At 38.7% G+C, this 144,179-nt stretch overlaps 2 protein-coding genes and 1 long non-coding RNA gene across 6 annotated transcripts; all 3 read right to left on the bottom strand.

Annotated features, from left to right (window-relative positions):
• Positions 1-67,485: 67,485 nt before the first annotated feature.
• LOC122056088 (phosphoglycerate mutase-like protein 1) lies at positions 67,486-97,942 on the bottom strand. 3 transcript variants are annotated; one of them, XM_042617883.1, is made up of 11 exons: positions 97,698-97,837; positions 95,175-95,226; positions 93,918-93,976; positions 93,482-93,589; positions 92,391-92,470; positions 86,437-86,599; positions 85,881-85,955; positions 85,687-85,775; positions 84,821-84,940; positions 67,876-67,920; positions 67,486-67,810 (listed from the first exon to the last, which is right to left on the bottom strand). In XM_042617883.1, the coding sequence occupies exons 3-11, from the start codon at positions 93,972-93,974 to the stop codon at positions 67,696-67,698; spliced, it is 852 nt and encodes a 283-aa protein (XP_042473817.1). In that variant the 5' UTR covers positions 93,975-93,976; positions 95,175-95,226; positions 97,698-97,837; the 3' UTR covers positions 67,486-67,695. The 3 variants fall into 3 exon arrangements, with proteins under 3 accessions (XP_042473817.1, XP_042473824.1, XP_042473809.1); XM_042617890.1 differs by having other exon boundaries at positions 95,175-95,220; positions 97,698-97,818; XM_042617875.1 differs by lacking the exon at positions 95,175-95,226 and having other exon boundaries at positions 97,698-97,942.
• An 8,464-nt stretch (positions 97,943-106,406) lies between these two features.
• Positions 106,407-106,876, bottom strand: LOC122055322. Its single transcript, XR_006132865.1, has 3 exons — positions 106,708-106,876; positions 106,543-106,635; positions 106,407-106,464 (listed from the first exon to the last, which is right to left on the bottom strand). It is a non-coding gene; the product is annotated as an uncharacterized LOC122055322 (long non-coding RNA).
• Positions 106,877-126,787: 19,911 nt separating this feature from the next.
• Positions 126,788-133,288, bottom strand: LOC122056074 (phosphoglycerate mutase-like protein 1). Of its 2 annotated transcripts, none has more exons than XM_042617863.1 (10): positions 133,047-133,288; positions 132,056-132,114; positions 131,617-131,719; positions 131,371-131,450; positions 129,783-129,945; positions 129,196-129,270; positions 129,001-129,089; positions 128,287-128,406; positions 127,159-127,203; positions 126,788-127,090 (listed from the first exon to the last, which is right to left on the bottom strand). In XM_042617863.1, exons 2-10 carry the CDS (start codon positions 132,106-132,108, stop codon positions 126,994-126,996), a joined length of 825 nt encoding a protein of 274 aa, XP_042473797.1. In that variant the 5' UTR covers positions 132,109-132,114; positions 133,047-133,288; the 3' UTR covers positions 126,788-126,993. The 2 variants fall into 2 exon arrangements, with proteins under 2 accessions (XP_042473797.1, XP_042473790.1); XM_042617856.1 differs by having other exon boundaries at positions 131,617-131,724; positions 133,047-133,287.
• Positions 133,289-144,179: the final 10,891 nt, after the last annotated feature.

The following is a 144,179-nucleotide window of genomic DNA, read 5'->3' as shown; positions in this document are numbered from 1 at the left end:
CACATGGAAGGTACCTTTCAACACTGTGTATCCGAGCTCTTTTATGTATTTCTCTTCCTGCAAGATATGTTAGTCCAAGATACTAAATACACTCAGCAAAACAAAGTTAGCATAATAAAATAATATGGAAATAAAATATTTAACAATCTCTAGATTGTTTGGTTTTAACTTTTGGATTACCCGAAAATTGTAGGTCGAACTAACACCTACTGTTCCCTCAACGGGCAACGTGTCCTCATCTACTCCTCTCAGGAGAAATTACATTTTGCCAGACTAGTCCTCTAGCCTGTCTGGACTTTTCTTAGTGTCTGAGATATCAGGACTTCATGCTAGATGTCTGATCTCTAAACCCATCCAGTCATCCACTTGGTGTCGCAACCCATAGGATTTTCACATAGCGTCCTCGACCTTAGGATTTCGCCCAACATTCTTGACCCACCAACACTTTGCCCAGTCCCTCAAACCAAGATTTCATGTGAGATATGATAATTAAATAATAGGTGTTATTTGAGAAATAACCTTAGTAGATTTTTTTATGAATTTTTAAAAAATTTTCAAGAGTTAAACGGGGTCTGTATAACATGTTTAAGGAGATGAACCTATTAGGCTTAAGGAAAGCCTATTTGGAATTACCATTTAAGTGAAAATTGATTTAAGAATTAACTTAAGGTTTAATTAAATTTAACATAAGGGTGTATTTGGTTCAAGGTAATTGATGATAACCTTGGTTATCTGTTTTAGGTTATATTATATAATCTCGTTCGGTTTAGGTAATGATCAATTCCTAAGTTATCCTACATGACCGCCACATCATGAAACATCAGAAAATAGGTAATGTATCTTGGATCTGATTACCACCAAATTCTAAGGTTTTTGTTGATTCCCGAGTTAACGAGAATAAGTCATGGGCAAAAAGGTCACCGAACGCGATTAGCGAGGAGGGCAAGCAGCCGTCAGTCATGAAACATGATCAGTGAGAAGGGCCAGAGGCGACACTGACGTCTTGCATGGATGGAGGTGACCGACAGGCAGCTACTGCTCATAAGATGCCAGTGATAGTGTTGCAGGCACTCATGACGAACAACGAGCAAGGGTAAATGCGACACCGATGTCTCGCTTGGATAGAGGCGACTGGCAAGCGACAGCTGCTCGTGAGACACTAACGACAACTCTGCAGGCACTCATGAGGAACTCTAGTACGGGTGTCAAAGTCGGTGGCTCGAGAAGAAGAGGGATGGGGCACTAGCGTCTAGCATGGACGAAGGCAACGCCGGCTGCTCAGGTCGACAACACTCGATCGTCGGCTGCTCCGACGACAGCAAGCACTGGCAAAGAACTCGCATCGGTGTCTTGAGTGGCTCAGGAAGGAGAAGGATGGGGAGCCGACGTCTACCCTGGACTAAGGCAACGTCGGCGTCTCGCGTGCACTCAATCGTCAAAGCTCTGACGACAACACTCGCTTACTTGGAGAAGGAACAGAATGGCATAGAAGCTTTTAATTAAAACTTAGGTTTTAATTTTCTAAACTTAGATTAAATTTTAAATCAACTCCCAGTTGATTTAGGATAGTCAAGCATGCTTTGTTGGAACCGATTATGTAGCTAGAGGGGGGTGAATAGCTCGGCACGATCCTCGTGCTTGACGTTGCTTGTTTCTTCAAAGATATGCAGCGGAAATTCAAGAAACAAAACATACAACGCTAACAAAGAGATTTACTTAGTATCCATCTCAAGATGAGGTGACTAATCCAAGGATCCACACACTCACGCACCCTCCACTATGAAAACACTCATTTATGGTAACTACCAAAGGCGGAGAAGCCCTACAAGTTCACACTACAAGAAGAAAGGGAAAGGGAATAAAATACAAGCTAAAAGCTTACAAGTTAGCACAAGAAAACTCTAACCCTAGATTTCTTCTTCTTACTGTAGATCCACCTCTTGACTTGGAAATGCCTCCAAGAACCCTCAAGATCTGGCGGTGAGAACTTTATGGAGTTGCTGTAAAGATCGCTGAAGAGAAGAATCGAAGCCGTGGAAGTTCTGCCGAGAGAACAGCTCGCCAGCAGCTAAATACGACGCCAACGATCGGATCCCAATCGATCGGATTACTCCCAATCGATTGGGGAGGCTTTGGATCGATCGGCTGATCGATCCAGAGTGCCTCTGTGCTCCTAGAGTTGCCTGGATCGATCGACCAATCGATCCAGGTCCCATCACGTGAAATCGTGCCTCCCAATCGATCGCCTGATCGATTGGGCGCTCTGGATCGATTGGCCGATCGATCCAGAGCTCTTCTGTTCGCACGACACTTCTCCCCAATCGATCCACTGATCGATTGGGAGAAAGCTTGTCGCGCGATTGGGCATGTGCCAATCGATCGGCTGATCGATCCAGCTTCTTGTTTTTGCCCAAAAATAAGTCCAAAGTCCCCTAAACCAACATCTGGTCAACAATGACCTGTTGGTTCATCATGCCTAGCATCCTGTCACCCTTGACCTGCTAGGACTCGCTTACCAAGTGTTTGGTCAATTCCTTTGACCTACTTGGACTTTCCTCCTCGTGACAGGTATCCGGTCAATCCCTTTGACCTACTTGGACTTTCCACCTCATGCCAAGTATCCGGTCAATCCCTTTGACCTACTTGGTCTTTCCAACACCAGATGTCCGATCAGCTTTGATCCATCTGGATTTTCTCGTGCCTAGCTTCACTCACTAGGACTTCCAACTGCCTAGCTTCACTCACCAGGTCTTTCACCTGGCTTCACTCACCAGGATTTTCAACTGTCTAGCTTCACTCACTAGGTCTTTCACCTGGCTTCACTCACCAGGATTTTCCTTCTGCCTGGTTTCACTCACCAGGACTTTCAACTGCCTAGCTTCACTCACTAGGTGTTTCACCTGGCTTCACTCACCAGGATTTTCATCTGCCTGGCTTCACTCACCAGGACTTCCCATTGCCTAACTTCCCAGTTAGGACTTTCCATCTGCCTGGCTTCACTCACCAGGACTTTCACCTAGCTTCACTCACTAGGATTTCCAGTCAAGTATCCAGTCAACCTTAACCTACTTGACTCTCCTTCACAATCTCACCATATGAACAATTGCACCTACAATCTTCATGTGTTGTCTACATGTATTATCAAACATCGAAAGCCAAACACAGAAACTCGAGCTTAACTCAATTCAAGCTCAGTCAACCAGGTCAACCTTGACCTAGGGATATTGCACCAACAATCTCCCCCTTTTTGATGTTTGACAATACCACTGACAATACCACTTTTAAGTTAGGCTAATCTCATAACCTCAACTTCTTTCATGCCAATATATAAATGAGGATTCCCTTCATCCTTCCCTTTTTTGCCATAGGGCGATGCACATTCTCCCCCTATTTAGGGAATGAAGGCCTAACTTAAACCCTACATTCTCCCCCTATTGACACACATCAAATCCCTACATGCAGCATCTTTGGGCACATAACAAAAACAAACTCTCCTCCTAAAGAGTTACTCTATGTTGTTCACAACTTCACTCGTTGTTCACAACATAATAACGAAGGTCCCATACCCTACATTATTCTTAACGCCCATCCTTGAGCATATACCACTTGGTATATTCACTTGTTGTATACAACTTCACTCGTTGTCTTCACACACGATTCAAATGAAAGTCTCATACCCTTCATTATCATCAAATGCTCATTCATGAGCATGCACCACTTGGAACAATGAAGATATCCACTCTCCATTGTAGTCAAATGTTCAACCTTGAGCATTTTCACGAAAGAAGGTTAACCACTTTCCAAGGTGTATGAAAATTAAATTTTCATGTCCTTAAAGAGTAACTCCCCCTAAAGACATGGTCGTGACTTCTGTCATTGCACCAACAATTACTTGGAATCCCTAAAACTTTAGGAAACCCAAATTTAGAAGTTTTGAGGTTCAAAAATTCAATATTGAAATCAAACCTCAACCTAAACCTCTACTTAGTCTTCCTTAACCAAGCCATCCTTGTTTTCATCATGAAAACTCCCCCTAAATATATACATATGTGTTTTGAGGGGTTAGGAGTTGGTTACATAGACTAATAATGGTTTAGAATGTTGAAAATAAGCTTTCCCAGTTAAAATCAGCATCCCCAATCGATTGGAGTTGGGTCCCAATCGATTGAACCATGCTGAATCGATCCACTGATCGATTCAGACTGCTTGGATCGATCGACTGATCGATCCAGAGAGCTTCTGCTCGTGAGAGCTGCCTTCTCAATCGATCGCCCGATCGATTGAGGCACTCCAATCGATCGCCCGATCGATTGAAGCTCTGAAATTGCTGAAATTTCATTTCAGTCAATTTCAGAAACCCCTAGAAAATTCTACAAAATCCCAAAAATCATAAAAATTGTTGTAGACATTATTTAGGGCATATATTATCATGGAAAAATAGTTTTCTAAGAAAATACATCATATTTTCAAAGATGGACACAAACATGAAAACTTGCAAAAATTTTAGTGTTTTCTTCAAGTTTGTACCTAACTCTTCAATGATGATCACTATCAAAAGATAGTCTTCATCAAGGTTTTCCAAAAGCATTTTAAAATAATTTTCAAAACCAATATCCAACCATGTTCCTTGGGCTCAATGCACATGACTTGTACATTAGCTTTCCCAATGATTGGAAAAACCCATAACTATGTGTTTTGATGAACCAAAAACTCATAAGAATGCACTAAATCAACATCTTGAGTTTTTTTTCATCATTCTAATATCTCACTTGTATCTAATGTGTACTAAAAACACATACAAGTCACCTTATAGTTTGTGTGAGATGTAAAGTTTTGGTTTTGCCTTGATCTAGGGATCATGCATATCTATCTAGGCATTTTGAGGTTATGAACATCCACCAAGGATGTTACTTGTTAATGAATGCCATTGGTCCTTAATTACAAAGGATTAAACATAATGCATGATATGTTATGGCATACATCAAAAAGAGATAATTTTCAAAAGAAAATTTCCTATGACTACATGATGTATGTATGACATGACATAGTATTTTTGTATTTTTCATAATAATAAAATGTGAATGCAAAAATAAATATGATGTCATGGCATATTATGGACAAACAAATCATGGAAAATTAGCATAAATAAAATACCTAGGTTGTCTACCTAAGTATCCTTAAGTCTTAGCTAAATTAAGATTTAAAACCTAGATTGCCCACTATTTCCCAAAAAAAAATGCCAATAATCCAATTTTGACATTTCTTTTGCTTTTCCTAATTTGTGCCAATTTAAATTAAACATATTCCTCAAATTTTGGCACAATTTACTCTTTTAAAGAGTAACCAATTGAGTTAAGGCATACATTGCCTTTATTTCCTAAGAACATACCAAAATCCCAACTTGGTAGTTCTTATGATTTTCTCAATTTGTGTCACTTAAAATATCATCTAATTTATCAAATTGTGACACATTTTACTCTTATAAGAGTAAATAAAAATTCTTTTCATTTTCAAAGGTTAACAAAAACTTTGAAAATGCTCCCCGAGTGTCAACTTCATCAAAGTTGGGTTAACTACCCTTCTAATCGGAGTTGACACTCTCTAACTCATCTATGGGGTAGAGAAAATGCTCCTAGGAACCCAACACCTATTGGTGCTCCTTGGATGCTCTAGGTATTCACTAGGGATAACTTCCCTAAATACCTTCTTAGTGACCTTGTTAGGCTTCTTAGAAGCCTTGGTCACTTTTTCTAGGTCAACTCTAGGGATTGCTTCCCTTGTGACCTTTCTAGTGACTTTCCTAGACTTCTTAGAAGTCTTAGTCATGTTTGTTGCAAAAATACTCTTAGGGATAACCTCTTTAGTATTTTTGACTTGACCCTTGGACCTAGACTCGGTTCATAGCTATATGGAACTCTATGGTAAGAAATTACATCCTTCTTAGCCTTAGGTTTGTATCCCAAACCTCTATGGCTCTTGGATGACCCTTGTTGTACTCTTAGACCTAGGTTTTTCTCATTTTGCCCTTTTAGGATATTTTCCATCCTTTTTAGGGTCTTTTCCATTTTATCAAGCCTTGACCTCAATACTTGATTTTCTATCATTAAATCCTTAGTTTTTGATTTTTTCAATGAATCTATGAGCAATTTTATTTTTAGGCTTGTAACTAAAACTCTTAGTTTTCTTGCCTAGATTTTCATCTACCTTCCTAACCCTAGGTGTGGTAGTCTTAGCATGAAAAGCTACATGATTTTCCTTAAAGCTATCATGCTTTCTATTCTTATGGTAAATAGCATTAAAATGATAAAAGTTAGAACTACCATACTTTTTACCATTATTTAAAGGGGTAGGCTTAATAAATGATACCTTTCTTTTTACCTTGGAGGCTCCCCCTTGACTTGTGCTTCCTCCAAGAGCCTTGATCACTTTCTTCCCCTTGGGACATTGACTCCGGTAATGTCCCTTTTGATTGCAAGAGAAGCACACAATGTGCTCCTTGCTCTTCTTTGTTCCGGGGACGGTCTCCTTGGGCTTCACCTTGCCCTTTAGTGCCACTTGGCTCTTCTCCTTGGCCAATTTCGGGCACTTGCTCTTGTAATACCCTTTTTCCCTACACTCAAAGCAAATAATGTGATTTTTATTTTTAATTGAAATGTTTATACCTTCATGTGTGGGGATGGCACTTTCTCCTTTGGATCTGGAGGTAGAAACTTCCTCTTGATCCAAAAATGATTTTCCTCCCATTGATTTTACTTGACTTGTGGATGATGGATCGTCTTCTTCTCCATTTGACCTGGATGTAGAAGCTTCTCCTTCTTTTTGATCCGACATCACCAAGAGTTGCTCCCCCTCAATCCTAGAGGTGGAGGTTTCTTCATCTTCATCTTGTATGTGAAACGAAGAGTGTGCTCCCTCTTTGCCCTTTTCATTGAATTCCTTTGAAGATGAAGCTTCTTGGACTTCTTCTTCGGAAGTTGAGCATCTCTCAACCTCGGAGTCCTCTTCCTCTTAGTCTTGATCCAATGAGTCACCCTCTTTGGATTCTTCTTGATCTTGTACAGTGGAGGGGATCTCATGAATCTTTGCCAACTTGCTCCATAGCTCTTTGGCATCCTTGAATTCTCCAACTTGAGCCAAAATATTGCTTGGCAATAAATTGACCAAAAGCTTGGTCACTTTATCATTTGCTTTGCTCCTTTGAACTTGCTCTTGACTCCATTTGCTTTTCTTGAGAGGCTTGCCCTTGGAGTTTGTTGGAGCTTCAAAACCTTCCATAAGAGTAAACCATTGCTTTATCTCCATCATCAAGAAATTCTCGATCTTTGATTTCCAAAGATCGAAGCTTGTTGAAGTAAATGATGGAGGCACCATTGTATTGAATCCAAGCTCGTCTTGGAATTCCATCTTGAAGTTGAGCTTCTTGAATTCTTTGACTTTGATGAATTTGCTCCAACTTCTTCACCCTCTAGCTTTTTCCCTTTCCGGTGATGATTCCGGTGAAGAGCAACCTTGCTCTGATACCACTTGTTGGGACCGATTATGTAGCTAGAGGGGGGGTGAATAGCTCGGCGTAATGCTCGTGCTTGACGTTGCTTGTTTCTTCAAAGATATGCAGCGGAAATACAAGAAACAAAACATACAACGCTAACAAAAAGATTTACTTGGTATCCACCTCAAGATGAGGTGACTTATCCAAGGATCCACACACTCGCGCACCCTCCACTATGAAAACACTCCTTTATTGTAACTACCAAAGGCGGAGAAGCCCTACAAGTTTACACTACAAGAAGAAAGGGAAGGGGAACAAAATACAAGCTAAAAGCTTACAAGTTAGCACAAGAAAACCCTAACCCTAGATTTCTTCTTTTTGCTGTAGATCCGCCTCTTGACTTGGAAATGCCTCCAAGAACCCTCAAAATCTGGCGGTGAGAACTTTGTGGAGTTGCTGTGAAGATCGCTGAAGAGAAGAATCGAAGCCGTGGAAGTTCTGCCGAGAGAACAGCTCGCCAACAGCTAAATACGATGCCAACGGTCGGATCCCAATCGATCGGATTGCTCCCAATCGATTGGGGAGGCTTTGGATCGATTGGCTGATCGATCCAGCGTGCCTCTGTGCTCCTGGAGTTTCCTAGATCGATCAACCAATCGATCCAAGTCCCATCATGCGAAATCGACCTCCCAATCGATCGCCTGATCGATTGGGGGCTTTGGATCGATCGGCCGGTCGATCCAGAGCTCTTTTGTTCGCGCGACACTTCTCCCCAATCGATCCACTGATCGATTAGGAGAAAGCTTGTCGCGGGGACTCACCCAATCGATCGGCCGATCGATTGGGCATGTGCCAATCGATCGGCTGATCGATCCAGCTTCTTGTTTTTGCCCAAAAACAAGTCCAAAGTCCCCTAAACCAACATCTGGTCAACCATAACCTGTTGGTTTATCATTCCTAGCATCCTGCCACCCTTGACCTGCTAGGACTCGCTTACCAAGTGTCCGGTCAATTCCTTTGACCCACTTGAACTTTCCTCCTCGTGTCAGGTATCCGATCAATCCCTTTAACCTACTTGGACTTTCCACCTCATGCCAAGTATCCGGTCAATCCCTTTGACCTACTTGGTCTTTCCAACACCAGATGTCCGATCATCTTTGATCCATCTGGATTTTCTCGTGCTTAGCTTCACTCACCAGGACTTCCAACTGCCTAGCTTCACTCACTAGGTCTTTCACCTAGCTTCACTCACCAGGATTTTCAACTGCCTAGCTTCACTCACTAGGTCTTTCACCTGGCTTCACTCACCAGGATTTTCCTTCTACCTTGCTTCACTCACCAGGACTTTCAACTGCCTAGCTTCACTCACTAGGTCTTTCATCTAGCTTCACTCACCAAGATTTCCATCTGCCTGGCTTCATTCATCAGGACTTCCCATTGCCTAACTTCCCAGTTAGGACTTTCCATCTGCCTGGCTTCACTCACCAGGACTTTCACCTAACTTCACTCACTAGGATTTCCATTCAAGTATCCAGTCAACCTTGACCTACTTGACTCTCCTTCACAATCTCACGACATGAACAATTGCACGTGCAATCTTCATGTGTTGTCTACATGTATTGTCAAACATCAAAAGCCAAACATCTAGACTCAAGCTTGACTCAATTCAAGCTCAGTCAACCAGGTCAAACCTTGACCTAGGGATATTGCACCAACATGCTTTTCTAGTTTAACTGATTTATCCCATTAAAATATTAAAAAATTCTTAAAAATTATGAAAAAAATCAAATAAATTTTATAATTCCTTTGTAATTATGAATTATATTACTATTATTATTATTTAAATAAAATATTTAACTAGGTTATACACTAAAATCTTTAAACAAATAAGTTTTCATTGCATTACCGAGGTGAACCAAACAACATTAAGTTATATTTTATTCTCCATAACTTAGTTATGTGATTATCGGGTAATTATATAACTAAGGTTATGTAGAATCGAAAAAAATTTAGATATCTCCATAATGGTATGATATTGTCCACTTTGGGCCTAAGCCCTCATGGTTTTGCTCTTGGGCTCTCCCCAAAAGGCCTCATGCCAATGGAGATATCTTTTCTCTTATAAACTCATGATTTTTTCCATGTGTTTTCAATGTGGGACTATGTTTGCAACCTTGCAACCCCAACAATCCCCCTCAAACAAAGGACCACAGGCTTCCCACGTCCGATCCTCGACCCACCAGGTCTTCCTGCCCCTCGGTCCACCCGACCTACTAGGACTTCCTTGCCTAGCTGCAATTAGGACTTCCTGCCTGGTGTCTGGTCCTCTTGATCCGAACATAGTGTTGGTGCAACCTTAGGTCAAGGTTGACCTGGTTGACCAGACTCGAGTTGACTTGACTCGAGTTGTATTTTGATGTTTGACGAGTTATGTTTGACAATGTTTGACGTGAACAGAAAAGTTGTATCTTGATGTTTTACAAGGATACAAGCTTGGGAGATTGTGGGTGCAACCCGTGGTCAAGGTTGACCTGGTTGACCCGAGGTGAGTTGACCTGACTCGGAAAAGTCCAAGTAGGGAGCTTGGCACGGGAAAAGTCCAAGCAGGGAGCTTGGCATGGGAAAAGTCCAAGCAGGGAGTTTGGCATGGTGAAAAGTTCAAGCAGGGAGCTTGTCACGGGAAAAGTCCAAGTATGGAGACTTGGCACGGAGAAGTCCAAGTATGGAAGCTTGGCACATGGGAAGTCGGAGAGGGCTCGGTAGCTCGTTCTCCGGACGAGGGATCGGGAGCTCGTTCTCTGGACCGGATGGAAGTCGGAGAGGGCTCGGTAGCTCGTTCTCCGAACGGTGTCGAGAGGGCTCGGTAGCTCGTTCTCCTGGATCGGATGTGGAAAGTCCCGGTGAGTGAAGCCAGACGGATAAGTCCCGTGAGTGAAGCCGGGAAAGTCCCGGTGAGTGAAGCCAGATTGAAAGTCCTAGTGAGTGAAGCCAGAAAACCCTAGTGAGTAAAGATAGGTGAAAGTCCCGGTGAGTAGGTGAAAGTCTGGTGAGTGAAGCCAGGTTGAGAGTCCTGGTGAGTGAAGCCAGGTGGAAATCTGGTGAGTGAAGCGGTGAAAACCCTAGTGAGTGAAGCTAGGTGAAAGTCCCGTTGAGTGAAAGGGAAAATCCAGATGGATCAAGGGTGATCGGACATCCGGTGTTGGAAAGACCAAGTGGGTCAAAGGGATTGACCGGACACTTGTTGGGGAGTCTTAGCGGTCAAGGGAGTGACCGGATGCTAAGCATGATGTACCAACAGTCAAGGTTGACCGGATGTTGGTTTGGAAGGTTTGGGACTTGGTTTGGGCAAAATCAAGCTCGGATCGATCGATGGATCGATCCGGTTATATCTGGATCGGTCGGTGACCGATCAAGAATTAAACAAGAGCTCATCGAGTGTTATCTGATCGGTCTGCAGACCGAGAACAACGATCGAAGGCAAGAAGTTCGGGAGAAAAGGAAGGGACATGCATGCTGATCGGTCCTCGGACCGATCAGGGAAGCTCGATCGATCCCGGACCGATCGGGTCTTCTGGACCGATCGAGATGTTCGATCGATCCGCCGCTTGGCTCACAACGGCTAGTCTTCTGTCTTCTTTTCTGTGCTGCTGCTTCACAGGTTATAAAAGGAGTTCAAGGGCTTCTACAGTGGCTGCTTCTCTTCTTCTTCCTACTCCTGACTGTGATCGAGCTTTGCTGAGCTCTTAGCTTACTGAGCTTCATGTGAGCTCCTTCTTGAAGCTTTGGGTGAGCTTTCCTCGACTGATCAGCTGCTGCTGTGAGTTTTCTGAAGTTGCTGCTTCGGATTCCAGTCGACAAGAACAGTAGGCAAGCTTTGTTTTGTACATTCATATTGTCTTCTGTTTTGTGCTGTATTTTTGTACACCTTTCTTGCTGTTGCAAGAAGTTTCTGTGGTGAGGTTTCTCCACCTAGAAGGAGTGTTCTTATTAGCCGATTTTCCGGGGACTCATCTACCAACGGATTGATAGGCTTCGTCCACCTTACGGACACGCCGAGGAGTAGGAGTTTCATCTCCGAACCTCGTTACATCGACGAGTTTGAGGTTTGCTATTCTCCGTTGTCGTTTCTATTATTTATTTCCGCTGCGCTAACCTTGATTTGTAGAAAGAAACGAACGATTTGGGGCGGCTATTCACACCCCCCCTCTCTAGCCGCGACCATCGATCCTAACAAGTGGTATCAGAGCGAGGTCGCTCTTCGTTGGATTGACACCCGGGGGAGCACGAGCTAGAAAATGGAACGATTTGGAGAGGACATCACGATTCCACCATTCTACGATCGCGACGACTTCGCGTATTGGAAGGTAAGAATGAAATATTTTCTTATGACTAATCTTGAGAATTGGAGGTGTGTTCAAGTAGGTTTCACTCCTCCGGAGGATGAAGAAGGAAAACCTCTCAAGAAGAAGAAGTGGACGAAGAAACAAATCCACCAATTCACAATCAACGATGAGGCAACGAAAGTTTTGGAATTTTCTTTACCTAATGATATTTTGTGTAGGATAGATAGATACAACAATGCCAAGGAGTTGTGGAACAACTTGGCTAAGTTCCATGAGGAGAGCTCCAATTCAAGCCATGAAGAGGAGTCAAGTGAGCCGAGTAGCTCACATCATGGAGGCATGGATTTAGAAGTTGAGGGCTACTCAACATCTAAAGAAGAAGAGGAGGAGAGTTCCTCTTCAAGTTCGGAGCAAGGGGAAGAAGCTTCTACCTCCGGATGGGATGAAGGAGAGAGCTTACATCCCACCTCAACCCTAGGTAACTCAAGCAATTTAAGTTCTAGTAAATTGCATATATTATGCTTTGAGTGTAGGGAATTTGGACATTACAAGAGTAAATGTCCAAAGAGGGTTAGGAAGACTCCACCGGCGCCAAAGATCAAGGAAGCCGGAGTCCCGATACGCAAGAGCAAGGAGCACGTGGTGTGCTTCCAATGCAAAGGGGACATTATCGGAGCCAATGTCCGAGGGGGAGGCAATCTCACAAGGACAAGAGACTGAGCACATCGATAGGGGGAGCTAAGGCAACCCCTAAGGTAATCTCTAAGGCACATTATTGCAATACTAGTAAGATGCATGCTAGTAGTTTGATTGCAATTGACAATAATGATAAGCATGATAATTATAGAAATCGATACACATGCTTAGGTGCCAAACATGTGAGCCTAGATAAGGATAACACTAGGAAAGCCAACCCTAGGATCAACTCATCTAAGGTTAAGGATAACCTAGGTAGAAATCCCAAAACAACTAGACATATGCCTAGGAATACCTCAAAGACAAATGACAAGTTAAAACTTGAGGCCTTAGAAAAGGAAAATCAAGTCTTGAGGTCAAGACTTGACTCTTTAGAAAAGACCCTTAAAAATTTGGAAAAGTCAAATATAGGGTCTAAGGGGCAAAAACCAAAGCCCAAGGACATGAAAGGTTTGTGTCACAAACCTAAGTCCCAAGTGGTCAAGCCCACTTATCACAATGTTCCATTAGATTATGGAACAAAACTAGGGCAAGGAAGACCATCACCAAGGTCACAAGGGGAGTCACCCCTAGAGTTGATCTTGATGAGTCCCAAATGACCAAGGCTTCAAAGCCTAGGAGGGTCATTAGAAGGGTTGCTAGGGAAGTCATCCCTAGTGAATACTTAGTGAACCCAATGAGCTCCAATAGGTATTGGGTTCCTAGGAGCGTGATTCCATCACGCTAGATGGTTTAGGGTGTGTCAACCTTACTTGAATAGGTAGTTAACCTAATCATGGCAAAAGGTGACACTTTAGGAATTTTCAAGGTGTAATCAAGCCTTGAAAATGAAATGGAAAGTTATTCCTAAGATGATTAGCATGTGCCAACCATATTCGAGGAATTCTCTAGGGTCAATCTAATTGGCACATAGTGATCTAAAAATCTTTAGTATATGATTTTAAGTCTATTACACTTAGGAATATGGAATTTATGGAAAAATGATCAAAATTATCAAAAATGGCAACTAAGGCTAGAATTATGTATTTTTTATACCTTTATATGTTATTTGCCATATATTGTTTGCCATATGTCATGTCATGACATCATATTTAATTTATGATCATTTGAAATGTCATGATAATGCTTAGGTTAGTTAAATGTCATGATTTATTTAAGTTTCATACTTTATGCCATGACATCATGACATTGGCACATGTTTTCATTTATGATATCATTTTATGCCATGTCATCATTTCTTGCATTTATAATCAATGAAATTGATCTAAGGATAAGAAACACAATTTGATATGGAGATCAAATTGTTGTTTAGAAAAATGCATGAGAACTTAGAATAAGCTAACCTAAATCCATATCTCACATCAAAATTGACTTGGATGTGTTTTTGATACACCTTAGATGTGTGTGAGATATTAGGATGATGAGTTAGGATCAAGGTGCATAGTTCTTGTGCCTAGATGAGCCTAATTCGAAATTGAGGATCATAGGGAAAGCTTGTGTACAAGTCATGTACATTTAGCCCTAAGATTGTGGTCCTAAATTAAATGGTTTAAAATCATTTCAAAATTGATTTGAAAATCCTTGATGAAGCTTTTCTAGTGATAGCATTCATCATTGAGCAAAGTGATACAAAGATGAGTTAACTTTGAGTTATTTCAAAGACTTTTGAACTTTGTATCAAGATTTGAAAATGGAACTTATTTTCATAGAAAACTATTTTTCCATGATAGTATATGTTATGAGGAGTGTATCCTCAAAATTTTACAATTTTTAGAATTTTCTGTGATTTTCTAGAGGTTTCTGAATTTCGGGAGAAGAAATCAGAAATCAGAAATCAGAAATCAGAGGTCGTGGACCGATCAGGAGGTTCCCTGATCGGTCCAGGTCTGTGTGGATCGGTCACTGGACCGATCCAGAGGGAGCCTGATCGGTCTGGTGACCGATCAGGGCGTGCCAAATTGCTGAAATTCGACTGGTTGTCTGAAATTTCAGCTCGGGAGTTGGTATTTTGAAGGTTTAAAACTCTCCAAGACATTGTTGGTGCAATGGTCAAGGGGGAGTTGATCTTTAGGGGGAATTTTACCTATTAGTCAGGGGGAGTTGACTTTTAGGGGGAGATTTTACTCCTAAAGACTTGAGTGATATGGGATTATCACTAAGTTAATTGTTGACCTTAGTATCAAGGGGGAAATTAAGGGTTTCAATGAAAGGTATGAGACCTTCATTAGAAAGAAACTCTTGACCTTGATTCACTCTTTTTGATGTGTGTCAAAAAGGGAGAGAGTAGAAAGGAGAATGGAGAATGTCTAGAGAATGTTCAGGGAAGAACATTGGAAAACCTAAGTTAGGTTATCGGGTTAACCTAACTTGATTATGGGTTTGATTATGGGTTTTGTCAAACATCAAAAAGGGGGAGATTGTTGGTGCAACCTTAGGTCAAGGTTGACCTGGTTGACCAGACTCGAGTTGACTTGACTCGAGTTGTGTTTTGATGTTTGACGAGTTATGTTTGACAATGTTTGACGTGAACAGAAAAGTTGTATCTTGATGTTTTACAAGGATACAAGCTTGGGAGATTGTGGGTGCAACCCGTGGTCAAGGTTGACCTGGTTGACCCGAGGTGAGTTGACCTGACTCGGAAAAGTCCAAGCAGGGAGCTTGGCACGGGAAAAGTCCAAGCAGGGAGCTTGGCATGGGAAAAGTACAAGCAGGGAGTTTGGCATGGTGAAAAGTCCAAGCAGGGAGCTTGGCACGGGAAAAGTCCAAGTATGGAGACTTGGCACGGAGAAGTCCAAGTATGGAAGCTTGGCACATGGGAAGTCGGAGAGGGCTCGGTAGCTCGTTCTCCGGACTGTGGTCAGAGAGGGCTCGGGAGCTCATTCTCTGGACCGGATGGAAGTCGGAGAGGGCTCGGTAGCTCGTTCTCCGAACTGTGGTCAGAGAGGGCTCGGTAGCTCGTTCTCTGGACCGGAAGTGGAAAGTCCTGGTGAGTGAAGCCGGGCAGATTGAAAGTCCTAGTGAGTGAAGCCAGGCAGTTGTGAAAACTCTAGTGAGTAAAGCTAGGTGAAAGTCCTGGTGAGTGAAGCCAGGCAGTGGGAAAGTCCTGGTGAGTGAAGCCAGGCAGTTGGAAAGTCCTGGTGAGTGAAGCCGGGCAGATTGGAAATCCTGGTGAGTGAAGCCAGGTGAAAACCCTAGTGAGTGAAGCTAGGTGAAAGTCCTGGTGAGTGAAGCCGGGCAAGGGAAAATCCAGATGGATCAAGGGTGATCGGACATCTGGTGTTGGAAAGACCAAGTGGGTCAAAGGGATTGACCGGACACTTGTTGGGGAGTCTTAGCAGGTCAAGGGAGTGACCGGATGCTAAGCATGATGTACCAACAGGTCAAGGTTGACCGGATGTTGGTTTGGAAGGTTTGGGACTTGGTTTGGGCAAAAACCAAGCTCTGGATCGATCAGTGGATCGATCCAGTGATACACTGGGTATCTGGATCGGTCTGGTGACCGATCAATAACCAAACAGTAGCCTACTGAGTGTTATCTGATCGGTCTGCAGACCGATCAGGAAACAACGATCAGAAGGCAAGAAGTTCGGGAGAAAAGGAAGGGACATGCATGCTGATCGGTCCCCAGGACCGATCAGGGTCTTCCTGGACCGATCAGGAGATGTTCTGATCGGTCCAGCCCTAGCCGTTGGCTCACAACGGCTAGTCTTCTGTTCTTCGCAGGTACAGTACAGGTTGAATGCAGATTATAAAAGGAGTTCAAGGGCTTCTACAGTGGCTGCTTCTCTTCTTCTTCCTACTCCTGACTGTGATCGAGCTTTGCTGAGCTTCGTGTGAGCTCCTTGTTGAAGCTTCGGGTGAGCTTTCCTCGACTGATCAGCTGCTGCTATGAGTTTTCTGAAGTTGCTGCTTCGGATTCCAATCGACAGGAACAGTAGGCAAGCTTTGTTTTGTACATTCATATTGTCTTCTATTTTGTGCTGTATTTTTGTACACCTTTCTTGCTATTGCAAGAAGTTTCTGTGTCGAGGTTTCTCCACCCAGAAGGAGTGTTCTTATTAGCCGGTTTTCCGGGGACTCATCCATCGACGGATTGATAGGCTTCATCCACCTTACGGACACGCCGAGGAGTAGGAGTTTCATCTCTGAACCTCGTTACATCGACGAGTTTGAGGTTTGCTATTCTCCGTTGTCGTTTCTATTGTTTATTTTCGCTGCGCTAACCTTGATTTGTAGAAAGAAACGAACGATTTGGGGGCGGCTATTCACATCCCCCCTCTCTAGCCGCGACAATCGATCCTAACACATAGGAGCCCCCCTTTCTTTGTTCGAGGTCAATATTGTACCCACATGGCTCAATCAGACCATTGCTCTTGTGCACAGTTGGCGGTTAAACCTTTTGACAGTCCAGACTTTGATATCAATTGTAGGATCGAAAAGAATTTTAGATATCTCCACAATGACATGATATTGTCCACTTTTGACCTAAGCCCTCATGGTTTTGCTCTTGGGCTCTACCCAAAAGGCCTCATACCAATGAAGATATCTTTTCTCTTATAAACCCATGATCTTTTCCATGTGTTTTCAATGTGGGACTATGTTTGCAACTTTGCAACCCCAACAGATTATGCATGATAACCTCAAACCAAACACACCCTAAGTATTTAAATCAAAACCAAACTCCTCTCTTCATCCTCACCTGATCCTTTCTACTCTTCTGTTGGTTGCTACTCGGAAAGCCTAGAGGTTCCACTGTATAAAAATTTTGTACAAAGGTCTGAACCTTTTCCTAGCTACCATGTGTTCTTTTAAATTAAATTTTGGATCGCCTGCGGAACTTAACACGTTTGATCCAAAACTTAATCTATTTGTTCTTTTAGGTTTTGACTTGGATCTCCTGCGAAACTTAACACGTTCGACCCAAATCACCTTAAGTTATTAATTCCATTAAATATTAATTTCCATAATCGGTTCTCAGTACTGACGTGGCGAGGCACATGGCCTTCTTGGATATGGGAGCAACCACCACTGACTAGACAAAACCTTTTATAGAAATCTAATATTTAATTTCCTAAAATAACTTTAGGTTAATCGAAAAGAACAATCAAATCACAAGGAAAAATAAAACAAAAGAACACAACTTCGAAAAAACATATTCGAATTACTAGAACGTAAGCCTCTTGTATTTGGTATTATTTCCATAAATAACTAGTATGATGCGGAAAAGGAAAAACTACTAGTTATACCTTCTAGAAAGACCTCTTGATCTTCTACCGTATTCCTCTTCTAACATCGGACGTTGTGTGGGCAACGATCTTTCGAGATGAGAAACCACCAACCACCTTCTTATCCTCCAAGCTAGGTTCGGCCACAATAAGGAAGCTTCACCAAGGAAGAAAATCAAAACACCACCCAAGCTCCAAGAGATGCTAGCTTTCTCTCCTTCTTCTTCTTCTTCTCCAAGTAGTATCCGGCCACCACGAGAGCTCCAAAGGGAGAGAGAGGTTCGGCCACCACAAGAGGAAGAGAGGGAGAGGATGATGATGACCGGCCACACCAAGGAACAAAAGAGGGAGAGAAATAATTGAGGTTCTCCTCATGAAGGCACCCCCACCCCTTCTTTTATATTCCTTGGCCTAGGCAAATTAGGAAAATTAATTACAATAAAATTTCCTTAATTTCCTTGACATGATTTAATTGAGAAAAATAAAATAAAATTTCCCAAATTAAACTATATTGGCCGTCCACCACATGGAGAAATAAATTAAACAAGTTTTAATCAACAAATTAAAACTTCCTAATTTGTTTCCGGAAATTTAAAAATTAAAATTTCTCTTCAAAAATCTCTTCATGGTTGATAAAAAGAAATTTCCATAATTTTAATTTTACAACATGTGAATAATTTTTTAAAGAGAAAATAAAATATCTCACCAATCTACAAATAAGGAAAGAGATCTAATCTCTTTCTTTAATCTTTTGTAGATCTTTTACAAGTGAGATATTTTAATTTTAATTCTCTTTAATAAATTATATCTTCCACATAATAAAAATTAAAATTAAAATTATTTTTAATTTAATATGGCCGGCCCCTCTAGCTTGGGTTCAAGCTAGGGCCGGCCACCCCAATTCATGCTTAGGCCGGCCCTAGCTTGGTTCCCAAGCTAGCTTGGCCGGCCCCCTTTAGGTGGGTATAGAAGGTGGATATAGGTGGGTATAGTACTGTTGGTTGCTACTCGGAAAACCTAGAGGTTCCACTGTACAAAGGTCTGAACCTTTTCCTAGCTACCATGTGTTCTTTTAAATTAAATTTTGGATCGCCTGCGGAACTTAACATGTTTGATCCAAAACTTAATCTATTTGTTCTTTTAGGTTTTGACTTGGATCTCCTGCGGAACTTAACACGTTCGACCCAAGTCACCTTAAGTTATTAATTTCATTAAATATTAATTTTCATAATTGGTTCCCAGTACTGACGTGGCGAGGCACATGGCCTTCTTGGATATGGGAGCAACCACCACCGACTAGACAAAACCTTTTATGGAAAGCTAATATTTAATTTCCTAAAATAACTTTAGGTTAACCGAAAAGAACAATCAAATCACAAGGAAAAGAAAAACAAAAGAACACTATATCGAAAACAAATTCGAAACTCTAGAATCGTAAGCCTCTTGTATTTGGTATTATTTCCAAAAATAACTAGTATGATGCGGAAAGAAAAAATACTAGTTATACCTTTTAGAAAAACCTCTTGATCTTCTACCATATTCCTCTTATAACCTCGGACGTTGTGTGGGCAACGATCTTCCGAGATGAGAACCACCTTTCCACCTTCCTTCTTTCTTCTAGATTTCGGCCACAATAAACTCCTCCGAGGATGAAGAATTTCGGCCACCACCAATGCTCCAAGGGATGCTAGAGACGAGGCTTGCTTTCTCTCCTTCTTCTCCTTCCTTGATCCGGCCACAAACAAAAGCTCCACCAAGAGATGAGTTTCGGCCAACAAGAGGAGAGGAGAGAAATAGGGCCGGCCACCAAAGCCAAAGAGGAGAGGAAAGAAAAAGAATAGAAGTTCTTCCCTTGAAGGCTCCTCTACCTCCTCTTTTATAATCCTTAGTTTTGGCAAATAAGGAAATTTTAATAAAAACTTCCTTAATTCTTTTGCCATGAAAAGGAAAATTTTATTTAATTAAAAATAATTTTTATTCTCACAATTATAATGGCCGGCCACACCTATTCTCCAAGCAAATAAAAATTTTAAACACAAATTAAAACTTCCTTATTTGCCTCCGGAAATTTTATAAAAAATTTCTCCAATAATTTTAATCCCTTCATGATTGGTTAATAAAAAGGAAATTTTATAAATTAAAATCTTTCTTTTAAACATGTGGATAAAAAGAAAGTTATCTCTAAAAATTAAAATCTCTTTTAATCTACAAATAAGAAAAGATATCAAATCATTTCTTAATCTCTTGTAGAAACTTATAAAAGAGAATATTTAATTTTTAAACTTTCTTTTAAATCATGAACATGGTTAAAAAGGAAAGTTTTTCTTAAAATTTAAAATCCTCCTTTAATCAACAAATAAGGAAAGATTTCAAATTTTAAACTTTCTTTTAAACATGTAGATGATTTTCAAATAAGGAAAGTTTTTACCAAAAATTAAAACCATCCTTTTAAGCTACAAATAAGGAAAGAGATTAATCTCTTCTCTTAATCTTTTATAGAAAGCTATAAAAGGAAATTTTTAATTTTTAAACTCTCTTTTAAAATCATGATATCCACATAAGAAATAATTTTAATAAAAATCCTTTTTAATATTCTAGTGGCCGGCCACCTAAGCTTGGGACCCAAGCTTTGGCCGGCCACCAACTTGACTCATCCTCTTGGTCTTGGCCGGCCCTAGCTTGGGTTCCAAGCTAGCTTGGCCGGCCCCATTGGATGGGTAAGAAGGTGGGTATGCGATGGGTATAAATCTCTATATACTAGAGGCTACGATAGGGACCGAGAGGAGGAATTGGTTTTGGTCTCCCGATGAAATTAAGCATCCCATGTTCAACACACAACTTAATTTCATCAATAATAATTCATTCCACTAAAGAACTATTATTGAACTACCGCACCAATCCCAAATTACATTTTGGGCTCCATCTTATTATGAGTGTGTTAATCTCCCTGTGTTTAAGATAACAAATGTCCACTGATTAAGTAAGTTACTGACAACTCACTTAATTAATATCTAGCTCCAAGAGTAGTACCACTCAACTTCATCGTCATGTCAGACTAAGTCCACCTGCAGGGTTTAACATGACAATCCTTATGAGCTCCTCTTAGGGACATTCTCAACCTAGATCACTAGGACACAGTTTCCTTCTATAATCAACAACACACACTATAAGTGATATCATTTCCCAACTTATCGGGCTTATTGATTCATCGAACTAAATCTCACCCATTGATAAATTAAAGAAATAAATATCAAATATACGTGCTTGTTATTACATTAGGATTAAGAGCACACACTTCCATAATAACTGAGGTCTTTGTTTCTTTATAAAGTCAGTATAAAAGAAACGACCTCTAATGGTCCTACTCAATACACTCTAAGTGTACTAGTGTAATTATATAGTTAAGATAAACTAATACCTAATTACATTACGACCTTCCAATGGTTTGTTCCTTTCCATTATGGTCGTGAGCTACTGTTTATAATTTATAAGGTGCTGATAACATGATCCTCTGTGTGTGACACCACACACCATGTTATCTACAATATAAATTAATTGAACAACTACATTTATCATAAATGTAAACATTTGACCAATGTGATTCTTATTTCTAGATAAATGTTTATACCAAAAGCTAGGCTTTTAGTATACACTCTAACAAGTACTCTATAAATAAGAGGTTACGATAGGGACCGAGAGGAGGAATTAGTTTTGGTCTCCCGATAAAATTAAGCATCCCGTGTTCGCCCCGAACACACAACTTAATTTTATCAATAATAATTCATTCCACTAGAGAACTATTATTGAACTACCGCACCAATCCAAAATTACATTTTTGGGCTCCTTCTTATTATGAGTGTGTTAGTCTCCCTGTGTTTAAGATATCGAATGTCCACTAATTAAGTGAGTTACTGACAACTCATTTAATTAATATCTTAGTCCAAGAGTAGTACCACTCAACCTTATCATCATGTCGGACTAAGTCCACCTGCAGGGTTTAACATGACAATCCTTATGAGCTCCTCTTGAGGACATTATCAACCTAGTATCTCTAGGACACAGTTTCCTTCTATAATCAACAACACACACTATAAGTGATACCATTTCCCAATTTATCGGGCTTATTGATTCATCGAACTAAATCTCACCCATTGATAAATTAAAGAAATAAATATCAAATATATGTGCTTATTATTATATTAGGATTAAGAGCACACACTTCCATAATAACTGAGGTCTTTGTTCCTTTATAAAGTCAGTATAAAAGAAACGACCTCAAATGGTCCTACTCAATACACTCTAAGTGTACTAGTGTAATTATACAGTCAAGATAAACTGATACCTAATTATACTACGACCTTCTAATGATTTGTTCCTTTCCATTTTGGTCGTGAGCTACTGTTTATAATTTATAAGGTACTGATATCATTATCTTCTGCATGTGACACCACATGCTATGTTATCTACAATATAAATTAATTGAACAACTACAAACAAATGTAGATAATTTGACCAAATGTGATTCTTTATTCAAAACAAATGTTTACAAAAGCTTAGGCTTTCAGTATACACTACAACAATCTCCCACTTATACTAATGACTAAGCTGCCATATCTTCTACCATACATCTGATTCTCATTCCCTCCACATGCCGATCGAAAGCTTTCACCGGAAGGGCCTTAGTGAAAGGATCTACCAGGTTATCTGCTGATGCAATCTTGGCGATGACAACTTCTCCTCGCTTCATGATATCTCGTATCAGGTGGTACTTGCGCTCTATATGCTTACTTGCCTTATGAGCTCGTGGTTCCTTCGAGTTTGCAACTGCACCGCTATTATTACAATAAATTGTGATGATTTTGGGCAAACCAGGAATCACATCTAAGTCCATTAGAAATTTCCTGAGCCATACTGCTTATTTAGCTGCTTCAGAAGCTGCTACATACTCAGCTTCCATGGTTGAGTCCGAAACGCATTTTTGCTTAACACTCCTCCATGAAATGGCTCCACCTCCTAAAGTAAACACATAGCCTGATGTAGACTTATTGTTGTCCCTATCTGATTGGAAATCTGAATTCGTGTAACCCACAGGGAGCAAATCATCTGCTTGATAAACTAGCATATAATCTCTAGTCCTTCTCAGGTACTTTAATATATGCTTTACCGCAGTCCAATGTCCTTGTCCAGGGTTACTCTGATATCTGTTAACCATGCCCACGGCAAAACAGATATCAGGTCTCGTACATAGCATTGCATACATTAAGCTTCCTACAGCCGAAGCATAAGGAACTTCTTTCATGTCTTCTATCTCCTTTGATGTCTTTGGAGACATCTCTTTAGATAGAGCTACTCCATGCCTAAAAGGTAAGAAACCTTTCTTGGAATCCTGCATGCTAAAACGAGCAAGGATTGTATCTATATATGAAGCTTGGGACAGACACAACATTCTTTTCTTACGATCCCTTATTACTTTGATCCCAAGAATGTGTGCACAATCTCCTAAGTCCTTCATATCAAATTGTTTGGATAACCATACCCTTACGTCTGATAATACCTTGATATTGTTGCCAATTAACAAAATATCATCTACGTATAGTACAAGAAATACCACCACGTTTCCGTTACACTTCTTGTATACACAAGACTCATCCGGACACTGAATAAATCCATATGACTGGATTACTTCATTAAACCGGATGTTCCAAGACCTTGAAGCTTGCTTCAGTCCATAAATGGACCGATTGAGCTTGCACACTAGATGCTCTTTGCCTTTTTCAATGTATCCTTCTGGTTGCTTCATATGGATGTTCTCTTCAAGACTTCCATTAAGGAAAGCTGTCTTGACATCCATTTGCCAAATCTCATAATCCATATGAGCAGCAATGGATAAGAGTATCCGGATAGACTTAAGCATGGCTACCGGTGAAAAGGTCTCCTCATAATCGATTCCCTCTTTCTGAGTGTACCCTTTCGCAACAAGCCTAGCTTTGAAGGTTTCTACCTTCCCGTCTATCCCTCTTTTCCTTTTGTAGATCCACTTGCATCCAACGGCTTTTACACCATCAGGTGGTTCTACAAGCTCTCAGACCTTATTAGAGTACATAGACTCTATTTCAGAATTCATTGCCTTTTGCCAAGATGCTACATCTATATCTTGGAGTGCTTCGTCATATGTTCGTGGATCAGGTTCATGTTTACCCGGGATCAAGTCCGAAGACTCTCCCAAAAACATGAATCTTTCAGGCTGCCTTACAACCCTCCCACTACGACGAGGCACTGTCTGTGGTTGTGTATCATGTGTGACACGTGTTGCAGTCTCTTGTGGTACTTCATCTTGTACTGTTGGTACTGAAGTAGACGTGTCCTCTCTAAGTTCTTCTAAAATAACTTTGCTACTGGGCTTGTGATCCATTATATAGTCTTCTTCTAAAAACTGGGCATTGGTGCTAACAATGACCTTCTGGTCTTTAGGACTATAAAATAAACCTCCTTTCGTTCCTTTGGGATACCCTACAAACACGCGAACTTCTGTACGAGATTCTAACTTATCAGCATCTGGTTTCAGCACATGTGATGGACTACCCTAAATCTGAATATGTCATAGACTGGACTTTCGCCCATTCCACAATTCTGTGGGAGTAGAAGAAACTGATTTAGAAGGTACTAAGTTCAGAATGTACACTGCTGTTTCCAGAGCATATCCCCAAAACGAATTTGGTAATTCTGAATAACTCATCATCGATCTAACCATCTCCATAAGAGTCCTATTCCTTCATTCTGTCACACCATTCTGTTGGGGTGTACCAGGTGCGGACAGTTGGGATTGAATCCCGGCCTCTGATAAGTAATTCCTAAACTCTCCTAAGAGGTATTCGCCACCACGATCAGATCATAGTGTCTTGATACTTTAACCTAGTCGTTTTTCCACATCAGCCTTGTACTCTTTGAACTTATCAAAGCACTCGGACTTGCGGCGCATTAGATAATATATATCCGTATCTTGAATAATCATCTATAAAAGAGACAAAATATTCAAAACCTCCTCTTGCCTGGACAGACATAGGACCACACAAATCAGAATGAACCAATTCTAACACTTCTTTGGCTCTATACCCCTTGGCCTTGAACGACCTCTTGGTCATTTTACCTTCCAAGCAAGATTCACAAGTTGGAAAATTTTCCAACTCTAACGAACTCAAAAGTCCATCAGCTATAAGCCTCTGAATCCTACTTAAGTTAATATGACCAAGCCTTAGATGCCAAAGATATGCTTGGTTCATTTCCGAAGGTTCTTTTCTTTTATTAGAGTTAGAAGATGAGTTATAAATTTCCATATTTTGCATTGTGGAAGAAATTGGATTTAAAGTATACAAATTGCCAACTAATGCACCAGAATAGATAATCACTTTATTTCTTTTAATAACTACATCGTTACTGAAAGAAATTGAATATCCATCTAAAAACAGTTTAGAAACTGAAATTAAATTCTTTCTAAAACTGGGTACATAAAGACAATTTCTTAAAACCAAATTTCTATTTCTACTAAAAGATAAGTAGACGTCTCCCACTGCAACAGCCACCACCTTAGTAGCATTGCCCATGTAGACGGTAATCTCTCCTTCAGTTAGTCGTCGGGTTCCTGTAACCCTTGCAGGGAATTGCAGACATGATCAGTGGCTCCCGTATCTACACACCAGGTGCTGGTAGATAACACCGCTAAACATGTTTCAACAACTAGAGCATGAGATATACCTTTGTTGTTCTGATTCCTACGAGGACAGTCCGCCTTCCAATGCCCTGACTGCTTGCAGATGAAGCACTTGCCCTTCGGCTTCTTCACTCCAGCTTTAAATCCTATACTCTGAGTTTTATTCACTTTCTTTGCTGAGCCAGCTTGTTTCTTCTTCTTCTTTCCTCTCGGTTTAGAAGTAGAACCATTTTCAGCATAGTGAATTTGAGAATTGTGACGAAATAATCCTTCTGCTGCTTGAAGTTCTGTCAGTAGTTTTGCTAATGAATAAATCCTCTTATTCATATTATAGTTCAGGCGGAACTGCTCAAAACTTCTAAGTAGCGTTTGGAGGATCATATCGATCTGGGTTTCCCCATCAATTTCTCCTCCAAGGATCTGTATAAGCCATCATCTTTAGGATATGATCCCTCACAGGAGTACCCTCTTGCATGGTGGCTGTCATTATCTTTCTCATGGCTTCTTGCCTAGAAGCCCTATCCTGATGACCAAAGAGTTCCTTGAGATTGTTCATAATATCATAGGTTGTTGGTAAATCTTGATGCTGATGTTGCAATACATTTGACATTGAAGCCAAAATGTAACACCGCGCCATCTCATCTACTTTTACCCATTTCCTACGATATTCAATCTCCTCTTGGGTAGATTCACCAGTAGGTGCTTCAGGGCATGACTCAGTCAGTACAAATTTATAGCTTTCAGCAGTAAGAACAATGTCCAGGTTCCTTTTCCAATCTATGTAATTAGGTCCAGTAAGTCTATTCTGTTGAAGTATGATGGACAGTGGGTTGAAAGTCATCCTAAGAATCACAAATAACTTTTGGTCAGAACTCTAAATTTAGAATAATATTGATTCCTCAAACAATATTATTTTAAATTAACCAACACCTCAAAACACCGTGAATTTTGTATGCCACGTTAGTGTGGACGTATACAAATTCAACATTTGTAAAAGGAGGGTTTTAACCCATTAATTTTATTATCTTGTCAACCTAACTTTTTGACAAATAAAATTAATAGTTGGTATCATTTGGTCACACAAATAATAGCAGTGACTCCGATGGGGAGGATACTATCAGATGTGTCTAAGTGTATATCATTACTTGACACTAAGTCCATTAATAAGATTATGCCCCTTCCGTTGGGGAAGATCACACGCTCTTAATTAACTTCCTATAGTCATCCAAAAATGGAAGTCTGTTCTAGTGATATGCAAACAAGCTCATCCGTTATGGAGGAAGGCACTCAGAGCCAACGCGCAAGCTTGTTTGCATCACTTACAAACCAGTAATGGAGACCATGGGATTTACTTAAAAATCCCTCTCCCACTTAGTTATTTATAAATGAGGAATTTTAACTATGCTAGCCTACTAAACTTGTAAACTAACATGCACACACAGCACAATATAAAAGCAATAAATAGAAAATCTAATTTTTAACTATTATGGCTTTATCTCTAGTTGCCCTCCGTGTGTTGTCATCCCAAGCTGCTGTCATATTTGGCCACCACCACCGGGTCTAGCTGTCGCCTCCATCTTGCTCCTAGTTCCGCTGCGCCTCTGGTCCTTAGAAGGTTCCACGCTTTGCAAGATTCGATCCGCGACATTAAATAGAATTTTACATTTTTGATCCTATATTTCATAAAAGGAATGTACATGTATCTAGATCAAAAATAATGTAACACCCCAAATTTTATGATTTGGAGTCCTAAAAGACCTTATTAAAATCTAGAAATACTTTAGAAAAATTCTAGAGATTTTTAGGAATTTATAGAATATTAGTATGCAATTTTTGGAGGTCGTTTGGTATTTTTACTAGACGAAGGAAGTTTCGACAAAAAAATGTCCAAGCCAAGAATTGAACCCACGACCTTTGACTTGGTCCAAACCCGGTTCACCAGGTGGGCAAATGGTTTTTTCTGTTTAGAATTGGAAGCAAATTTATTTAAGAATTAGTTAATTAACAGAATATTAAGGTTATAAAAAGAGGAACTTAGGGTAGGATAATTCGAATTACCCGAACGTTTCTCTCCTTTCCTCACCTCACGCGAGCGTCGGCGATTCTCCTCTCGGGCGAAGACAAAGCCGAGCTAGGTTTTCCTCCCTCCGGCGGCCGGCGAAGACTTCCTTTCGACGAACCTTGGTGATTTCGATCCTTTCGTTGAGGTGAGCTCGGAGGGACGAGGAAGAGGCAGGGAACTCAAGTATCTCGGAAACCCTAGAGTTGCCCTTCTCCTTCGGTAGTAAGCTCAAGAACAGCAAGGTAAGTCGCTACTCACCTGCAGTAGGATAGTTTCGAGATTTCATCTTGTGATGTTTCCTGGATTTTCGTGTGTTAGTGCATGATCTTGTTTTGTGCCGAGTTTATGCTTTGCTGGAAACAATCCAGAATCTGTAGATGACCTAGTTGCATTTCGTTTGGATTTTGTTCCTTCTTGATTTCAAGATATGTGGTAAAGTTGTTGCTTAAGCTTTCTGCCGTGAATTCTTGCAGAATAGTTAGGAAAGGGTTTTTTGTTTTGTTTTAAGTTTTCAGCAAGCTTAATTTGGTTGGTTTTGTGCTATGTATGAGATAGGAACAGCCTCGTTGAAGCTTGGAACAACCCCTCTTGGAGCTTGTAGCAAACCCGAATTTGATTCTATGATCTGTAGTTGAAGCTTTCGATGTGTGCTAGCTTAAGTTTTGATGGCTTTGTATTTGTTCTGGAGTTGGATTAGTGAAGTGTTGCTAGGATTTCTGGGTGTCAACTGCCCTGTGCTACCATTCATTTGACATCAACTTGAGAAGAATTGTGAGAGTTAGAATCTGGACTATTTAAGAAAATCTCTTTTTCCTTCCATTGTCTCCTTAGGATGGTTAAATTGCGCATGCACTGTTAGTGAGTCCGAATAGATCACGTAAAGGATTTAAGAGAAGAACTATGCATGATTAGTTGTGCTTAAGCTAAAGTTTAAATCATATAGCAAAAAAATTAGTTTGTAGTAGTGTAGATTTTTCAATGGGTAGTAGAGCAGATTTTTGTTATGTAGCATGCAGATTTTCGTTAGTTATAATATGCAAAATCATTTGTTTAAGTATTCACTCTTAGTATGTTCAAGTGTAAATCTCAGATTTGCTTTCCTTGTTCTAATTATGACGTAGCAAGCTTAAGGAATTCAGATGTAGTTTCCTTTATTTAATTTTGTTGTAGCATATTTGAAGAAGTCAGACTTGTTTTCCATGCTTTGGATTTTCCGTACAGCTAGTGTATTTTGTTGCTTTGGATTTCATTATACAGCAGTGGAATAGCTAGAGATTATTGGGTAGCATGCATTCTTTGCTCTCTTTCTTTTATCTCTGTTGTAGCAAGATTTAAGATTTTAATTCCAACAAGTTTTAGATGTAGTTTAAGCTTATATGATATGCAGATTTTCTAGTTTTCATTGGCTATTTTTAACAAGTATGAATAGCCATGTATTCTAGTGGAAAAATACAAGTTCTATTAAATTCTTTTAGAAGTATTAACAAGTATAAGACAGATAAAGAAAAGAAAGAAAAAGGCCAAGGCCTTAAGTAGATCCCAAAGTCAAGACTTTAGGGATTTTGGCACACAAGGTGCTTATTAAAATGCCGAGGCATTATATAGAAGTATTAAAAGATAACAAGTATTTTACTTTTATCAGTGGCACTGTACTGGACTTTCAGTAGTCCTTGGGCTGGGCTCCCATAGTCGGTCCCTAGGTTTAGATAACCTAGTATGCAGGACTCTCAGTAGTCCTTGGGCTGGGCTCCCATAGTCGGTCCCTAGGTTTAGATAACCTAGCAAATCCTACTAGATTCGGGACCAGCTATCTCGGGTCTAGTTAGGGATGCGCGCATAGTAAGTACAGTTGTCGGGCCCAAGAAGAAGTTGATTATTATTTTGAAGTATTATAAGTATAAGTTTTTGTACAAGTAAAGCAAGTTTTACATAACTATAAAGTATTAAAGGACAAGTTTAGAACAGATGAATTAAGTTTCACCTTTAAAATCAGCAAGCTGAGTTTTCTTTTATGCTAGCAGCTTTTACATGTCTAGTTCTTACATGTTATTTACTTGCTAGTTGATGAGCATGTTTAGCTTTATATGTTAGCATTTCAGTTAGTTTGCTTTCTTTATTAGTTTATGAGCATGATTAGCTATACATGTTTAGTATATCAGTTAGTATGATGTCCTTGCCATTTATGAGCATGAGTAGCTATACATGTTAGCTTTTCTGTTAGTTGATTTCTTAGCCATTTATGAGCATGAGTAGCTTTACATGTTAGCATTCAGTTTTAGCATGTTTTTATTTCGTATACATGCACATTCGTGATTTTGTGAGTTAGATAACACTTACTAAGCAAATTTTGCTTATAGACTACACTTCCTCTTACTGCAGATAAAGGAAGAGAAAAGATATAGAAAGGAAGGCGACAAGGTGGCGCGGATGGTGTGTGATGCCAAGACTATGGAAGCCTTGGGACTTAGTTTAAGAATTTTTTAAGATTTCCATTTATTAAGTATGTATTAGATGAGTCATTTATTCTTCCGCTGTTAGTTAATTGTATGTGTTTACTTTGTTTCCGCTATTCATTACTTGCGTGATTTGATTTCATTAAACTGCGTGGTGATGTTATTCCTTTTGTGTGTTTGATATGTGTTCCAGCCGCCTGTGGCTGTGTATATTATGTTATGTATGTCAGTTTAAGTTCACCGGTATAGGGGAGATTCTGCCGAAATTTTTCGGTAGAGTTTCCATGTGATTTTTAATCATACCGGCTAAGTAGAGTTAGTAGTTAAGTAACGGTCATCCTTAGAGAGTAGTAGTAGAAAGAAGGGTGGTCGTTACAGTTGGTATCAGAGCAGTTCTCATTCTCCAGCATCACACATCAGCACCATCCTTGCCGTCTTCAAGTAAGAAAGTATTTAATTTTCTTTTATGCTTTCTTTATTATTTGCAGTATAGAGTACCTGCTTATATATGCTTAGGAAAGAAGACAATTCATGTTTTAATTTTCTATGTTTTGATACATATGCTTAGAAAGAATAGAGACAATTTTAGTTTTGTTTCTCTTATATTCATATACATAAGTATGTTTAGAAAGGATAGGGAAGATATCAAGTCTTCCAAAGACTATTAATGGATACGATGCGAGATGAATAATAGAGGATCGAGAAGTTAAGAGATTAAGACACAAAGAAGTACCACTAAGTAAAGGATAGTATAAGATAGAAAATATCCAGAATTAGTCTAAGTTCGAGGACGAACTTTTTATAAGGTAGGGAGGATTGTAACACCCCAAATTTTATGATTTGGAGTCCTAAAAGACCTTATTAAAATCTAGAAATACTTTAGAAAAATTCTAGAGATTTTTAGGAATTTATAGAATATTTTTATGCAATTTTTGGAGGTCGTTTGGTATTTTTACTAGACGAAGGAAGTTTCGACAAAAAAATGTCCAAGCCGAGAATTGAACCCACGACCTTTGACTTGGTCCAAACCCGGTTCACCAGGTGGGCAAATGGTTTTTTCTGTTTAGAATTGGTAGCAAATTTATTTAAGAATTAGTTAATTAACAGAATATTAAGGTTATAAAAAGAGGAACTTAGGGTAGGATAATTTGAATTACCCGAACCTTTCTCTCCTTTCCTCACCTCACGCGAGCATCGGCGATTCTCCTCTCGGGCGAAGACAAAGCCGAGCTAGGTTTTCCTCCCTCCGGCGGCCGGCGAAGACTTCCTTTCGACGAACCTTGGTGATTTCGATCCTTTCGTTGAGGTGAGCTCGGAGGGACGAGGAAGAGGCCGGGAACTCAAGTATCTCGGAAACCCTAGAGTTGCCCTTCTCCTTCGGTAGTAAGCTCAAGAACAGCAAGGTAAGTCGCTACTCACCTGCAGTAGGATAGTTCCGAGACTTCATCTTGTGATGTTTCATGGATTTTCGTGTGTTAGTGCATGATCTTGTTTTGTGCCGAGTTTATGCTTTGCTGGAAACAATCCAGAATCTGTAGATGACCTAGTTGCATTTCGTTTGGATTTTGTTCTTTCTTGATTTCAAGATATGTGGTAAAGTTGTTGCTTAAGCTTTCTGCCGTGAATTCTTGCAGAATAGTTAGGAAAGGGTTTTTTGTTTTGTTTTAAGTCTTCAGCAAGCTTAATTTGGTTGGTTTTGTGCTATGTATGAGATAGGAACAGCCTCGTTGAAGCTTGGAACAACCCCTCTTGGAGCTTGTAGCAAACCCGAATTTGATTCTATGATCTGTAGTTGAAGCTTTCGATGTGTGCTAGCTTAAGTTTTGATGGCTTTGTATTTGTTCTGGAGTTGGATTAGTGAAGTGTTGCTAGGATTTCTGGGTGTCAACGGCCCTGTGCTACCATTCATTTGACATCAACTTGAGAAGAATTGTGAGAGTTAGAATCTGGACTATTTAAGAAAATCTCTTTTTCCTTCCATTGTCTCCTTAGGATGGTTAAATTGCGCATGCACTGTTAGTGAGTCCGAATAGATCACGTAAAGGATTTAAGAGAAGAACTATGCATGATTAGTTGTGCTTAAGCTAAAGTTTAAATCATATAGCAAAAAAATTAGTTTGTAGTAGTGTAGATTTTTCAATGGGTAGTAGAGCAGATTTTTGTTATGTAGCATGCAGATTTTTGTTAGTTATAATATGCAAAATCATTTGTTTAAGTATTCACTCTTAGTATGTTCAAGTGTAAATCTCAGATTTGCTTTCCTTGTTCTAATTATGACGTAGCAAGCTTAAGGAATTCAGATGTGGTTTTCTTTATTTAATTTTGTTGTAGCATATTTGAAGAAGTCATATTTGTTTTCCATGCTTTGGATTTTCCGTACAGCTAGTGTATTTTGTTGCTTTGGATTTCATTATACAGCAGTGGAATAGCTAGAGATTATTGGGTAGCATGCATTCTTTGCTCTCTTTCTTTTATCTCTGTTGTAGCAAGATTTAAGATTTTAATTCCAACAAGTTTTAGATGTAGTTTAAGCTTATATGATATGCAGATTTTCTAGTTTTCATTGGCTATTTTTAACAAGTATGAATAGCCATGTATTCTAGTGGAAAAATAAGAGTTCTATTAAATTCTTTTAGAAGTATTAACAAGTATAAGACAGATAAAGAAAAGAAAGAAAAAGGCCAAGGCCTTAAGTAGATCCCAAAGTCAAGACTTTAGGGATTTTGGCACACAATGTGCTTATTAAAATGCCGAGGAATTATATAGAAGTATTAAAAGATAACAAGTATTTTACTTTTATCAGTGGCACTGTACTGGACTTTCAGTAGTCCTTGGGCTGGGCTCCCATAGTCGGTCCCTAGGTTTAGATAACCTAGTATGCAGGACTCTCAGTAGTCCTTGGGCTGGGCTCCCATAGTCGGTCCCTAGGTTTAGATAACCTAGCAAATCCTACTAGATTCGGGACCAGCTATCTCGGGTCTAGTTAGGGATGCGCGCATAGTAAGTACAGTTGTCGGGCCCAAGAAGAAGTTGATTATTATTTTTGAAGTATTATAAGTACAAGTTTTTGTACAAGTAAAGCAAGTTTTACATAACTATAAAGTATTAAAGGACAAGTTTAGAACAGATGAATTAAGTTTCACCTTTAAAATCAGCAAGCTGAGTTTTCTTTTATGCTAGCAGCTTTTACATGTCTAGTTCTTACATGTTATTTACTTGCTAGTTGATGAGCATGTTTAGCTTTATATGTTAGCATTTCAGTTAGTTTGCTTTCTTTATTAGTTTATGAGCATGATTAGCTATACATGTTTAGTATATCAGTTAGTATGATGTCCTTTCCATTTATGAGCATGAGTAGCTATACATGTTAGCTTTTCTGTTAGTTGATTTCTTAGCCATTTATGAGCATGAGTAGCTTTACATATTAGCATTCAGTTTTAGCATGTTTTTATTTCGTATACATGCACATTCGTGATTTTGTGAGTTAGATAGCGCTTACTAAGCAAATTTTGCTTATAGACTACACTTCCTCTTACTGTAGATAAAGGAAGAGAAAAGATATAGAAAGGAAGGCGACAAGGTGGCGCGGATGGTGTGTGATGCCAGGACTATGGAAGCCTTGGGACTTAGTTTAAGAATTTATTAAGATTTCCATTTATTAAGTATGTATTAGATGAGTCATTTAGTCTTCCACTGTTAGTTAATTGTATGTTTTTACTTTGTTTCCGCTATTCATTACTTGCGTGATTTGATTTCATTAAACTGCGTGGTGATGTTATTCCTTTTGTGTGTTTGATATGTGTTCCAGCCGCTTGTGGCTGTGTATATTATGTTATTTATGTCAGTTTAAGGTCACCGGTATAGGGGAGATTCTGCCGAAATTTTTCGATAGGGTTTCCATGTGATTTTTAATCATACTGGCTAAGTAGAGTTAGTAGTTAAGTAACGGTCATCCTTAGAGAGTAGTAGTAGAAAGAAGGGTGGTCGTTACAAATAAAATCCTAATAAAATTAAATACAGCTCCTGCTGTATTTTAATACAATCATGCACACACATATAAATGCCCTTGACATGTCCAAGGGTCCAATCACACACATAATAATTAAAAGCCATAATAGTTGGATCCTGCATCCACAAAGTTAGCACATCCTACTATTAACCTACCTAAATTATGTATGACATGTGCATAATTAACCTAATACCAAATACACAGAGGCAAAACCCTAGCTCTGATACCAATTGTTGGTTGCTACTCGGAAAGCCTAGAGGTTCCACTGTACAAAAATTTTGTACAAAGGTCTGAACCTTTTCCTAGCTACCATGTGTTCTTTTAAATTAAATTTTGGATCGCCTGCGGAACTTAACACGTTTGATCCAAAACTTAATCTATTTGTTCTTTTAGGTTTTGACTTGGATCTCCTGCGGAACTTAACACGTTCGACCCAAATCACCTTAAGTTATTAATTCCATTAAATATTAATTTCCATAATCGGTTCCCAATACTGACGTGGCGAGGCACATGGCCTTCTTGGATATGGGAGCAACCACCACCGACTAGACAAAACCTTTTATAGAAATCTAATATTTAATTTCCTAAAATAACTTTAGGTTAACCGAAAAGAACAATCAAATCACAAGGAAAAATAAAACAAAAGAACACAACTTCGAAAAAACATATTCAAAATACTAGAACGTAAGCCTCTTGTATTTGGTATTATTTCCATAAATAACTAGTATGATGCAGAAAAGGAAAAACTACTAGTTATACCTTCTAGAAAGACCTCTTGATCTTCTACCGTATTCCTCTTCTAACCTCGGACGTTGTGTGGGCAACGATCTTCCGAGATGAGAAACCACCAACCACCTTCTTCTCCTCCAAGCTATGTTCGGCCACAATAAGGAAGCTTCACCAAGGAAGAAAATCAAAACACCAACCAAGCTCCAAGAGATGCGAGCTTTCTCTCCTCCTTCTTCTTCTTCTCCAAGTAGTATCCGGCCACCATGAGAGCTCCAAGGGGAGAGAGAGGTTCGGCCACCACAAGAGGAAGAGAGGGAGAGGATGATGATGGCCGGCCACACCAAGGAACAAAAGAGGGAGAGAAATAATTGAGGTTCTCCTCATGAAGGCACCCCCACCCCTTCTTTTATATTCCTTGCCTAGGCAAATTAGGAAATTTAATTACAATAAAATTTCCTTAATTTCCTTGACATGATTTAATTGAGAAAAATAAAATAAAATTTCTCAAATTAAACTATATTGGCCGGCCACCACATGGAGAAATAAATTAAACAAGTTTTAATCAACAAATTAAAACTTCCTAATTTGTTTCCGGAAATTTAAAAATTAAAATTTCTCTTCAAAAATCTCTTCATGGTTGATAAAAAGAAATTTCCATAATTTTAATTTTACAACATGTGAATAATTTTTTAAAGAGAAAATAAAATATCTCACCAATCTACAAATAAGGAAAGAGATCTAATCTCTTTCTTTAATCTTTTGTAGATCTTTTACAAGTGAGATATTTTAATTTTAATTCTCTTTAATAAATTATATCTTCCACATAATAAAAATTAAAATTAAAATTCTTTTTAATTTAATATGGCCGGCCCCTCTAGCTTGGGTTCAAGCTAGGGCCGACCACCCCAATTCATGCTTAGGCCGGCCCTAGCTTGGTTCCCAAGCTAGCTTGGCCGGCCCCCTTTAGGTGGGTATAGAAGGTGGGTATAGGTGGGTATAGTACTCTATAAATAAGAGGCTACGATAGGGACCGAGAGGAGCAATTAGTTTTGGTCTCCCGATAAAATTAAGCATCCCGTGTTCGCCCCGAACACACAACTTAATTTTATCAATAATAATTCATTCCACTAGAGAACTATTATTGAACTACCGCACCAATCCCAAATTACATTTTTGGGCTCCTTATTATGAGTGTGTTAGTCTCCCTGTGTTTAAGATATCGAATGTCCATTAATTAAGTGAGTTACTGACAACTCATTTAATTAATATCTTAGTCCAAGAGTAGTACCACTCAACCTTATCATCATGTCGGACTAAGTCCACCTGCAGGGTTTAACATGACAATCCTTTTGAGCTCCTCTTGAGGACATTATCAACCTAGTATCTTTAGGACACAGTTTCCTTCTATAATCAACAACACACACTATAAGTGATACCATTTCCCAATTTATCGGGCTTATTGATTCATCGAACTAAATCTCACCCGTTGATAAATTAAAGAAATAAATATCAAATATATGTGCTTATTATTATATTAGGATTAAGAGCACACACTTCCATAATAACTGAGGTCTTTGTTCCTTTATAAAGTCAGTATAAAAGAAACGACCTCAAATGATCATATTCAATACACTTTAAGTGTACTAGTGTAATTATACAGTCAAGATAAACTGATACCTAATTACACTACGACCTTCTAATGATTTGTTCCTTTCCATTTTGGTCGTGAGCTACTGTTTATAATTTATAAGGTACTGATAACATTATCTTCTACATGTGACACCACATGCTATGTTATCTACAATATAAATTAATTGAACAACTACAAACAAATGTAGATAATTTGACCAAATGTGATTCTTTATTCAAAACAAATGTTTACAAAAGCTTAGGCTTTCAGTATACACTCCAACATCTTCCTCTCTCCCTACCCCTAACAATGTCTTTGATCTCCCTTCTCCTCTCCTAATCTCTCTCTCTTGCACGAAGTCATTTCTCTTCTCCTCCGATCATTGAAACTTGATCTGCCACTGACCTCTCTGAGTTGCCCTCTCGTGCATGAGCTTTTCTTTACCCAAGAGTAGGAGGCGTCACCTCCCCTCTCCTGATTCATTTCTGATGCAAGCAAACCCGGTCACCAGCCACCTTGTTCATGACGTCGCTCATCCAGCCATTGTCGTGAGATGCTGCTAAAGAAGACGACGTGAGATTGTCTCCACATCCTCACCGCCGTACACCCAGATCACCGCACACTTGTCACACCGGCGCCCTCTAATATTGATGCTTCTCTTCTTCGCATTACCTTGGGATGTACCCTAGCTGTAGAGCCACAACCATCACCTCCAACTATGCCAAGCTCAGCAATTGTCAGCTGTGATTGGGGGAGTAGGACGACCATCTAGATGAGATCTCTACCTTTCACAACAGCATCCATGATCCTCATCGAGTGATAGTGGATTGGGAGGAGAGCTCCTGTCAGTCATAGCTTCACTCGTGCCTCATAGCTGCACCCATGTTCTTCACCGAGATAAATTTACGAATTCGGATTGGTGCAATGATTGGTGAACCATCAGACTATTGGAGACGCTGCGTGTTGCCAGGTAAGGAGTTGCTTTCCGATTGAGTAATAGACTTTGTTATCTAATTAGGTCTTTGGTTCAGTTTAAGTAATTAAATGCTATTGAGGTTGATTTGGATTAATTGATTTGTAAGGTCTCACGAGCGTAATTAAGGAAGTTCTTTATGATATTTTCTAAGGTCACACGATTGCTAAATAAGGGATTAATTTATAAAATTTTCTACGAATTTTAGAAATTTTTCATAATTTTAAATGAACTTGTACAACATGTTTCAAGGGAATAGAGGTATGAAGTTTGATGGAAGCATACGATACCCAATTAAGTTAAGAGTTGATTAACCTTGATTGCCCTAAGTTAATGCTAAATAACCTAGGTATAAAAATACCCTTTACTTAGGTTTGGGGGCGACTTTCCCTCACAGTGCCAAATTGTCATCTCCTCCCTTCTTGCGACTGTCACTATACTCGATGGAGCTTCCTCTTCCCCGTGTCTTGAGCCCGACTAGGCATCACACCACGCTGTCGATCCCACGGAGGACATCGCAACCGGACGAGGATCATAGTCGGTGCATTAAATCAGGTGAGGGCTTGCGACGGAGGCACAAAGGAGAGAAAGGCAAGTTCATTTCCATATATGGGTATGAGATCCATGAGGTAGGGGATGGGTACCTAGGAGGGGTCAATGTGCTCGCCTGTGATGTTGATTGTCTGAATGAGTTTGGATTTGAATTTTTTTCATGATGTTCTTGGTTCATCTTGCGTTGTCTTCTAGATTTCACGATTGGATTTGGTAGAGTTCAAGTTCTTATGGATGAATCGAGTTTCTAGACCCATTCTTTGTGAAATTGGTCGGGTAATGATGTTTGGTTCATCTTACTACCTTCAGAGATTTTGGGACAGATGTGAACGGCTTCGTGTTTGTTTGGAGATGCTCTTGTTTCTATTTTTGCTTCCAAATCCGTGGACAGTGTGTTGTTGGAGTTTTAAGCCTTGATCGATGATGTTCTTATTTGTCCTATTGATTCAGAAATATTGAATAGATTTGGATGATGTATGCTCAATTCGATGATGTTATATTTCTCCGAATAGTTGTGGATTCTTTGTGGATTTAACTCGAAGATGTTCTGTTTTCTTGCATAGCTGTGGATTTTGGGAATTTATTTGGTTCCTTCGATTTTCATTCAAGATAGCCAAGACTTGTGGATGGATCTAGTAGGTGGTAGTGCGAATTTGATGGGATTCTTGCTCCTTGTGTTAGTTTCAGATTCTTTTTATGATGAACAACCATAAAGATAGTAAGTTTGATTGTGGTGTTCTTGAGTTTTCTTTTGTGTTAACTGTGGTTTTATGGATTGATCAAGTAGGATATAATATGAGTTCAATGTGGTTTTGCTTCTTGTATTGGCATCGAATCTTTCTGTTGGATAGGTAGCATGATTGTGAATTTGGTTTTGGTGGTACACTTGTGCTTCTGTGAGAGTAACCATGTGTTGGTTATAGAATTGATTTCAAGTAAGTTTAAGGTGTTGAATTCGATTTTATCTTTCCTTTTGGGTGTGCATGCTGCTGTTGTTTTCTTTCAAGGTTGGTAGGTTTATAGAATGGATGGAATGGACTATTGGTGTAGATTTCCTTTTCTGCTTCAAGTGTTTTCCTCTATATCATATCTAAGTTTGTAATCTATGTTCTTGTTGTTGGGATGTATACTATAAGTCTAGCTTTTGTATAAACATCTATTTTAAAATATTTTAAAATGAGAATCACTTTGGTCAAATGTTTATATTTTATATTTATATATATGTCGATGCAGTTGTCCATTAAATTTATATTATAGATAACATGGTGTGTGGTGTCACACAAAAGATTATGTTATCGGTTCCTTATAAATTATAAATAGTAGCTCACAACCAAGATGGATAGGGATAAACCATTGAAACGGTTATAGTGTGGTATTAGTCTGTCTTGACTATAAAATTACACTAGTATACTGTGTGTATTAAGCAGGACCATTTGAGGTTGTTCGATTTGTACTGACTACATAAAAGAATAGAACCTCTGTTATTATGGATGTGCGCCCTCTTAATCCCTATATAATAATAGGCATGTATACTTAGTATTTATTTCTTTAACTTATCAATGGATGAGATTTATTCGTTAAATCAATAGACCCGATGAGTTGGTAAATAGTACTGTTTATATGATGTGCTGTTGATTATAGAAGGAATCTGTGTCATAATTATTTAAGCTGATGATGCCCCCTTGAGGAGCTCATAAGGATTATCATGTAAACCCTGCAGGTGGACTTAGTCCGGCATGATAATAAAGTTGAGTGGTACTACTCTTAGAATCAGATGTTAATTAATTGGGTTGTCAATAACTCAATTAATTAACGGACATACGATATCTTAAATACGGGGAGATTAACGCACTCATGATAAGAAGGAGCTCATATTGTAATATGGGATTAGTGCGGTAGTTCAATAATAACAATTTAGTGGTATGAGTTATTATTGATGGATTTGAGTTGGGTGTTTGGGCCGAACATAGGAAGCCCAAGCCCATCAAGAGGCCTAATCCAATTCCTCCTCTAGGTCCCTGTTGTAGCCTCTATACAAAACCTCGCATCCACCCATCCATAACTTGGTTTGGTTTTCTCTTCCTTACCTAGGGTCGGCGGCAAACTTATAAAAGGGAGTAGGTGGTGCCTTCAAAACCTAAGTTTTCCACAACTCTCTTGCTTAGGGTCGGCGGCACAAGGTTCTACTTCTCTCTTGCTTAGGGCCGGCGGCACATGGTTCTCCTTCTCCATCTTAGGGTCGGCGGCACAAGGTTCTCCTTCTCCACCTTAAGGCCAGCGGCACAAGGTTCTCTTTCTCCACCTTAGGGTCGGTGACACAAATCTCTTCCAACTCCACCTTAGGGCCGGCGCCCCTCCCCTCCTCCTTGCTTGGTGGCCAACGCCCCCCCCCCCCTCCTCCTCCTCCTCCTTGGTGGGTCGGCACCCCTCCTCCTTGGTGGCCAGCGAATTAGAGAAGAGGAAGAAGAAGAAGAGAAGAGAAGGAAGAAGATTAGAAGGTACCCCATCCTAGAACCTCCTTTTTGTAGCCGGCGATTTGGAAACCGAGAAGAGAAGGAGGATGGTGTTGTATTGGTAGATCGTCGCCCACACGACATCCAAGAAGAGGAGAGGAATATGACAGAAGATCAAGAGGTCTTTAGCTACAAAGGAAAGGTACAACTAGTTCTTTAATTCCGCTGCGTAATTAGTCGAGTTTTCTTTGCATCGATTTTGAATACCAACACAAGAGGCCAGCGATCTTGTACTTTGATCAAGATGTGCTTTGATCCGCCAAGAAATTGCTTAATTGATCAAACACATGTCTGATCGAACATGCGGGTTGCTAGGAATAGTTCTGTACTTGTACAATTTTTGTACAGGGAAATTTAAACAGAACAGAATTTTAGCACCTTCAAGTGGTATCAGAGCAAGTTTTCTGATTCCGTGTGATTGGTTTTCGATTAAATTATGCACTGTTCGTACATAAGTTTAGGTCGGATAATAGTAGGATGTGCTAGATAGATTAACTCTGTGGTTGCATGCATCCTAGATCCAACTATTATGATTTTATGTGTTTGTGCATGATTTGAACCCTCGGGCATGTCGAGGATGTTGTGTGTGCATGATTGTAATAATTAAATACGATCGGTTGCCGTATTATTTTTTTTTATATTCTATTCGATCTAGATTATATATAAATTCCTTTGTGGAATATAGGATCGATAAATGTAAATTTTATTTCTTTTTGTTGCAGATTGTATCCTTGCTATGCGTGGTGCTATTTTGAGGAACGGAGGCGCGACGGAGAAGGAAGCGAGATAGACGTGACGGCTTGATCCATTCGCAGCATATTGCAGAACAGCGATGGATAAGGTCATAATAGTTGAAAATTTTATTTTCATATTTATTGCCTTTATATGCTATTTTTGTGTGCTGTGATGTTGTGTGATGTGATGTGTGTGTATGTTAAAACTCCTCAATTTAAATAACTAAGTAGGAGAGGGATTATTTAAATAAATTTCACGGTCTCCATTACTGGTTTGTAAGTGATGCATTCAAACTTACGCGTTGGCTTTAAGTGCCTTCCTTCATATCGGATGAGTTTGTTTGCGGATCACTAGATCAAATTTCCTCTATGGATGATTATAAGAAATTATTTAGGTATGTATGATCTTCTCCATTTGAAGGGGCACAATCTTAATTAATAGACTAAGTATCAAGTAATGGTATATACTTAGGCGCATTTAACAGTATCCTCCATATCGGAGTCACTGTTATTATTTGTGTGACCGAAGATGAACCAACAATTAATTTTATTTATCATAAAGTTAGGTTGACAAGATAATAAAATTAATGGGTAAAACCTCCTCTTGCAAATGTTTGAATTAGTATACGTCCACACTATCGTGGCATATGAAATTTACGGTGTTTTGAGGTGTTGGTGAATTTAAATTATATTGTTTATGTTGGTTGCTACTCGGAAAACCTAATGGTTCTATTGTACAAAAATTTTGTACAAAGGTCTGAACCTTTTCCTAGCTACCATGTGTTCTTTTAAATTAAACTTGGATCGCCTGCGGAACTTAACACGTTTAATCCTAAGTTTAATTTATTTGTTCTTTTAGGTTTAGACTTGGATCTCCTGTGGAACTTAACACGTTCGATCCAAATCACCTAGGTTATTAATTCCATTAAATATTAATTTCCAAAATTGGCTTCCAGGACTGCATGGCGAGGCACATGACCTTCTTGGATATGGGAACAACCACCACCGCCTAGACAAAGCCTTTTAAGGAAAGCTAATATTTAATTTCCTTAAATAACTTTAGGTCAACCAAAAAGAACAATCAAATCACAAGGAAAAGAAAAACAAAAGAACACAACATCGAAAACAAATTCGAAATACTAGAATTGCATGCCTCTTGTATTTGGTATTTTTACAAAGAAATAAAACTAGTATGATGCGGAAATTAAATACTAGTATACCTTTTCTTTTGCAAACAAAAACCTCTAGGTCTTCTACTGTATTCCTCTTCTAATCCCGGACGTTGTGTGGGCAATGATCTTCCGAGACGAGAACCACCAAGGCACCTTCTTCTTCCTTCCTTCAAGTTTCGGCCAAGCATATCTTCTAAAGGATGAAGAACTTTTTTCCACCAACCAAGCTCCAAGGGATGCAAGCTTTCTCTCCTTCTTCCTCAAGCTAGATCCGGCCACCTCCTCCAAGATCCAAGAGATAAAGGATTTCGGCCACACAAGAGGAAGAGAGAAAAGAAGAAGGGCAGGCCATACCAAGGAAGAAAAGAGGGAGAAAATAGAATAAAGTCGTTCTCTATGAAGCCTCCTCTACCCCCTCTTTTATAATCCTTGGTCTTGACAAATAAGGAAATTTAAATAAAAACTTCCTTAATTCTTTTGCCATGAAAAGGAAAATTTATTTAATTAAAAATAATTTTCTCTTCTCCAATTTATTTGGCCGGCCACTCTTCTCCCCAAAACAAGGAAAGTTTTAATTAATTAAAAATTCCTAATTTGCCTCCAGAATTTATAAAAAATTTCTCCAATTTTTATCCCTTCATGATTGGTTAATAAAAAGAAAATTTTATAAATTAAAATCTTTCTTTTAACATGTGGATAAAAAAAAAGTTATCTCTAAAAATTAAAATCTCTTTTAATCTACAAATAAGGAAAGATATCAAATCTTTTATTAATCTTTTGTAGAAATTTATAAAAGAGAATATTTAATTTTTTAAACTCTCTTTTAAATCATGAACATGGTTAAAAAGTAAAGTTTTCTTAAAATTTAAAATCCACCTTTTAATCAACAAATAAGGAAATATTTCAAATTTTAAACTCTCTTTTAAACATGTAGATGATTTACAAATAAGAAAAGTTTTTACCAAAAATTAAAACCATCCTTTTAATCTACAAATAAGGAAAGAGATTAATCTCTTCTCTTAATCTTTTGTAGAAAGCTATAAAAGGAAATTTTTAATTTTTAAACTCTCTTTTAAAAACATGATATCCACATAAGAAATAATTTTAATAAAAATCCTTTTTAATATTCTAGTGGCCGGCCACCTAAGCTTGGGACCCAAGCTTTGGCCGGCCACCAACTTGGCTCATCCACTTGGTCTTGGCCGGCCCCATTGGATGGGTAAGAAGGTGGGTATGTGGTGGGTATAAATCTCTATATACAAGAGGCTACGATAGGGACCGAGAGGAGGAATTGATTTTGGTCTCCCGATGAAATTAAGCATCCCGTGTTCGCCCCGAACACACAACTTAATTTCATCAATAATAATTCATTCCACTAAAGAACTATTATTGAACTACCGCACCAATTCTAAATTACATTTTGGGCTCCTTCTTATTATGAGTGTGTCAGTCTCCCTGTGTTTAAGATGTCGAATGTCCACTAATTAAATGAGTTACTGACAACTCACTTAATTAATATCTTAGTCCAAGAGTAGTACCACTCAACCTCATCGTCATGTCGGACTAAGTCCACCTGCAGGGTTTAACATGACAATCCTTATGAGCTCCTCTTGGGGACATTCTCAACCTAGATTACTAGGACACAGTTTCCTTCTATAATCAACAACAAACACTATAAGTGATATCATTTCCTAACTTATCGGGCTTATTGATTTATCGAACTAAATCTCACCCATTGATAAATTAAAGAAATAAATATCAAATATATGTGCTTGTTATTATATTAGGATTAAGAGCACACACTTCCATAATAACTGAGGTCTTTGTTCCTTTATAAAGTCAGTATAAAAGAACGACCTCTAATGGTCCTACTCAATACACTCTAAGTGTACTAGTGTAATTATATAGTTAAGATAAACTAATATCTAATTACACTACGACCTTCCAATAGTTTGTTCCTTTCCATCTTGGTCGTGAGCTACTGTTTATAATTTATAAGGTACTGATAACATGATCCTCTGTGTGTGACACCACACACCATTTTATCTACAATATAAATTAATTGAACAACTACATTTATCATAAATGTTGACATTTGACGAATGTGATTCTTATTTCTAGATAAATGTTTATACCAAAAGCTAGGCTTTTAGTATACATCCTAACAGTTTAAGGAATCAATATTATTTTAAATTCTAAAGTTTTGACCAAATATTTTATTTCATGATTCTCAAGATTTCAAAATGGCTTTCAATTCTCTTGCTATTATTTTAAAAGAAAATAAACTTACTGGTCTAAATTATATTGATTAGAAACGGAACTTGGACATTGTCTTAACTGCTGAAGAATACAAGTTCGTACTTCGTGAGGTCTGTCCTAGTGGGCCTGATAAGGATTCTAGTGAAGAGGATATAGAGAGACATAGGAAATGGGTCAAGGCAGATGAGATGGCGCGGTGCTACATTTTGACTTCTATGTCACATGTGCTGCAACATCAGCATCAGGTCATATCCATTGCTTATGACATGATGCTCAATCTCAAAGAACTCTTCAGACACCAGAATCGGGCTGCCAGGAAGGAGACCATGAGAAACTTAATGACGACCATCATGGCTGAGGGGACACCCGTAAGGGATCATATCCTCAAGATGATGGCTCATTTGAATGAGATGGAAGTCCTTGGAGCTGAAATCGATGGGGAACCCAGGTCGATATCATTCTTCAAATGTTGCCCAAGAGTTTTGAGCAGTTTTGCCTAAACTAAAACATGAACAAAAAGGTTTATTCATTGGAAAAACTTCTGACAGAACTCCAAGCGGTAGAAGGGTTATTTCGTCAAAGTTCTCAAGTTCACATTGCTGAAAATGTTTCTGCCTCTAAGCCGAAAGGCGGAAAGAAGAAGAAGAAACAAGTTGGTTCGACAAAGAAAGTGATTCGACCTCAAGGGACTGGGCCACAGGCAGTTGTGAAGAAGCCGAAAGGCAAGTGCTTCACTTGCAAGCAATTTAGACATTGAAAGGTGGATTATCCTCGCAGAAAGGAGAACAATAAACGTATATCTTATTCAATAGTTGTTGAAAGATGTTTAACGGTGTTATCTATCGGTACCTGGTGTGCAGATACGGGAGCCACTAATCATGTCTGCAATACATTGCATGGGTTCCAGGAAACTAAACGACTACATGAAGGGGAGATCACCATCTACATTGGCAATGCTGCGAGAGTGGCGGCTGTTGCAGTGGGAGATTTTTATTTCTCTTTTGATAGGAATAAAACTTTGATTTTGAAAAATTATCTTTATGTACCATGTTTTAGAAAGAATTTGATTTTAGTTTCTAAATTATTTATGGATGGATATTCTGTTTCTTTTTATGACAAAGTAATTGTCAAGAAAAATAGGGTGGTTATCTGTTCTGGTACGTTGGTTGGCAATTTGTATACTCATAATCCAATAACTCCCACGATGCAACAAATGGAAATTAATAACACATCTTCTAATTCTAATAAGAGAAAGCATCATTCAGAAATGAATCAAACATATCTTTGGCATCTAAGGTCGGGTCATATTAACTTGAGTAGGATTCAAAGGTTAATAGCCGATGGACCTTTGAGTTCATTGGTAGTGGAAAACTTTTCGACCTGCGAGTCTTGCTTGGAAGGAAAAATGACCAAGACGTCTTTTAAGCCAAAGGGGTATAGAGCCAAAGAAGTGTTGGAATTAGTTCATTCTAATTTGTGTAGGCCTATGACTATCCAAGCAAGAGGTGGTTTTGAATCTTTTGTCTCTTTTATAGATGACTATTCGAGATATGGGTACATTTACTTGATGCGCTGCAAGTCTGAGTGCTTTGATAAGTTCAAAGAGTACAAGGCTGATGTAGAGAAACGTCATGGTAAAAGTATCAAGACACTATGGTCTGATCGTGGTGGAGAGTACCTCTTAGGAGAGTTTAGGAGTTACTTATCAGAGACTGGGATTCAATCCCAATTGTATGCAGCTGGTACACCCCAACAGAATGGTGTGGTGGAATGAAGGAATAGGACTCTTATGGAAATGGTTAGATCAATGATGAGTTATTCAGAATTACCAAATTTATTTTGGGGATATGCTCTGGAAACGGCGGCATACATTCTGAACTTGGTACCTTCTAAGTCAGTACCCTCTACTCCCTCAAATTTGTGGAATGGACGTAAGCCTAGTTTGAAACACATTCAGATTTGGGATAGTCCAGCACATGTGCTGAAGGGAGACTCTGATAAGTTGGAATCATGTACAGAAGTTTGTTTGTTCGTGGGATATCCTAGAGGAACGAAAGGTGGTTTGTTTTATAGTCCTAAAGATCAAAAGGTCATGGTTAGCACCAATGCCCGATTTTTAGAAGATGACTATGTAATGAACCACAAGCCCATGAGTAAAATTGTTCTTGAGGAATAAAAGAGGACACTTCTACTTTAGTACCAACGGTACAAGATGAGATACCACAAGTAACTGCAACACGTGTCACAAATGATGCACAATTACAAGTAGTGCCTCGTCGTAGTGGGAGGGTTATTAGACAACCTGATAGATTCATGTTTTTGGGAGAGTCTTCGAATTTGATCCCTGGTGAACATGAAGTCGATCCCTGGACATATGATGAAGCACTCCAAGATAAAGATGCAGCATCTTGGCAAAGTGCAATGAACTCTGAAATAGAATCTATGCATTCTAATCAGGTCTGGGATCTTGTATAACCACCAAATGGTGTAAAAACCATTGGATATAAATGGGTCTACAAAAGGAAAAGAGGAACAGCTTGGAAGGTGGAAACCTTTAAAGCGAGGCTTGTTGCGAAGGGGTATACTCAGAAAGAGGGAATCGATTATGAGGAAACTTTTTCGCTGGTAGCCATGCTTAAGTCTATCCGGATTCTTTTATCTATTGCTGCTCATATATATTATGAGGTTTGACAAATGGATGTCAAGACAGCTTTCCTTAATGGAAGTCTTGAAGAAAACATCTATATGAAGCAACCAAAGGGATTCATTGTGAAGGGCAAAGAGCATCTTGTATGTAAGCTCAATCGGTCCATTTATGGACTAAAGCAAGCTTTGAGATCTTGGAACATCCGGTTTGATGAAGTGATCCAGTCTTATGGATTCATTCAGTGTCCGGATGAGTCTTGTGTATACAAGAAAAGTGACGAAATGTGGTGATATTTCTTGTACTATACGTAGATGATATTTTGCTCATTGGCAACAATGTCAAAGTATTGTCAGACGTAAGAGTATGGATGTCCAAGCAGTTTAATATGAAGAACTTGGGAGAATGTAGGCATATTCTTGGGATCAAAGTAATAAGGGATCGTAAGAAAAAGATGTTGTGCTTATCCCAAGCTTCATACATCGATATTATCCTAGCTCGTTTTAGCATGTAAAACTCCAAGAAAGGTTTTCTACCTTTTCAGCATGGAGTACATTTATCTAAAGACATGCGTCCTAAGACATCAAAGGAGATAGAGGATATGAAGGCAATTCCTTATGCTTCGACTGTAGGAAGCCTAATGTATGCGATGCTATGTACGAGACCGGATATCTGTTTTGTCATGGGCATAGTTAGCAGATATCAAAGTAACCCAGGACCGGGATATTGAACTGCCGTAAAGCATATATTAAAGTATTTGAAAAGGACTAGAGATTATATACTGGTTTACCAGACAGATGATTTTCTCCCTGTGGGTTACACGAATTCGGACTTCTAATCAGATAGGGACAACAGTAATCAACCTCGGGATATGTGTTTACTTTGGTAGGTGAAGTCATAGCATGGAGGAGTGTTAAGCAGAAATGTGTTTCAGACTCTACCATGGAAGCTGAGTATGTGGCAGCTTCTGAGGCAGACAAAGAAGCTGTATGGCTCAGAAACTTCTTAATAGACTTAGATGTAATTCCTAGTTTGCCCAAAGTTATCACAATTTATTGTGACAACAGTGGTGCAGTAGCAAACTCGAAGGAACCACGAGCCCATAAGGGAAGTAAACACATTGAGCGCAAGTACCACCTGATACGAGACATCGTAAAACGAGGAGAGGTTGTTGTCGCCAAGATTACATCAGCAGATAACCTGGCAGATCCCTTCACTAAGGCCCTTTCGGCGAGAGCTTTTGATAGGTATGTTGAGGGGATGGGAATCAGATGTATGGCAACATTTATGGTAGCATAGTCTTTTAGTATAAATGGGAGATTGTTGGGATATATACTATAAGCCTAGCTTTGGTATAAACATCTATTTTGAAATATTTTGAAATGATAATCACTTTGGTCAAATGTTTACATTTTATATTTATATATATGTTGATGCAGTTGTCCATTTAATTTATAATGTAGATAACATAGTGTGTGGTGTCACACAGAAGATCATGTTATCAGTTCCTTATAAATTATAAATAGTATCTCACAACCAAGATAGATAGAATAGACCATTGGAATGGTTGTAGTGTAATTTGGTATTAGTCTGTCTTGACTATAAAATTACACTAGTACACTATGTATGTATTGAGCAGGATCATTTGAGGTTGTTCGATTTGTACTGACTACATAAAAGAATAGAACCTCTGTTATTATGGATGTGCTCCCTCTTAATCCCTATATAATAACAGGCATGTATACTTAGTATTTATTTCTTTAACTTATCAATGGATGAGATTTATTCGTTAAATCAATAGGCCCGATGAGTTGAGAAATAATACTGTTTATATGATGTGTTGTTGATTATAGAAGGAATCTGTGTCCTAATTATTTAAGCTGATGATGCCCCCTTGAGGAGCTCATAAGGATTATCATGTAAACCCTGCAGGTGGACTTAGTCCGACATGATAATAAAGTTGAGTGGTACTACTCTTGGAATCAGATGTTAATTAATTGGGTTGTCAATAACTCAATTAATTAACGGGCATACGATATCTTAAACACGGGGAGATTAACGCACTCATGATAAGAAGGAGTCCATATTGTAATATGGGATTAGTGCGGTAGTTCAATAATAACCATTTAGTGGTATGAGTTATTATTGATGGACTTGAATTGGGTGTTCGGGCCGAACATAGGAAGCCCAAGCCCATCAAGAGGCCTAATCCAATTCCTCCTCTAGGTCCCTGTTTTAGCCTCTATACAAAACCTCGCATCCACCCATCCATAACTTGATTTGGTCTAACTTGGTTTGGTTTAACTTGGTTTGGTTTAACTTTGATTTTGGTTTGGTTTTCTCTTCCTTACCTAGGGCCAGCGGAAATCTTATAAAAGGGAGTAGGTGGTGCCTTCAAAACCTAAGTTTTCCACAACTCTCTTGCTTAGGGCCGGCGTCACAAGGTTCTACTTCTCTCTTGGTTAGGGTTGGCGGCATAAGGTTCTCCTTCTCCACCTTAGGGTCGGCAGCACAAGGTTCTCCTTCTCCACCTTAAGGCCGGAGGCACAAGATTCTCTTTCTCCACCTTAGGGCCGGTGGCACAAATCTCTTCCAACTCCACCTTAGGGTCGGTGCCCCTCCCCTCCTCCTTGCTTGGTGGTCAGCGCGCCCCCTCCTCCTTAGTGGGTCGGCGCCCCTCCTCCTTGGTGGCCGGCAGGCCCTCCTCCTTGGTGACTGGCGGATTGGAGAAGAGGAAGAAGAAGAAGAGGAAGAAGAGAAGAGAAGGAAGAAGATTAGGAGGTGCTCCATCCTAGAGCCTCCTTTTTGTAGCCAGCGGTTTGGAAATGGAAAAGAGAAGGAGGGTGGTGCTGTCTTGGTAGATCGTCGCTCACATGACGTCTAAGAAGAGGAGAGGAATACGACAGAAGATCAAGAGGTCTTTAGCTACAAAGGAAAGATACTACTAGTTCTTTAATTCCGTTACGTAATTAGTCGAGTTTTCTTTGCATCGATTTTGAATACCAACACAAGAGGCCAGCGATCTTGTACTTCGATCAAGGTGTGCTTTGATCCATCAAGAACTTGCTTGATTGATCAAACACATATCTGATCGAACATGCGGGTTGCTAGGAATAGTTCTGTACTTGTACAATTTTTGTATAGAAAAATTTAAACAGAACAAAATTCCAGCGCTTTCACTAGTTACTTATCCTTCTTCGCATGGATGTCATATTTTCATATTAAGATGTTCTTGCTGGGTCTATAGACTCATGATGTCTATGATACAGGTGAGGGAGACATCCCCCAAGGTACTATGGAGGGCATGTATACGGAGTAGATGAGGTGGGATGATACCTCGACACACTGTTCGGTAACTTTAGGAGTGCTGTGATGACTCTTGTTTTCTAGAGAGTCTGTTCTTTACTTGTATGAGAAGTGTTGGTGTCTCTATTTTTCCTTTACCTTTGCTCACACTGTCCGAGAAATTTTAGTGCACGTTATACCCTTTAGTCTTGTGTATTGTCATGTATGAGTTGAAAAAAGTGAAAAGAATTTGATTTCTTCCTTGGCATGTTCAGATTTGAGGTTTATCGTAGTTGCTAGCTTTCCTTCTTCGAAAGTATCATGGGTGTTTCTTGTTGAGGTGTCATGAAGAAGTATGGTTGTTTCAAGCTCTCCTTTCAGTGACATCAATTCAATAACCTTCTTTTAATGATCTCCTTCTCTACGAGAGAGAGAGAGAGAGAGAGAGAGAGAGAGAGAGAGAGAGAGAGAATGAACTAAATCCTTCACTACATCAAAATTCTTTTGCAAAGTGTCAATGTATATCCCTGCCTCTACCCATTTGTCAAAACCCACATCTCAGCCTTTTTCATCCACATTTATCTTTGTTCTACCCTCCCTTCTCATCGATTTTGACATCACTGTTACTAGATATAAGCAAAATTGAACGCATGTATCACCAATATGGAATTTGCATGGTTGGTTTTAGTTGATACATGTAAAACATGTATTTTCATTGTGCCAACATGATTTAGTATCAACCAACCTCTTTCAAATTACAATAGTAGTCAACATACATCATCAAGTAGTAATTTACAAGTTTCTATTCCTCCTCATCCATAAGGTTTAACTTTTTTAATTTCCTTTTTATTATCTATTCCACACATCTTCAAACTTATATTCTCTTTTGCACTTCCATGCAGATTGATATTCTGTTTTGATCAATAGTTTATTTGATTCAATAAAAATTATGACAAAGGAGTGATTTTCATAGCATGGATTCTAATACTATAGTAGGGAGACAAGCACTAGAACCAGAAGAGAGGTTAATTAAACCTTATGATCTTTTGCAAAAGTTTGAGGATACACTTGACGGAATGATAGCTTTGATTTATCATATGGTATGATTTTAACCTTTCATTGAAATATTATTAATTTTTTATTTATCATGTTATTACAATTTTAAATAAATATTAAATATATTTACAATTAACAATAAGTGAAGACTATTATTATAAGCATATAGAATGATACTTTGCATTTTTCTTGTTTGGTATGGTATCAAATCTTTTGAATTATTTTTATTAACTTTATATTTTTGTTGTTTTATTTTACTTATACAAATATATGCATTCTATTTGTAAGTAACAGGTGCTTGGGTTTTATTTACAATATGGTAGTTGAAGATAATCCACCTAATTAAAATTTTATTTTACAGATTTTGTTAGTTCTAAAACTAAACATGTTGAATGTAGTGTCTAGTTAGTTTTGAACGTAAAAGAGTTATTATTAGTATTGCATTTGTGAACATGACTCAAATGATTGTTAGATGAAAAATTATTTATTAATTCTTTAAATTGCATTTTGTAAAAAGAATTATATTCTAAATAGTTGATGTATTATGATGATGTGTAAATTTTGAATTAAGGTTATATATTTTAATTATAGTGATAATTTTTAATGTCTTATAAATTATTATAAACAACATTGATTAATATCATTATACATTATTTAAGGTGATATTTTAAAATGATCTTATAAATTATCATTATTGATATTTTTTATTGTCCCTATAAAAAATAAAGCATACTTATAAATATTAAAATAAATGAGTTTAGGTGACATTTAAGTTTGTCCTAATAATAATAATAATAAATATCTTTAAAATATAATTTTTTTAACATTTTAGACTGTCATTATATTCTTAAATTAAAACACTTTTGAAGTTGACATTGATATTATATAATGACATTATAAAATATTAGAAATGTGAGAATGTCTAAAACGACATCACTTTATAAGGTATTTTTCGATCATATCACTAGAACTTTTAATATCACTGAATATATCCATATATTAAAGGAATTTATTAGTTCCTTTAAAAAATATTATTCATGTAGTATTAAAAAGTATATTTTAAAAATATAGTAAGTATTCTCTAAAAAAATATCAGAAAAAAAATAGTTTAAAAAGGGAGGATTAGTGTAAGTAGGCAATGTCTATTTATCTGTTTAATCCCATGTTTATTTTTACCACATCATTTATCATATAAAAGTTATAAACTCACTAAGGGCATCCCAATGCTCAAGCTAAAAAGCAGATTTATTTGCTCACTATATATACTATCTGATCCGGTGGTAAGAGTCCGGGACCCCTTAACGAGGAGTCAACGCCACGTGGAGGTCAAATGGCCATGTAGCCCGCCGGAGAAGGGTGAGCCGACTGGACTTGGAAGAAATGGATAAGGCCGATCGGCCGACCAATGGACATTCGGTAGTAAAAGGCGCCCTGACCGGGTTGGGGTTCCGACGCTCAATGAAACAATGTCTCAGAGCCGAGAGGAAGTCACTCGCCTGAAAGTCTCCCCGGCATCGCAGCACAAGCGACAGGCGAGATGTGAGGGGCGTGTCGTCCGGTCGGCGCAGGGGATGAGGGCCGTCCGGACGATGTTCTCCATCCAGCCGGCCTGACGTACGTCCCGGCCGGCGGTAAAGGAGAACAGGAACATCTCCTGATAGCCGTCAAGTCACATGACTAAGCCATACTCCTAGTCTGACAACGGGGTGTCTTGTTGTCCCATCGAAGGCGCGATGGGACTGTTGCAGTATGGCGTCAGGTAAGTTTTCTGACAGGCACACACCGAGGCATGGGCTGCGGATACGCACGCGCCTCGATAGGCGTGTAGGAGCTTTTTCATCGCCCTATATAAAGAACCGTAGACTTCGCCAGAGGTACGCATTCTACAAGCTTGGGAGCTCCTTTTTCCACTACTTACCTGACTTGAGCATCGGAGGGTCGCTGTCGGTTCCCGGCCCGACTTCTGTGCAGGATCGCCGGAGCTTCGGAGGCCTGTGCCATCGACTAGGAGAGCGCCACGTGCCCAGCGTCCCTTGGTTCGGCGATTCGGACAGGATCAATTTGGCGCCGTCTGTGGGAACGCTCCTGCATCCGATCGGAAACAATGGACGAGGCTGGACGACAACACACAGTGACACTTTCGACTGAGGAACTCAACGCTCTGATCGAGATAAGGGCCGCCAAGCTTGTGGAGAAAAAATAGAAGGCAGCAGCCGAGCGGCCGGAGCAGCAAGCAACTTCAGCGTTTGGCGGCCGAGCGAAAGCACCACCTGCCACCGTCGCATTTCATCGAGCTCTGTTTCGCACCCCTGAAGCCGTGGCAGCCCACCGGGATAGGGGATCTTCTTCGGATGAAATGCCTAGACGAGATAACAGAAAGGGGAAAACCCCCCGAGCGGACGTGTCTCCCGAGCGGATCAATCGCCAATTTTCAGAGGCTATTCTGCGAGACCCCCTGCCCAAGCATTACGTGCCTCCGACGATCGGCGGGTATAATGGGACAACCGACTCAGATGATCATTTGGGTAAGTTTGACAACACGGAAACCCTACATCAATACACAGATGGGGTAAAGTGCCGAGTTTTTCTTACCACTCTCTCGGGCTCGGCTCAACGGTGGTTTCGGAGATTGCCGGACGGATCCATCACAAGCTTCAAAGATTTCCGAACGGCCTTCCTCCACCATTTTGCAAGCAGTCGACGCTACCAGAAAACGAGCGTGAGCCTGTTCGCCATCAAGCAAGAAGCCCGTGAATCGCTTCGAGCTTACATCCAGCGGTTCAACCAAGTGGCGATGGGCATTCCAACGGCCACCTCAGAAACCATGATGAACGCCTTCACACAAGGCCTGGTGGATGGGGATTTCTTCCGATCGCTCATCCGAAAGTCGCCCCGAGACTATGACCACATGCTACACCGGGCGAACGAATACATCAACGTGGAAGAGGCACAAGCGGCCAGGAAAAAAGAAATTCCAACCGAGCGGGCTCCTCCGTCCGAGCGGAAACAACACTCAACCCATCAGCCGCCGAGAGGACCAAGGGCCGAAGCAATCCGATCCCCCCATGCCAGGTCCCACGTGCAAGAGGTAGCCGCCGCCCGGCCCAAGCCAAAAAAGAAATGGACCCCGATGTTCTGCTCCTTCCACCGAACGGATACGCACAACACAAGGGATTGTCGAAGTCTTCCCTTCGTGTCTCATCCCGTACCCCGGAATGTCGGACGACGGTCTCCCTCAGTCGACAGGCGACAGAGAATTCATGAAGCCGATCGAACGAGAGCTGATAGGCGACAGCAACAGACTCCCGACCGGCACCGATCCCCAAGGCAGGAGAATCGCCGAGCATCCAGAGAACGGTCTCGACCGTCCGCGCGGGAAGAGGAAAATAAAAGCAATACCTCCCGAGGCGAGATCAACGTTATTGCTGGCGGGCCGACCGGAGGAGACTCCAATCGAGCCAGAAAGGCGAGCGTCCGGCAGCTCCAAATCCATGTCGTTTGTTGCAGCCAAGAACGGGCGAGCGGACTGGAAATCAGTTTCGGGCCAGGGGACTTGGAAGGAGTTGAAGTACCCCACGACGATGCTCTGCTCATCAAAGTGGTAATAGCCAATTACACAATTCACCGCGTATTTATTGACACAGGGAGCTCAGTCAACATCTTATTCAAGAAGGCGTTCGATCAGCTGCAAATTGATCGAGCCGAGCTGTTACCCATGACAACTCCGCTCTACGGGTTTACGGGTAACGAAGTTCAGCCGGTCGGATAGATCCGGCTGGCTACCTCGTTGGGAGAAGAGCCGCTCAGAAGGACAAGGACAACAAACTTTGTGGTGGTCGACTCTCCCTCGTCCTACAACGTCATTCTGGGGCGACCGACGCTCAGTGAATTCCGAGCGGTCGTCTCAACCTTCCATCAGAAGATCAAATTCCCTGTGGAGGACAAAGTGGGAGAAGTACGAGGAGATCAGCTAGCAGCTCGGCGATGCTACATAGAGATGGTCCAAGCAGAAGCCAATTCCGCTCGGAAGGCGCCCCGGATCGAGGTGAACGCCATCACCGAAAAGTCACCCTCTTTAATTTATGAAGAAAAAGAGGAAGTGCAGATTCACCCATCCCGATCGGAAGCCACAACCTTCATTGCGTCCGATCTGGAGGAGAAGCAGAAAGAAGATCTGATCCAATGCCTCCGAAGAAATCATGATGTCTTCGTCTGGTCGACACATGAGCTGCCCGAAATTTCGCCGAACATAGCGCAACACGAGTTACATGTCCGACCGGACGCTCGGCCGGTAAAGCAAAGAAAAAGATATTTCAGCGCCGAGCAGAACGTCATCATCCGGGCGGAGGTGGAGAAGCTTCTGGAAGCCGGCCATATACGCGAGGTTCAATTCCCAAGCTGGTTGGCTAACGTAGTATTGGTCTCCAAGCCGGGCAACAAATGGAGAGTGTGCATAGATTTCCGGGATCTCAACAAAACTTGCCCGAAAGATTTTTATCCTCTGCCCCGGATAGACCAGCTGGTGGACTCTACGGCCGGCTGCGAATTAATCTGTATGCTCGACGCCTACCAGGGCTATCACCAAGTGTCGCTCGCCCGTGAAGATCAAGAAAAGGTCAGCTTCGTGACGGCCGACGGCACTTATTGCTACAATGTGATGCCGTTCGGATTGAAAAATACGGGAGCCACATATCAGCGCTTAATGAATAAAGTATTCAGAGAGCAGATCGGGCGGAACCTAGAAGTTTATGTGGACGACATTCTCATCAAATCCGTCCGAGCGACAGATCTCTTCAAAGACATGGAGGAAACCTTCCGAACGCTGCGCAAATATGGAGTCAAGCTAAATCCTCAGAAGTGCCTGTTCGGAGCAAAAGGGGGGCATTTTCTGGGGTACATAGTGACCGAGCGGGGAATCGAAGTAAATCCCAACAAGGTGAAAGCTCTACAGGATATGCCGCCTCCAAGAAATACAAGGGAAGTGCAGCGTTTGACCGGTCGGATCACCGCTCTGTCCAGGTTCATCTCCAAGACCGCCGACCGGAGCCTTCCTTTTTTCAAGATCTTACGCAAAGCTACAAAATTTCACTGGGACAAAGAATGCGATCGGGCGTTCGAAGAATTGAAGACATATCTTAATTCTCTGCCTGTACTTGCCAAGCCGATCGGGGGTGAGTCACTTTATATTTATCTGTCTTCAACTGAGCATGCTGTAGGCTCAGCACTGGTGAGGTCGAGCGGCGATGAGCAGCCGGTGTATTTTCTGAGCCACATTTTAAAAGATGCTGAATCTCGTTACACCGGGCTCGAGAAGTTGGCCTTTGATCTGGTTCTAGCCGCTCGGCGCCTTCGACCATATTTCTTGGCTCACACCATCATTGTCCGGACGAACAGTCCACTAGGAAGAGTACTGTTGAATCCAGAAGCGTCCGGACGGCTCATCAAATGGACTACAGAATTGAGCGAATTCGATATTCAATACCAACCCCGCTCGGCAATCAAGGCACAATCTTTAGCAGATTTTATTACCGAAGTGCAAAGGCCAGAGCCAGAAGCCATGTGGAAGATATTTGTGGACGGATCGTCCACTCGGCTCGGGAGCGGTATTGGTGTATTATTGCTATCTCCGCAAGAAGAAAAGATGCATTTATCCGTCCAGCTGGATTATAAAGCTACAAACAATGAGGCAGAGTATGAAGCCCTCATAGCTGGTTTGCAGGCAGCACGACATGTGGGAGTCGGTCGGGTAACACTCCACTCGGACTCGCAGTTGGCCGCTCAGCAGCTCTCTGGTACCTTCGAAATCAATAGCGCTCGGCTCAAGCTCTACATTGAAGCCTTCGAGAAGTTCAAAGCTGATTTTCGAGAAGTTATTGTTCAGAAGATACCCAGAGCAGAAAATCAAGCGGCCGATGAGTTAGCCAAGCTCGCGAGCTCAATAACGCCGGTCGCCATTCAGCAGCCAATTGAAAAAGTATTGTTGGTGGCGCACGTCGACCGGATGGAAGGCCTCACATTTCCAAGCGACTGGCGGACGCCCATCATAGAGTTCCTCCGCTCGGGCGCCACACCATCCAATGAATATGAAGCCCAGCTGCTAAGGAGGAGAGCCGGTCGGTTCACACTCATCGGCGATCAGCTTTATAAAAAGGCTTTCTCACGCCCGTTGTTGAAATGCGTGAGCTCGGAGGACTCGGCTTACATCCTCCAAGAAGTACATCAAGGATCGTGCGGAGGACATCCGGGCGGACGAGCACTAGCTAAGAAGATCCTGCTAGCTGGATACTTCTGGCCGACTTTACAAGCAGATGCCGCTCGGACAGTGTCGACGTGCCTTTCATGCCAAAAGTACCATAACTTCAACCACCGACCGGCAGAAGAAATGAAGGCATCAACAGTTTCCTGTCCGTTCGATCAATGGGGAATGGATATTGTTGGTCCATTCCCGATGGCGACCGGGCAGCGGAAATTTTTGCTAGTGGCGGTTGATTATTTCTCCAAGTGGGTGGAGGCCGAGCCGCTAGCCAAGATCACCGAACAGATGGTCAAAAAATTTATCTGGCAACACATCATCTGTCGGTTCGGCATCCCTCGTCGATTGGTTTCCGACAACGGGCGGCAATTCACAGGGAAGATGCTAGAGGATTGGTGCAAAAGCTACGGCATCGAGCAACACTTCACGTCCGTGGCTTATCCCCAAAGCAACGGTCAAGCCGAAGTGGCCAATCGGGAAATTCTTCGTATTTTGCGCGCTCGGCTCGACCATTTGGGAGGAAGTTGGCCAGATGAAGTGTCGGGCGTCTTATGGGCCATCCGAACGGCTCCAAAGGAAGGGACGGGCGTCACGCCTTTCCACTTGGTGTATGGCGGCGAAGCGGTCATTCCTGTTGAAGTCGGAGTCGAATCCGCTAGGATCCAAAGCTATGATGAGGGCAACGCCGAGCGGAGGAACACAGAGCTGGATCTGGTCGAAGAGGAAAGAGCCAAGGCGTCCGTCCGGCTGATGGCATACCGGCAACGGATGAAGCAAAATTACAATCGCCGCGTAATCCCCAGATCATTCCAGGTCGGCGATCTTGTTTGGAAGAAAGTCAAGCCGGTCGGCGACGTCGGCAAATTGGAGGCACCGTGGGCGGGCCCCTTCAAGGTTATTGAAAAGCTCCGCTCAGGCGCATATTATTTGGAGGATGAAGCCGGGCGGCAGCTGGATCGACCGTGGAGTGCAAATCATCTCCAGCCTTATCGAGCTGGATGAAAGGTGCACGAATGTAATTCATTTTTCTGTATGTGCTAGTCGCCTATGTACTTGTAATGCAGGAAGCAAAAAGATGAAAACACATTGAACATTCTCCGCCGAACGGCTTACTGCGTGAAGAGCCCGTGCCGTTCGGCCGGGGCATATAAATGTACGAGCCGCACGCTCGATAACAAAGACCCCTCGCCCCTCGGCAGGGCGTATATAATCAGTTAGCCGTGAAGACCGTCGAGCTCCGACGTTAAATATCGAGAGACGAGTCGGCGTCTATAAACGTCCGAGCGGAAGACCGTCGAGCTCCGACGTTAAATATCGAGAGACGAGCCGGCGTCTATAAACGCCCGAGCGGAAGACTGTCGAGCTCCGACGTTAAATATCGAGAGACGAGCCGGCGTCTATAAACGCCCGAGCGGAAGACCGTCGAGCTCCGACGTTAAATATCGAGAGATGAGCCAGCGTCTATAAACGCCCGAGCGGAAGACTGTCGAGCTCCGACGTTAAATATCGAGAGACGAGCCGGCGTCTATAAACGCCGGGCGGAAGACCGCCGAGCTCCGGCGTTAAATATCGAGAGACGAGCGGGCATCGTCAGCCGAAGCGGAAGACCGTCGAGCTCCGGCGTTAAATATCGAGACGAGCCGGCGTCTATAAACGCGTCCGGCGGAAGACCGTCGAGCTCCGGCGTTAAATATCGAGAGATGAGCCGCGTCTATAAACGCTCGGCGGAAGACCGTCGAGCTCCGGCGTTAAATATCGAGAGACGGGCATCTATAAACGTCCGGCGGAAGACCGTCGAGCTCGACGTTAAATATCGAGAGACGAGCCGGCGTCTATAAGCGTCCGGCGGAAGACCGTCGAGCTCCGGCGTTAAATATCGAGAGACAGCCGGCGTCTATAAGCGTCCGAGCGGAAGACCGTCGAGCTCCGGCGTTAAATATCGAGAGGCGAGCTAAACCGTCCGGCGGAAGACCGTCGAGCTCCGGCGTTAAATATCGAGAGACGAGCCGGCGTATAAACCGCCAAGCGGAAGACCGTCGAGCTCGGACGTTAAATATCGAGAGACGAGCCGGCGTCTATAAACGTCCGAGCGGAAGACCGTCGAGCTCCGACGTTAAATATCGAGAGACGAGCCGGCGTCTATAAACATCCGAGCGAAAGACCGTCGAGCTCTGACGTTAAATATCGAGAGACGAGCCGGCATCTATAAACGTCCGAGCGGAAGACCGTCGAGCTCCGACGTTAAATATCGAGAGACGAGCCGGCGTCTATAAACGTCCGAGCGGAAGACCGTCGAGCTCCGACGTTAAATATCAAGAGACGAGCCGGCGTCTATAAACGCCCGAGCGGAAGATCGTCGAGCTCCGACGATAAATATCGAGAGACGAGTCGGCGCCTATAAACGTCCGAGCGGATAGCCAGTCACATGATGCAATCAACGATAGCCTGGTTATACGGCTGAGCGGCTCGCTTATGAAAAATGTACGGAAAAATCCTTTGGGGGTAAGGCACAACGAAAAAGTGGGTTAGTGGAAGTTAGGGATATTAGCATGTAAACGCCGAGCGGTTACGTTCGAAAGCCTAGCAGCTGCGCGGTCGCATGATAGATGTCATTAAGACGATCGAATTGAGCCGGACAGAAGCATGGTGCCGAGCGGAAAGGATATAAAGAACACTTTGGCGTGACGACGAAAAAATGCCTTGCTAAAACAGAAGTGAAAGGAGCAGAAGGTCATCTATTACTCATTAGGTAAATCAAATAAGTCATTACAGAGATAAGTTGGGCCGAACGAAGGGAATACAAAAAAGTTCATAAAAACGCTCCTCACACATCAAAATCAAAAAGAGCGTCGGGGATGGAGTCCATCACGCTCGCGAGGTCCACGGGGGGGATGGTCAGCTCGGCAGGCAGGTGGCCTTTGGTCTTCAGATAGCCCACCGTCGCCTTGATCGCCTCCTCGAAAGTGAGGGATATCTTGTCGGTAAACTTCTCTCCGAAGTCTTCCGAGCGGAGGAACGCCTTCCTCCCTTCTTCGGAGCGAGCCGACTCCCCCTCTTGATATTCTTTGAGCGCGGCGTGGGCAGCATCGCTGGCGGCCTGAAGATCCTTCAAATCTCCATCAAATCTTTGGAGATCGGCCGAGCGGCTCTCCTTCTCGGTGGCGAGCAGGGCGTCCAAATCTTTGATGCGTTGTTCCAGCCCCCTGATCTCCACCTTCATGTGGTCCATATCATTGATGGCCTGTTGCTTCCGAGTGGTCGCCGTTTTGATCTCCTTATCTCGTTGCTTGATCATCGTTTCAAGCCGAACGACCTTGCTCGCCAGATCGGAAGCCCTTTTCCGTTCGGCATCCAGTAGTTTTTTGGCCTTCTCCAGAGCGGCCGTCGACGGCCCGGCACCCCCCGCAGCTTTTTGTTTTTTCAACTCGTCCTCCAGTTCGGCCAATCGATCGCTAATGGCGATCTGCTCCACCCAGTTCTGCTAGCAAATGTGGACAGGTTAAAAACATAATTTAAATACGTAAACAAAGAAACAGAGCATACCCCGGTGGCCTGTTGTAGATTGCTGTCGCCGAGCTGCCCGGGAGTCATCTTGGCTATTCGACGCCGAGCGTCCACCCAAGCTTGGGCCAGAGGGCCTGTCAAGGTAATCTGCTGCTCGGGGACCACAGGCCGATCAGCAGCAGCCATGTACGCCTCCGAAGGAAGGCGCAGAACGATTTTAATTAAATTTTGGCCGCTCGGCTCGCTCTGGGAAGCGTCGGCCTTACCGGACGGCCCACCGGTGGACGAGGAGGGAAGCTCGCCCAAGCGCCTGATACGGCGCAAAGTTCTTGAAGGGCTGGACGGCGGCACCTCAGAGCTGGCCCTCGGAGAACAATGAGGGGTCGGAGTACTCTCGAGGGAAACCGTCCCGGACAGCACCGGTGCATCCGCGCCCCGCTCGGGCTGTGGCTCATCAAGCATAGTCGAGGCAGATGCGGATTCCGGTCGTCGGCGTTTCTGAGCGCGTAGCGGCACCTCATCGGCCGAACGGCCCTCCACCTCGGTTTCGGTAGGAGGTTCTATGTCGCCCGCGGCCTCATCGTGAGAGGCAGGGACGTCTGAGGCTTCGGGGACAGTTGGTGTCCCCTCACCTTCTTCGCCGGCCGGATCAGTTGGAGCAAGGCCCCGTTCGGCGGCCTCCTTGTTCGTCACCGCCTCAATCTGAGCGGCCTTCAATTTGAGCTTCTCGGTAGCTTTGGCGCGCCACATGACTTCAGCTGCAGGAGCAAAAAATAAATCAGTTAGAACAAAACAAACGGGAAGATAAGGAAACTTACTCATGCTGCAGGGCAGATTGTCTGTGGTAGAGGACAAGCTGAATATGTGCATTACTCCCGGGAGGAGTAGCTTGTCAATATGATAGCGCTGGCCAACTAGCCGTTCGGCTGCATGAAGGTAGGCCGAGTCACCTCTAAATTTGCCGAGCTCCGGTTGCGATGGCATCGCCGTCTGCCACTTGGTGCGAAAAGTTGGCCGCTCGGGAAAACGTATATAGAAAAAATGCTCCTTCCAATGTTTGTTGGAGCTCGGCATATTATCAAAAAGGACGAAGTCTATCCTAGACTGGAAAACAAAGGTGCCCCACTCGGCTTGCTTGGGATAAAAAAAGTAGTGGAAAATTTTTGGTTCTAAGGGGATGTCGTTCAGTTTGAATAAAACTATCACTCCGCTCAGCAGCCTAATAGAGTTGGGAACTACCTGGCCGAGCGGAATGCGAAAATAATTGCAAACTTCTAAGAAAAACTTGTGGGGTGGAAAACGCAGTCCGGCCAGAAATTGGTCTCGGAAGAAAAGAACAGTGCCGTGCGGCGGATCGTGAGGCCGATCGACCGATGTGGCTAACACTATTTGGTGGTCGATCGGCAGGTCATAGGCTCGAGTGAGGCGCAAGGCGTCCTCCTCGTCGAACCGGCTTTCCATGTTCGAATACCAAAGACCCGGAGCACCGCCGGTCGGCTGCGAGGTGATAGTCATGGTCGACAGACACGGATACGGGACCAAAAGGGAAGGTTCAAGCAAGGAATGGAGGAAAACCAACTGAAGGAAACGATTAACAGAAAGAAGAAAACGTTGGGAACGAGAAGGAGGGTCTTACGAGCAAGAAAGATGATCGACGGGGGCCTGGGGGTTGCCGAAGAAGTGAGGGGCGAGGTCGCCGGAGAAAAAAATGAGCAGAGGAGCGCCGGAGGAAGATGAAGCAACAAGGCGGCGGAAGCGGAGTCGCGGGCTTTATATCGCCGCCCGGGAGCAACCTCCACCGTCCGATCCAGGTCGTCGATAACGAGGTCATCATCCAGCCGTCCATTTCAAACGGCGGCTGTCCCATCGGAAGTGACGCCACCGCCATACTCTGACAAACGCATGATCGCCACGTGTCAGCTGGATACTGGCCGCATTTAATGAGCTCCCCTTACCGTGCGCAGTGCACGTGATGAATAGTAGGGGAGAGCATAGGACATGGAGTCCAAGAGACCACAAGGCACGGACCAGATATCGCCGAACGGGCGAGCATCATTAGACCTGGCCGAGCGGCCCAATGCAATTATCGTTGTTCTGTCAGATCGGCAGTCCAGTCAGTCGGACTTCACCTCCTTCGACTAGACTCGAGGGGAAGGCAAGTGATCCGGTGGTAAGAGCCCGGGACCCCCTAACGAGGAGTCAACGCCACGTGGAGGTCAAATGGCCATGTAGCCCGCCGGAGAAGGGTGAGCCGACCGGACTTGGAAGAAATGGATAAGGCCGATCGGCCGACCAATGGACATTCGGTAGTAAAAGGCGCCCTGACCGGGTTGGGGTTCCGACGCTCAATGAAACAATGTCTCAGAGCCGAGAGGAAGTCACTCGCCTGGAAGTCTCCCCGGCATCGCAGCACAAGTGACAGGCGAGATGTGAGGGGTGTGTCGTCCGGCCGGCGCAGGGGATGAGGGTCGTCCGGACGATGTTCTCCATCCAGCCGGCCGGACGTACGTCCCGCCCGGCGGTAAAGGAGAACAAGAACATCTCCTGATAGCCGTCAAGTCACATGACTAAGCCATACTCCTAGTCTGACAACGGGGTGTCTTGTTGTCCCATCGAAGGCGCGATGGGACTGTTGCAGTATGGCGTCAGGTAAGTTTTCTGACAGGCACACACCGAGGCATGGGCTGCGGATACGCACGCGCCTCGATAGGCGTGTAGGAGCTTTTTCATCACCCTATATAAAGAACCGTAGACTTCGCCAGAGGTACGCATTCTACAAGCTTGGGAGCTCCTTTTTCCACTACTTACCTGACTTGAGCGTCGGAGGGTCGCCGCCGGTTCCCGGCCCGACTTCTGTGCAGGATCGCCGGAGCTTCGGAGGCCTGTGCCATCGACTAGGAGAGCGCCACGTGCCCAGCGTCCCTTGGTTCGGCGATTCGGACAGGATCACTATCTATAGAAAATATAGTCTGTCATGAAACTCATCAACCGAGTACATTGATATTACCCATTAAACTAATAAAGTTATTATGTACATATAAGACATTCATCTTTAGAGGAATTTCATAAATAACTTATTGATATAATAGTGATGCAATCAATAGACAAAATAATAACCTTTTCCATCTTATACAATTGAATTTTCAACATCTCAATTCTTATAATTGGAGCAGTTGCATGGTGTTAGTTTCAATTTAACATTTCTCTAACATTAACTAAATTTCATTCATAACACTTCAATTTTAGATGAGCATTCATAACACTTCATTTGACTAAGGAACCACATTCATAATACTTCATTTATGGAAGATAAAAATAAATAAAGAATTTATAATTTCATCGTGCATATAAACTATAAATATTACAACTCTAACATGTGGTCATTATATTGTATATTTTAGCTAATCAAATTAAAATATTATGTTGTAACCAACTAATTAATGGTTAAATTATACATAATAAAAAGACTAGTGTCATTAGAAAAATGTAATTATCGTGAACAATGATTGCTCATGGAGGATTTTCATGAACGAGCAAGAAGAATTCATCCTCTAATTAAAGACTTGTAGAAATAGAAATGAAAATGACCATAACCAACGTGATTTTTATAGAATACTTTAAGTCCTAAGATGGGAAGAGAGAAAAACTATGAACAATGGGTAGTAGAAGAGGGACTCTGCAAAAACAAGGAGTCTCACAAAAAGGGGCTACGACGAGAGGTCGGCAGCGAGAACAATGGGGTGGTAAGGGGCGCGATCTGGAAGCTTCATGGTCGCTTGAGGATTTGAGAGTGAGGAACACTAGAGGGGCAAGGACAGTGTCACGACGACAAAATAGGTTGCCCTAGCTTCTCTTCGGAGGTTTGACGAGAGAGACAGTGAGGAGCGCTAGGATCTGGAAGCTTCGCGGCCGAGCGAGAAACACCGAAGGGGGAAGGATAGCGTTGTGGCAGCGAAATAAGGTTGCTCTAGCTTCTCTTCAAAGGTTTGACGAGAGAGACGGTGAGGGGCGCGAGGATCTAAGAACGAGGAATGCCGAAGGGGCAACGACAGTGCCACGGTGGCGAAATAGGGTTGCACTAGCTTCGCTTTTGACAAGAGAGACAATGAGGGGCGCGAGGATCGGGAAGCTTTGCAGCCACACGAGGATCTAAGAGCGAGGAACAACGGTGGGGCAAGGATGGTTCTGCAACGGTGAAATAGGATTGTCCTAGCTTCTTTTCATAGGTTTAACGAGAGAGATCGGCTTTGGCTGAGAAGAAGAAAGTGTTATGTGAAGAAACATAAAAGTAAAAGAAAAATAAAAACGTGTTATGTGAAAAATAGAAAAGGAGAAAAAAAGAGGAAATTAAACGTGTTCCGTGAAAAAACACAAAAAGCATTAGTAAAAACCTTTTTCTTGATTTTAAAACCAAGTTTTTTAATTAAGCAAAAAAATCCAAGCCTTAATAGGTTAAAAAAATACATGTTTATTTTTTAAACCTAACAATTTAGTCCCACGCCCTTACAAGTCTTGACTGAGACAACTAGAGGCTTAATCCTCACCCAACCAGAGTGTAGGCTATCCCCCACTTTAGCTAGCTGTTGTTAACTTCGACACAAGCTTTGTATTCCCCGCTTGATCTAATTTAGGTAGAGATATGGATGCCAAGTTTCAGCTCCACCTTGCTAAATTTCACTTAAACTCGAAAACATTTTGTTAAATCTATGAAATAGTAAATTACTTATCAACTCCGAGCAGCGTTGGCTAGCTGTGGCGGGGATGGTTCCGGGTTGGAAAAAGAGCAGGGATCTTCTGGTCCGTATTTAGCAAACCAAGTCTTGGTCCACCTGTAGTAATTGGAAGGATTTAATGGTGCTCATCTGCTAAACAGGTAAGGATCATTCAATCCCTTCAATCACTATCCCTGATCCAAGAACGAACCAAGAAAGACGGGACTAGAGGATTCTATCTGTCGGAAAAAGGAAAGGAACACTGATAATGACCCGCACTCCGAACAAACTGAAAACGGGCTCTTCCGTCGCTGTTATCGTTAGCCCCGAATCTTTTTGTTATCGTTTCCAAGACTGGACGCTAAATTAAATTGGGAGTTCCCAACTCCATTAGGAGGAAAGAGGAAAAGAGATCACATTTTCGCCTAAGCTATTTTGAAAATATAAAAGTCTAAAGCTATTTTGACAAAACATAAGCTTGTGAAATAGTAAATTACTTGTCAACTCCAAGTGGTGTTGGCTAGCTGTGGCGGGGACGGTTTCGGGTTGGAAAAGGAGCAGGGATCCTTTGATCTGTATTTAGCATATCATGTCCTGATCTATTGTAGTAATTAGAAGGATTTAATGATCAACATCTACTAAGCAAGTGAGGATCATTCAATCCCTTCAATCATTATCTCTAGCTCAGGAGTAGACAGGACCAGAGGATCTTATCTATCGAAAAAGGAAAAGGAACGTTGATAATGACCGGCACTCCTCCGAACAAGCTGAAAACTAACCCTTCCCCCACTGTTATCATTAGCCCCGACTCTTCTTGTTATTGTTTCCAAGAGTGGACGCTAAATTAAATTGGGAGTTCCCAACTCCATTATGAGGGAAGAGGAAAAGAGATCACATTTTCGCCTAAGCTATTTTGAAAATATAAAAGTCTAAAAGATATTTTTTTAAAATCTATATATCAACTTTAATGTGGAATAAATTATTTTATATAATGTTTTCTTTTGCTTGCTGGGTTGATATATATTTAGTTAGTATTTTTGGATGATATTTGAATATGATTAAAAAATAAAATCCTATAACAAAGGAATTAAATGTATTATATTGTTCAAACTGAATTCAACTAAATTTAAATTCATAATATTTACAAAAGATTTATCAATTTAGAAGGGGAATATGCAGATATAATTAATTAACCAGCCAATAAGTTTGATAACAATATCCAGAGACGAGCTATGCGTGGGTTCAGCATGTGGCAAATCGAGCAAGGGCATTCAGCGTTCCCTACCAATTGACCCAAGTGATCGTCTTATGAAATTACAACTAGATCGAATAAATAAACAACAAAAATAAGACCAAGACGTGAAGTTTTTCAAAAATTATTCGTCGTGCATCTCAAGAACCAAAACATGCATCAAAGTAGAAACATGTTTCACCTGACAAAACATAAGCTTATGATAGAGACATCTGTAATTTCACCTAGGACGTGATATAAACTTGTTGGATTTAATCAAAATAATAAGATACAATTTCCTTAAATGTAGTATATGCCTATAGCTAATTAATTAAGTGACCAGAGAAAAGAATGCACCGGCATTCCTCCTGAGCAAACAATAAAGTTGTCCAAAAACTCTTGAATCCTTGCATTTATGTAGCTGATTGATTCATGGGCATACCATAACCTACACTCGACCATGTTAATTTAGAAACGGTTTCTCCGTTTGCTTCTCATCGGCAACATCACTCGGGAGGTCAAGACCGTGCGGTATCTTGCCAGGATAATTGCAACTAGATGTTTCAGAACCAAGCAAGCTACGAAACAAATAATGCAGTGTCAGGTGTTCGCTCGAAATCAATTGGCTAAAGAAAACTCTTACCTTCTATCCACTAAAACCATGGAGCGCAGTTCACAGTTAGCAAAGCTGTAGAACAGGAAATGAAATAGATCAGTATCTTGGTCAGGCCCAGCAAAACGGTGAGATGAATGCAAAGCAGATCAAATCATATGTTTAATACAGAAAGTAGATCGTTATCTTGTTTCCTTCCTATGTTTAGCCACCTAGGCATTAAATAAAAGACGATCAAAGTCTATTGACATCAACCCATCATGTATTAGTCAAGTAAACTTATCCAGGTGATTGGCAATATAGTTTCCCAAAATGAATATCCACTAAGCATCCCTAGCCTTGCATATAAACAGGCTTGAGATAACTTTTCAATTACAGTGCATCATGTTACAATTAGAAACCTCGTAAAGAAATCATCCGTCACTAAAAAGAAACTATTTCTGGATTGTGAAGAATTAGTTTAGGGTTTAGGAGACGTTAAATATAACAGAATGAAAAATATTCGGCTTTTCATCATGATCACAGAGCTTGCAAGTTGTCAGAACTGAATCAAGAAACAACAATAGTAGAAAACAAAATGCTTTAGGATTAAAAATTACAAACAACACGACGAAATCTTATTCCGCTAAATGGGGTCGGCTATATTGATCCTTCTACGTCATTGGACTTTATCCCTTACTATATCATCATATACCCTTAAATAAATTTTATCTTATATTCTATATAAGATATCTCTCTCAATTCCATCGTCATTTTACAAAAATAATAATAAATACTTAAAGCTCTTCTAGACAATTCATCATCTCTTATCTTAACAATTATCTTATTATCTCATTACATCTAATATTGCTAAACTTAAATTTCATATATTCGATTTTTACTCTAATAAACCTAAAACCTTTAACTTTTAGTATTTTCCGTCAAAATTCTAGTTTAACAGTTACTTTTTCACATGTTTCATCTACCAAAATAATATCACCTACAAACAATATGCACCACAATATTGTCTCTAGAATAGGCTCGTCCATGATTAGTGTAAAAAAATAAGGACTAGAGCTAATCCTTAATGTAACTCTATCTAATGCGGTGATGAAGAGGGACCCCACCCATGGGTCAAAGTAGAAGAAAGCGACCGACATGGAGGTCAAAATCAGAATAGTCAAAGGCTCAGGCCCATGATGCAAACCAATTAAGCCAAGCGGTGGTATCGTCTGTCCGGTCGTGCATGACCATCCAATCGGCCCAAAGCGCGTCCGAACAACCGCTCATTGAAGGCCCGCGACTGAGGCTAATAGACAAGCAGCAACTCCCCCGGACTACTACCCCCGAGCGGGAGGCATGTCCGGTCGAACAAAGCACAGCCCTCCGACAACAATACAGCCGAACGAAAAGTAGGACAATAGATCTGCTCATTACGTCTGGACTGGGACTACCCGTCCGAGCAGCTGCCGGTCGATCGCGTGTGGACTCACTAACTATCTTATCGTATCTTTTTGGGAGTTTGTGCCGTTGACAACAAAACATGTCCAGCAGGCAAATCGTACTTTAGAAGCTTCCAGGATGGTTGCTTAAGGAATATTGTCAGGGACACTTTTTGACCTATCTTTTTCTAGGACGCCTAAGAAAATGTGCCTATGTTTTGAGACAAGTGCGTGAACACTGCAGTGATACACTATAAAAGGGGTTCTAATCTACAAGCGGAGGTATGCACAACTTCGTTTTCTATACGTTTTAGCTACAGTTCTCTATTTTTTTTCTACTCGACGAAAACTTACTTGAGCATCAAAGGGCCAACGCCGAGAAACCCTTCCCAACCCAGCATTGACACTCTTGTGTTGCAGGACTACGTGGAGTCTTCGTTTTGTCAACCTTCAAGCCACATCTCAAGCTTGCCATCTTCTCCGTTTTTTGGCAGGATCATATTTAGCGTCGTATGTGGGAGTCTACCTATAGCCAAAACTCGAAGATAGAGGACGTTGGACGACTCACCATTGTAACGCTATCGCAAGAAGACTTGGAAATGATGATACAAATGCGAGCTGCAAAGATGTTGGAGCAACAACAGACAGCGAACGATCGCTGAGCGAATGACCTCGCGACGTCGACGACAGGCATGCCGACTAATCAAAGAGGCTAAGTGGAAAACCCCGCCGCTCGCAAGCCAAACAACAAGCCGACTGGCACATATGGAGAAGCATCGAATACGCCGATCTCTTATCACCGAGCATTGTTCCGCACCCCATCAGAGAAATAAGACTGAGCGGATAGGACACAAGGATCCTCATCGGAAGACGCAGATAGGACACATATGGAGAAATCTTGGACGACCAACTGTCGCGACATTACATGTCATTGACGATCGGAGAATACACGGGGGTGACCGACCCCGAGGACCATCTAATCAAATTCGACAACATGGCCATGCTTCACCAGTACACCGATGGAGTCAAATGCCGAGTATTCCTCACCACGCTCTTCGGATCAGCGCAGAGGTGGTTCAAGCAATTACCGATCGGATCCATATGCAGTTTCAAAGACTTCCAAACAACGTTCCTACAACACTTCGTAAGCAGCCGCCGCCATCAAGAGACAAATGTCAATATGTTTGCGGTCAATCAAGGGCCCAAGGAAGCATTGCGAGCCTATATTAAGAGGTTTAACCAAATGGCTATAGAAGTCCCATTAGCCACTCTGGAAATCCTTGTAAGTTCATTCTCCCAAGGACTTTTAGTGGGTGAATTCTTCCACTCACTCATCCGGAAGCCCCCGAAGGACTTCGATCATCTGCTTGGGCGGGCTAGCGAGTATATTAACATCGAGGAAGCCCAGGCAACTCAAAGGAAGGAAGTGATTCCTGAGCCAGTCGCTGTCTCGGAGAGCCGAGCGGCCCGTACACACCAACCACCGTAGGGGCCACGAGCGGGAGTAGCACAGCCACAGTCAGAGCCCCGTACACATGCGGTCCAGCATATGGAAGCCAAGCGGACAAGGTTCACTGAAGGTCGACCATGGATGTCGCTCTTCTGTTCTTATCATCGGGCAGCAACACACAACACCAGAGATTGCTACAGTCTCAAACCGAAGCCCAGTTGAGCGGCTTCACTAAGATCCCGACATCAATCCCCCTCTCCTGATCGACATCATCACCACTAATCCGAAGGGCGGCGTGAAGATAGAAGGCTGGCAACCAAACCGTACCAACAATCGTCTCAACAGAGAGACTATGATAGGCCCGCTAGGGCATCAGCTGAGCAGTCACGTCTGTCAGCTCGAGAAGAGAACCGTGACAACGTCACTCGGGGCGATATAGGTATGATCGAAGGAGACCCGACTGACAGCGACTCCAACCGAGCCTGGAAGTCACACGCCCGACGTCTGAAAATCCACGTTGTCGGATGCAGCAAAGTAGCAGAAGGATCAGAGATCAGTTTCAGTCCTCAAGACTTAGAGAGAGTGGAGGTCCCTCACGATGACATCCTAATCATCAAAGCGGTAATTGCTAATTATAATATTCACCGTACTTTTATAGATACAGGCAGCTCGGTAAATATTATTTTCAAGAAAGCGTTCGATCAACTGCAAATCGAACAGAACGAGATGCAGCCTATGCAAATCGATCAGAAAGCATTCACTGGCAACGAAGTATTGTCGATCAGCCAGACTCGACTGGCCATAACCCTCGGGGAAGAGCCGTTCAAGAGGACGAGAACGACGAACTTCATCATGGTGGATGCTTCGTCCGCCTACAACGTCATAATAGGTCGACCGGCGCTAAATGGATTCTAAGCGGTTGTCTCCACATTTTGTCAAAAGATCAAGTTCCCCGTGGAGAACTCGATCAGTGAAGTAAAAGGCGATCAGTTGGCCGCTCAGCGAAGCTAGTCGAGATGGTCAAAATCGAGTCGCGAGCCGCTCGGAAGGCCCAACGTCTAGAGATAAACGCAATTCTAGAAGAGCCTCCTGTGCTGGTCCACGAAGAAAAGGAGGAGGTACAAGTTCATCATATCCTATTGGAGGCTACTACTTTCATAGCGGTTGATCTGAGTACAGAGAAGAAGGCGAAGTTGGTTGCTTGTATGAGGCAAAACCATGATGTATTAGCATGAGCGACCCATGAGCTCCCAAGTATCTCATCGAAAATCGTGCAACACAAATTGCACCTCCGATCGGACGTCAAGCTAGTAAAACAGAAGAAAAAAGATTTTAGCATTAAGCAAAACTAGATCATCCGATTGGAGGTTGACAAGTTAATGGAAGTCAGCCACATACACGAGGTGCAGTTCCCGAACTAGTTAGCTAATGTGATGCTAGTCTCCAAGTCGGGCAATAAATGATGGCTCTGCTTCGACTTTCGAAATCTGAACAAAGCTTGCCCAAAGGATTACTACCACTGCTGCGCATTGATGTGGACACGACGGCGGGTTGCGAGCTGATCTACATGTTAAATGCGTACCAAGGTTACCACCAGGTCCCGTTCACTAAAGAGGATCAAGAGAAAGTCAGTTTTATTACGGTCGATGGGACCTTCTGTAACAATATAAGTCGTTTGGACTGAAAAACACCGGAGCCACATACCAAAGGTTGATGAATAAGGTATTCCAAAAGTAGATTGACCGGAACATAGAGGTATATGTCGACAGCATTCTGATAAAATCCCTCCGAGCCACTGATCTCTGTGCAGATATCGAGGAAACCTACCGAACGCTGAGGTACATAATCAAGTTTAATCCAAACAAGTGCCTGTTCGAAGCCAGGAGCGGGTGCTTCCTAGGTTACATCATGACCGAGCGAGGGATCGAAGGAAATTCAAGCAAAGTAAAGGAGCTCCAAGACATGCCCCCGCCCCGCAGCTTAAAGGAGGCTCGGCTAACTCGACGGATCACAGCACTCTCAAGGTTCATATCCAAGTTATCCGATCGAAGCCATCCTTTCTTCAAGGTGTTGCGCTGAGCCACGAAATTTCAATGGGACGCTGAATGTGACAAAGCACCGGAAGAGCTCAAGAGTTACTTAACCTCTTTACCTATACTGGCAAAGCTCATCGTTGGTGAGCCGCTCTAGATGTATTTGTCGTCCATAGAGCAAACGGTCGGCTCGGCGTTGGTACGACAGAACGGCACTGAACAACAGCCGATGTACTTTTTGAGCCACATATTGAAAGATGTTGAGTGCCAATACAAGTATTAAAAGAAACATCGAACGACTCGAATACGACTTGAGATAAAATGACATTAAAGTTGAAAATAATAACTAAGAATGTACTCAATGAGTCAAAGGGACGTGTACCACCGTATAAAGAATCTTGATGGTAAAATTAAAAAGTACAAAAGAAAGTGAAGGAAAAAAGAACCGCCTATAAGTTATTATACACTTATAAAAATAGAAAAAAATTTAAAAAAATATGCAGTGGTCAAGAAAGAGACCATGCTAAGTGATATCCACAACTAGATACAAAAGAAGGGGGAAAGGCATTTTATAGAGTAACTAAAATCAGAGAAAGATCTTATTTAAATAAGATGCATTAAAGATGAATGCAATACAATGATAGTAAAGGATGAGAAAATAAAAGAGCAATAGAAGAGATATTTTCCTTAAATTTTTAATGAACGTTTAAATAACCAACTTAATTTAGATAATTTAAATAGGACAAAAGAGTATAGAAATTTAAATTTATATTTGATCCTGTCTGAAAACTGAAAAAATGGCGCGCTGGGCACGGTGGCTTGGTAGTTGACTGAGAGAATACTTTTTATGCCACAAGGAGGCTTCCTTTCAATCCTGCGCACACGAAGACGAGCAAACAAAACCTCAACGCCCAGAAACCAGGAGGGAGTCCCTAGCGAAAGCCCTCCGACGCTCAAGTCAGTACAATTCCGGACGGGTGAATGAAGTATAGTAGAGAACATGTGCGCGAGAGTAAGCTTCAGATGTTCAAAGAACGTACCTTACCAACGAAGTGGACTCCATTTATATATCACCTCTCATAACCTCCGCAATCATAAGATGGTGAAGTATGTCAAAGATTGTTCGGTAAAGGAAAATGTATAACTTAAGTAATATGCAATAATTGTCTGAGGAATCTTCCATTTACCCATATGTATATCTCTTTTGTCATTTATAACTTATGTCATTGCTGAGGCCGTTGAAGGAATTTGCTGTCATAAGTGGTCGGCTGATGAGAGACATAATAATCCTTGAAGAAAGTTCCAGCAGAATATTCTCTGACACGGTTGTTATTCTGACAGGTTGTTAGGATTCTCTGCTCATGTTGTCAACTGAGTATATCCCAGCCGGCCCATAAAGTCGACCGTCTTTATGTCAGTCCTCACATTAAGCTGCTCAGTTATATTCTGCATAGTATTAGCGATTCGTTCGGAAAATAATATAATGCATTGGGTGTGCTGGAAATCCGTTTGGGAATCAATATAAAGCTAAGTGCCTTAGGCCCGGCTAGCCTTTTATCTGACCAAGCATACATAGAGACATTTGTGAGAATTGGGAAGGTCAACCCTCATTCTGACCGCACCTATGGCTGGTCGATTATGAGGTGGGTCGGATATTTCGGCCGACCTATAAGGTCAGCCGTCTTTAAATCCGGTCAGACATGCTATCTTTTCAATTCAGGAGTAAAGCACTAAACCATTTATGTTCGACCAGCTTAAAGGTGAGTCAGCCCTATTCCGAACAGTCTGAAATCCGGCTGGGCTAGACCTGAGAGCCTTAACATTGGGCGAACAACCAAGTCAAATGGGGAATGCTTTCTTCCCTTGACTTTGACTGTCATGTCACCTTGACTTTGACTGCCATGTCATCTTCTGAGTTGACAAGTACTCAACCCAAAGTACTGTTAGTAAGTACCATAATTAGGTGAGAAAGAAAATAAGGACGCAACCTCCGAGCAGCTAAGACCAATCTATACGCTAATTTTTCGAGCGCGGTGTAATGATACTCGGCTCCTTTTAATAAATAGCTTAAAAATATACAGGCTGTTGATCTTTTTCCTCCTGCCTCATCGATCCGACTGCATGCTCATTTGCTGACAAATACACCCACAAAGGTTCACCCGCCACTAGCTTAGCAAGTATAGTTAAGGCAGACAAATAATTTTTTAACTCCACAAAGCTTTGTCGTAGTCAACATCCCACTGGAATTTGATCACTCGACGGAGGATCTTGAAAAAAAGAAAGCTTCAATCGATCGATCGAGAGATAAAGCAAGACAGGGCTATAGGCCAATCAATCTTTGCGCCTCTTTCAGATTGCGCGGGGGAGTCATGTCTAAGAAAGCTTGCACTTTGCTCGGCTTGACTTCTATCCCTCGCTCGATCACAATGTATCCCAAGAACTGCCCGCTTTTTGCTTCGAACAAACATTTACTAGGGTTGAGCTTCAATCTGTATCGCCTTAAAGTCTAGCAAGTTTTTTCCACATCCGTGCACAGGTCGGTCACCCTGAGGGACTTAATAAGGATGTCTTCCATATAAACCCCCATATTTCGCCCAATCTGCTTTCGGAACATTTTGTTCATAAACCGTTGGTAAGTAGCACCTGCATTCTTTAGTCCGAACGGTATAACATTATGGTAGTAAGTATCTTCAACGGTCATAAAACTAACCTTCTCCTAGTCATCTTTGGTGAGCGGTACTTGATGATACCCCTGATAGGCGTCAAGCATACAAATTAATTCACAACCAGAAGTTGAATCTACTACCTAGTCAATTCTCAGCAAGGGGTAGCAATCCTTGGGGCATGCTTTCTTGAGGTCCTTTGAAGTCGATGCAGACCCTCCATTTGTTTCCCAGCTTAAACAACAGGACCATGTTAGCTAACCAGCTCGGAAACTGCACCTCTTGGATGTAGTCGGCTTCCAATTACTTGTCTACTTTTGCGCGAATAATCTTATTCTGATCCGCCCCGAAATCTCTCTTTCGCTGCTTGACTGGCCGGGCTTCAGGGAAGACATGGAGTACATGCTTCATGACCATGGGAGAGATGTTTGTGATCTCCTTGGTTCCCAAGCAAAAACATCATTGTTACGTGTTAAACACGCAACAAGCTCTTCTTGAAGTTCCGAAGGTAAGTCGACAGCTACTTGGGTAGTCGCTTCCGGCCTACTTGGTCGAATTTGAACCTCCTTCTCTTCATAGACTAAGGTAGGTGGTGCTTCCCAGATAGTGTTGACTTCCATCCCTTACATCTTCCGAGCAGAGTTAGCTTCCGTTTTGATTATATCATCATAACATTTGCATGCTACTAGTTAATCACCTTTGACTTCTCCGACCTAATCATCTACGGAGAATTTTATTTTCTCGAAGAAAGTTGAGATGACTGCCCGGAATTCATTTAGGGTCGATCGACCCAGAATAACATTGTATGCGGAGAACGCGTCTACAACTATGAAAATTGATTAACGCGTCCTCATCAAGGGCTCCTCCCCTAATGATATAGCGAGCTTGATCTAGCCGAGCGACTGAACTTCATTACTCGTGAACCTATAAAGAGGTGTTGATATAGGTTGGAGGTCGCTCGGCTCTATCTGTAGTTGCTCAAACGCTTGCTAGAAGATAATGTTGACCAAGCTGCCCATGTCAACAAAAGTCCGATAGATATTGTGATGGGCTATAATAACCTTGATTATCAATGCATCATCATGGGGCACCTTGACCCCTTCTAAATCTTTAGGCCCCTGATTTTAGGCCCGGCCGCCTACTCTATACTGCAACCGACCACGTGGATCTCCAATCGGCGGGCGTGCGATTTTCTCGCTCGGTTGGAATCTCCATCAGTTAGACCCCGACTATCATACCGATATCGCCCCAGGTAGCGTTATTGCGGTTCTTATTTTACCATGTTGGGAGCTCTTGTTGGACTAGGGCGGGAGCTTGTGCCCGGTCTGTTGGAGGTTGGAGTGTCCTTTGGCGTTGCTCGGCCTCTCGTTGGTCTCTTCTAGGCGAGCCGTTCGGCCGTTGATAAGGGTGACGATTGGGCAACGGGGTACGCCGACGAAATCTTTGATTGTCGTTCTGCGATTTACGCAGGGCTCCTCGAGGGCATGGCCTAGGGCCATGGTTCTTGATGATGAAGTTGAGGACCCTCCCGGGGTCCTTTGTGTGGAGGAGTGGGTAACGCTCGCCGCTCGGGCTCCGGTGTAGTGACCTCCTTCCTCTGGGTGGACTGCGCCTTCTCGACATTAATATACTCGGTCGCCCGGTCGAGTAGACGGTCGAAGTTTCTTGAAGGTCTTCTGATTAAGGAGCGAAAGAAATCATTATCGATGAGACCTTGGGAGAAGACACTTACCAAAATTTCGATGGTGGCTGTAGGGACATCTATGGTCACTTGATTAAATTTTTAGATGTAGGCTCGGAGTGTCTCCTTGGACCTTGTTTGAGTGAAAAGAGACTCAGTGGGGTCTTCTGGTAACGACGACGACTGCCAAAATGATGAAGGAAAACTTTGCGGCAATCCATAAAATTACAGATGGATTCAGCCGATAATCGCTTGAACCATCTTTGTGTTGAGCCGGCGAGTGTGGTGAGGAACACCCGGCACTTTACACCGTCCGTATATTGATGCAAGAGGGCGGCATTCTCAAATTTGAGGAAGTGATCCTAGGGTCAATTGTCATCAGAGATTGATAATTTTTGCCAGCTTGTCTTCTAGCACCCTTTGAGAGAACGGGATGTTAATCTGCTTGGGAGAGTTGCAAGTTGCTGGGGCTTTTCCCTTACGTCCTTCTCGGGCAGGTGCTTCTCCGGAGGATTCTTGGTGTAGTCCTTCTTGGCCTATGTGCTCGAGTGGCATACGGAAGAGCACTCGATGTCGCGGATTAATGAGTGAGACATAGGAGCAGTGTTCGAAAACTCGCCCTAGGTGGCCGCCTAGGCGTTGTGCGGCGGCAGGCCGCGCCGGAAACCAGTTAGGCGGAAGACCTAGGCGGCTAGGCCGCCTAGGCGTTCCTCGACGGTCCTCGTCGGGCTTCGACGGGCTTCGGCAGACTTCGGCGGGCTAGGTATTTTAGGCATATAAAACCGGTTTTTAGGTATATGCCGAGGGCCTGAGGCGCTTCGTTTCTTTCATCGTGACTCTTCGCCGACTCTTCGTCTTCTCCGATCGCGACTTCTGGTAAGTTTTTTCTCTGTTAATTTATGTTTTTTGTTTCTCGATTCTTCGTCGCGTTAACGCCGGACGCATCGCAAGGCGTCAGACGTCGCCTGAAGCGTCGCCGGACACGCCGTACGCCTCTGACGAAGTCCGGCGTTGCTTCAAGCAACGCCTGGTTGCGCCAAAAGCTTTGCGCAACGCTACCGGCGCCGCTGGAAGCAACGCCGGACTTCGCCGGACGCATCGGACTCGTCCGGCGAAGCTTCCGGCGACACCGGAAACCTCCCGCAAGGCGTCGGTGGCGTCCGCGCCGTCGCGCGAATCACGACTCACAACAGAGACTGCGTTTTCTTTCTTTTTTTTTTTTAATTTTTTTTAGATTTAATAAATTAAAACAATTCCTAAGGGGATAATTTCAATAATAGGCTTGATTCATAAAATCTAATAAAATTACGATCCCAATTAAATATATTTAAAATTTATTTTTTTTATAATAAATATTATTAATTTATATAAAACAAATTTAAATATATAAAATTCTAATAACCATTATTAATTTTATAATTTATATAATCAGATTTAAATATATAAATAATATATTTAATTTTTTTAAATAAATAATATTAAATATGAATTTATATATTAACAGATTTAAAAAATTATAATAAATATTATCTTTATCAGATTTAAAAATATAAAAAATATTTAAAATTTAAAAAAATATAATACATATTATTAATTTATATAAATCATATTTATAAATTTTATATATTATTAATTTATATTAATCGGATTTATAAATATTAAAATTATATTAAAATTTTAAAAATTCTAATAAATATTATTAATTTTATATAAATCAGTTTTAAAAATATGAAAAATTAAATTAAAATTTTAAAAATTCCAATAAATATTATTAATTTATATATAAAAGTATAAACCAGATTTAAAAATATATTTAAAATTTAATTTATTTAACCAAATATCTAATAAATTTTATTAATTAGATTAAGATATATAAAAAAATATTTTCAGACTTGTAATGACTTAATGTTATATTTCATTATTTTGTATTGTATGCCTGTATGGTATAATTAAATTTTATTATCATGTTATGTCTTGTTATATATAATTTTTTTAGATTATCTGTTATTAATGACAAGCAATCCATCTTCGACAGCATCTGTCACTCAACCCGAATCTGGGATTCTTAGAAGAAAGTGAAATGACATCGGATGGGAGTTTGGATATTGATTGATCCTAAGAACCTCGATAAAATTAAATATAAGTTATGTGGAAAAGCAATGTCAGGGGGAGTGTATAGGATAAAGGAGCACATTGGAAATATACCTGGAAATGTATCTGGTTGTCGAAAAGCATCTCAAGAAGACAAAAATAAGTGCAAACAGGCTATTTTAGAAGGGAGGAACAAAAAGAAGAACAAAATAATAAAAGAACAAAGTTGTAGAGCAGAGGTGGCTATTTCTCTAGACGAAGAAGAAGGTCTTGAAATTGAAGGGATGGATGGAATTAAAAAACCTCTTCCACTTAGCCCTATGGATAGATATGCATCGGCAATTGCTCCAGAAAATGCAGCCTCCAATGGAAGTAAAGTGCTTCGCCAAAAAAATATAAATGAGGCTCTTTTCAATGAGAGAACTCAACAAGTTCAACAATATGTTGGGAGGGGTTTATGAAAATGGAATCTCATTAAATACTGTTGATAATGATAGCTTCAAGCGACTAATGGAGGCAGTGGATCAATTTGGACCAGGATTCAAGCCTCCAACTCAATATCAACTTAGGGAGTCCACTATTGAAAGCCAAAGTTGAAAGAACAAAACAATTGCTGAAGAAACATGAAGAAGAATGGGCAAAGAATGGATGCTCGATCATGACAGATGCATGGAGTGATAGAAAAAGAAGAAGCATCTTAAATTTATGTGTTAATTACAAGGAGGGTACTATATTTTTAGAGTTTAAGGAGTCTTCAGACGAGGCGCATACAGCTGAACTTATTTTTGAATATGTTGACAAGTGTGTTGAACAAGTAGGAGCTCAAAATATTGTTCAGATTGTAACAGACAATATGGCTGCAGCTAAATTGATGAGAGAAAAGCGACCTGGGATTTTTTGGAGTTCATGTGCAACTCACTCGATTAATCTCATGCTTGAAAATATTAGCAAACTTCCATGATATAAAAAGGTTATTGAGCAGTCCAAGTCTTTTACCATTTTCATCTATGCTCACCATAAGACTTTGTCATTGATGAGAAGTTTCACGAAGAAGAGAGACATAGTCCGACAAGGAGTTACCAGATTTGCATCAAATTTCCTCACATTGCAAAGTTTGATTGCAAAAAAAAGCTAGTTTAAGGGTCATATTTACAAGTGATATATGGGAGAAATGTAAATGGTTAAAAACAAAGGAAAATTGACTTGCTTTACACTGATGAGCATGAGTTTTTGGAATGGTGTGATACTTTGTTTGAAAATATTTGCTCCTTTGGTAAAAGTTCTTCGATTGGTAGATGGAGATAGAAAGTCATCGATGGGGTTTCTATATGGGGAGCTTCTTCAAGCTAACGAAGATATCAAGGTGGCTCTGAACAACGTGGAATCAAATTATCAGCCTATCATATAGCCATTATTGAGTCAAAAATGAAGGATAGACTTGATACATCATTGCATACCATTGCTTTTTTTGTTGAATCCTTATTTTTACTATAAAGATAGTTCTATTGCTCTTTATGAGGAGGTCGCGACGGGGATTTTTCAATGCATCGAAACATTCATGCCAACGCTTTAGATCTACAAAATACAATTATTAACATGTAAACATTTTTCTCAGATTTGCTGCTTGTACGTAAAATCACTTTAAAGTAAAAAAAAAATAGTTGCGAAATATATCTTTGCGGTTCTTACCATGTCTCTCGGTCCAGTAAACTCTCTCGTCATGCTCAATACTTGTGGTCTATTGTAAATATAATCATTTACAATCAACGTCTATTCATGCAATTTTATGAGATGATGAATTTTAAATATATCCATAAGTAACAAATCTAAACAATGAGCAAGAGTCCCGTTAGTACAAGTGTGGAAATCGATTTTACAAGAGAACCTAAAAAAATAAAGTAAATTTAGTAAAAAATTGAAAATATGATCTAATTCTTAATTGAAAGTAATATAAATTTAAAATATTACCTGCACTGACATTGCAGCTTGCATTATCTGTTATAATCTGAACCACATTCTTTTCTCCAATGCGGTACACAAATTTAAAGTAACTCAAACATCTTATCAGCTGTGTGAGAATAGCCTAAAGCACCAACTGATTCAACAAATACGCTTCCTTTAGTACCATTTGTCAAAAAAATTATAAGAGTTCTATGCTTTTTATCCGTCCACCCATCTGTCATGATTGTGCACCCAAATTTAACATGATCTTCATGGGATTTGAGACGTGAGTTTGTATTTTTCAACTCCTTCAAATACTTAACCCTCACTTCATGATATGATGGAGGCTTCATCCCCGATCAAAATTATCCAATAGCTTCAATACAAGACTTAAAAGAATCATATTTAACAACATTGAAAGGAATTCCGACAGCAAATTTCTCAATTGCAATATCTCTTAACTTCTTTTTATTTTTTTGCACATCTTTGTTTGACAATTTCATTGACATTTTTCATAAAAAAAAAAATTAATAAGTCCAGTTTATTTACACTTTTTAACTTAACCATAGGATGGATGCATGGATCGAATATTGGTCATTTCACTTGCACTTTAGTTTAAAGATCATCTTCATGTTCTTCCAAGTCTTCTAAATCATCAACATCATCATAATGAGGATATCATCCATTTAATTCTTTAAATTACTTTATTTTTTTTTTGCATGAACTCTCTGATTTCTTTTTTAACTTACACGAGACATTTCGGACAAGCTTTCACATTTTTATTGCCCCCAACTAAATGTAATTTGTGTTGATAAATTCCATCATTTGTTATTTTACCATAACAAGTATAACTGACAATATTTGGATTTTTAGGATTCGAACATGTTGCATAATTCTAAGCAATATCCTTTCGAGTTGATAAATTGTTGTATTTAACATGGTTAAAACTTAAGACCACTGAAATAAAAAATAATCAATCAATAAAAAAAATATAAAATAATAAAATAAATTATAATATAAATTTGATTTATATAAATTAATAAAATTTATTAGAATTTTTTTAATTTTAAATATATTTGTATATATTTTATTGAGATAATTTAATTTAGATTTATGAAAGTCTATTCAAACTATCCACATTTAAAGTGAGAGATGATTGAATTAATTAAATCCGCTGCCTAAAGTTTTTTCGATTGTCACGACAGTAACCTGTTGCCATCGTAACGCCCGCCACCTCCGGGATGTCGAAAAAATGCAAAAGAATAAAAAAATTAACAAAAAAGAAGATTCTTACCTGGCAAACGCTTTCAACGGTGAGAGGTAGACCAATCAACATAATGATCAGAAGGTTTCTGCCTTTAAACTAAAAATTAAAAAAAAAAGTTTTTGCACTTTGTGCAAAAATGAACGCTTGTGCTTTTGCTCGAAGCGCATTGAAGCACATGCTTCAAAGATCTCATACACTTTCAAGGTCTTTGAAGCGCAAGACTTGCGCCTCGCTGCACTTCACTCACTTCTAACAATTATTGTAAGTAATCTAATTCTCTTATCTAAAAGCAAAAAAGGCATACAAAATTATGCAAATTGTAGGGATATTACCTAATAAGTAGACACGGTGATTGAAAATCAATTTAAATTTATGCTTGGAAAGTCGATATTAGAAGCTATATATATATCTTATGCAACTATTTGAAAAGTATCGGGATCGAAAACAAGATTTACGCATGACATGTATCGATCTAGAAAAAACTTACAATAGAATCCAAGAAAATCTAAGGAGAATTCTCGAAAAGAAAAGTATTAACATAGGTATATTGAAATAATCAAGGATATGTACAAACTCCATATGGATTAACTAAAGTGTTTCCATAAATATTATGTTACATTAAAAATCAGTTATAAATCTTTATATTTTTACGCTCATTATAGATGAACTCATTTTAGTAGATGAGATATATGATGAAGTAAATGCTAAATTTGAATCTCGACATAAAACACTTGCATTGAAAGATTTTAAGTTTAGTAGATAGAATATAGAATTTAAGTATTAAGACAATTGTTAAAATAAGAAATGGCAAGTTGTTAAGGAGGGATTATGAGATATATCTTACATAGATACAAACAGGATGGTTGAAATAGAAGAGAACGTCGAATATTTTTTGTAATCGTAAAGTACCTCTAAAACATAAAAGGAAGTTCTATAAAACGGCAATTAAATCTACTATATGATATGAGGTTGAATGTTGTACTGTAACTCGAACACATAATCAAAAGATGAGAGTCGCAGAGATAAGAATGTTTAAGTGAATATGCGGACATACGAAGATTAAGAAATGAGAAGAGAAAAAATCAGAATTACACCTATTGAGAGAAAACTTCAATAGACACGTTTAAGATGGGATAAACATGCATTTAAACAATCAATACATGATGTGAAATTATGACAAATATACACATTAAACGAGGAATAAGAAGACTAAAGAAGACTTAGCAATGGTAAAATAAGATAAAATTTATTTAAATATAAATAATAATATAATACGGGATAGAGCGCAATGTTGTACAATGATCCATATAGCTAACCTCACCTAATAGGATAAAGTTTGATTGTTAATGGTGGTGGTGGTGGTGGTGGTGGTGGTGCACATGTAGGAAAATAATTTTCCTTCTCAAGGTTGGGTTGGTTGTGCAAGTTGGATGATCTTAGCTTGACCAAGTGGATCAGCCCCGCCTAACAACTAACTTGATGGGTCTACCAATCAACTTGGCCAAATCTGCCCAAATCAATTATCGTGCATGAACAAACAAAGAGGGTATACTAATAGAAATGGATTATGAATGGATGAAGAAAATGACTTTTCTCCACAATAAATTATTTTCCTCAAAAAAAAATATCTACTACTAAAAAGTCTTTTTCCTTGATAGTAATTTTCCATTGCACCAAATACAAAAATATTAAAAGAAAAAAATAGTTTATTGTTGGTGGCCAATGTATTCTGGAAAAATCTTTTTTTCAGAAATTATTGTCTGTTGTTTAGATATATTATTAAAATATGTTGGAAAATATTTTTCAACATTTAGTGCTATTTAGTGCACATGTAGAAAAATATTTTTCCTTTCTCAAGTTCAAGTTGGTGACACAGGTTGGTTGAACTGATAGATTTGATCCCACCAAGTCCATTGGCCACTCGACCCAACCACATCAACCAACATACCTGATCAGTTGTCTAACTCTGCTCGAATCAATCTGCTTTCATGAATAAGGATGAGAGAGATTTATTAGTAGAGTGAATGACTTATGAATGGATGGAGAAAATAAACTTCTGCTCTATTCCAAAGGAAATTTTTTTCCTCAAAAAATGTGTATTACTAAAGGAAAATTTATCATTAATCATGATATCTATTGCACCAACCACTGGACAATCCAGAAAATATTTTTCTAAAAAATATTTACTAATAAACTGACCCTTAGTAAATTTTGTTTTTCTTTCTAGTCACATTAGTATTATAGTTCAGTTGTTCATGGATTTATAGTATTTTCAAGTCACCCTAGATCTAAAGTTCTGTGTTTGTATTTGGTACAAATTTTGTCTAATTAGTTCTCTCAAACTATAAATTGAAGATGCATAATTAATGCATGAGAATAATGATTAGATCACGATGAAAGAGAACAACCTATTAGTAATAGAACTTACTGTTTACTAATTTCCTCCTTCACAATAGAATGACAGTCACCACCAAATGCTTGTAAAGTATGAAACAAGAATCCACTATGGCTAACAATAGCAATTTCCTTCTCTTTACGTGTCCATAACCTGTAAAATAAACCAAGATAACATGGAATGAATACTTTGTGCTAGAATGAATTTTTGTCCAAACAAGTTCTAGAGATGGCTACCTAAAAATCTTCCACAAGTTAAGCTCAAGTAAATTGGAAAACCCATAGGAGGAGGATTAGAAAATTCCAAAGCAACAAAAAGAACCCTTTTTGTGCACAACACCTTAAATCTTCAATGTTACTAACAAAAGTGGCTAAAGAAAAGGAATATCTAATTGTTCACGGACTAAAACCATCTCCATGTGTGATTATATGGAACATGAAAGCTGATATTTATGATGCAAGACAAATGGTTATCTATCACTATTTAAGCAGTTTGTTTTCCTCCTTTTCTTCCCATAACACCCGAGAGAACATTACCAATAGGATGTTTAACTCAGTATGAAATAACTAAATCAGGATTAAAAAATAAGTTTACAGATCAAGAATCAATTGAACAAGAATTCTATCTTAAACAAGATAAACAATTCAATACTGATGGATAAACTAGCCCTGCTATAGAAATGGGAGATAATTGAAATCTTAAGGGAACTTGTCTATTTGCAAAATTGCAATCATATGACTAATAAGGAGGAAAATAGGAATAACCAAAATTAGTTCCATCATGATGAGAAGAAAAAGACATTAAAGGTTGGAATGACAGTTCCATGTAAACAAAGGTAAAAGGCAATTGTCTCTTAATTATTATTCCATAAGAACAATAACATTGAATTAAGAATCTACCAGTTGATAAACTTCACTCCTCTAGCTGCAACTTCTTCATTAGCTTCTCTTACATCAGCTTTCCACAATACGTCTTCATCATTTTCTACCTAAAAAGAGCCATAGCCAATTAAATGCTACAAGAAAAAAAAACTGTAATGTTGTTTCTTAAAATTGCACTAGTGAGTGAACGAAAAATTAATAGTAAAACTTGCCAAAGAAAAGTCAATTGCAGGAAAAAGTTGTTGATACTCGCTTATACTTCTTCTCTTATCACATGGGTGAACTCCCTGCAATTGGTGTAAATATACCAGATAAGAAAACCACCTAAAATAACTACAGATAGAAGCAATTATTTATAAGACAAGATTGCTTATCACTATCAATGCATAAAAGTGTTTCAGTTAACAATCTACTGCTCTGAAAATGACAAGTTCTTGCCCTTGAAGTGTCAAGATACTGAGCAGTTCATCATATATCATTGGGAAAACAAAGTGTAACTAAGCAGCTAGGTATGATCCAATTTGATGTTTCGCTGGACTTATAAATGGCAGTTGATACATACCAGTATGACATATCTTAATGCATAATCATGTTGATAAATGAGACAATAGAACTAAATGTGATCGCGCGTGCACACAGACGCTCGCACGCGCGTATGAACACTTTGTGTGACAACTGAAAGATAAGGAAAAACTGTAGGCAATAAGAATACTGATGCAAATTGAATTTTAAACCTTCAACAAATAGAAGCTGCTAAAAGAGGGATACCAGGTGTTCACGACATCGTTCAACTGCTATGAAAGGTGGACAATTCAAACTGGAAATAGCAGGTTGACCACTGTGCCCTGCATTTTCAACCATCAAAGGTGGTATGTTCACTCCCTCGGTATAACTCTCACCTCCAAACACTCCAACTGCTGTTTGCATTGTCCTGTATCAGATTGTCATTGTAATTAAAAATATATAACAGAGAAGATTGACTTGTTTCATGTGATGCATAGATCATCTTCTACTAACTAAATGTACTAAGCAAAAAGTGAATAATCCCTAATGCTGCCCTGATTATCTTAAGGAACGGATCAAGAAAAGGATGTTAAGTACAAGAGTCGAGATAATTTACTCCATTTACTTGCCATAGAATTAGAGAAATGACAGATTCGAAATCTGTTTACAGATCAATTTTTCGTCCATCCGTCCTTACTTTCCTCACAAGCCAAAATAGTGTCTGCAGCAAGCCAACAATGTCACATGAGCTCAGTGCTACAAGATCACGACCGCTGACTGGCCACAAGTTGCAGCTGTGGACTGGCCACAAACTGTGATCAGGAACGCACCACAGACCGGCAATGAACTCACGGCTAAGCTGCAGTGAGTTACTCATCTTACTCTTTCCTCTCTTTCCTTCCCGTGAGTCTCCCTCTTTCTTCCTTTTTCTTTCCCACAGTTTATCCATTTCCCTCTTCTATCCATCCAACATGGTAAACAAACCCTAAATTCCAACCATGTTCAACTGATCCTAGCTGGGTTACAAAGATCTTGTGGACCAAAACGTATACAATATTATTTTACGAGAAAATGGAAAATGTCTCATTCTTATGGAAACCCTGTAATCTTAGTAGATCAAATAAACCATTTAGATCATAGCTAAAATCAAAACAAATTGTCAAATAAATGAATATTAACCAAAAGAAAGCAAATAATAGTGAGGATATACAATATAACCATAAAAAATTGGTCTATGATTTTGAGGAATACGGGGGAGTGGGAAAGAAATACTTCTATGCTGGTACATGTAAGGTTGTAACAGACAACTTAAGACACAAAGTTTATTGTTGCCTATAAAAATATTTACTAAAATTTAATAAATGGACTGTAGGATACATTAGAGATTGTTTAAACTAGATAATTATGATATAAATTTCTCATGTCTTAATGCCAATATGCATTTAGTCTCTTCTTCTAATCATCCTTGGCTTTATATTGCTATCCCATATGTACATTCCACACACACAGAAAAAGTAATATTGAAAGAATATCCTATCCCTCGAATTAAAATATGTGGATATATCCAAATCTATACATGAGATGCAAACATACGGGTCAACAATCACGACCAAAAATGTTAAGTCAAAGGCAAACTATGCATGTTTTCCCTTGCTTAGGTCCTTACTACATTCTTGATTTCAATGAGAACCTACACAGCCAGCATAAGAGATAGGATCAACTAACCTGACAATTTGAGTGACATAAAAAAAGGTACCCAGTGCAAAACATAAGGGTATGATGATGTTCAATATTACCTGCATTACCCTACCATACGCTATTTTTGTGACTCAAGATTTTGCCTCCAAGATAGCAATAAAGCAACCTTAAACTTGCATCAGCAGGTTGAACTATCATGTCAAAATGGATAGAAACCATCCATGTTTGTGAGATATCGAAAAATTTTAAATAATAGGGTGGTTTGAGAAATAGCCTTATAGAATTTTCTCGGAATTTTTAGAAATTTTCTGGGAATTTTTCGGAGCTTGTACGACGGATTTTGAGGGGACGAATTAACGGGTGCGGATAAGGCTGTTTGGGATACCCATTTAAGTGAGGAATTGTTTTATTTATAAATTCCTTTTCTTTTCCTTTTCTTCCCCAAATGCCGATCCTTTTAATCCCGAACTCGAACCTTTCTTCCCCCAAACCGTCGCGATCCCAACCTCTCTTCTCCGACTTCTCTCCTCTATTCTTTGTGCGTCCCTATTCCCGGCGATCGACGACTAGTCTCTCGTCTTCTCGGCGTCGCCAGCGCAGATCGGGTCTCGGAGCTTGGAGGATAGAAGCTAGCTGGGTTCTTCCTTCCCGCCGACTTCGGTAAGCGGCAGGATCTCGTCTTCTCACGCCTACCTGCCGACGCCACTGATTGGGTGAGATCAATCCGATCGCCGGCGAGGGTCTTCTACCGGAGGTTTGAGATAGGGGCTAGTTTCACTGAGCCCTGTTCCTTGTGCAGCCGTACCCTAACTCCCTTCTGTTGGCTCCGATCAATTGTCGCAACGACAAGTCGTGCCCTAGCAACGAACCTTAAGGTAAGGTGTTACCATACTTCGATTGATTGGGAGCTGTTCGTGTTGATCTTTGTTGTTCTAGTCTAGGAAAAGATGTTGGATCAGATCCTCGTTGTTTTCTCCTGATCGGATCTTGATCCTCTTCTTTACTATTGATCTAGGTCACGGGATTGGAGAATCAGAGGTTGTTCTGCTTGTTCTATTCTATGGATGGTTCCTGTTGCCTATTGTTGATTCTTCCTTCTTGATCCGAGTGATCCAGTAGTAAGGCCCTGTTCTGTGGAAGATTTCTTGGTTCCAACAGTGAGGTATGGTGTAGTAGATTATTATGTAATTTGATTGTGTGTAGGTTTTTGATCTTGTTGTAGAATGGTTAATTTAGGATTATGTGTTGAATTAGGTATAATCAGTGGTTGTTTGTGATTAGATCTATTTGCTTAGATTAGTCTAATGGAATGATTAGGGTTAAGGCAATTAGCCCTAGCCAACTACTGGATCTAATCTAAGTTTAGGGATCTAATCTAAGTTTAAGATTCTAATCTAATTGGTGATTAGGGATTAGGTAACTAATCCTAGTCGACCATTAGATTTATTTAGGTAAATTGTGATTGTGGTGGTTAGGGTTTTGCCCTAATTTAGTTAGGGATTTTATTTAGCTATTCATTTGGATATAGCTAAATAAAATATATATCTTGTTTGTTGACATAGGACTCTGATTCGAGACGGGCGTCTCGACCTTGGATCGCTTGGTTGTACCTTCTATTTGAGGCGGGTACCCTTTGACTTATCTTTTTGATATTGTCTTATGATATGTGTAGCTTATATATAATTACTAGTGATTGGTAGATTTAACATTTCCCTGGTATTAGCTTAGTTGATACCTGATACATGTTGCTACTGTTGTCCGCTATACGTTAGTTTAGTATATATATGACTAGTGGTATTGGTAGCTTTAGCACCTCCCTGGTTTAGTTATTTGATACTTGATACATGTTGCTACTGTTATCTGCTATACTTTCGTCTGGTATACCTTTACTGCTTACCATGTGTACGTATGTGTATAGAGATGGATATTTATAGTGCTTATCTACACAGGATTAGTTGTTGTAGTTACTTGTTATATGTTGTTGGATTCATGTTGCTTATATCTTTATTATATATGCGTTTACCTTTTTGGCACCTACGCATATGGAGGAGGATATGTTCAGGTATGACATACTGTAGCCGCACGCACCATATCGCATGATTGCATGCTGGGCGATTGACGACTCCATTGCTATTGAGCTCGTCGGCCGGCTACATGGACCTCTACACACGTGACCACTGCATGGGTAGTGGCACAGCACTTAGGGTGTGTATGGTAGGTTGCTCGGTGGTGCACCGCCGGGGTGCTCATGGGTAGCACGATACAGCGGGATTGCAGCCGGGGTCCCTCCCCGTCATTGTGTACCGGGAGATGAGAGCATTGCGCTCCCTCACTATGTCTGAGGTAGGAGGATAGGTGTACTCCGACAGCATCCCGTCCACTCGGTCACTCTTTAAGGGCAGTGATGGCAGAGTGCACGGTGTCACAGCCCTACCCACTCGGTCTCACCATTGTGTGTGAGATGGCTGACTGGCTGACAGGGGTGACCGTGTCATATTGCATCATATGCACATATTGCATTTATTGTGATTGTTGCATATTGGATGATGCACTTGGGTGACTGCATATGATTGACATGCATACAGGATACATGCTTATTTGCTCTGACTATCTTTGTCTGTGTATGTCCACAGTCATATGGTACAGTTTATTTCAGTTATGCATTTTCTTATTATTCCTGCTATAGACTGTACTTTATGCCTTTTACTGGTTATTACAGTTTATTTCAGCTATGCATATCTGTTATACTGTTAGGAGACTGTACCATAGGTTGTACTGTTAGGAAACTGTACTGTAGGCTCTATGGTTTAGTGTATTGTACCATAGGATGTTACTGGTGGTTATATGTTGCTGTACATATCTATTGGATTACCTGCTGAGTTCTTTGAACTCACCCCGTTGTTACTATTTTTTCAGGTTGAGGCCGTCAGGAGAGATTCCAGTCGCTAGCCCTTTTATCGCGAGGATTTCCTGTTGTCGGGATCTGTTTTGTTTTTGCGTCTTATATACTTGTGATGTGGGTTTTATATTGTGGACTTTATATCGAACACTTGGGTTTACTACTTTTGGTTTTCCGCTGCGGATATATTTTCATTACTTCGTGGATTTTGTCTTTCTTCGTTGTAGTGGAGTAGGATGTTTACATATATCTTCGAGATTCTATATTGTCTTTCCTTATTAAACTGCGTGGATTGTTCATATTATATCTGTGTGGAAATGTTGAATATAACTGCGTGAATTGTTTACTATTTGTGTGTATTGTTCCGGCCGTGTGTGACCGAGGTATAGATATATGTATTCTGGATTCATATTGTCACCCGTACAGAGGAGATGCTGCCGAAATTTCTTCTGGCAGGGACTACCTGGGGCGTGACAATGTTAGTACTGATTCATGACATCTGATGATCCTAGACAACAAATCAAGTTAGTCATGCTTACTGAACATCAAATTCTACTGCAGAACTTTTCACTAAATTCTATGACAGCTTATCAGTTTCCTTGAATGCTAGCAGACTGATCTAATAAGTGGGCCATATTAAGCAAATTTAGCAGAAAGTACACTTTTTAAAATGACAAGTCAAATACAACTGACCACAAATAATTGGGACAAAGATACTTTGATGATAATTATTATAATAGGGATAAATTACCTAGTCTAATTAGTTGGTCATTATGTTACCAAGTCTAAGTTCCTAATTTTTAGATTAGATATCCTATAACCTGTAAATATATGAATTATATTCCTGTTTGTTGATAAACTAATACATAGAAACTCTCTAGGTGGTATCAGAGCCTCCCAACACTTCCCACCTTTCACCTATATCTCATCACATCTTTCACACGTACAAGCCCTTTTTCTCTATCAACTAGAAACCCTCCTCATCATATTCCTTCTGCATAACCTAGCCTAAACCACCTCTCCCATGGTGACACAATCTCCCTCCTCCTGTGGCATCATACCGAGCAAGAAACCATGTAGTGCTAGAGGCATTAAGGAGGAGCAAATTGAAGAGGAAGAGAACAGGAAGAAGTTTGTAGAAAATAGGAAAAAAGGAAGGAATCATCTTATCTTATCGTGGAAATCCTAGCCTTCACTCGATCTCTTCATAGTGCAGTCTCGAGTAGATTTCATTTGCCAATCAAAATACAAAACAATAAATTTTGCTCATGCCGATTGACATAGAATAGTACTCAAACCTTGTCTTGACCAAATACATGTTGTAACTCATTTTAGCTTTTTATATACCAAATTGGTTATGATAGATATCTACGCTTCAGTTTGAAGTGTATGAACAAATTACCTTGTCATTATCTTACTCAATTTAATTACCTAGTAATTATATCACCAAGCCTGAATTTCTAGCTTTTGAATTAGTTAATTATTTTGTAATCTATATATATATATATATATATATAGAGAGAGAGAGAGAGAGAGAGAGAGAGTAAATGTCTAAGCTTGTATAATCATGACATTGCTGATAGTGATATTAATAAAAAATAAAATATGCATAAGAATATACCTCAATAATGGAGATGTAATGACCAATTCAATTTTCCTTGACAAGCCACACGCTTTTACATGTTTACGAAGATTATCAACCTGTAAAGATAGTATAAGATAACTAAGAAGCAATATCAACTATGATTAAGAAGAGTGTTAAAAAAGCAGATGTAACCATGTAATAATATGATTGGAGTTTCTGGACAAAAAGCAGTAAGATATAATATCATTATCAATTATTCCTTGTGCTGATCTTCCTAATGTACTATCTCACCCATTTGTCACAATCATTATAAATCATTTTCAGTTTTTCTTGAATTTCAAACATTATTCTTTATTTTACTTTAACAGAATATTCGTTGAATATTTTTATCTTATAAAATTGTTGAGCCCACTGATTAAGAACCTTCTTTGTCATCTACAACAAATAGTTTTCAACCTAACACCATATCTGAATCTGTACCATTGTTTACATCAACAATTTAGGATAATTACCTGCAATGGACCTGAATATTGGAAGATCACACTGTTAGTTAGCAATAATAGACCTAAGAATGAAAACTACAAGCCAATATCATTATTTCTAAAATCACACCTTTACACATAGGAGTGGCAATTTTTAATCATGCACCTCAACTATTGATGAATCCACATGAAATAGGTACAGATTAGGCTTTTTGGCGTACCCTTGGGACGGTCTAGTAGTTAGCACATGTGGTGCTGTTACCATAAGATTTGGGGTTCGAATCTCGGCATAGCCGAGATAAATGTCTCCCTTATGCGTCAATCACTATTCCAAAGGCTAGTAGTCACCCATGATTTACCTACTCTGTGTTTGCCCTAGGACGGGTTGGCGGAAGCGCTGGGGCGAGCGTGGTCGCCTTTTTGCCACTAGATTAGACTTTTTGGCATTGTTGAAAATTGAAACTTCTGACACCATAAACGCTATAAGAATGTAGTCTATTACTCATACAAATGGATAACAAGCTTTTTGTTTGAGAATTTTGAACATTTAATATGAATTTGGTCCTATTTATAACCAAAAAAAACATTTGATTTATTACAATGTTGATAGATTTCAAAAAATTCTTATAAAAACATCAATTATACCTGATTCCATCCCAATGGAGTAAGATGTGCATCAAAAAGTTCTGGAGACATGTATGCACTGAAGTCCTTCTCACCTTCCACATTATGAATACCTTGTGCATGCCTAACCTAGATATGCATATGCCAGCGTAAAGAATCACCATCAAATTGTCCACTCAATTACAAAAAGATTATTTAAGAGTAAAAATACATAAATTTATTTCCTAAGGGCTCAAGCTTCCTGGAAAATGGTTAGTGAATCACCCTTGACAAGTACATTAACTAAAACTATAAACCAATTAATAAATCAAATCAGTGCACAGCAAGTGCTCGAGCTTTTATTATAAATGATTAGTCAATCAACTTTAACAAATATTTTAACTGAAAATATTAACTAAAAACATAACAATAACAAATACATTAACTAAAAATATAACAATAAATAGATAAAACAAACCAGATGCACAGTTTTACAACGCTGTAATGGATACAAGCCTGATTGAGCAACATCCATATCTGCAGATGATTACATGATCCAGCATAAGAGCGAGCAATTTAATATAGAAAATAAATAAAAATAAAAATCATGAAGCGCCACATCCAACCTAAAAAAAACTAATGCATGGCTCAAATTAACTCAAATATGTGGAGTACTTAACAATTATTAAACATAACAAAACAAAAAGTCTTTAATCCTTTAAGCAACTAAAATTATTTGTGAATTAGCAATAGCAAATCAAAATTCACGACGGGAACTAAATGATAGTAGTCAAAGCTGAAGTGTTTCTTCATTGCTACATAAGAGACAGTCTCATAGATGGTCAGTGGCATAGCCAGGGCTGCATTGGGCTTAATATATTGAGCCCAAATTCAAAAATTAAAATAGCCCAGCCCAGCCCAGCCCAGCCCAGTTGAAAACAGCCAGTCGATCATAAGCCAAGCCCAACCCTACTCACTAAATGACGTCGCTACAATTAATGGAAAAAAGGCTTTCTTTGTTTGTCGTTCGACGCATCGAGGAGCAGCAAACCGCAGAAAGCACAGTCTCTCAGTTGGGTTCCATTTTTCAAGCCGTTCAACGTCACGAGTCCAAGGTCATCTCCTTTCCTCTCTGTTCCTTTTTCCAATTTAGCAATTGGGTTTTATTTTGAAGCTTGCTATTGTTTTTTTATATCAATTTACATTGTTCCCCTAGTCATTAGCCCTATTAAAGAGAAGTGCTACATTATTCCCTTATTGAAGAATTTACATTAAAGAGAAAATGTAAATAGGTAGGTGTAGGCAGACAAATTGGCATTGTCGACTGCATTTACATTTTTAATTTGCATATTTGTTCCCTTTTTAAGTCCTTTTTTTATTTGAAGCATTTCAAGTTTAGTGGCATATTACAACTAATTTTGGATTTTTAGTTGTGAATTTATTTGAATTTTTTAAATTATCTGAAAATTATGACTCTAATATTTGAGAATGTTATGATATTATAAATTGATTTATTATTGTGTTTGAGTTTGTTATAAAATGAATAATATGATTGAGTTTGTTATAATTGATTGGTAGTTGTTTTTTGTTCTTATGTTATAATTAATTATTTTGTCCTTAAGTTATAAATGGAACACCAACAACTTTCAAATAAAAAGTCAAAAACATAACTGTCATTTTTTTAGGAAGAGAGATGATCAATCTGAATATGATAATCAATCGCAATGTGATATACCTCTAGACCAGCTGTTGGACCTCTACTTCTGATTTACAACCTCCTTCTGTATCTAGGCCAATAAAACAAGGAAGAACTTGATATTTCTTTTATTGAACAAGATCTAGGATTACGAAAACTGATTTGTGAATATCCTATTAATAAGCGTGATGAAATTAGAAGAGCATATATCAAAGCAAGGCCTTATCAACCCAAAAATTGGAAAGCAAAACCGTCAATTTCAATATCCTTGGTTTAAACAATTTCCTTAGCTAGAATATTCACCTTCAAAAGACAAAGCATATTGTTTTACATACTTTCGTTTTGAGAATACAAGTAATCCATTGGCTCGTTCTGCACTTGTTTCTGAAGGGTTTAATAGTTGGAAGAGAGTTAAAGATGGAAAAAAATGTGCATGTCTTATTCATGTTGGTTCATTGTCTTCATCACATAATAGATGTGTGAAATGTGTTCAAGATCTGATGAAACCAAAGCAAAATATTGACAAAGTGATGAATGCTCAATCTACGAATGAAATTGTAAAGAATAAGTTGCGTTTAAAGACAAGAATTGAAGTTTTATTATGACTTGCAACTCATGGATGTCCTTTTAGAAGCCATGATGAAAAGTTCCTTAAATCGTGGAAATTTTATTGAATTGTTGAAATTTCAAGCACATTTTGATGAAATTGCAAATATGAGTTGTGGTTATAAAGTTAGTCGTTATTGTCAACAACGGGATCATGTCACAGTTGAGCATCATTATTACTATGATATTTTAATGCTACAATAGATTTTCAAGTGATGGAATTAAATTGTAGATTCAATGAGTCAACAATGGAACTTCTTACTCTTTGTTCAGCTTTGGATTACTGATTCATTTAAAAAATTTAATGTGGGCGACATTTGCAAGCTTGCATCATAATTTTATCCTGTTGATTTCACGCAACAAGAAATTCACACTTTAAAAGCTGAATTGGAACACTATCAACTTGACATAGTTTGTGATCTTGAGTTTCAACAAATTTCTACTCTTTCTACATTCTATAGAGAAACGATTATGACTAAAAAGGTTGAGAGTTATGTTATAATTCAGAGATTGATTAGTCTTGTATTGACTCTTCCTATATCAACTACAATGGCAGAGAGTCTTTTCAGCCATGAAATTTCTCAAAATGACACGTCGCAACAAGATGGATGATGATTTACTTTCCAATTGCATGATTCTCTACATAAAACGACAATTTTATGAGAATATAGCTTGGAATCAGTAATAAACAAGTTTTATACTCTAAAATCTTGTCGAGCACAACTTAAGTAGATATTGAAGTATTTTGTATGAAATTTGAACTATGTAAAAGGATATTGGTATATAAATGTTATATGTTTGTTAAATGTTCATTATATGTATGTATTATTATTTTCGTAATTTAGCCCAGGGCAATTGAAGATCCTGGCTTTGCCATTGTAGATGGTCATACTAACAAGGAAGTCTCATGTAGAGAATATATTGATATTAGGTTTCTTTCCATTTGCAAAAAGTGGCCACATTTTCAAATTTGTGCATGACAAACAAGGCTCCCAACTAAGCCCACAAGTCTTAAAGTGTTAATTACGAAGTGCATGGACGATAAAAGGCGCCTTAGCTGTGGAGAAGTTTTCCTAAACGTAAGTATGCTGAAGGTTTTTATGGCTGGTCAACGACATTCAATCCTGCTTGTCTTCTACTATTAGGCACAAGTCCAGTCACTTCCCACTATCTCCGCTGCAGCATCATTGCTTTTAAGGGCATCTCCAATAGGAGATATTTGGAGAAGATATTTCTCCAATGGGGGATATTTGAGAGGTGAATAGAAATCACCGGGCATAATTTTATGTCCGGTGATTTCATTTTAGGTGGCATGCAAGTGGGCCCCACAAGGGGCAATGATTACTTTATTTTTAGTTTAGGTGGCATGCAATACTTGATGAGATATTTTATTATATAATTTGAGATATTTGAGAGTAAGATATTTGGTAAGTGGAACCCATAAATATTTGATTGTGAGATTTGGGATATTTGAGGAGTAAGATATTTGACTGATGATGTGGACACGGGGACCACAAATATTTGGGAGAAATATTTAGTGTTATTGTGGATGCTCTAATATCATCCATTCATAAACAACTTAAATTAATCTGGGATTTTTTAGAAAAGGGAAGAGGAAGAAAAAGTTAGCAATGATCCTTTCAAGCCTGAAAAGTCTCATGCTTCTTACTCTTAAAATAAGGCTAAGAAGAGACAAACTGCGCAGGACAGTCCTGACAAACGGATCGGAATTGTCCTCATTATCTCAATATCCATGGAAAACACCTTACATATCGAAAAAATAGCGTCAACAAAACTTTCCTTGCCAAGTGATCACATCAATCATGTCCACGCCGCAAGGGAAACAAACTAAGGAACCGAAATCGGGCCAGTTTCATAATGAAAATGAACGGATCAAAGGGGCAATAGATTCAAGAAATAACATCAGATCCATAAACGTTACTCGTATGACACTACCTGAAAGGCCGGAGGTGCAACGGACAGGGGACGAGATCCGGCGTCGAGCAGGAGGAGAGAATGAGGGAGGAGGAGGCAGGAAACGGAGACGATGGTGGTAGCGTGAGGTTTGGGTAGTGAAGAATGGGTAGACGGCGGAGGAAGAGGAGGAGACGAAGGCGAATAAGGAATCGTTCGTCATATTGAATTTTATTTCTGTCGACGCCGATGGGTCGATCTGGGAAATCGAGCCTAATTTCAGATTTTTGAGGACCTTAATTCAAAAACGGCAGCTGGTCACGGAATTCGAGTTGAACTTTAATTTAATCCTCCGAAAAATAAGAAAAACTTTTTAGTAAAAAAATACTTCAAAACTAAAAATTTTTAAATTATTTTAGATAAAAATTAAAAAAACATCTTTTATTGGTATCGTTAAAAATATCTTTTTTTAAAAAATCAAAATAGTCCACATCCTAATCCTATATTTTATTTTTTAAAAAAATTATTTCAATATTATTAGGCATCATGGTATATTTTATTTAGAGAATATTTTTATTCCAATATTATTAGGCATAGTTGCTACAAAATAAAAAAAATACTCTAATTTTAAATAAAAATATAAAATATTATTATACTAAAATATTTTTATCAACGTAATTAAAATATTCAAAATTAAAATTATAACTACTACAACTAAAATAACATTAAAAAATTTTAATTAAGTTAAAGTAATTCTGATCCATTTAAATAATTTTAACTTAAAAAAATATTTTAATATAAAAATTTATAGATAGCAATTTTGATAAATTAAAGTAATTTAATTAAAGTTAATTTGATTATAATTGACTAATAAAGATAACTGCTATAACAGTGTTGAAGTCATTCGAGTATTAAAAATATAAAAAAAAAATCAATAATTCTCGATGCATCTGTCTATTTGAGAGATCCCTTGGATATTCTATATCATCCACGGACTTTAAATTATTGGGTATCCATTAACTTTGACCTAATTAAATTGTCTTTATCTCTATTTTTTCAATCTTACACGACTCAAATATGCATATTAAATCACTATGTAAATTGTGCCGATACATAACAATAATCAAAGAATCGCAAGTCGATGGCCAGAATTGGACATCCTAATCATCCAGCCTCAAACTCTTGCAATCAGGGCCGGCCCTGGAGGAGGGCGGCACTGGGCGATGGCCCTGGGCCCATAATTTGAGAGGGCCCAATTTTTTTTTTTTTAGTATTATGTATCATAGGTATGTAATTGGGGTCTTGGATAGTTGGGCCCCAATTAGTGGAAAACTAAAGATAAACGTAGTTGATTAATTTAGTTGATGTTAGTTGGGCCCAACTTTTATTTTTTTAGGTATATAATTAAGGTCTTGGATAGTTGAGGCCCAAATTTATTTTGGACCCTTTTTTTTTGCCCTGGGCCTCCTCTATAAAAGGACCGGAGCTGCTTGCAATGCAAGGCTTCTAATGGCATGGACACTTTCCTCTTCCACAAATGCCATGGAAAATCAAAAGATTTATGCTATGTTTACTCTCAAGCATGGATAAAGAAAAAAATATATATATAGTAAAAAATTATTTTCAAAACAAAAAAAAAGAAAAGGGTAAAGAAATTCTTTCCTTTATATTCTTGTTTATCTTCATTGAGGAAGATGGATACATACGACGTAATTTTTTAAACAAAAAATGATACATGTATCATTTTTTTGGTACATGATATAATTTTGTAAGTTAAAAATGATATATCCGTCATTATTTTTGATTATATGGTATAATTTTATGAATGAAAATGAGTATATGTGTCATTTTTTTTTCATCCGTTGTTTTCCGTCCTATTTTGAGATGATCAATTTTGATTTCAAAATCATCCATGAAATTATATTTTTTTTTTTTATCTAAAAATTTCAATGAAGTAAACGGCGAAAAATTTTTTATTACATAAATTTTTTTTAAATTTTATTTTCTGCTCCAAAGTAAATAACATAGGACAACGTATAGTCACGGACGGTGCATTTCAACTCTTTTCTTTTTTTTTCTTTTTTAATTATCTACAGATATGTCATTTAGAGTTAAGGGTTAGATTATAATATCGTGTATAAAAATAAATTTAAATCAAAAATTTTTTATACGTATGCACTGGATGTACAACGTAAGGTACGTAGTATTTTTCATATATATATATATATATATATATATATATATATATATATATATATATATATATATAATGAACTTTAATTTTTTTTAATTTAAATTTTTTTTATAATTACTATTATAATTTATATTGACATAACCAGAGTTAAAAAAAAAATCATGCACTACAGTCCGTGGATGACATTTGAATTTGATTAAAAAAATAAAATGCTATAATAAAGGATTTAAATGTATTATATTTTCACTGAACTAAATTTAAATTGATAATATTATACCAAAGATTTAAGCCTGAGATAATTGAGCAGCCAATACGTTATATTATCGCGCGTATCCGGAGACGAGCTTTGCGTGTGTTCGAAATGTGGCATATCGAGCAATGGCATTCACCTACCAATTGACCAGGTGATCGTCTTATAAAATTACCACTAGACTGAATAAATAAATAAAATACCAGGACGTGAACATTTTCAAAAATTATTCCTGATGAATCTCAAAAACTCCGTCCAAAATGAATCAGGTCGATCTCAGATCTAGACAAGAATTATGTTACACTAAATGTTTAATGAATTAATCTATTAAATTATTATGTTAATACTAGATTATTCTTCGGAAAGAACGCGTTATAAGATCCGATGTTAAGAGTTTTCACTGATAAATCAATGGAGATGGAGATAGTAGATACGATAATTAAAAGAAAAATTAATATTTTATAAAAGAGACAAAATGGGCAAACGAGAAGATAAAGATAATAAAGAACTCCAATTTTAAGTTATAGTATACAAGAAAAAATAAGACAAGAAATGGAGTGGGTATTGTTGTAGATAGTTCATTAAAGAATAAGTTGTAGGTGTACTTAGAAAAAGTGATTGAATTATAGTCCTTAAGATAATAATGATGAAAGAAATTATGAACATAATTAGCGTATATGCACTGCAAATAAAATTACATAAAGCTACTAATCAAAATTTTGACACGAATTTTAATAGGAGATGATTTAAATGAGTATGTCGGAATGAAAAATGAGGAGTATGAGAGGGTTCATGGAGGTTATGGGTTTGGAACGAGAAATTAATAAGAAGAAAATATATTGGATTTTGCGATAACATTTGACCTTATATTAGGTAATAGATTTTTTTTTAAAAAAAAAAGAGAAGATCACTTAATCACCTTTAAAAGTAAGAATAATAAATCGTAAATTGACTTTCTTATGATTAGGAAGAAAGATAAAAAGATTTATAAAGATTATAAGGTCATCCCTACAGAAAGCTTAACTACCGAACATAAGTTAATAGTATTGAATATACGCCTCAAGCATAATATCAATAGAAAGAAAATATATACAACTCCTAGAATTAAGTGTTAGAAGTTAAAGGGTGAGAAGCAAAATATATTTAAGGAAAATGTAAGAGTACAAGTATTAGGTGAAAATATAGTGACTCTTATATGGTATGAGATAAGATGATATCAATGTTGAAAATACTAACTAAGAGTGTACTCACTGAGTTAAAAGACATGCACCACTAAACAAGAAATCTTGATAGTGGAATGAAAAAATATAAGAGAAAGTGAAGGAAAAAACGAACAGCTTATAAGTAATTATATATTTATAAAAATGAGGAAAATTTTAAAAAATATACAATAACTAAGAAAGAGGCTAAGAAAGCAGTGAATGATGCCAAGAATAAAATTTTTGAATAATTATATCAAAAATTAAATATAAAAAAGGGGAAAGCGATATTTATTGAATAGCTAAAGTGAGAGAAAGAAAAATCTTATCCAAATAAAATGTATTAAAAATGAATGTAATAGTGTACTAGTAAATGATGGAGAAATAAAAAAACGATAGAAGACGTGTCACGCCCCAGGTAGTCCATGTCCAAAGAAATTTCGGCAGCATCTCCCCTGTACGGGTGACAATCTGAAGCATTTCTGCATACAAAATATACATCCACTACAACAAAATCTTTCATAGACATCGGTTTTCCACCGGTGTCTATTTGATTTTCGACCGATGTCTATGAAGCCGATGTTAAAAGTCTGCCATTTTAGACATCGGGTTAAAACCGGTGTAGTATCACTTAACGACACCGGTTTTCGAATCGGTTATTAATCGGTGTAGTATCACTTAACGACACCGTTTCATACACGGTGTAAAACCGATGTAATATAGTATGTTAATAACACCAGTTTTGGCAGCGGTAAATGACCGATGTAATATTACTTTATAACACCGGTTTTACATTGGTGGAAAACCGATGTAATATGTATTTTTTCTAACAGCACAGATTTGATTTTAAAACCGACAATAACAAAAAAAAATACACAAATATTCACAAATTGTACAAATATTCTTCATTCAATAATATCCATAAAATACACAAATATTCACAAATTATATAAATAATCTTCTTACAACAATATCCATAAAATACCCAAACATTCTTTTTACATGTTTCAACAGCTAGCTAATAGATATCAAAATCAAAGTATAACATTCTGTTAACACATTAAGGTACAACTGTCTCAAATGTAATCTAGCATGCATTCAGCCCACTCGAACCGCACTTCATCAATTTCAACTCTGGAGTACTTGAGATTTGTAAACTGTAAAAACACATAAATTCATCATATGTCAAATAACTAAAACAAATGTGTGCATGTATCAAATAAAATAGAATACTGAGTTTTTAAAGGCTGCTATGGAAGATAACGAATATAACAGTGAAGGAAGCATAGAAGAACAAAGAAAATGTTCATAGTTAACAAGTAAATGAAGAGATATACTATTTATTGTACTACCTCTGATGCCATCTTCCAAATCTCATAAGCAAGAATGCAACTGTGCCCTTTGTATACACATGGCTAATAGACATAATACAATAAGGAGCAAAAGCTATAAAATTCACCATCACCACACAATCAATGAAGCAGGCAAACACAAGGTGGGTTGATATGCAGTGAAAGTGTTAATTAAGTGGAACTGCAGCAAATCATGAATCAAGTCTGAGCACTATTTTAACAATACATTGCAAGGATATCTGAAGGATGTGAACACTGTATTAGAATTGTACAAGGCATCACAAATCAAAATACTTCCCTACGAGCAAGGTTTAGACAAATTAGCCTCCTGGTCAAGAATGTTTTTGAAAGAAGCATTAACCACCAACCGAAATCACGAACAGTACCAGATGTGTTTACAAGAGGTAAATGGATATTACTTGCAAAGAAAAATCATGTTTGAACATTCATAAATTTGGAGTTTTGTTCAGGTGGATTATGCTCTAAATTTTTCGATTTGGTCCAATCTGGAACGTTTAGAGCATAAACATACCATTGAGAACTTCACTCTTGGCAACTTGCAAGTTCTCAAAACTTCATACGAGTAAGATTCCAATATAATGTGTGGCAACAATGATATCTTCAACTTTCTGCATATTATGCTCCTGATTTTTTTGAACCTGTAAATAGGCGTTATAGCATAAAGGATAGGGATCTAGTGGAATTGGCATTGGTTTCCTTTGAAACTTCTCAGCGTATATATCAGGAAGAACTCCAAATACTTGACAAGTATTTCCACTGTTCTATTACCTACATGACTAGATAGTTTAATCCTCCTCTTTTTCTTTTTCAGTGATCATATTTCTTGAATTTGACAGTTGGGTGAAAGATAACAAACTAGATCAACTGGAACATAAAGAACATATCCCAAATTCAAGAACATAAAGATCCTAACATATCACACTTACAAAAAAAACTTTCTCTAATAAAGAAACATGATAGCATCTAATAAAGTAGGGTCATACTTGATGGTAGATGTACAAAAAAAAATTGGTTCTCAAAATTCAGAAAATACACTTAAACAATAAAAAAAAACTTAGTTTAGAGTCACAAAATGAACCTAATCTCTAATTCCTTTCTTCTTAGGCAATCATTTAGTCTCCAACTAGTATATGGTTTGTAACAAAAGCATAGCATTCGGTTTGTATAAAAAAATCATTGTAACAAAAGCATAGCATCCGGTTTGTATCAAAAAATCATAGCAAGCACCAGGGGAACTAAATCAAAATTATCAAAATCACCAGGGGTAAATATTGTATTATTACCATTGCTGGAAGTGAATCCTTGTGGTCAACTCCAAAATTTTTAATTAAATCTTTCATATATCGCATGATATAGAAACCACATTGCTCCGCATCCGGTTGTTGAGGAGCCTATGTTAGAAAAGAAATATTGGAATAACTCCTTCAAGGATAGTGAAACAGTTGCTAATCAAAAGGACATACCTTGACAGCTACCCATGTTGGTTGTTTTTTCCCTTTCCTTCCAGCCTCCGCATTATACATTTTCAAGGCCCTACATGCATATAACCCATGGGAATTGTATTGCCACATCAAAATACTTACATGTTTCAACAAAGGTAAGAAAAGAAGCCAAAAAACTTACATGTTGACAACATATTTCCAATCTTGATCACGAATGCTGTGACTAAGAGGATCCAACAAAAAAATAATCTCCTTCTCAACATTGATGATAGTCAAAATCCAGTGAAAACTACACAAAGAAATATAATTAGTGTATATATGCATCTTGCAAGTTCTCAAAATATGCAAGTGAGAGTGATATATAATGTTATTCTTACTCACCCAACGTTGCATAGCACAACAACCAATTGACCAGATGAGGTACCAATTAGCCTACTGCTCAAGTAATAAGCCCTTTTATTCAACTGTTCCTGGATGAAATCTCTATTCTGATTTCTTGATGGTACATATTCCACAGGCACTGGATCCACCAATCTGAAATCTTGCAGCAACATCTTTTCCTGCATCTTTCTATATAGATGCCTACAAAGAGTGGATCTGAGCTCAAGAATGGCACAGGTTTTGGTACTAACATCCATGTGATTAGATAATCTTGCTATCAAGTAGACATGGCAATAATTCATATTTATGCTTTAAAATGCTTCATGCCTTTCGGGAACTGACATATGTTTTGGTACTAACATATGCTTTCTGAAACTATTGAGTTCACAAATCTGTAAATTAGAGATATAATTTCCTAGGAAGTTGTACAAAATGTGAAACATAGGGAGGCAGCATTTGGTGAAGCTGTGTAATGAGATATAGTAGACAAGCCATGATTCATCAAAATGTCAAACATAAAGACGACTAGGATTACAAGAGAGGAGACTAGTGAGACAGAAAATATCCCCAAAAAATGATGAAATATAAATTAATGAAACACATAAATAAAGTCCAATTCAATTGAAAGCTTACCACATATACACAACTATGCAAGTGTCTGTGATTGGCTTCAATTCACAAAAGGGAAATATGTCATCGCAATTAACATGGACTGTGCGTTCCATGCCAAATACATCAGGAACTAATTCCAAAATCACATTCTCTGTTTCATCAAGACGTTGAAAATAACTATATAAGATGTGTAAGGGTCTTGGCACATTGGACGATTGTAACTTAGACTTCTCTTGTCTGTTGTCAACTTGTTTCTTCCTGGTCTTCTACATATGTAGATGCAACCATATATATATTAGATATGCGACATACTTTAAATGTACACAAAATTTACACAACACTTTATCACATTTACCTCATCCCGCATGCTGATTAAGTGCACAGGCCAAGCCACATGGCCACCTACAACATCCCCAATACTCTGACATTTGGACGGGATTGCAACAGGCAGTGGTGCTGATTGATCAATTGCTTTATCAATGGCAATCCTCATGCAATTCACAGGTAATGGAACATCATCAATAAACTTGTCAGGTCCATTAACAGAGACAATTGTCCCATATGCAACAGTCTTGTCGTTAGGCTGCAATAACAACATCACTGCTTTTCCCTATAAGACAAACAATTTATGAATCTTCAACATCACTGCCAAATTCATTAGATACTAACGATGGGATAATAATATCAACGTGAAATATAAATTTAACCTGTAAAGCCGAATCCTTCTCAATAACTTTCACATCATCATCATCATGTTCTTCTAGGCCTTCATTTGAGAGGCGCGTATGACGTTCAACTTCAGGTTTTATATCGATCAGGCATTGTGGTTTAACTGAGCAGCTACCCTTCTCCTCACTGTCAAATTCTCGACCAGAAAGTTTCAACACCATTGCTTCCAATTTTTCTAGTCTGTCACCTTGATAAGAAAGCATAGCTTTTGCCTCCTTAAACTCTTTCTGTTGGCTTTCATAGGCAGCCTTATCAATTTGCACCTTCCCTCTAGCAAGCTTGAAGAAGGATGATGGAGTGACATTTGCTCCTATGCCTCTCACACGTCCACCATGTTCGTTAGAATTCAAGGCCTTCGTGAGAATATCCTCAAATGGTTTGGTAAAGGGCATCTTACCATCCTTCTTTTGGATAATATAATCATCCTGTCATGCATCCAAATACAATAACTTTAAATATATACATATATCATATATGTACAAAATAAGCTATTTATGTATACTTTTGCTTACAATCTTCTTCACTGTTTGCTTCAACTCATCGCCAACATATTCCCCAGCTTTGTTGAGCCGCCCTTTCTTCCAGAGGATGGCTCTGTTTATCTCTTCGTCATCACATAAAACACTAGACTGATACCAAAAACTACATGAAGTCAACGTACTCAACAACCATAAGTAGGAATTTATTAATGTTAACTAAATACTTACTATTTCTTCAGACAAACCCGCATATCCTTTTCGAGAAAGACGATGAGGGTATAAGTTTTCCTTGCTTCTCTGACTTTGTAGTTCACTTTTCCTCTACATAGTGATAGATGAATTATAACCACATATATCAACTAGAATTTAAAAAGACCACCTTAAACAACTTACTATAAAGTCTTCAGACATCCGATTAATCACAAAACTACTCCAATCTTCACGTGAAATGCAATGTCCTTGAGGTACCTTATTGAGAAGCTTCGGATTATTTCTATTTGGATGGATGAATTTCCTGGTGAGGTGAGTTTTATACTGACGCCACTTGGTGTTTGCAGAGATCAAACACCCATTCCTCCATTTTGGGTCCAATCGTATGTCAACTACACAAACAAATATCTTAAGTATATAAATAACAGAATAGAAAAAAATGCATCACATAAGAAAGTTTCATGTTACTTACATTGACGGATTCCCATATCATCTTCTTAACTTCAATCGGCACTTGCTTCCAAGAGTTGTAATTAATATTAACTTTTTCTCGAGCAAGCACACCAATAAAACTTTGCAATTCAGAAGCCTTTTCGCCAACTGGCTGTCCATACTCATTAAATTTGACACTTTGTTTGACTCCGTGAATCCTTTGAACAACAAGTTTATTCATTTGTGTACGACCTCTTTTTGATCTTGTTGTTTGGGCCGTCCCGGCTGATCCTATGTCCTGGCTATCCTCAGCACCCTCTTTTTCATCCTGTTCTTTGTCTTTTGCATTTGTGTGTGAATATTTATCATCTTCACGTGCTAAATGGGCCTTTTTTCTAGTGTTCATTGTGTCGAAAACCTAATCATAACAGTGAGAATTTGAAATAGAGTAGAGCATATCATTCAAAATCACAACAAAGTAAACATTCGTATATTTAAAAAAAAAAAAACTACTACCAAACAATGAACCAAAGTTACCAAAATAAAGTAAATAGTCACATATATAAACCATACATAAAGTTACCAAACTAAAAATTCTCATTGTCAACCCAAATCCCATCACAATCTCCACGAATACAGGATGGTTCATTGTCATCAGTTTCGTCAATATCCATTGATGGCATCCCTTTTGTGAAGCATTGGTAGTGGATTGAAGGATCTCCCAACTTATCATCAGTGATGTATTCAAAATACTCTCTATTTGTAGTTGAAAGTACAATAGACCATGTGGGATCTTGAGGGTCTTCTACATAAAATACTTGCTTTGCTTGAGTGCCCAAGATAAATGGTTCGGATTTGAATCCCATTCTCTTAAGATTTACCAAGGTGAAACCATTATCATCTACTCTAATACCAGTGTTATTCTCTACCCAATCACACTTAAACATTGGAACTCGAAAATCATGGTAATTGAGCTCCCATATTTCTTGTATCACACCATAATACATCATGTCTGTTATAATTGGATTCTTATCCTTTGAACTTGCAACTTGCATTGTTTGTGCCAGCAAGCTTACACTCGAGTTTTGAACAACTGTAACATTATCACGTTCTTTCGTGTAATAAGTGACCCCATCGATCATATAACTAGAGTATTTTAGCACTTGCTTGCTAGGTCCATTTGCCAACAGCTTCACTCTTTTTGATAATTGATTGGAGGAAGATGATGTTGTATTTGTAACCTACAATTCATCATAAGGGGGTTTAATTATTAAAAGTCTTAAAGTTCTTGTGTTCAATAATAAACATGCTAATATTTATGGTACTTACATGTTCATGGAACCAAGAAATAAAACTTCTGTGGTGTTTATCTTGTAACCACTTTGCACCTTTAATAGGAATTTTTGCTTCAAGTGTGTCATATGTTCCCTAATCAAAAAATTTTGAAGAGATTAATCATATATTTTTTTAAACAATTTCAGGAGATTATTACTGAATTAGAGGGCTTACACAATGTAAGGATCAACCTCAGCTTCATTTTCCAATACATACCGATGTGCTTGTTCCCACTCATCGTGACAACATAAGTGCACCTTGGCACCTGACAAGGACTTAGTGAGTATTGTTTCACGATGCTTTGATGGAATCCCTATCGTGTTCATATTAGATAGAAATTCTGAGCAAAACTCTACAGCTTCTTCAGCAATATAACATTCAGCCATGCATCCTTCTGGTCGATTTCTATTCCGCACATAACCTTTCAATGTTTTCATATATCTTTCAAATGGAAACATCCATCTATACCAAACTGGTCCACACAACTTGACCTCACGCACGAGATGAACTGTTAAGTGAACCATTATATCAAAAAATGAAGGTGGAAAATACTTTTCAAACAGACACAACGTCGTCACAATTTCTATTTGTACATTATCCAACTTTGAGGCATCTATTACTTTGTTACATAACACATTGAATAAGAAACAAAACCTTGTGATAGCATTTCTGACATGCTTGGGTAGAACACCACGGATGGCAATTGGAAGCAAATGTTGCATTAAGGTGTGGCAGTCATGTGATTTAAGACCAACCAGTTTTAGGTCCTTCATTGAGACAAGGTTTTTGATGTTGGAGGAGTAACCCGTGGGAACCTTAATTCCGAACAATGAATTACAAAGTCTTCTTTTCTCATCCTTGCTTAATGTATAACATGCTGGGGGCAAAAATGTCCTTTTCTCCCCTTTTTGTGGTGCTAATTCTCCCCTAATTTTCATATCCACTAGGTCGTTTCTTGCTGCAATTCCATCTTTTGTCTTTCCTGGCATATCAAGTAATGTACCAATCAAACTTTCGCAAACGTTTTTCTCTATGTGCATCACATCAAGAATATGTCGAACATGCAGATCTTTCCAATACTCAAGTTCAAAGAATATTGATTTTTTTTCCAGCAGGACTTACCATCATTTTCCTTTGATTGAAAATTTGCTCTAATTTTTCCCCATCGGCATGTAATTCCTTCTACTTTTTTTAAAACTTCATCACCGCTTAGTGGTTTTGGGGCCATAGTAAAGTCTTGCGTCCCATCAAATGCCTTCTTCTGCCTTCGATAAGGATGATCTCTACGAAGAAACCGTCTATGACCTATAAATGACATTTTTTTACTATGCTTCAACCTTTTTGCACAAGTTTCCTCACCACAGATAGGGCATGCTTGATATCCTTTTACAGTGCATCCCGCCAGGATATGCCGGAAAATCATTAATTGTCCACAATAGGACAGCTCTAAGCAAGAATCTTTCTTCTCGGTGTGCATCATATGCTTCAACACCAACTTCCCATAATTCTTTTAAATCGTCAATCAAAGGCACCAAGTACACATCAATGTCATTTCCCGGCTGTTTGGGACCAGAAATTAACAACGTGAGCATCATATATTTTCTCTTCATACACAACCATGGAGGAAGGTTATAGGTGATCATTATAACTGGCCAACAACTATATGTAGAACTCATCAAACTATGAGGATTGATCCCATCAACTACTATGGCCAACCGTAGATTTCTTGTCTCAGAAGCAAAATTTGGCCAATTATGATCCACAAGTCTCCAACAAGGTGCATCAGCTGGATGTCGCATATAGGCATCACATACTCTTTTATTAGCATGCCAAATTAACTCCTTAGATATTTCCTTGCTCCGAAACATTCTTTGAAATCTAGGAATAGGAGGAAAGTACCATAAAATTTTTGCAGGGACTCCTTCAATTATCCTAGAATTCTTGGCCAACTTCCACCTTGACACCCCACAAGTAGGACAATCGGTAAAATCCTCATACTCCTTCCAGTATAAGACACAATCATTAGGGCAAGCATGTATTTTCTTATAAGTCATCCCCATTGCACATAAGCTTTTCTTTGCATCATATAAAGATAAAGGCAATTCATTGTCAACGGGAAGCATTTCTCCAAACAATACAAGTAGTTCAGTAAAACTATTATCACTCCAGCTGTATTTCGCTTTCAAGTTATATAATTGCACAATTGCAGATAACTTTGTAAATTTAGTACACCCAACATACAGGGGTTTCTCAGCATCCTCAAGTAATTTTATAAATTGATCTGGATTCTCTGAACTTTCATATGCAGCGTGTACCATATCTATAGGTTTATCAGCAAAATAGTTTTCACTTTCTCCAGCTGCATCATTCTCTTTCTTTAAATCTCCTAATACAGATTCTTCCCCATGCCATATCCATTTTTTGTATGTTAAGTCTATACCATTACAGTACACATGTGCCCTTATGCTGTTAATATTAGTGTTCCATAGATTGCCACATTTCGTACAAGGACAAGGTATACTAGTAGGATTAGTAGCATGTTGCAGCGCAAATTGCAAGAAAGATTCTAGTCCAAGTTCAAACTCATGTGATAATCTATCCTTTGCCATCCATGCCTTGTCCATTTTGTTGTACTAATGAATCTAGATTCAATCAAAAATATCAAGACAATTACAACACTGAGCCAAAATTCTTAATCCATCATTATACAAATAAATTAACTATGCAGGTCCTCCAAGAAACCAACTACGCTTACCAAGGAAAGGATACGAATAAATTTCATAAACCAGAAACCAACTACTTCATCATTATACCAATAAATTTTATACCAGAAACCAACTACTTCATCATTATACCAATAAATTTTATACCAGAAACCAACTACTTCATCATTATACCAATAAATTTATAAACCAGAAACCATGACATTTCAGTGAAAACAATTAGCCTAGACATAAAAGAAACTTGATAGTTCAAGGATTACATAAACCCTACTTAGCAACAGGAACTAACAACTCCTCAATCTATCAAACAAAAATGATCAAATCAACTCAAGGTAGTGTTTGAGGAAATTCATCAACCACATTGCATGCATCAATCAATTAATACTTGCAAACAAGAGATCAAGAAGAAGAAACTGTCGAAGATGAGGAAGAAATTCAGTAGCGATGATGTATAAAGGAAAAATTACCGGAATGTGAAGAAGGGCTCGAGCGGTGGCAGTGAATGCTGGACCGGAGATGGATGAAGCAAAAACTACTGGAATGCGAAGAATGCCTCGTCTTCTCAACCAAATGGAGGAGTTGGAGGAGATGCAGTGTGGTTGGACGGAGAAGCAAGTTCGTCGTGTCTTGATCCTGATCGGGAGAGGATCTAGGAAGGGGGGAAGAGGGAGATGAGGTTGAGAGAGATGGTCGAACGACCAGCGGCTAGGAGGAAAGTCGTGGTGGTGTCGCGTGGTGGTCGGATGGTCGGAGGTTTAGGTTATCGCGAGAGAGATGTCGCGCGGAGGAAGGGCGGGATAAAGATTTAGGTTTGGAGGGAATTCACAGTGTGCAGATTTTGGCATGTGGGGAAAAATTAAAATATTTAAGAAGGGGTTTATTAACATCGGATTTTAAAAACCGATGTTAAAATCGGTGTCTATTAACCAAAAAAAGGGCGCTCATAGACATCGCCTAAAAAATCGATGTCTATGAGCTAAAATCTGCGCTCATAGACACCAGTTTTTAGAAAAACCGGTCTAAAATACTCAAAGACTTCGGTTTTAGCCTAAAACCGTTGTTGTTCCACTGATGTCTATGAGCGATTTTATTGTAGTGATCAGTCACATTCGGCTGGAATATATACACAACCACGCAGTTTATATCATCAGCCCACTCAGCTGGAACAAAATAAACACAACCACGCAGTTTAATAAGCCTACACGACTGAAAGTAAACACACAACAGCGTAAACGCAGCGGAAAACACAAAACAATATGAACATAAGACCAACAACGACACTAACAAAAATATCTGAAATCACCAGACTTGACTCCAAAATTCACATCGACTTATTGAAAAGCAAAAATACACAAAATCAACATACCACCCAAACGATAACAAAACCCAAAAAGAAACTATCCTCGAGTGTGACGTAGGACCCAGGACTGGCAGCCGACATCTCTCCAAGCATCCATGACTCATCTACCTGTTACCTAGCGAAAGAAAACCATTTTATGGGGTGGTAAGTATTGGAACTCAGCGGATAAAGATAAGATAGTACATGAACGTAATATACAAATAGAAAGTGGGCCAAGAGTATACAGTCTCATAAGAGGAAATAACAGATACTATAATAAAATCAAAATAAATGCTCATACCTGAAACCATATCCTAGGCAAGGTATAGTGGGTCAGAACTGGTACTAACCTGCTATAGTACTGCTCATAACTATAGAGGTAATAAGCAAGGTATATACAAATTTCCAATGACTAAACATCTACAATGAGAATATATTTCAACATAAGTAAGCATATCAGCATATGTGAATAATAGCAGTAAGTAAGCAATAACAGCATATATAAACAGCAGCCAAAGCAAGTATAATAACAGCGTATGCATGGATGGTCACTCCCGCCCACCCCTCTACATCATGACCCCTGTATGGTCGAGAGGCCGGGTCAGTGATAGACTGTAGACCACTCCAGCTACCACTCACACGAGTGGCCGAGGGGACAGTTGTATAGTAGCTAACTAGCTACATCAGCGACAGTGTCCCTGCTGCTCGTACTCCAGCTACCACTACCCATGAGTAGCCGAGTGCGGCACGACAGGACAAGCGGCATCAACTCCAGCTACCACCCTCTCGAGTGGCCGAGGATGCGGCCCTGGTCAACGACTCTCTCGACCGCAAGGGAGAATTGGTCGTTGACATGCATGCCATGACATGATGCGCCAATGCAACAATTATCATACAAATATAAGCAGAAATTAGGTATGCTACATGAAGCCAGCATACTCAATACGGTACATAAACAAACAATAGTAAAAGCATACAAACATGGTATCTAGTATCTGCTACATATCATTGATAGCAAGAAAAGACTGTATGGATATAAAAACGAGTAACTCGAGGGTTTTGAGTGGAAGTATCAAGCGTAGGAAAAATTATGAGTAGAGTCAAGGTAAAGCAGTTCTTATCCAAAATAGCCCATGCACTAAGTTCAAAGAACTAGAGAATCAAAGTAAAAAGTACCCGCCTTAAAAGAAGATCGTGATCAGAAATCCTACGTCGAGACGTCCGTCTCGAATCAAAGTCCTGCAAATAATATGATATATGGTTTAGCTAATCACATATACAACAACAAGCTAAACCCCAAAACCCAACTTAATTAGGGAAAAAAAACCCTAATCCAACTATGTATCTCGATTTACCCAAATCCAATCGCCAATTCCATTTGAAGATCCCAAAGCATCACGGAGAAGATGAACTATCCTAAATTCAAACAAAAATCCTAAATATGTCAAAAGATCTGGAGAACTATATAGATGAAGGAATCATCCTCAGAATCAACTTCAAATCCTTAAGTTGCAATATGAGTATACCATCACGACTTCTCAAAGAGCAGTAAATCCCAAACGATCATAATCCCTGGTATCACCAAGAGACTACAAGAAGGTACACCGAACTCTAAACCGACGGTCATCTTAAGCGTAGAGCAACAGACAACCAAAACCTAACTAACGTCACCTTACCACCTCCCGAATCTGTACCTTGAATCAAAACCTTTAAGGAAGGCAGCACTATGCACCGAGAATCTGCCAAAATCTCGCAAATTCAATCAAGAATAAATAACATACCGAGACTCTTGCAAAGAAACCCGAGAAATCACCGCTAGGACCACCAACGTTCAATCCATCAAGATGAATCCAGATAACCCAAATTCAGTCATCAATTCCCAAATCCGTTGCAGAAACTTTAGAGGAGGCATAGGGCAGAGCAAGGAAAAACATAGAAATTTCGATTCGTAGCTCATTTAACCAGAAAACCAATCATACTCGACAATCACCATAAATCTAAGCATCTACCCCTTACTTCATGGAGTTCATACCAATACAGGATGTACCTGCTGGCCAGCTCTCGTCGCGGTCTGAGGTGGTAGTGGATCGGGCGGGCGGCGCTACGACAGAGGGAAGAGGTGGCGTTTGGGGCTGGTATTGCGGTTTCTTCTCGAGGGATCGGCGACTGTGCTTGCGGGATAGAAGAGAGGCCGACGGTGGTTCTGGGGAGAAGGGTTCGGCGAAGGAGAGGCGGCGGCGTCTTCTTCTCTGGCGATGACCCGCGGCTACAGGCGGTCGACGCGAAGGGGCGGTCGCGACTGATGATCGTGCACGGCGGCGATGGGTGGAACAGCAAGGTCGCGAGAGGGAGAGGGATGGTGGCGCGTCGGGCTTAGGGCACGGGAATGAGGAGAACTCGGCGGAGATGAGAGGAAGCAAACTTAGGGTTTTTATTTACCACTTAGGTTAATTGGGCGTTAATGAAATTTATTAACTTTTACTTAAGGGGTATTCTAAACAGGCTTTTATCGGATTCATTAGTGCATCCCCTCTAAATACGTCATACTAGCTCCAATTAAATCCCAAAAAATTTATAAAAATTCCAATAAGATTATTTCCTCAAATAACCTTATTATTTATTTATTATTTTATTGTCGTATTTTACATTCTCTCCCACTAATAAAAAATTTGGTCCCCAAATTTACTACTAACTTAGGAATCCTCATCTAAGGATAACAACCAAATAGCACACCCATATACTAGTCCATCATAGTGTCATGATCAAATCCTTAACCGAAAAGGATGCTTCTGTGGGTTATGGACTCATCTTGCTTTCACTGCGCCACTCTGATATTCTGCCTTCACTTGTTGACACACCGAGAATCAGACTTCAAAGTTCACAATATCCTCCTTTGCATTTTCGCTTTCCATAATTGCTATATATACAGGGAGTCTTAGACTTATGAAAGAGTAAGTCGGTCTCCTACTGATCAAACTAATAAGAGTAAATCAGTCCTCTACTAACCAAACCAACGCAAGTAAATCGAAACTCTATACATCGGGTCCATGAAAATATCTAGGGCACTGTAAACCTAAATAGCAATATCAAGGACTCCTCATGTCCGTACAACAAACATACCCAAAAATAAGATCACTGGCACAAAGTCCGTAATCTAATCTTCAACTAAAATCACCAACTCCATAAATATGAAGGCATCATACTCTTTAAGTTACTATCAGCATCAAAGACTAAATAATAGACCATCAAGTCTAATATCCACTAATAGATCATCAAAAGACAACATATCACCATATCTGATCTAACCAATGACTGACACTACAAATCATACATGGTATAAACAACTAGTCAAGTAATAATAGAAACGTATGATAACGGTGTACCACATACCTCCTATAGCTTGGAGATTCCTATCGCTGCCTGGTCCCAAAACTCGAAGGTCATATATCGGAATCAATTTACAAAGGGAAAACAAAACAGATCAATTCAAAAATCTAGATCACAAAACCGACTCTGATACAACTAAATTGGTATCAGATTAACTCGACAAATCGTAAATTACAACAAGATCGAAATCCAGAATACGAAAATAAACAAACATCGTATACCTACTCTGATACCAAAAATTGGTATCAGATTAATTCGAAAATAATCATTAATCGAAACAAGATCGAACCTCGCTCTGATACCACTAAATTAGTATCAGATTAACTCAAAAATCCAGAACACGAAAAACAACAGACATCATATACCTGCTCTGATACCACTAAATTGGTATCAGATTAACTCGAAAATCCAGAACTCAAAATCCAAAACACCAAAAAAAAGACTCGTAAACCTATGGCTCTGATACCATAAATTGATATCAGATTAACTGGAAAATCCAAAATGCGAAAAACAAGCATTGCAAACCCGTTCTGATACCAAAAATTGGTATCAGATGAACTCGAAAATAATCATAAATCGAAACAAGATCGAAACTGCTCTGATACCACTAAATTGGTATCAGATCAACTCGAAAATCCAGATCACGAAACCGGCTCTGATACCACTAAATTGGTATCAGATTAACTCAAAGAATCCAAAATGAAAAGCAAGTATTGTATACCTCGCTCTGATACCACTAAATTGGTATTAGATTAACTCAAAAATCCAAAATACGAAAAACAGGCATCGAAACTTGGCTCTGATACCACTAAATTGGTATCAAATTAATTCGAAAATCCAGAACACGGAAAACAAACAAACATCGTATACTTGCTCTGATACCACTAAATTGGTATCAGATTAACTCGAAAATACAGAACACGAAAACAACCAGATATCGTATACCTGCTCTGATACCACTAAATTGTCACGCCCCAGGTAGTCCCTGTCTGAAGAAATTTCGGCAGCATCTCCCCTGTACGGGTGACAATCTGAAGCATTTCTGCATACAAAATATACATCAGCCACATTCGGCTGGAATATATACACAACCACGCAGTTTATATTATCAGCCCACTCGGCTGGAACAAAATAAACACAACCACGCAGTTTAATAAGCCTACACGACTGAAAGTAAACACACACGTAAACGCAGCGGAAAACACAAAACAATATGAACATAAGACCAACAACGACACTAACAAAAATATCTAAAATCACCAGACTTGACTCCAAAATTCACATCGACTTATTGAAAAACAAAAATACACAAAATCAACATACCACCCAAATGATAATAAAACCCAAAAAGAAACTATCCTCAAGTGTGACGTAGGACCCAGGACTGGCGGCCAGCATCTCTCCAAGCATCCATGACTCATCTACATGTTACCTAGCGAAAGAAAATCATTTTATGAGGTGGTGAGTATTAGAACTCAGCGGATAAAGATAAGATAGTACATGAACGTAATATACAAATAGAAAGTGGGCCAAGAGTATACAGTCTCATAAGAGAAAATAGCAGATACTACAATAGAATCAAAATAAATGCTCATACCTGAAACCATATCCTAGGCTAGGTATAGTGGATCAGAACTGGTACTAACCTGCTACAGTACTGCTCATAACTACAGAGGTAATAAGTAAGGTATATACAAATTTCCAATGACTAAACATCTACAATGAGAATATATTTCAACATAAGTAAACATATCAGCATATGTGAACAATAACAGTAAATAAACAATAACAGCATATATAAACAGCAGCCAAAGCAAGTATAATAACAGCGTATGCATGGATGGTCACTCCCGCCCACCCCTCTACATCATGACCCCTGTATGGTCGAGAGGCCGGGTCAGTGATAGACTGTAGACCACTCCAGCTACCACTCACACGAGTGGCCGAGGGGACAGTTGTATAGTAGCTACATCTGTGACGGGGTCCCTGCTGCTCGTACTCCAGCTACCACTACCCATGAGTGGCCGAGTGCGGCACGACAGGACAAGCGGCATCAACTCCAGCTACCACCCTCTCGAGTGGCCGAGGATGCGGCCCTGGTCAACGACTCTCTCGACCGCAAGGGAGAATTGGTCGTTGACATGCATGCCATGGCATGATGCGCCAATGCAACAATTATCATACAAATATAAGCAGAAATTAGGTATGCTACATGAAGCCAGCATGCTCAATACGGTACATAAACAAACAATAGTTAAAGCATACAAACATGGTATCTAGTATGTGCTACATATCATTGATAGCAAGAAAAGACTGTATGGATATAAAAACGAGTAACTCGAGGGTTTTGAGTGGAAGTATCAAGCGTAGGAAAAATTACGAGTGGAGTCAAGGTAAAGCAGTTCTTATCCAAAATAGCTCATGCACTAAGTTCAAAGAACTAGAGAATCAAAGTAAGAAGTACCCGCCTTAAAAGAAGATCGTGATCAGAAATCCTACGTCGAGACCTCCGTCTCGAATCAAAGTCCTGCAAATAATATGATATATGGTTTAGCTAATCACATATACAACAACAAGCTAAACCCCAAAACCCAACTTAATTAGGGAAAAAAAACCCTAATCCAACTATGTATCTCGATTTACCCAAATCCAATCGCCAATTCCATTTGAAGATCCCAAAGCATCACGGAGAAGATGAACTATCCTAAATTCAAACAAAAATCCTAAATATGTCAAAAGATCTGGAGAACTACATAGATGAAGGAATCATCCTCAGAATCAACTTCAAATCCTTAAGTTGCAATATGAGTATACCATCACGACTTCTCAAAGAGCAGTAAATCCCAAACGATCAAAATCCCTGGTATCACCAAGAGACTTCAAGAAGGTACACCGAACTCTAAACCGACGGTCATCTTAAGCGTAGAGCAACAGACAACCAAAACCTAACTAACGTCACCTTACCACCTCCCGAATCTGTACCTTGAATCAAAACCTTTAAGGAAGGCAGCACTATGCACCGAGAATCCGCCAAAATCTCGCAAATTCAATCAAGAATAAATAACATACCGAGACTCTTGCAAAGAAACCCGAGAAACCCCCGCTAGGACCACCAACATTCAATCCATCAAGATGAATCCAGATAACCCAAATTCAGTCATCAATTCCCAAATCCGTTGCAGAAACTTTAGAGGAGGCATAGGGCAGAGCAAGGAAAAACATAGAAATTTCGATTCGTAGCTCATTTAACCAGAAAACCAATCATACTCGACAATCACCATAAATCTAAGCATCTACCCCTTACTTCATGGAGTTCATACCAATACAGGATGTACCTGCTGGCCAGCTCTCGTCGCGGTCTGAGGTGGTAGTGGATCGGGCGGGCGGCGCTACGACAGAGGGAAGAGGTGGCGTTTGGGGCTGGTATTGCGGTTTCTTCTCGAGGGATCGGCGACTGTGCTTGCGGGATAGAAGAGAGGCCGACGGTGGTTCTGGGGAGAAGGGTTCGGCGAAGGAGAGGCGGCGGCGGCTGATGATCGTGCACGGCGGCGATGGGTGGAACAGCAAGGTCGCGAGAGGGAGAGGGATGGTGGCGCATCGGGCTTAGGGCACGGGAATGAGGAGAACTCGGCGGAGATGAGAGGAAGCAAACTTAGGGTTTTTATTTAGCACTTAGGTTAATTGGGCGTTAATGAAATTTATTAACTCCTACTTAAGGGGTATTCTAAACAGGCTTTTATCGGGTCCATTAGTGCATCCCCTCTAAATACGTCATACTAGCTCCAATTAAATCGCAAAAAATTTCTAATAATTCCAATAGTATTATTTCCTCAAATAATCTTATTATTTATTTATTATTTTGTTGTCGTATTTTACAAGACGTATTTTCATTAACTTTTTAATGAAGGTTTAGGTGACCAACTTAACTTAGGTAATTTAAGTAGGTCAAATTGTAGGACCCTAAGAGTCCTGCTAGAGGGGGTGAATAACTCTACAAAGGAAAACGAACCTTCCTCGAACATTATAGCTTTATAAGAATCAACACTTGCATAAAAGAAATAAGAGACTAAATAAAAAAAGGAAGAGGCATAAAATGTTTACTTGGTTACAACTTGGGAGGTTATTAATCCAAGGAAAATGAAAAGCTCACTAATGTCTCCTTCAGGTGGAGAAGTCTCTTACAGCAGTTGAAACACCCAATTATAGAACAAGACTGAAAAGAAATCAATTAAAAGTGTTGTTTTTAATCTTCTGGGACCCAGTCTGTATTTATAGCTCTGGTCGGGATGCCTGGAAGGGTTTCAAGCGCCTAGGGGATAAACTTTTATTCCCGTCGAAACAGAATATGCCACGTCGCGTTCCGGATAAAATCCTGCTCTGGGCACCCGAAAGGGTTCCAGGCGCCCCGATTCTAAAAGTCAACATTTTATTGACTTTCTGTCCCGACCTTCCACTCCGGTTCCGCTTGCATTGATCCGGGTCTTCCGCTCACTTGGGTGATCTCAGGCATCCTGAATATGGCTCACCTGAACCTAATTTTCGGCCTTCGAGCAGTCTTCCGCTCCAACTTCTCATTTCTTGAAACGTCACGTGCCTCCTTCTCGTCCGCCGGCATACTCTTCCGCAGCACCTCGTGTCTTAGACGCACCAAGTCCGTCGGCTCTCTCCCTTGTCGTTCTTCTCGCTAGCTGCGTCTTTCGCTCAACTTTCTGTGCTCCTAGTTCCTGCACACTTAGACACAAGGGTTAAATACCAACATAATCTAACCTGACTTGATTGATCACATCAAAACTACCTTGGGTACTAACAATCTCCCACCTTTTGATGTGAGTAATCCCAAGTTAAGTTAAGGTTGAAGGCGCTGGAATTTCGTTCTGTTTAAATTTTCTTGTACAAAAATTACACAAGAACAGAACTTTTCCTAGCAATCCGCATGTTCGATCAAACATGTGTTTGATCAATCAAGCAAGTTCTTGAATGATCAAAGCACACCTTGATCAAAGTACAAGATCTCTGACCTCTTGTGTTGATATTCAAAAACGATACAAAGAAAACTAAACTAATTGCGCAGCGGAATTAAAGAACTAGTTGTACCTTTCCTTTATAGCTAAAAATCTCTTGATCTTCTGCCGTATTCCTCTCCTCTTCTTGGGCGTCGTGTGGGCGACGATCTACCAAGACAACACCACCCTCCTTCTCTTCTCGATTTTCAAACCGTCGGCTACAAAAGGAGGCTCTAGGGTAAAGTACCTTCTAATCTTCTTCCTTCTCTTCTTCTTCTTCTCCTCCAATCCGCCGGCCACCAAGGAGGAGGGGAGGGGCATCGGCCCTCAAGGAGGAGGGGAGGGGCACCTGCCCTAAGGAGGGAAGAGGGGCGCCAGCTACAAGGAGAGAAGAGGATTGTGGGAAATTAGGAAAATTAGGTTTTAGAGGGCATCACCTACTACTCCTTTTATAACCTTTGTCGTCGGTTACAAAGAAAGAAAAAATAACAGAATTCTATTAAGAAAAAATCTCTCTTTCTGTAACTATGTTAAGCCAAACCAAGTTAAGTCAAACTAAGTTAAACGAAACCAAGTTAAATCAAACCAAGTTAAACCAAGCCATGGAATGGTGGATGTGAGGCTTTATATAGAGGCTACTATAGGGACCTAGAGGAGGAATTGGTTTAGGCCTCCTGATGGGCTTGAGCTTCTTGAGTTCGGCCCGAACACCCAACTCAAGTCCATCAATAATAACTCATACCACTAAAGGGTTATTATTGAACTATCACACCAATCCCATATTACAATATGAGCTCCTTCTTATCATGAGTGCGTTAATCTCCCTGTGTTTAAAATATCGTATGTCCGTTAATTAAATGAGTTACTAACAACTCAATTAATTAACAACTGATTCCAAAAGTAGTAGCATTCAACTTTATTATCATGTCAGACTAAGTCCACCTGCAAGGTTTACATGATAATCCTTATGAGCTCCTTAAGGGGACATCATCAATCTAAATAATTAGAACATAGATTCCTTCTATAATCAACAACACACCATATAAATAGTACTATTTCTCAACTCATCGGGCCTATTGATTTAACGGATAAATCTCACTCATTGATAAGTTAAAGAAATAAATACTAAGTATACGTGCTTGTTATTATATAGGGATTAAGAGGACGCACATTCATAATAACATAGGTTCTGTTCTTTTATATAGTCAGTATAAATCGAACAACCTCAAATGGTCCTGCTCAATACACACATAGTGTACTAGTGTAATTTTATAGTCAAGACATACTAATACCAAATTACACTACAACCGTTCTAATGGTTTACCCCAATCCATCTTGGTTGTGAGCCACTATTTATAATTTATAAGGAACTGATAACATGATCTTCTGTGTGACACCACACACCATGTTATTACAATATAGATTAAATGGACAACTGCATTGACATATATATAAATATAAAATGCAAACATTTGACCAAAGTGATTCTCATTTCAAAATATTTCAAAACAGATGCTCATACAAAAGCTAGACTTATAGTATACATCCCAATAAAGATAATAACAAAAACAAATAATAATAAGGTAATCAAATTGGTAAATTAATAATGTGCAAACAAATTAAATAAGTTGCATTACCCTCCCCCTAGACTTAGTTTTCACTTCTCCCTCTTTGATCATATTAAAATAGGGTAAACTATGTAAAGTCTAAGGAATAAAATTAAGAAGTTTTTGAAAAAAAAAGTTTAAGTTCTGAAAAATGTGAGAGTTTTAAGCTTAAAAAAACTCTACTTAAAAATGAAAATAAATTTTACAAATTAGTGAAGAAATTTTCTTTATCGGAAAAATTAAGTTCTGAATAATTTCTAATAGAAATTTTGACAAACAGTTTAAAGCATTAGTTAATTAAATATTTCATAGTTAGTCAATTAAATATTTTATTTCAGTAATTAGCTTCCCGGCTGTGACAAGATACTAGGCCTTTTTGATTATTGGAATAACAATCACTTCTAGGCAAAGTATTTTAAAGAAATTAAATTAATTTTTTTCTGTGAAAGTCCTAGGTAAAAAAAATCAATTTAAACATGATTTTGGAACCTAAAATCGATTCTTTTCTACAGGATTAATAAAAAATTTCTTAAAAAAATATTTTTATGATATTTTTCTAATTTGACCCTTGTGGTATTTAAAGTACCAATTTAATCCATTGTATTTTCTAATATGTTGAATATGTGAGCATGCATGTTTTTTTAAATTTTCTATTTCCTTTTTAAATTTTTTATTTTCAATTTTTACTTTGTCGAAATCTTCTAATCGACAAGAACCAGCTAAGGTTGATTTTAATTCCTTATTTTCTTTTTCTAACTTACAGCAATTTTTCAATAATATTTTTACAAACTGAAATAACTTGTCAGGAGGAAGAGATCGTACTTAACTTACCTTGTCGATCCCGTAATATGAAGCTCCCCCTGAAGTGTTGCTTTCTTCCGATGTCGTTCCCCCTTCATCGATGCTCATTTCGGACGAGCTTGCTTTGTCTTCATCTTCTTGGTAACTTGCCACTAGCGCAAGTTCGGCGAGGGCTTCTATCTCTGATTCGGACGATTTTTTATCCCATGTTGCTTTTAGATTACTTGGTCTGGACTGGCTTCTTGTCCTTCTCCTTGTCCTTGTTCTTGTCCTTGCTCTTCAATTTTGGGCAGTTATCTTTCACATGCTCTTCTTCATTGTAGTGGTAGCATCTTACTTTTCTTTTTATTTTTGTACTCTGCATTTGATTAAATCTTTTAAATTTAAATAATTTTTTAAATCTACTTACCATGAATGTCGTTTCATCGTCATCGAGAGAAGATTCAGAATTTCGTTCGTCCATCTTTACCTTTAAGGTAATATTGTGCTTTGGCTCCTTCTTCAGATCTATATATCTCGTTTCATGGACTTCAAAAGTTGAAAATATTTCTTCTAAAGTACTTGATTATAGATCCTTAGATATATAATAAGTATCTATTAATGATGTCCATTCAGTAGTCCTAGGAAATGTGTTAAGTGCGTACCTTAGTGAATCTCGGTTGCTTATCTTTTCCCCGAGATTCGTGAGTCCGGTGATGAATTCCTTTATTCGTGAGTGAAGGTGTGCAACAATTTCTCCTTCTTCCAACTTGATATTGTTGATCTGGTCCCTGAGCAGATCCCATCTCGCGAGTTTTGCCTCCGAGATCCCTTCGTGTAGTTCTAAAAAATTCTCTAGAGCTCCTTGGCTGACTCGTAGACTCTGATTCGGTTGACTTCTTGAGGTGGTAAAATGCTAAGCAGGTGAAACTCTGCTTTGCCGTTTACCACAAAGTCGGCTTGCTCCTTCTTCATCCATTGGCATTCTTTTTACCCTCAGGTGCTACAAAACTGAATTTCATTATTAAAAGTAAATCGAAATCTGTCTTAAAGAATACCTCCATCTTTTTCTTCTAGCTCACGAATTCTTCCTCGGACTTTGGTGGGTAGATGCTCATTCCGACCATCTCGTATACTTCGTTCGACCGTTAGTCCTCCTGAAGCAAACCTTGTTCTGATACCACTTGTAAGACCCTAGGCGGCTGGCTAGAGGGAGGTGAATAGCCCTGCAAAGGAAAATGAACCTTCCTCGAACTTTATAGCTTTATAAGAATCAACACTTGCTTAAAAGGAATAAGAGACTAAATAAAGAAAGGAAGAGGCACAAAAGGTTTACTTGGTTATAACCGGGAAAGTTATTAATCCAAAGAAAATGAAAAGTTCACTAATGTCTCCTTCAGACAGAGAAGCCTCTTACAGTAATTGAAACACTCAATTATAAAACAAGACTGAAAAGAAATTAATTACAAGTGTTGTTTTTAAGCTTCTAGGACCAGGGCTGTATTTATAGCCCTGGTCGGGGTGCCTAGAAGGGTTCCAGGCGCCTGGGGGGATAAACTTTTATCCTCGTCACAACAGAATGTGCCACGTCACGTTTTAAATAAAATCCTGCTCTGGGCGCTCGGATTAGGAAAGTCAACATTCTGTTGACTTTCTATCCCGGCCTTCCGCTCCGATTCCACTCGCATTGGTCTGGGTCTTCCGCTCTGGCTTCACTCGCTTGGGTGATCTCGACCATCCGAAATAGGGCTCACTCGAACCCAACTTTCGGTCTTTGAGCAGTCTTCCGCTCCGGCTTCTCGTCCCTCGAAAACACCGCGAGCCTCCTTCGCGTCCGCCAGTGTACTCTTCCGCAGCACCTCGTCCCTCGGACACACCGAGCTCGTCGGCTCTCTCCCGTGACGTCCTTCTCACTAGTTGCATCTTTCGCTCGACTTTCTATGCTCCTAAGTTCCTGCATACTTAAACACAGGGGTTAAATACCAACATGACCTAACCTGACTTGATTGATCACATCAAAACTACCTTGGGGGTACTAACACAAATAAGTATAAAAATTTAAATTTCTCATAAAATTCAAACTTCAGAAGTAGAGAAAACTTTAAATGAGATGCACAGCAGAAAAATCGTTGGACCAGATGATATTTCGATAGAGGTACGTAAGTGCTTAGGGAAACAAGGTATTAAATAATTTACAAAATTATTTAACATGATATTAAAAATAAAAAAAAAATCTGATCAATGTAGGATAAGTACTCTAGTTCTCTTATATAAGAATAAGGGAGATGTATAAAATTATGCAAACTATAGGGGTATTAAACTAATGAGTTATACCATGAAAGTTTGAGAAAAAGTAATAGAAACAAGATTAAGGAAGGAGACGACAGTGATCAAAAATCAATTTGGGTTCATACTTGGAAGGTCGACAATAAAAGTTATACATCTTATTAGACAACTAATTGAAAAATATCGGGAGCAAAAACAAGATCTACACATGGTATTATATTCATTGACTTAGAAAAATCTTATAATAGAATTCCAATAAAAATTATATGAAAAAAATTCTAGAAAAGAGAGGTGTTAACATATCATGTATTGAACTAATTAAGGATATGTATTAGGATGTAACGACCAGAGTAAAAACTTCAGACAGAGTAACTGAAGTACTTCCAATAAAGATAAAGTTACATTAATGATCAATTCTAAATTTCTATCTTTTTATACTAATTATGGACGAACTCACTACACACATTAAAACACAGTACCGTGGTGCATGTTGTTTTACGGATGATATTATTTGGGTAGATGAAACACATGAAGAAGTAAATGTTAAACTAAAATCTTGGCGGGAAACACTAGAAGAGAAAGATTTTAAGCTTAGTAGAATAAAATCAGAATATATAAAATTTAAGTTTAATAATATTAGATGTAATGAGATAATTGTTAAGATAGTAGATGATGAGTTGCCTAAAATCGAGAGCTTTAAATATTTAGGATCATTTTTACAAAATGATGGAAGGATTAGAAAGATGTCTTACATATAATATAAACATGATGATTGAAATGGAAGAGAGCATCAAGTGTTTTATGTAACTGTAAAGTTTCTCTAAAATTTAAAGATAAGTTCCATAAAATCATAGTTATACCTACTATGTTATATGAATGTGGATGTTGGACTATGACTCGAACATATGAGTAGAAAATGAGAACAATAGAGATGAGAATATTAAGATGGATGTGTGAACATACAAAGATAGAAAAAGATTAGAGAGAAAGTTAGAATTACATCTATTGAGGAAAAATTCTGAGAGATAATTTTAAAATAGTATGGACATGTACTTAGACGACCAATAAATTCCCAGTTAGGCGATGTGAAACTATGACAAACACATATCAAATGAGGAAGACCAAATAAACTTGGTTAGCAATAATAAAATAAAATAAAATTTATTTAAATATAGATGATGATATAATAGAAGATAGAACTCAATGACGTAAAATGATCCATATAGCTAACCCTACTTAATAAGATAAGACTTGATTATTATTGTATTTATGATAATTCTCAAAAAACCGAAACAAAACATGAATCAAAGGTTAAACATGTTTTATCCGACAAAACACAACTTTTTGATAGGGACAACGTAATATAAACTAGCAGGATTTAATCAAAATAATAGGATGCAATTTCCTTAAATGGAGTAGTATATGCCTAGATAAGCTTCATTTATATAGCTAATTAAGTGATTAGAGAAAAGAATGCACAGGCATTCCTGTCCAAACAATAAATTTGTCCAAAAACTCTTGAATCCTTGCATTTATGTAGCTGCTTGATGGCATACCATAACCTACACTTGACCATGTTAATTTAGATATGTTTTCTCCTTGCGTGCTAGCTTCTCATCGGCATGCGATATCTTGCCAGGATAATTGCAACTAGATGTTTCAGAACCAAGCAAGCTACAAAAACAAATAACGCAGTATCAGAGGTGTTCGCTCGAAATCGATTGGCTAAAGAAAACTCTTACCTTCTATCCACTAAAACCATGGAGCGCAGTTCACAGTTGCCAAAGCTGTAGAACAGTAAATGAAATAGATTAGCAAACCAAGAATAATCATATCTTTGATACTGATAGTAGATGATTATATGATCTTGTTTCCTTTCTATGTTTAACCACTTAGCATTTAATAAAAGACGATCAAAGTCTATTGACATCAACCCATCATTTATAAGCATCCCTAGCCTTGCATATAAACAGGCTTGAGATAACTTTTTAATTTCAGTGCATCATGTTACAATTAGAAACCTCGTAAAGGAATCACCCGTCACCAAAAAGAAACTATTTCTGCGTTGTGGAGAATTAGGTTAGGATTGAGGGAAGGATAAATATAACAGATTGAAAAAATATTCTGCATTCCATCATGATCGCAGAGCTTGCAAGTTGTCAGAACTGAATAAAGAAACAACAATAGTAGAAAACAAAATGCTTTAGGATTAAAAAAATTATAATAATAAAAAATAGTATCGAGTTCACCAATAAGAACGTTGCAATAGGACGAACAATATTCCGTTTTGCGTCATGACCAGAGTGCTCGTAAGTTGTCAGAATTGAAATAAAATACAGCAATTGTCAAAATGCTTTGAAATAAAAAATTAAAATAAGACAATAATAATATCAAGTTCACCTATCCCAATGTGCAACCGAGTGAACAACATTATGTTTCCCACCAAATTATTTTTCTAGGGTTGACGAATAAGTACCTTGCCAGACCTACTTGTCACGAGTCCCCTTCCCTCCTACCTAGTCCAACCGAACTAATTCACATTAAAGAACCCATCCAGACCAATTGTTGTGCCCAACTTACTCGACTCGTCCAAACCGAAAACCGACCATATTTAAATGGCGCACCAAACCAAACAATATTATGTTTTCCACCAATTGTTTTTCTTTCTAGTCTCATTACTATTAGTTCAGTTGTTCATGGATTTATAATATTTTCAAGTCCTTTTGGATCTAAAGTTCTTTGTGTCTGTATTTGGTACAAATTTTGTCTGAATTAGTTCTCTCAAACTGTAAATTGAAGATGCATAACTATTGCACAAGAACAATGATTAGATCACGATGAAAGAGAAAGACATTAGGAATAGAACTTACTATCTACTAATTTCCTCCTTCACAATAGGATGACAGTCACCACCAAATGCTTGTAAAGTATAAAACAAGAATGCACTATGGCTTACAATAGCAATTTCCTTCTCTTTGCGTGTCCATAACCTGTAAAATAAACCAAGATAGCATGGAATGAATGAATACATTGTGGTAGAATAAATTTTTGCCCAAACTCCCAGAGATGGCTGCCTAAAAATCTTCCGCGAGTGAAGCTCAATTTAATTGGAAAACCCATAGGAGGAAGATTAGAAAATTCAAAAGCAACAAAAAGAAAACCCTTTTTTGTCCATAACACCCTCCTTACATCTTCAATGTTACTAACAAAAATGGCTAAAGGAATACCTAATTGTGCAAGAGCTAAAACCATCTTCATGGGTGATTATTCGGCCAATGAAAGCTGATATTCAAGATGCAAGACAAATGTTTATTCTTTCACTATTTGAGCAGTTATGTTTTCCTCCTTTTCTTCCCGTAACACCCGAGAGAAAATTATTGATAGGATGTTTAACTCAGAAAAAAATAACTAAATCAGGATTAAAAAATAAGTTTACAGACAAATCAGAAAGCAAGTTAATCATGATGAGAAGACAAAAAAACATTAAAGGTTATGGAATGACAGTTGCATGTAAACAAAGGTAAAAGGCAATTGTCTCTTAATTATCATCCCATACGAACAATAACGTCGAATTAAGAATTTACCAGTCGATAAACTTCACTCCTCTAGCTGCAATTTCTTCATTAGCTTCTCTGACATCAGCTTTCCACAATACGTCTTCATCATTTTCTACCTAAAAAGAGCCATATCCAATTATATTTTACAAGGAAAAAAAAACTGTAATGCTATTTCTTAAAATTGCATTAGTGAGCGAAAGAAAAAATAATAGTAAGACTTGCCAAAGAAAAGTCAATTGCAGGAAAAAGTTGTTGGCACTCGCTTATACTTCTTCTTTTATCACATGGGTTAACTCCCTGCAATTGGTGTAAATATACCAGATAAGAAAACCACCTAAACTTACTACTGATAGAAGTCATTATTTATACGACAAGATTGCTTATCATTATCAAGAAAGATATCCATTTTTTAATGAATAAAAGAATTTTAGTTAACAATCCACGTCTCTGAAAATGACAAGTTCTTGGCCTTAGTGTCAAGATATTGAGCAGTTCATCATATATTATTGGGTAAAAACCTGAATTGTAATTAAGCAGCTTAGGATGATCCAATTTGATGTTTAGTTGGACTTATAAATAGCAGTTTATACATGCCACTATGACATTTTTTTTTCGTAATTCAGACATCTAGCTCTTTGATCCAATTACTTTTGGAGGTGATCAGTCTGTCCCACGAAAATTTTCTCGGATACCAGAATAAATCCGGAAGTAGGAAAACAGCCAGAATTCCAGATTCCCACGAAAGGAAATTAATTCTGCAGTGATTTTTAAACCTTTAACAAATAGAAGCTACAAAACAAGAGGGATACCAGGCGTTCACGACATCGTTCAACTGCTAGGAAAGGTGGACAATTCAAACTGGAAATAGCAGGTCGACCACTGTGCCCTGTGTTTTCAACCATCAAAGGAGGTATGTTCACTCCGTCAGTACAACTCTCACCTCCAAACACTCCAACTGCTGTTTGCATTGTCCTGTATCAGATTGTCATTGTAATTAAAAAAATATAGAACAAAGAACATTGCTTTGTTTCATGTGATGCATAGATCATCTTCTACTATCTAAATTTCCCGAAGACAGGGGAGTAGGAAAGAAATATATCTATATCAATATATGTAAGGTTGTGACATACAACTTAAGACACAAAATTTACCCTAGCCTATAAATTTTTTACTGAAGTTTAATAATACACTGTAGAATACATCAGAGATCGTCTAAACTAGATAATTATGAGATAAATTTCTCCTGTCTTAATGCCGATATTCATTTAGTCTCTTCTTCTAATCTTCCTTGGCTTTCTATTTCTATCCCATATGTACATTCCACACATACAGAAAAAGCAATATTGAAAGAATATCCTATCCCTCAGATAAAATACGTGGATATACCCAGATATACACGAGATGCAAGCTTACGGGTCAACAATCAAGACCAAAAAAGTTAAGTCAAGGCAAACTATATGCATGCTTTCCCTCGCTTAGGTCCTTACTATCTTCTTGATTTCAATGTGCGCCTACAGACAAACAGAATAAGAGATAGGATCAAGTATCAACTAATCTGAAAGCTACCCAGTGCAAAACATAAGGGTACAAGGATGTTCAGTATTATCTGTATTACCCTAGCATATGCTATTTTTGTGACTCAAGATTTTGCCTCCAAGATAGCAATAAAGCAACCTTAAACTTGCATCAAGAGGTTGAACTATCATGTCAACAATGATAGAAACCACCCATGTTAGTACTGATTCATCACATCTTATGATCCTAGACAACAAGTCAAGTTAGTCGTGCTCACTGAACATCCAATTTCACTGCAGAACTTTTCACTAAATTCTATGACAACTTATAAGTTTCCTGAATGCTAGCAGACTGATCTAACAAGCAAGCCATATTTAGCAAATTTAGTAGAAAACACACTTTTTAAAATGACAAGTTAAATACAATTAATCCCAAATAGTTGGGACAAAAAAAACTTTGATGATAATTGTTATAATAGGGATAAATTACCTAATCATTATATTACCAAATCTAATTAGTTGGTCATTACGTTACCAAGTCTAGGTTCCTAATTTTTAGATTAGTTAGTTGTTCTATAACCTATAAATACATGAATATATTCCTATTTGTTGATAAACTAATATATAGAAACTTCTAGGTGGTATCAGAGCCTCCCAACACTTCCCACCTTTCACCTATATCTCATGACATCTCTCACCCGTACAAGCCCTTCTTCTCTACCAACTAGAAACCCTCCTCATCCTATTCCTTCTGCATAACTTAACCTAAACCACCTGTTCTAGAGCCATCAAGGACGAATGAATTGAGGAGGAAGAGGAGATCGAACGGTAAGGAGCTTGGAGAAAATAGGAAAAATAAAATAAAATATGCATCAGAATATACCTCAATAATGGAGACGTAATGACCAATTCAATTTTCCCTGACAAACCACACGCTTTTACTTGTTTCCGAAGATTATCAACCTGTAAGGATAGTATAAAGCCAATAAGAATGTAGTTTATTCCTCATACAAATGGATAAGTTTCTTTTTGAATTTAGTCCTATTTATTACAAAAAAAAAATAACATTTGTTTTAATTGCAATGTTGATAGATTTAAAAATAAATCTCAGAAAAAACATCAATTATACCTGATTCCATCCCAATGGAGTAAGGTGTGCATCAAAAAACTCTGGAGACATGTATGCACTGTGGTCCTTCTCACCTTCCACATTATGAATACCTTGTGCATGCCTAAGCTAGATATATATGCATATGCCATTGTAAAGAATCACCATCGAAATGCCCACTCAATTACAAAAATATTATTTAAGAGTAAAAATATATACATAAATTTCTTTCCTAGGAGCTCAAACTTCCAGGAAAGTGGTTAATTTGTGAATCACCTTTAACAAATACATTAACTAAAACTATAAACATATAGATTAGTCAATCAAACCAGTGCACAGTAGGAGCTCGAGCTTTTATTGTAAATGATCAGTCAATCAACTTTAATAAATATTTTAACTAAAAACATAACAACAACAAATACATTAACTAAAAATATAACAATAAATGGATAAAACAAACCAGGTGCACAATTTTACAACGCTGTAACGGAAACAAGCCTGATTGAGCAACATCCATATCTGCAGATGATTACATGATCCAGCATGAGAGTGAGTGATTTAATCTAGAAAATAAATAAAAGTAAAAAAAAAAATCAAGCAGCGCCACATCCAACCTAAAAAAAAACTAATGCATGGCTCAAATTAACTCAAATATGTGGAGTAGTTAACAATTATTAAAGATAACAAAAGAAAAAGTCTTCAATCCTTTAAGCAACTAAAATTATTTGTGAATTAGCATGGGAACTAAGTGGTAATATGCAAAGTTGAAGTGTTTCTCCATTGCTGCATAGGAGACGGCCTCATAGATGGTCGTACTAACAAGGAAGTTTCATGCAGACAATATATTGATATTAGGTTTCTTTCCATTTGCAAAAAGTGACCACATTTTTCAAATTTGTGCATGACAAACACAAGTGCATGGACGATAAAAGGAGCCTTAGCTGTCGTTCCAACAGATTGTAGAGGGAGAAATTTTCCTAGACACAAGTACATATGATGAAGGTCTTTAAGGCTGGTCAATGACATTCAATCCCTCCTGTATGGTACCATTAGGCACAAGCCCAGTCAGTCACTTCCCACTATCTCCGTTGCAGCATCGCTATTTATATATATATATATATATCATTCATTCATAAACAACTTAAAATTAATCTGGGATTTTCATGTTTTTTACTCTTAAAATAAGGGTAAGAAGAGACAAACTGCGCAGGAAAGTCCAAAAAAAGGGATCGGAATTGTCCTCCTCATCCCAATATCCATGGAAAACACCTTACATATCGGGATAAAAAAATAAAAATAGTGTCCACAAAAATTGCCCTGCCAAGCGACCACATCAATCATGTCCACGCCGCAAGGGGAAAAGACTAAGGAACCGAAATCGCTCCAGTTTCAGGGAGAAAATGCAACTGATCAAAGGGGCAATCCATTCAAGAAAGAACATCAGATCTTACTCATATGACACTGGCTGCAAGGCCGGAGGTGCAACGGGCAGGGTACGAAGCGATCCGGTGGCGAGAGGAAGGAGAGAATGAGGCCGGAAACGGAGACGATGGTGGTAACGCGAGGGTTGGTTGGTGAAGAACAGAGAGGCGGCGGAGAAAGCAGAGGAGGAAGAGAGGAGCAGGCGAAGTTGAATAAGTAAGCGTCGTCCTACAGAACAGTGGCGGAGGCGCTGGCGAACAGTGGAGGAGGCGAAGGCGAATTAATAAACGTAGTCCTATAAAATAGTGGCATTTTATAGTTGCTACGACTATAATAATATTTAAGGGATTTTAATTAAGTTAAAATTTTAATAAGTGTGAACAATTTTAACTAAAAGAATATTTTAATATAAAAATATTTTATAAATAATAATTTTGATTAAATTAAAATAATTTAATCAAAATTAATTTGGCCATAATTGACTTAGCTATTATAATAATATTAAAATAGGGCACCCAATCAAAAAATACTACACTACTGTAGAATGTGTTTATATTTTTTATAATAATATTGAAATAATTTAAAAATTAAAAATAAAATGTGAGTCGTGGATTTAGATTGGCCTGTCAAATTAATTTATCTTATCAACCTGGGCCCTTAGTTAGTCCCCGGATTGAGAATTTTTTTAAAAAAAATTTAAATTTAAATAAAAAATTTAATGGACTTTAAAGTTTGACCAGCTTAATTCGTAATATAATTTTAAAAATTTTAATTATCGACCCCACTCATGACAGACCTGGACCGATCCGCGCCCGCTGGAATCCATCTGACAGCTATACGCTTTAATGATTAAAAAAAAAAAAAAATCCTTTTTCAATAATCATCGGGGTAATTTATCTATCTGTCATTCCTTGGATATTTCTGGTATCTTTATGGATCTCACTGGCCTAACTAAATTGTCTTTCTGTATTTTTTCAATCTTACACGACTCAAATATACCTATTAAATAATAACAAAATCACAAAGTTAATTACTGTGCCAATACATAACAATAATCAAAGAATCACAAGACATCTCTCACACGGATATCCCAAGTCGATGGCCAGAATTCGACATCATAGTCATCCAGCCTCAGACTCTTGCAATGCAAGGCTTCTAATGAAATGGAGACTTTCCTCTTCCACGAATGCCGTGGAAAGCCAAAAGATTTAACCTCTTGAGAAACAACAACATAGGACAACATATACAGATGAAAAAACAAAACCATCTCTAAGATTTAGCCTCTCCATCAAAGTTCAGCTTATAAAAAACTTCAATGAAAATCATGATAGGCATTATATCGTCGTGAAAACTGTAAATAACTCTCTTGATAATTTCCAAGAGGCATGAAAAAGCTCACTTGTTATATTCCATGAGAAATGAATTCCTTCAGCACTAAAGAAGAATACTTACTTTATTCCACTGTTTGCCGACTCAAAGAATTTTGACTTGATTTATGAAAGAAACATTATTCTATTTTGCTATCTGGATTCTACAAAAATTGTTGGAATACGATTAGGTGCTATCAGTTGATGAAAGTTAGAATTGACTTCTATGATTCACATAGATAAATCTAGACTATTGATTTACTCAAAATCAATTATGGATGAATGAGAAATTAATTATTTAAAATGAAGTCCAAAATTAGTAGATGAGGAATAGTCCAACATCTAAAAGAACAAGAAGAGATTGTCTCCTTATATATGTTGATATGTTATTGGAGTTAACACAAAAAGCACAAGGTGCTTTTTTCCCATGGGCGAGCAAGTGCAATGAGTGCTTTGTTGGCGCACTTCGTATCATCGCGAAGAGCTTAAATTTATGCTCCAGGCGGCGGTGACATATCACCTGACTACTTAGGCATGACGTGGTACGGGTACGTGCAGGGAGAGATGACCAGACTGTTGACTGGCAAATGAGTGGCAACCATTGAATCGAAGATGGTGATAGATCGCAAGTGATGCGATCTGGAGCGTTGATCGCGAAGAGTCGCAATTGGACCACCTATGATGAGATCTAATTTGAAGCGTTACATTTAAAGGATTAATCTGACGGCTAAGATTAGAAGGGATCTAGAAAGTACAACTCTTTGATCCAACGGTTGAGATCAAAGGCTATATGAAAGGGTTACAACCCTTTTCAAATCTAAAGGCCCAGATCAAGTGCAATATGAATGGATGCACTCCTTTGGATTAAACGACCCAGATGAGTCCTCACCAAAGGGTACCTCACCTTTTCACTTGGTATAAGAAGAATCCCCCAAATGTTGGAAAAACTCACTCATTCAATCAACCCATCCAAGCATCTAAGAGTAGCTTCATTCCTTCTGCATTCAGAGTCTAAAAAGTCTACTAGAAGGTTCGCCGGTCTCGAAGTTTGTAGTGCTGCTACTCCGAGACAACGTCGTTCTATCTTGGAAACGAATTGCTGCTATCCGTTAGCATCTGTAGCGGAGCAATATCATTTTACGGAGATACTGTTAAACACTAGCCTCGACGATTTTAGTTTGCATCCTTTCCAGCAACAATCCTCGATAGCTCCAACAGTCGTAAAGCGACTACGACCACACCGGAGCTAACAGTTTGCCGTTAAAGACAAACGGATAGACAAGCGTAAAACGATATTGTGCAAACTGAGATGGCTACGATCAACGATGTTCCAACCGCCGTTCCACATGGAGAAAAGTCGGTTCCGACCACCATTCCACCTGGAGAGAAGCCGGAAAAGTTCAACGGAGCCGATTTCAAAAGATGGTAGTAGAAGATGCTGTTCTATCTGACAATGTTAAACCTCGTATAGTTTTTGCATGAAGACCGCCAGTTGCTACAGAAGGTAATTTCGATAGCAAGGTTGCATGCGATGCATGGTCGCACGGAGATTTCCTTTGTCGCAACTACGTTTTCAACGCATTGGACAACATGTTGTATAACATGTATTGTTCAATAGAGACGACAAAATGTCTATGGAAGTCACTTGAAAATAAATACAAAACCGAAAGCGCCGGGTTGAAGAAATTCATTGTTGGCCGATTTCTGGATTTCAAGATGGTGGATTCCAAGAGTGTGACGTCTCAAGTCCAAGACTTGCAACTGATACTGCATGATCTGGATGCCAAAGGTATGAAGCTGAAAGAGTCGTTCAAAGTAGCTGCGGTAATCGAGAAACTTCCTCCATCATGGAAGGATTTCAAAAATTACCTGAAGCACAAGTAAAAGGAGATGAGACTTGAAGACCTGATCCTGAGGCTATGCATAGAGGTAGATAATAGAAAGTTATCCGACTCTAGAGGAACAAAGCGGACAGTCGACGAGATGTCCAACCTGGCTGAGCCGAACACCAAGAAGCCAAAGCAATTCAAAATGAAGAACCAAGGCAAGAAGTTTAAAGGCACTTGCTGCAACTGCAGAAAACTAGGGCACATGTCCAAAGACTGCATGTTTGTGCGGTTAGCACTAACGGTCTAACTCAGGTTTTGATGAATGACAAATCGGGTTAAGTTAGGTTTGTTGTGATCTAACACTCTGACCGAGTATGCAGACGAAGTCCAGACAGGTCGACGGGCTGAACGGATGCTTGGCATGAAGTCCAACTAGGTCGACGGGCTGACCGGATAGCTGGCGAGAAGTCCAAGCGGGTCGACGGGCTGACCGGACGCTTGGCGAGAAGTCCAGACGGGTCGAAGGGCTGACCGGATGTCTGGCAGGTAAGTAAGGTAAGTCACTGGAGGGGAGTAACTTTGAGGACGCGTTCCCGGGAAGGGGACATTAAGCGTCGATCCGACTTAGATCCATTTCGGATATCTAAGTTGAGATCGTGACTAGATTCTGGTCTCGGAAAGACGGAATCTAAGTCATACTTTTTATATCAAACTTATAAAATGTGCTAACACTTTGTTTTGCAGGATATACACCATTTATTTGCCTCGGACTGACCTTGTCTTGCAAGAAAGCTGGTTTCTGGAGAAAGGTGGTCCGGGCGCCCGGAGGGGATCCGGGCGCCCGGGAGGCAAAACTCATCCTGATCGAACGTCGCCATGTGGAACTTGCTGTTTGGACCTGCCACGTCCCACCAGGGCGCCCATAAGGGATCCAGGCACCCCGAGCCTCCTATATAAGGAGGGTCAAAGGCGGAGCACAGTACACAACTCAGAGCTCTCAGACTGCTTGCTCTGCTGCTCTACGCTCCAGCGACGCTAACGAAGCTCCGACAACTCGCTCCTGTTCTTTTAATTTCCTCCCTTGTCGGTATAGCTTTGTTTTATTTTTCATTAGCACTTCTGTACTTAACTTACTGTAATCAAATATTCGAACTGCTAGTGGATTGCCCAACGAAAGCACTCGACGAGTGCGGGCCTTGAAGTAGGAGTCGACACAGGCTCCGAACCAAGTAAAATCGAACTGTGTTAGCCTTGCCTTGATTTCTTACTTTGTCTTTACTCTATTTCCGCTGTGTGCTTAACTCTTTTCGAACGAAAGTTTTAATCGATATTCACCCCCCCTCTATCGAAACATCACGATCCAACAAGTGGTATCAGAGCAGGTACCGCTCTGATTTGGTGCATCCACCAATCAGAAAAGGGGGTAAAATATTTTTAGTTTTTTTTTCAGCTTTCATTTTTACGATTAATATCATTGCCCTTTTGGAAAGTTTTTTTTGTAGCAATTAAATCTAAATTGGTGCAACACCAATTTAGATCTTTTTACTATTTTTAATTCTTCCCGTACTACTAATCCAAGACCGAGTCTTGGGACTTTGTGTCTATTTGTTTACTTGTGTACAGGACTAAAATGTCACAGCTTGAAGGATTCAGCACAGTGCATCCTCCCCTCTTCAACGGGGATGACTTCCCGTATTGGAAGAAGAGAATGGAAGTTTATCTCAAAACGGACTTCGACCAGTGGATGAGCATCACCAGACCCTACAAAATACTAGTAGACAGTTCTGGAAATCTACTGGATCTAGAAGATTGGACGTCAGACCTAAAGAAGAAGGTGTCAACAGAAAATAAGACAATCAACACCCTACAGTGCGGATTGACCAGAGAAGAACTAAACCGGGCCGGACCACATAAGAACGCTAAAGAACTGTGGGACAAACTGATCGAGCTGCACGAAGGAACGAGCGATGCTAAGGTAACAAAACGAGACTTATTATTAAATAAAATATTTAATATAAAAATGCAGGAAGGAGAAACTGCAAGTCAACTTCACGCGAGGATCAAGGACATCCTCAATGGGCTCTATGCCATCGGCCACCAAATGGAGAACCGAGACTTGATAAGGTATGCATTAAACGCATTTCCACGTAATAGCTTGTGGGCATCTATCGTAGATGCCTATAAAATTTTTAAGAATTTATCGAAACTTAAATTAGACGAGTTGTTTTGTGAATTAGAACTACACGAACAAACTAACGTCGGGGCCGAGAAAGGAATTGCTTTGTTTGCAGGTCCCTCCAAAGAAAAGAAGAACAAGCCTGAGCCTGAAGCAGATTCTGACCAGGACTCTGAAGATGAAGAGCACCTGGTGAACTTGGTAAGGAAAATGTTCACCAGGAGAAAGAGAAGCTTCAGCAAGAAAGACCTTCAGAAAATCAAATCCCCCGAATCAAGGAGCGTGACGTGCTTCGGATGCAACAAAAAAGACCACTACAAGAACGAGTGCCCGAAATTGAAGAACGACAAACCAAAGTTGTTAAAAAAGAAGGCGCTCAAAGCGACGTGGGACGACACTTCCTCGGACGAATCGAAAGCCGAAGAACAAAAGAACCACAGTTACCTCGCGCTGATGGCCCACGAAGAAGAATCAGAGGATGAATCGGAAGACGGGTCTGAACCCAAATCGAGCCACGAGTCCGTACTCGTTTCCGAAGGTTCCGAAGAGGTATACCGAAATCTAAACAGAAATTTTTTTAAAATTATTTTCTGCTTAAATAATAAATTAGTAAAAATAGAAAATGAAAATAAGTCACTTCTTGAGGAAAATCAAGACCTCAAGGAATAAATAAAAAACTCAAGTCCAACTCAAGATCTAACACTTGAGGAGGAGAATCTATCACTAAAAATTGAAATTAATAATTTAAAAGAAATATTAGAAAAATTCACAACGAACTCCAAGAACTTAGACTTAATTTTAAACAATCAAAAAGCAAGTTACAACAAAACTGGACTTGGTTACAAATCAGGTTCAACTAAAACTTTTAAATCATTAATAACTCAACACAAACCAACACGTAAAGCTTGGGTTCCGAAAGCGTGTCTCACCACGCAAGTAGGACTTAACCAATTTTACATACCTAAAGAAAAAATATATTATATAAATTCAAATAAACCAAATCAAAAACTAAAATACAAACCTAAATCAAACAATTCAAAATCTAAAACTCACCAAAAATTAGACTATCACCAAGTTAATTATAATTATAAAAGAAATAGACATAAACCAAAGAACAAAAATTAAATTAATGGCCATTAATTCAGGGGGAGGCTCCAGAATAGCTGGCACCTCCAAAACTAACCTACCCGGCAGGGTAACCCTAACCAACCTACCCGACAGGGTAATTAGGACTAGTTAAAGAGGGTTCAAGTTTAACTTGAAAAATGATAATGGTGAAGTATTGGATGATAGTACGTTAGGGAAACTTAGTCTATGCATGTCTAGGAAGATATGGCTTCGACCTGGTGCATTTGGCTAAGTGGAACTGACCGAAGCTACCCTTTATGAATCCTAACCAGTTAGACCAAGGTTTTGTACTAAGTCCAGTGGATAGGACTATTTGGAAAACCTCAAAGGCATGATTACTTTAATGATGTCCGAGTGACTCACCATAGCCTAGAAATTTATCCAGAGAACGCCTATTTGTTGACCCACAGCTAAACTTGAATCTAACACAAGTTAAAAACAAACTCCAAAATTGAATCTAATTCATCTCACAAAATTATACGATTCCCTGATTGAAAACATAGATCGGGTGAGATGACTAAAGACATTAAAAATTTAAATTTAAATTAAATTAAAACTCAATTCAAATTTAAATTAAATTAAAATTAAATTTAAACTCAAATTAAATTAAATTAAATTAAAATTAAATTAAAATTAAGTTAATTTTTTTTAAATTAAAACTAAATTTTTTAAACTTAAAAATTTTATTTATTTTTAAAACTTAAATTTTTTAAAACTTAAGAATTTATTTTAAAATTAAAACTTAAATTTTTTAAACTTAAAAATTTTATTTTAAAATTAAAACTTAAATTTTTTTAAACTTAAGAATTTATTTTAAAATTAAAACTTAAAATTTTTAAACTTAAAAATTTTATTTTAAAATTAAAACTTAATTTTTTTAAACTTAAGAATTTATTTTAAAATTAAAACTTAATTTTTTTAAACTTAAGAATTTATTTTAAAATTAAAACTTAAATTTTTAAACTTAAAAATTTTATTTTAAAATTAAAACTTAATTTTTTTTAAACTTAAGAATTTATTTTAAAATTAAAACTTAAATTTTTCTTAAACTTAAGAATTTATTTTAAAATTAAAACTTAAATTTTTTTTAAACTTAAGAATTTATTTTAAAATTAAAACTTAAATTTTTTAAACTTAAGAATTTATTTTAAAATTAAAACTTAAATTTTTTAAACTTAAAAATTTTATTTTAAAATTAAAACTTAAATTTTTTTAAACTTAAGAATTTATTTTAAAATTAAAACTTAAAATTTTTTAAACTTAAAAATTTTATTTTAAAATTAAATCTTAAAATTTTTTAAACTTAAGAATTTATTTTAAAATTAAAACTTAAATTTTTTTAACTTAAAAATTTTATTTTAAAATTAAAACTTAAATTTTTTTAAACTTAAAAATTTTATTTTAAAATTAAAACTTAAATTTTTCTTAAACTTAAGAATTTATTTTAAAATTAAAACTTAAATTTTTTAAACTTAAAAATTTTATTTTAAAATTAAAACTTAAATTTTTTTAAACTTAAGAATTTATTTTAAAATTAAAGCTTAATTTTTTTTTAAACTTAAGAATTTATTTTAAAATTAAAACTTAAATTTTTTAAACTTTAAAAATTACCTGATGCTTAAGAATTAACTGAAAATAACCTTAAATTACACTAACCTTAATTCCCACTTATTGTAGGGAACTAGGTGGATCTTGGATAGTGGTTACTCGAAACATATGACTGGAGATCACACCAAGTTCACTCAGCTTACTTACAAAAGCCTAGGAACAATTGCCTTTGGAAACAATGACAAACTAAAGGTAATTGGCATAGGTAATATTGAGCTACAACTTGACTTTATCATTACAAATGTCTTACTCGTTGAAAATTTCAAATATAATCTGCTAAGTATCAGTCAATTGTGTGACACTAGATATAAGGTTAGGTTCTTATCTACAGAATGCTTAATCAAACACCTAGATAACCCTAACATAAGCCTGAAAGGGTTTAGAAAAGACAACATCTATGCAATCAACTTAACCACTTCTTCAATTAAGTGTTATTTAACACAAAAAGAAGAAATCTGGTTATGGCATAGAAGAATGTCACACACGAATTTCAGAAATATAAGCAGACTAAATGAATTAGTTAAAGGATTACCAAAATTACCTAACTTAGATTCAACCATATGCAATGCTTGTCAACAAGGTAAGCAAACAAAATCCACCCACAAACCAACTAATGAATCACAAACCAACTTAATTTTGGAACTTCTACACCTAGACCTATTTGACTCCCATGGAGTCAAATCAATAAATGGAAGCTTATACTGTCTAGTAATAATAGATGACTACTCTAGGTTCACTTGGGTAAAATTCTTAAAAAATAAGGATAAAACTTTTGAAATTTTTTCAAACTTTTGCAAACAAGTTGAAAATGAAAAGGACCTTAAAATTAAAAGAATTAGAAGTGATAACGGGGGAGAGTTTAAAAATCATAACTTTACCAAATTCTGTCTTGAAAATGGTTACTATCACGAATTTTCATGCCCTAAAACCCCCCAACAAAATGAAATTGTAGAAAGAAAAAATAGAACCTTACTTGAAGCCTCTAGAATGATGTTAAATGAATACAACTTACCTAAATATTTCTGGGCAGAAGCTGTTAGTATAGCTTGCTATGTGCAAAACAGAACAACACTAAATAAAACCCATAACAAAATCTTTTTCAAAATTTATTATAATAAACAACCCAATATAAAATATTTTAAAGTATTTGGGTGCCCAGCTTTCATCTTAAACACAAGAGAACACTTAAGAAAATTCACTTCTAAAGTTGACAATGGAATTTTCGTAGGTTACTCCCCAAATAGTAGGGGCTATAGAGTTTACAATAAGGTTACCCTAAAAATTGAAGAAACTACTAATGTGAAATTTGAAGAATCCAAACAAAGAGTAGAACAAACACAACTTCACCCAGTTGAACTTGATCAAGAAAATAATAATTCTGAAGGAGCCAACCAAACTCTAAATCATGAAGAAGAAGAACAACCTCAGGCAAGTCAACCACCTAGAACTCTAAGAGTCAACCCAAATCACCCAACTGATCAAATAATTGGTGACCCAGACCTTAGGGTTCAAACTAGATCATCTTTTAGAAATCTAAGTCAAATATCTTTAATCTCAAAAATTGAACCCAAAACTGTAGCTGAATCCCTACTAGACCCAGATTGGGTCATAGCTATGCAAGAAGAACTAGCTCAATTTGAGCGTAATGAAGTTTGGGACTTAGTACCACCACCCAGAAATAAGAAAATAATAGAAACAAAATGGGTATTTAGAAACCAATTAAGTGAAACTGGGGAAATTACTAGGAATAAAGCTAGGCTAGTTGCCAAGGGGTTCAGTCAAGTTGAAGGACTTGACTATGATGAAACCTATGCCCCAGTAGCCAAATTAGAATCCATTAGAATGTTACTAAGTTATGCAGCACATAAAGGATTCAAACTATTCCAAATGGATGTTAAGTCTGCCTTTCTCAATGGACTAATAAAAGAAGAAGTTTACGTAGGTCAGCCACCTGGATTTGAAAATCTAGAACACCCTGATTATGTCTTTAAATTAAAGAAAGCATTATATGGACTTAAACAAGCACCCATGGCATGGTATGAAAGGCTAACCTCTTACTTAACATCCAAAGGGTTCAACCAGGGTCAAATTGACCCGACCTTGTTTGTTAAATCATTAAATAAAGATATATTTATTGCACAAATATATGTAGATGATATAATCTTTGGTTCAACCAACTCAGAATTTTTAGAAGAATTTACTAATCTAATGGAACAAGAATTTGAAATGAGCCTAGTAGGAAAATTGACTTATTTCTTAGGATTACAAATCAAACAAACAAATGAATGAAACTATATTTATCAACAAAAATACACTAAAAAATTACTTAAAAAATTCGGAATGGAAAATACAAAAGAAATAAAAACACCTATGGCAGTAAATACAATCCTAGATGATGACCCCAATGGAAAACCAGTTGACTTAAAATATTATAGAAGTGCCATAGGTAATCTACTATACTTAACTGCAAGTCGACCCGATATTTTATTTGCAGTTAGTATGTGTGTCAAATATCAAACCTGTGCTAAAGAATCCCATTTGACTCAAGTCAAAAGAATTTTTAGATACCTTAAGGGGACAACAAATGTAGGTATTTGGTATCCTAGGACCAACAACTTTGAATTGATAGGATATTTTGACTCAGATTATGCCGGGTGCAAATTAGACCGTAAAAGTACAAGTGGTGGATGTCAACTATTAGGCCCATCACTTGTCAACTGGTTTAGTAGAAAGCAATACTATGTTGCATTATCTACAACTGAGTCAGAATACATATCAATAGGAGAATGCGTTGCACAACTATTATGGATGATGCACACCTTAAATGATTTTAACTTAACTATCTCAAATGTAAAAGTTTTAATTGACAATATTAGTTCAATTAATTTGACAAAAAATCCAGTGCATCATTCTAGAACCAAACACATTGAAATTAGACATCACTTTATCAGGGATCATGTCATTAAATGTGACATTGAACTCAAGTACATTGAGTCCAAGTCAAATCTAGCTGACATATTCACCAAACCACTCCCTGAAAGTGAATTTAGCAAT

This window comes from Zingiber officinale, chromosome 1B (assembly GCF_018446385.1).
Source record: "Zingiber officinale cultivar Zhangliang chromosome 1B, Zo_v1.1, whole genome shotgun sequence".
Taxonomy (NCBI): domain Eukaryota; kingdom Viridiplantae; phylum Streptophyta; class Magnoliopsida; order Zingiberales; family Zingiberaceae; genus Zingiber; species Zingiber officinale.
Note: the sequence above shows the minus strand (reverse complement) of the source record. Positions and strands in the feature narration are given on the sequence as shown.

Excerpts from the sequence above, each read along its gene's own strand:
- LOC122056088 (XM_042617875.1), bottom strand. The coding sequence starts at position 97,878 with ATGACGAACGATTCCTTATTCGCCTTCGTCTCCTCCTCTTCCTCCGCC. Across the intron at positions 85,956-86,436 it reads AACGATGTCGTGAACACCTG|GGAGTTCACCCATGTGATAA; the intron begins GTATCCCTCTTT and ends CACCAATTGCAG. Across the intron at positions 67,811-67,875 it reads ATGGTTTTAGTGGATAGAAG|CTTGCTTGGTTCTGAAACAT; the intron begins GTAAGAGTTTTC and ends TTTGTTTCGTAG.
- LOC122056074 (XM_042617856.1), bottom strand. Across the intron at positions 131,451-131,616 it reads CTCCATTGGGATGGAATCAG|GTTGATAATCTTCGGAAACA; the intron begins GTATAATTGATG and ends CTATCCTTACAG. Across the intron at positions 127,091-127,158 it reads ATGGTTTTAGTGGATAGAAG|CTTGCTTGGTTCTGAAACAT; the intron begins GTAAGAGTTTTC and ends TTGTTTTTGTAG.